The 144,179-nt window shown below is 38.8% G+C and overlaps 1 protein-coding gene across 7 annotated transcripts; it reads left to right on the top strand.

The window, feature by feature from the left end:
* The first annotated feature begins 30,945 nt into the window (after nt 1-30,945).
* FAT1 (FAT atypical cadherin 1) lies at nt 30,946-143,721 on the top strand. 7 transcript variants are annotated; one of them, XM_054202891.1, is made up of 29 exons: nt 30,946-31,394; nt 39,143-42,431; nt 68,879-69,193; nt 88,684-88,745; nt 93,627-93,956; nt 94,487-94,697; nt 98,871-99,010; nt 108,258-108,533; nt 108,746-108,956; nt 111,504-115,571; nt 116,226-116,422; nt 117,815-117,968; nt 119,422-119,655; nt 120,919-121,308; nt 122,720-122,934; nt 123,351-123,488; nt 123,796-123,939; nt 126,102-126,299; nt 130,382-131,183; nt 132,061-132,192; nt 132,287-132,450; nt 133,010-133,472; nt 133,950-134,103; nt 134,347-134,457; nt 135,186-135,817; nt 136,062-136,199; nt 138,226-138,285; nt 141,018-141,053; nt 141,951-143,721. In XM_054202891.1, exons 2-29 carry the CDS (start codon nt 39,164-39,166, stop codon nt 142,574-142,576), a joined length of 13,869 nt encoding a protein of 4,622 aa, XP_054058866.1. In that variant the 5' UTR covers nt 30,946-31,394; nt 39,143-39,163; the 3' UTR covers nt 142,577-143,721. The 7 variants fall into 7 exon arrangements, with proteins under 7 accessions (XP_054058866.1, XP_054058869.1, XP_054058868.1 ...); XM_054202894.1 differs by lacking the exon at nt 30,946-31,394 and adding an exon at nt 32,147-32,220; XM_054202893.1 differs by lacking the exon at nt 30,946-31,394 and adding an exon at nt 32,356-32,533.
* Nucleotides 143,722-144,179: the final 458 nt, after the last annotated feature.

Below are 144,179 nucleotides of genomic sequence, written 5' to 3'. Positions count from 1 at the left end.
ATTTTTACTGTTAACCTCTTCAAAGTTACATCCTCTTATTATGTACTATTATCTGCTGAAAAACCATAAACATTCAACAAATCTGCTTGAAAGATTTTTCACTTCATAGCGTTTAAAGATAAAATGTAAATGAAATATACCTAAAAGTTAGAAATACATCTAACTAACACATCTAAAGGGGTGCAATCATGTCTTGCACTGCTAAATATCACTAGGTAAAGGAGGTTGTGATAGAGACTACTTTGATAGCTAAAAATTCATTCAGTTGTCTAGACATCTAGACATCTTACCCTATTTTCTAAAATCAGTGAAAAAATGCCCAGGTAGTAAGTTAAATAAACAGGTGAAAGTGTGTGGTTGATTCATTTTCACCTTTTTGAGGCTGCAGATATCATGTGTGGGCAGTCTTGTGGGCTTTATTTGTTCCCATGAAGAAAGTTTGCAGATCATGCTTACTGTGTATACGTACATTCCTGCTTATATTTCACATTGACTGGGATCCTCATATTCATGAAGAACAGTGAACATTTTCAGGGGTCCTGTAGTAAATCGCACTTGTAGAAGAAGCACCATAGTCTGGTCCTATATTTATAAATCCCTTTCAAAATTCCCCCCCAAAACCAACAGCCAAAACAAGACAATTGTTCTATGGAAGCTGTTCAGCGTCCACATACATTTCTTAAGAATTTTTGATCAAGATTCCCAAAAGTGAAATTAATCGCTAGCCATTTCTATTCCAGAATTTTATTAAACTAAATGTTCACTCCAGCAAACTATTATTGATTAGGGCAGTTGAATTTAAAACTGATCATTATTATATTTGTCTGGTTCATTGGGAAAATTATGGAGTAAACACAGATTTGAAATGATGATAAATCAGAGACAGAGGACAAAATAGGAAACATCCTATACTGTGATATTTTAGGATATACTTAGGCAGTCAATTTAATAAATTACAGCCCACCAATGCTAAGATATTTCCACATCATAAATAAATGCCTCCTAGAAAAACAGAGCCCCCACTAAATGCATATACTTTAGTTGTTAAATAAGACAAAACAAAACAATATAGTATGATATTGCATTTGTCAACCTTTGACTTGAGGCTTACTGCTCTTGTTCCAAATAACCCAGCTACCATATACTTGTAAATGTCATATAAAATGGCCTCAAGTTAATTTCTGAGAGTGGCTGAAATACTCTCTCTGGATGACAAAACGTACATGCGAAAAGAGACATGTGCTTCGAGGACTGTTTTCTCTTAAAGATTTGATTTGGCATTGTGCTAGGCGCTTCCTATTATTTCTTACTTCAGTTGACCACGATTTTCAGCAAGGAATTATCATCTCTGTCATTTAACGCGCTGCAGTTCCATAAGTATGCACAGGGATAATTTAATGAATGTTCTGATGCTCGGATCTTAATGGTGAAACTGAACAGGAGCATTAATTAGATCAATAAAACTGCAAATATTGCGAAAGAATTTGCCTGACAGTTACAGTACTAAGCTCTTCTGAGTTATATTTTGGTCTCGTAAAACACTGTTCGTGCTATTTCAGTTAATGAAATTATTATCCACAATTTCATTAAATAATATCCACGAGTCTGTTATTCAGGCTGAAAAATGGCTGGAGTCCCTTAAAGAATAGAACAACTTGAATAGAAGAAGAAAAAGACATGCGAAAACGCTCGATAGCTAACAATTTTATTTGCTCTGCTATTTCTTTTCCAAGTCAGTCCAGTTAGTTTTTCCTAATTTTCAGTATTTAAACTAACTCAGCCGTCGTTGTGTGGAAGATGATGTGAGATGATTGTGTGAGCTTTTCAGCTTTCCGGCAGGCTGGCAATAACAGAGAGCAGCAACACAGGTAATATCTTAAAATGGCATATCTCTTTGTGTAATCAATATCTGATCATTACTTCATTTTAAAAGAGCCCTCTTTCTTAGGATTTCTTGGAGATGAGGGTTGAAGGAGAAAAAGAGAGACTACAGAGGCTCTATGTTACACTGAAGGACAGAAAGAGAGGTACTACGTTATACCTCAGATTCTGAGCATTTCAGGTAAAATTGTCTTTGATTCTGTTTTGGTGGAAGCTAAATTGCCATGGTGTATGGTCCCGAGTTATAAATAAGTGTATGGGAAATCTTTTATAGAGCTAAAACTAAGACATTTGTATGCCACAATTGCTGAGCCAGAGTGCAGCTGAGTTTTGCTGTCTTTCCTCCTGGAATCGGGAAAAATTTCAAAGGAGCTGATGATAAATTATAAAACTCTTCCGCTGAGTCTAAATCAGAGTTACTGGCAAATGCCATGTTGATGTTACCTGGCATTAAGATGAACATACGCAAAAAAGATGCTGAGAATAAAAACTTTTTTCATTACAAGGCCAACTTCACCGGTTGCTAATAGTCCTGGAGTCTGCCTGCCTTCCCTAATATACAGCATCTAGATAACTTATTATCCGGAGGATGGATTTTACTATTGGGCCTGGTTTTGATTTTACTCCACCACACTCATTCGGAGACACTGGTGGAAATCAAACCCTTATCTTTAGAGGTGTGTTCCCACGCTTCCTTAATAATGGTGTTCATTATTTTCAAATAAAGCACTTAAAAGATTACAGCAATAGAGTTGCTTTTACTTAACACATTTCTGCTGTTCAGAGAGGAATTATAGAACAAATCATTATTAAAATGCTTTATTTAAAGCGAGCACTTTATTCCACTGTTCTATGCACCTATTTAGATTCATATCTTTTCTAAGTTTTATTGGAATCTCTTTCAGACCAGTTTTAACCCTGCACTGGTGCCTTCAGCTAGAGGACCTCAAAGTGAGGAGAGAAACAAAACGCAGAAAATGCATAGATCCTTTAAATTCTGATACTGTTCAAACACACCTATGTCTATTTTCTGCCTCAAAATGTTTTTACCTGCACTAAACTTGCTTTCTGCCAATGTCAAAGAAATTAATAAGATCCAGACAGTTAAGTAAAATTCATGCCTTAAAGCCCAATCTAATTTCCTAAATTACAGAGAATACTACCCTACTATTTCAAGAAATACCAGATGCCGTTTATATTTATGTGGAGCAGAGGTGATAGGAGAATTATTTTACTCCGTTTTCAACACAGGTTATACAAAACGAATCGTAATAGATGTTCTTCTTAAACCGAGTTCATGACAAAGTTTGTCATGGGCTGTTAGGAAAATCTGTAGGCAGTATGGGTCACCAGAAATAATTCCTGAGATTAGCCTAGTTTTTGTTAATTTTTGCATAATTTAAATATCATTTAGTCTATGTTATATTCATACGTAATAGCAGGAATCCAAGTTGTATGAGGGTTTACTCAACAAGTCATCTGTAGTTACTCTTCACGCGGTGCATTAATCTGTCCGGGTGAACTGTTGACTCAAGATTTATGTCTGATAAAATATAGATTGGTCGTAGACAACCATATCATATCTTTCTACATAAATTACGTGACTCACCCTTGATAACAGTCTAATGATAGCTAAAAATGATAACACTCTGAGGAACCACCACAGTTTCTGTTTTGCACAAAAAGTGCTAGTGAATATAACAGATTTTGATCTCTCTCCAATTATTTTTACAGGTGTAGGTGTATCACTGTTTCACTGTAGGTGATACTGTGTGTATAGAAGAGGAACCAAGAAATAATTTTAACTATCTTCAGCATGTTAAAAGTAATTTTAAGAGGAGTCTTGGGTCAATAACAACATAAACTTTTGTATTTAAGATTTCTTCTGATGACAGAAGTAGCTGTCTTGAAAAATAGGAAACATAATAAAAAAACAAACGAACAAACAAAAACAACAACAAAACCCCAAACCCTCTGTTTCCTTTATTTCAATGCCTGCCTAGCAGGTTAGGAGATAAAAAACAGGCCTGACAATTTTTTTTTCTCTCTCCTAGATACAGTTGCAGGTTTACAGAACTTCATGCTTTCCTTTTAGACCCAACATTTCAATTCCATCAATACAAAGAATTCCAAAAATGAGGAAGGAAGGAAGGAAGGAAGGAAGGAAGGAAGGAAGGAAGGAAGGAAGGAAGGAAGGAAAGAAAGAAAGAAAGAAAGAAAGAAAGAAAGAAAGAAAGAAAGAAAGAAAGAAAGAAAGAAAGAAAGAAAGAAAGAAAGAAAGAAAGAAAGAAAGAAGGAAGGAAGGAAGGAAGGAAAGAAGGAAAGAAAGAAAGAAAGAAAGAAAGAAAGAAAGAAAGAAAGAAAGAAAGAAAGAAAGAAAGAAAGAAGGAAGGAAGGAAGGAAGGAAGGAAGGAAGGAAGGAAGGAAGGAAAGAAAGAAAGAAAGAAAGAAAGAAAGAAAGAAAGAAAGAAACAAAGAGAAAGAAAGAAAGGAAGGAAGAAAGAAAGGAAGAAAGAAAGAAAGGAAGAAAGGAAGAAAGAAAGAAAGAAAGGAAGAAAGAAAGAAAGCAAAAGAAGAGAGAGAAAGGAAGGCTGGACAGCTGTTATTTTTGGTTAAGGATATTATAGTTTATAAAGAAAGCTCCCAGAGAAGAATGCAATGTTTATGTGCACATTCCTTACAGATGATAGTCATTTAAGAGAGGCTTTGCGGTTAACCCCTGTCAATGGGAATGTATGGATTCTGGTAGGAAGGAGAATTATATACTACCACAATTTGTAAGAAAGTGTTATTTTTAAAGTATTGACTACATGGTTATGAAAAAAGATGTCTGAGGAGGGTAGTAGTGAAGTGAGGATTTGTTCTTGCTCCTCCTGAAATCACGAGATGAAATAAGCCCCTCTCATTTAATGGAGGAAAATCTTGTTCAGGAAATTTTATGCCAAAGGTAGAGACCATTTTCTGATTTGATATACAATTTACAGCATGTTTCCATAGCAGGAAGTTACAGATATTTTTTTTAAAAGATGAAATTCCATTAATTTTAAATGTTTTACAGCAACTTCTCTCAGTCAGAAAGATATTTTTGTAAATATCAGAAGTTTGGCTATTATAATTCTGCTGGCATTTACTTTGTGTCAACAGTTTAATAATTAATTCTGTAATAGGAGCCAAATCAAAAACAAAGAGTTATTTAAAATTGTAGAATAATGATCACTACTGTCTCAAGTAACTCATAATATTTCGGAGAAAACTATTCTCCTCCATTTGATGGATTGACTTCCTGAAGAACAAACGGAAACACTGAATGAATGAATGACAGAATCCTGGAAAGAACACCCTTTGGGGGTTTCATCAAGATTTTACTTTCCAGCAGTCATTTAGCCTTTCTGCCACTTTAATTAGATGAACAAATATGGAACACTTCGCACTATATTCTGCATATTATTGCATGCTGACACACCTCCCCCAGAAGTCTGACCACATATCTAATCTTGATTAGATGTTAATAAGCTTTAAAGAGAAAGAAGCTGATATATGAAGTTTAATCTCTTCTTATGTCTTAAGAAGGACAATCGGGGCTAAATTTCAAAAAGGGATTTTAAAAAGCCGCATAATAAAGTGGGATGTGGCAGAAACAGTCATTTTTGCAGACACAATGAACAGATATACAAATAAATGTGATTTTGCAAAATATGACTAATAGTCATATATAAACAGTGCATGCACAAATCCAAATATTTTGTAGGAACAAAAAAGTTGTCCGGTTTTAATTGCATTTGATATTGCAGAACAACAGAAAACATGCATGAACAGAATTTCTAAAAAGCCCATGCCTAAGGCAAAACTGAGAAATTTGAAAATTTTTGAAATTGCTAGAATATCTCTGAAGAATCATCTAAAGTTTTAGGATTTCCATCAAGCAGGTTACATTTTGAAAAGTTCCTAAGTTAATTGTCCCACTCTCATTGAAATCAATAGCAATCGGTGCTGGCTCCGTACAAAAGACTCAATCTTATTTAGGCAATTTTCATGGCAATTTTTCATTCTTAGATGCTTGCTTGTCTACTGGAATCCAGAGCTCTGAGCTTGGTGCCTAAGTTTCTCATGAAACGCATGGCAGCTTGCCCAAAAAAGACTATGTATCTCCAGAAATACAGCTGTCGTTCCTCCTCGGGTCTGCCTAGGCCAAAAGCTTTTAAGCTCCACAGGCACGGAAGTTTGAACATTAGTATTTGCCAAGCACCTGAAGTTCTGCACACAGAAGAGCTCCTTTCCTGATGCTCCACTGCTCCCCACTTAATAGACGTGAAACCCAACAAGGATCCACCTTCTGGGCAACGTATATCTTCAGCTGTTCAGTCTATTTGGCATATTCCAACACTTTCTATCAATCACCTGTATCTGAAATTAGGATTGATAGAAAACCTCTTTCCCTCTTCCTCACCAAATAACACTGGTTTTGCTGGCACATGAGTCAAAGTGCTTATCTAATAGCTTAGAGTTCCTCACTCAAGGCCTTTCTCCCCAAAGATAAAACCCTAGCTGTTCTGGAAGACTGCTCAAACCCCAAGCTTTTTAAAGAGAAATGGGGTAAAATCTCCTTTTGAAGCTGTTTCACTGGGCAAAAATAAAAAATAAAAAAATCTCCATTGTGACAAAGGGGGAGAGAGGGATTGTAACTATGACACTATAACGTAGATTATTTTTGGAATTGAAATTTTCCTCTTCAATCAGTTTGGGGAATGGTCTTGCATGTGATTTTCAGAAAGTCTGTGTTTATGCCTTGTCCTTTGGGCAGTAAACTCACCTCAGCTGCCATTTCACTCTGTTGATACCAAATTGGGCAACACAGAAGTTCAACTGTTTCAGTAAAAATGGATGAGATGATTACTTGGGACACTCAGGAAACCACTGAATTCAGGAGTTCTGTAAATGGTACATTTTTTTCTTCAGTAGTGAAGTTAGACATTCACAAGCCCACACCACCAGTCACTCTGCCTTCATTTATGTTCATACAATAGTTTGCGGACAGGCACTATGAACTGCATGACTAAAATAAATTGGGATTGAAAACCAGAGAACCTTTGTAACAAAGCATCCAGACGGCTTTTAACCAGCTTTTAATGACTTTTAACAAAAGGAAAGGTCTACAACTGTAGATTGCGCCTACACTTATCCATACCGTGTTGCTCGGAGATACCTAATTACTGCCAACTAGAGTACCTCCAAAACTGGAAGTGGCATAGCTCCATTGTGTGATGTTGTACCCTACACGCTTAGGTGAAGAGGAGAGAAAATACAATTCTGTCACACTCCCCTTCTGATAACTTGGAGCAAAGCTACACATTTCCAAGTCCCTTGTGTAGCATCTTAACGTGGCTGTGCGCGATGCTGTTTGCGTGAAGACAACTAAGCCATATTTGACAGCGCGGCACCATGTGGTGTAGAAATATCCTGCTGTAAATCCGCAGAAGGGGAAGTGGCCAACTGCTGGGGGTGTCACTGCTGGTGTTCTGGATCACGTTGCACAACACAGCTTTTCACTGCCAAGGATCGCAGAAAGCTGAACTGACTAAATAAGCAAAGGGTTTCAGCACAGGCAGTGTTATGAGATATCTCTACTCATAGGGCTGATAGACACAGGCCCAGATCCTTAGCCGTTATAAGTGGGTATCAGTGGAGCAGCATTAAATTGGAGCTGCCTTGATTGAGACTTGCAGTGTGTTTGGTTTGGGGGTTTTTCAGGGGGCACAGGGTCTTTCCTGTTCCTTTTCCCATAATCTATGTTTTTAATATCTTCAATCTGCCCATCTGCCCAACCCTCTCTTTTATCTGCTCAGGTACGTTTGGGCATTACATGTTGTTGCAGATTTGGAATTAAACTTAAAATTTAAACCTTGAAAGGCAATGATGCCATTTTGCAAGACTTTGTTTAGGCCTCATCTAAAATCAGCAAGAGCAGAATATGTTAGATTGGCAGAAAGACTTAATGAGGAGAGACTTAATAATATACAGCTATATAAGAGGTTGGTGGGGGAAGCGAAGATATGAACTGAGACTGAACTTGCTTTCGTTGCTGTATTCAAATATAAACTGTATGTGTAAGCTAAAATGATGAACACAGACATAAAAGGGGAAGAAAACGGGAAGGGATTAAAGTTTGTTGAGACAGAAGGCGAAGTCTGGAAACTTTGCATACGACACTTATTAGTCGTATTCTAAACATGTAAAATCACTGTATTGTATCAATTGCTCCCTACATTTAAATAGGAAAACGTTGGGAGATGGGAAGGATGAGCTCAGTTCAAAACATTCATCAGTTACAAATTCAGCGTCACACCGTGTTGCTGCTCAAAACAAAAGAAATGTTTCAAACCCTTTCTGCAGTTTCTAAAAGGCTTTTAACAGTATTATTACCATCAGACAAATCGTGCCTTTTCTTGCTAACTGGGGGATGCAACTTTATAACTGTATTAAAAAGCTACTGTGAAACAATGATCCAGAGCAGTGTCCAAAAGCATTTGTTAGGACATTCTTCCATTCCACGGTAGTACATGCTCAGGGCACAGCTCTTGACGGGGACAAATGGAAGATTGCATTTTGATGGCCAAAGATACCTACGAAAAACAAGAGAGAAAAAATTGCGATGCCTTTTTCTTCACTGTGTCACAGTGCTTCGCGGTGGGAAAGAGCAGCTTTTAAGAGAGTGAGACGCGGACAAGGGTGCGTACTCGTACAGCCTGCCCCCTTAGGAAGGGGAGCAGAGCTATAGCAGCCAATTTGAAAACCTAAAAATTAGCTAAGAAAAGGGTGAAGTAAGTAGTTTTTCTATGTTCTGCCCCAGAGGAAGCAGCAGATGAAAAAGGAGATACGTTTTACACCTGACTAGCAATTAACCAGCTCTTAGTCCTTACAACCGTACTTACAGGTTAATCAGGCTAACAAGAACTCCAGAACTTCTTGCTTTTTGGTAACTTCTTCTGTGATCAATGTTGCTACGAAGCACAGGCTCAGATTCTTAGATTGCATCTCTTCTATAACTGTACTTGTATTCGATTTTTAGAAAACTCTCTCTATAGAAATAAAAAGAGCATGCCTTACATCTTTCTATCATGATGTGCTTTATTTACCATAAGGAATTTCACTAGTGTTCACTTTCTGAACATAAAGAAATATAAAAAGCTTTATATACAAAAACATTCATATATAAATATGCATATACATAGAGATACATCTACATAGAAAAAGATACACATGAAGCATTTCTGGCAATCAAATATCAACTAGAAGAAGAGGAGATACAACTAAATGTAAGAAAGCAGGTCACTCACTGTAGTTCTCATACTGAGGAGTAGCGCGGTTTGATAACAGCAGAAAAATGGTGGAACTATACTGGAAAACAGAGACTATAGATTGAGCTGGGTGTTTCAAAGAGGGACAAAGATCATGGGCTGGTGAATGAGCGTTCATCCAAGCTTTGAAGGACCTGACCCATGCAGCTTCCCACAGGTCTCCCCATTAGAAAATGTGCCCCTTCAGGATCTCGGTGGCTTTTTAAGCAGCTCAGATGCCGAAGAATATGAAATAGGATTAAGATGATCTTCTCCAATTTTCTTACAGCTCTGTATTTTTTTTCTCTTCTGATCTCCCCAGCCATTTTTGGACGTGGGGAAGCAGGTTCCCACCCAGACACGTTGCAGAGAGACTTTGTCACTGAAGTGCTGCTACCACACGCTGATCCCTTGCTTACTCACTGCAATTTGAGGTAGATCACTGTGGCAAAGCTGGGGGATCCTGAGCCCTGGAAAGACTGCAGATAAAAAGAATACAAGACAGACCCAGATGATACACAGACTTTATGAAATTAACATTCAATAAAAAAATAAAAAAATTAAAAACCCTAATCGAAAGACAGATTGTCCCACAGAGTTTAGACATCTGAACCTAACCCGAAATAAAGTCATCTAAAATCAGCTGAAACTAGAAAACACACAAGTAAACAAATAAGCAAATAAAGAAATCCCTCATCCAACATTCTGTAAACGAGATCAGACCAAGAGACTGTACACTGATGATTTTATGCATCTGAGCTACAAAGCAAGGGCTAAATTATTGGTATTCCTCTTGGAAATTGATTTTATTCTCCAGTTCAGTACAATTAAATCTTTGCCTTTAAGACACCAGTGGAAGGGAATGGGAGTTATTTGCTTTTTTTCCCCCCTCAATGACATCTCTTCAGTAGCAGACAGGAATTTGCCCTCTGTTTGCAGTTTGTATAACATCATACTGTGCTTAACTAACCTACAGGGTGAAATTCAACCTGGTGTAGCTTCAGTTCCTTCAGGAAAATACAGCTATATTTTCCTTAGCAAGCGACTCTTCAGAGGTGCGATATAACATCTGAAATACAGCATTTTAAGGATCAGAGGGAGATGTCACCCATGGGGTACAGTGGTGCTGAGAAATACAGAAGCCACAGCTTCTCATAGAGGAACGACGTTTAAATAAAGATACAACAGACCCAACCATGCTGGCTCACAGTAAGCTGAGAAAAGTCAAGCAAACATGAATGGGTCACGCTTCACTTACAGTCCTACAAACTACAGGCAGTAAACACCCTTCAAACAACAATAACTTTAATCTACTTTTCTAAATACTCGGTGCATGTATTTTGCTTAGGCAGAGGCATAAAAACTGAGGGCATGCTTTTGCTCTTGAGCTGTTTTTTTCTCTTCTGTCTCTCTATACAGTTTCTGTACGGTTTGGAAGCTCAGTTTTGAAATTAAAATTCAATTAAGGAGGAGTAATTAGGCAAATTTCTATAAGACTTGTGCCTTTCCACATAGGTCCTCAAATACAGGCATATACTCCCAGAAAGTAAGGATGGAAATAAAATTTAAATAAAAATAATAGGAGGCAATTTTAGGGACTTCGTATCTTAAAACAACTGTGCAAGCAGTAAATCATCGCTACAAATGGTTGTTTTTTCACAGCAAAGGGTGCATCCGATGACTGTATCATGGTTTTTCTTCTACGTTATCCAATAATCAATCCCAACTGCTGCAATTGTATCCCTTGTTCATAGCTACAGTGAATGGATCTATCGCCTGAAAACCGCCGTCATAAGCAGTTTGCCGTTTGCCAGTCTCTTGGGTCACTCTCCTCCTGTTATTCACAGTAGTCACTTAGGTCACATGGTGCTTTTTTTGCTGTCTCGCTGGGTGACTTGAATTTTTTCAAACAGGAGGATAGTAAAGAACGACAGGCAATAATTAAGAGCAAATGCCGTTGTGCCTACTAGCTATTTTGAATGTGAGAATCAGATATGTTTGAACTAATTTACATTCTGAAGACTTCATAAGCTACATGGATTTCAATTACACCTTTTTACCTGAGGAGACAGAATATATTGTCTAGTCTTTGGAAAATATTTATTCCTACTTAGGATTAACCTGTAGATAGAAAGTCTACCAGATATTACTTTTTGTACAAGAGAAGCATGACTAACATTATTTTTCCCTTCAGGAATCCTGTACTCGGTAGAATCATGTTCTCGAGGTACCGTGAAGTCTGTGCTGCTCAGTGACACTCTTCACCCTTAAAGATCTTCCCTCTAATTAAACTTTATATTAACAACTGAATGCAGACAGGTTTTCCTGCTTTCAATTACACCAAGTTAGTAATTCAATGGCTACATGCACATTAATTTACCTAGAAACTTAATGGAATTTGCCTACCCAGTTTCAATTGATACTCACATTCTCAGGGCTGTGCTGAAACTCCATTCACATTCCATATATTCTTGCCTGGTGAAAAAATAGTTGCACATGCATGTGATTGCCTCTTTGGATCCCTTTCAAAGCCTTCTTTAGGAATCTGAATACGCCCTTCTGTGGGAAAAACTGCAGAGGCAAAAAAAAGGAATGAAAAAAACTTTTTAAGACCGTCCTTCCTCCCAGAAGTTTCTCAGAACTTGATTGAGGGCTTCGGATACAAGGGATCCTAAAAGAGCAGGAAGGATCAAAGCCCCCAGCATCAAAACATTTTGGTTTCACCTTTCACTGCACCTCCTACTTACAGCCATTGGTGTAGAAACAGTAAGGCGCAAGGAGGCAGGAGATGCAGCTCTGGGAAAGATGTTTGAATGGGAAGTCTGCCGTGGAGGGAGCCTAGCAGAAAGGTTATCTAAGTCGCGCTATTTTTCTGCTTTGATCCCTGCTGGGAAAATACGCACCTTTCATTTTCTCAATGTCTGGCATCCCGGAGAAATTGCAGAGTATCTGAAACTACAAAAGAATCGTGTGATCTATACGTACACGCACACAACCATGCTCAAACACACTGAGAGCATAAATCAGCAGACACTCCGAGTGATTCATTCACTGTGAAATCACACTCTGCCAAATCAATGAGTTACTGCTGCGTAACCGAAGGTAGATTTCACTCATCGTGGACGATTCACATCTATTGTGTTTGGCAGCATTTTGTCAACGGGTGATTGAAAAAAAATGATTGTGTATTACGTGTGAAAAGTATTGTAAACATCCCAGACTACAATGTGGAAGATATCTTTAAAATTTTAGGTTTGAACCACCGCGTTCTGGGCACAGTGAAAGAAGTCAATGCATTTGGTGGTTGCATGAAATTTTTCATTAGAAAAGTAGGTTTATTTTATGCTTCCTTGTATAGCTAGATCAAAGCAGCCCATGATGTGCCTCATGATTCTAAATAATATTGTCTGTCCCCAAGGTCTTCGCATATCCCAAGGGAATTGGCAATATACATCAATTGCTGTATAGGTGCAACATATAATAAATGGATCTCGGTGCACTAGCTATTATAAATTATAGCTCCTCATGTTTTACTGATCGGTATGAGAGCATCTGTATTGACTCACAAATGATGCTCAGGGAAGTGCATACATGTTCTACCTGCTTATGAGCTGAATTACTGAAAAGCCCTTGAAAGACAAGAGCTTCTCAGACCCTACATAGCATAAATAACTACAAAGAGGTCAGACGTGGCACGCTTTAACCTCTTTCCTGGTGCTTGAACTGTAGGTGTTTGTGTTTTTGCATTTGGAAGGAATGGAGAAAAAACAAACAACTGTTCATACATTGCTATTAATCATTTACAGTGAAGTAACTATCCCACATTTGTATGAGCTAAATCTATCCAATGTGCAATTAATTAGATGTGAGGATCAAAGCTCCCTGTTCCTTTTGATGTATTATTTTTATAAGATATTTTTAAATGTTCTGTCTTTTCTTTTTATGCCAGCAAAGAATAATAGAATGGCATGTGACATGTGAACATAGATGTTCACACTGAGTTAATACAACACATGCAGAGGTTGAAGCTAAACAAGAAATTTTGCACTAATTTATTCCTTATGTAATTTACAGAAAATTATGCCAAAGAAGACAATTCAGAAGGACATACTTTTATTTCTATGGACTTAGTTCATGGGTTAGGATTATCAAGGCAATTTAAAGGACGAAGGTGCTCAGCATGAAAATTAAATAAACAATTGGATGTTCGTGTAATGTCTGGGGCTTTTTTTGCCAAGGAACTTAAAAAATCATAGCTTTATTGCTATCCCATCTTTTTAATATCAAGGAAAGGGCACATTGGTCCAAGTGGTTCTCATTACGTGCTTGGAATATGATTACAGAAAATCCCTTCATGGCAATTCTTGTTTTGCAGGCCGGGGTGGGGTGTTTGGAGGGCAGACAGTCCTGGGACTATCTGATTTAAGAACAATCTCTTTCTACCTTTGTTACTAAAAGTAGAATATAAGGATGGTCATAATGGGTCCATCTGGCCCAGTATCCTGTGCTCTAACCATGGACCACAGAGATGTTTATGGAAGAATATTAACAGCAGGTAACAGCTGAATGTCTGGGCCCAGAGAGTGGTGGCCAGTGGCACAAAGTCCAACTGGAGGTGAATCAGTGTATCCCCCAGAGGCTGACACTGGGGCCAACACTGTTTAACACATTCATTAATGTGTCACCTGGACAATCCTCAGGTGAGGAGAGGCTGAGAGCTGGGACTGCTCTGTCTGGAGAAGAGAAGGTTCAGGGGGAATCTTATCAGAGAATCACAGAATGGTCGGGGTTGGAAGGGACCTTTGGAGATCATCTCATCCAACCCCCCTGTCAAATCAGGGTCACCCAGAGCAGGTTGCACAGGAACACATCCAGGAGGGTTTTGAATATCTCCAGAGACAGAGACTCCACCAGCTCTCTGGGCATCTTATCAGTGTATATAAATATCATACGAGAGGGAAAGAAGGTGAGGGATCCTGACTCCAATCAGTGGTGCCCAGCGACAGGACAAAAGGCAGCGGGAACAAATAAAAACAACTGAAATTCCCTCTGAACACAAGAAACACTTTTTTACAGTGAGGATTGTCAAATACTGGCATGGGTTTGCCCAGAGAGGTCATGGAGTCTCCATCCTTGTAGATATTCAAAACACAAATGGAGCCAGTCCCGGGCAACCAGCTGTAGCTGGTTAGACTGGATGATCGCGAGTCCCCTTCAACCACTCCGAGACTCTGTGTGATTCGGTGACAATAGGAATGCCTAGGGAAAAACATTAACATAAGGTAAGCACATAGAGATATTTGCCCTGAACACTCATCCAACACTTTGCCTTGAGACTTTCTTTCAGCCAGAAGTGGTGTTTTGATATTTAACAGAACAGTCATAAATTTCACAGTTTCCCATAAAATTGTTCTCTCTTTCTTTCTTCTACCATTCAACCAATGATTAAATAGTTAACGCTCTGGAGAGGCACTAATTTCAGCCTGTCTGCAGACTCACAAGAACCACCGAATTATTTCAGACTGATATTTTGAATATTATCCCTGCAATCTGTAAATGTGTTTATGGCCTAATATCCTTCACAGATGTGGACAGATAGAGTTCCGTGGCAACTCACCATTCGCATTCACTTTTTGAATGAGGTAAGTGCTTCATTTAGCATGGCACTTCTGAAAACTATATGTATTTAACTGCATTTTCTGTCACACAAATTACCTTTGGACACCAGTTCCTGATATCTTAGATAATAGCATACTTGAAGGTGACACATAGGAAATTGCGCCTAGTTGCTATCTTTGCATATTTCCTTTTTAAATTACATCATAAGTAGTACTTGATATTGCCCTAACTTCGTGTCAATAACACCTAATCTACTAAATGTCTTCAGGGTCTTTTATAGCACAGCTAAACTTAATCAACCTGCTAGCTTGTGATTTTTTTCATGCAAATGTTCTTATTTCAAGAAAATTTTCATGGAATCTAAAAAAATCCATAGGGATTAATACAGAATAACTCTTGAGTAGCCATATCTTGAGATACAGGTCCTCAGATGGCTGATGAGAGCTGCTTTTTGCTCTCCGTTCTTGGCTTTTTTTGAATGATGTCACCCTTTAAGTCTTCAGCTCCCGAACCAGCAGTAACAGCTAAAGAAGGTATAGCAACATGCAGTTTGTTCTGATGTTGTCTCATATGAAATGTTAATTATTGTTGTTCTGACTGTATTGACCTATTTTTGGTGCCTCAATATTTCACAGCTAATAATTTCAAACATGGCCTTTAGGTGCTTGAATATCAATAGTACTGGGTGAAATTTTGGCATCGAAGTAATTTTAAAATAGGACTTGGGCATGTTAATAAAAGCTCTCCTTTGTGTTTCTCTTCCTCGGGTATGAAATGAACAGACTAAAACCTTCTAACCACAAAGGGTTGTTATAAAAAGAAACACATTGGAATTGTGAAGTAAACAATGGTTATATGATAATGTAAGATGGTAGTTACATAGACTCTTAGCACTGGATTTTGAGATAGATCAATGATACACGACAGTTCCATGCTAAAATGACTTATACTAGAGGGATCACTTTGCTATCCTTTTTACTTTTCTTCTGCAAAAGAAATTAAGCTAAAATGCCATTAGCTTCTGTGTGCTACTGAACTGCATTTATTTTACCTAATTAACCAATGAATTTGAAAGTTCAGCTCTTAAATCCTGCTGTTTTCAGTCAGATAAAGGAAATACCCAAAATGTGAGCTTCCCTTGCCCAGGTAACCTTCTTCTATCCTATATGTTCTCTAAAAAGATTCAGGAATCTTGTACAATGGTCAGAGAGTCAATTCATCTGGATTCTGAGGGCAACAAAGTGCGTTTCATGGCCCTGGATCTAGAAAAAATAATGCCATGGGAGAGGTCGAAATAAACTAGCTGGAAATGGGCTCCTCAATAATTTGAAGGTCTTGTTCATATTCATCACATCCAAAAAATACATTTTGTCAAAGCAGACAGAATATATCAACCCAGATGTGATTAAAAGAACCAAATGAAAACTGCTTACAGAGTAAAATACCAACTCCTTAAGCCCATAGGCATGCCCAGGCTGACCAGTTAATCCTTACCAATAACTACTTTTCTTACGGGGCCGCTGAGTGTCAGAGTGATGGCAATGAATCCTTGTCCTTGTTTCCTGCGTGTCCCCTAGCACTAACAAAAACATTTGTGTTCTGAAATCAGTTGCAAAGCTTTCCTCACCGGCACTCTGGTGTTTTCTTCCTCTCAGTTCATTTCTCCTAAGTCATTTCTACACCTCCGTGGCAAAGACATGGAGGAAATCACGGAGGGATCCTGTTTTAGCGCTTTAGGATAGAGGATCATTTGCAAATTCCATTTAACATGTTGTTACTTTTACAAACATTCTCATATTGCCATCTGCAAATTCACAATGCGGCACAGCACACTGAAAATTATTTCAAAGGACAGCCATCCCCTGACATTCTTCAAATATGTGGCTTAAGGACATGAATTGTTCAATTATTGAAACGTCTAGTAAGCCTCTTGATTTATTTGAACTCACCGGCCCACAGTGTCAGCCTCTCCCGTACATGTTGTAAAATAACTAGTTAAAATTCTTCCGAACCAACCCCCAAAGTCTCCTTTGTTTACAGTAACCCTGACAATGGTTTGTTTGCTGACAGTCATACCTAGGCCTCTCCAGCTGACCCGCACAGTCTCGCTGCTTCTGAAGACTTCTCGTCACCACTTTGTACCTGTCTATTTTGCTTACACGCATACACTATGAATACTCCAGAGCAGGATTTTTTTACTATGTACACAGAATACAAAAAAAATTTGCCCCTGAAAGCATTAGCAAAGAATCTAGGCCCTATTTATAGTAATACTTGATAACAGCAACAATAATACACTTTAAACATTTATGTGTCTTTGTGGAGTAGAGATCATTAGATGCTATTGAAAGGAAGAGGCAACAGTAACATATGTTGTGAATTTGACCAAGAAACAAAGTGCATTTAAATAAAAGATGAAGAAAGCGAGTTCTTAATTTTCTGTAGTTTTGTGGGGAAAAAAAATCAAAGAAAGCAAAGGGGGGTTTTGCAAAAAAAAAAAAAAAAAAAGCATTCCTGACACTTCCATTGTAAGGGGGAGCATGCTTTTCATACTTTTGTCTGTCTTTCTACTATTGTGCCTGTTTCAGAATATATAATAACTAGTGAAAGGGTCATCATGGTATTACGAAGCCAAACAAAATGTTTATTTAATAGCAGAATGAAATGCACACATAAACAAACTATGGAGGTCTCACTTAGACTAGACGATATCACACAGACCATATTTCAAGATCTTAACCAAAGGGAAAAAGCAGTTACAAAAAGATCAGTCATGGGCTAACTGTGTTACTTTTTAATAACTGCCTAATTCACAACTGGAAATCTGAAAGGTGTCTTCTTAACAAAATAAATCATGAGAAAGTTTCCCTTGGGGTTGTGTGTGCCATTTTCCTGAACTTCATAGAACCGTAGAAAGGTCTTGGTAGGAAGGGACCTTTTAAAGGCCATCTAGTCCAACGCCCCTCCAATGAGCAGGGACATCTTCAACTAGATCAGGTTGCTCAGAGCCCCGTCCAACCTGACCTTGAAGGTTTCCAGGGATGGGGCATCTACCACCTCTATGGGCAACCTGGGTCAGTGTCTCACCACCCTCAGCACAAAAAAATTTTTCCTTATACCTAGTACAAATCTTTCCTCTTTTAGTTTAAAACCATTACCCCTTGTCTTGTCACAACAGGTCCTGCTAAAAAGTTTGTCACTATCTTTCTTATAAGCCCCCTTTAGGTACCGGAAGGCCACAATAAGATCTTCCTGGAGCCTTCTCTTCTCCAGGCTGAACAACCCCAACTCTCTCAGCCTGTCTTCATAGGAGAGATGCTCCAGCCCTCCCAGAATCTCCGGGGCCTCCTCTGGCCCCGCTCCAACAGCTCCGTGTCCTTCTGCTGTTGGTGGCTCCAGAGCTGGAGGCAGCACTGCAGGGGGGTCTCCCCAGAGCGGAGCAGAGGGGCAGAATCCCCCCCTCGCCCTGCTGCCCACGCTGCGGGGGATGCAGCCCAGGCTGCGGGGGGTCTCTGGGCTGTGAGCGCACGTTGCCGGCTCATGTCCAGCTTTTCACCCCCCAGCACCCCCAAGTCCTTCTCGGCAGGGCTGCTCTCCATCCCTCCATCCCCAGCCTGTGCTGATACTGGGGGTTGTCCCCATCCAGGGGCAGGACCCTGCACTTGGCCTTGTTGAACCTCACACGGGCCCACTTCTCCAGCCTGCCCAGGTCCCTCTGGATGGCATCCCTTCCCTCAGGCATGTCAACCACACCACTAAGGTTGGTGTCATCAGCAAACTGGCTCAGGGTGTGCTCAATCACACTATCTGTCATTGATGAAGTTATTGAACAGTACTGGTCCCAACGCAGACCCGTGAGGGACACCACTTGTCACCAACCTCCGTCTGGACATTGAGCCATTGATCACTACCCTCTTTCTGGATGTGACAATCCAACCAATTCCTCATCCATTGAACAGTCCACCCATCAAAGCCATATCTCTCCAATACAGAGAGAAGGATGTTGTGACGGACCATGACAAAGGCCTCACAGAAGTCCAGATAGACAATAGATGTAGCTCTTCCCTTGTCCAGTGATATAGTCACTCCATCATAGAAGGTCACTAGGTTGGTCAGGCAGGACTTGCCTTTGGTGAAGCCGTGCTGGCTCTCTCAAATCACCTCCCTGTCCTCCATGTGCCTTAGCAGAGCTTCTCGGAGGATCTGTTCCATGATCTTGCCGGGCCCAGAGGTGATGCTGACGGGGCGGTAGTTCCCAGGGTCCTCCTTTCTACCCTTTTTAAAAATGGGTGCAACATTTCCCTTTTTCCAGTCACCGGGGACTTCATCTGACTGCCATGACTTTTCAAATATGATGGAGAGTGGCTTGGCAACTACATCAGCCAATTCCCTCTGGGATGCATCTCGTCAGGTCCCATAGACTTCTGTATCTCCAGGTTCCTCAGTTGGTCACAAACCTGATCTTCTCTTACAGTGGGAGGGCTTTGCTCCCCCAGTCCCTGCCATGCAGTCCACCCACTTGAGTGGTGTGGGGAGAGAACATACTTTCATTAAAAATCAGTCTGGATTTTTCTATAGTTTAAGATTACGGTAAACTTATTTTTGATCATGAATTTTGCTTAGGGTCCAATTCTGCAACAGTTGCTTACGTTGAATTTTGCTTATGGAAGCAGTTTTGTTCAGTAGTAGTTAAAGAATTTCTTCTTACATTTAACCAGGTATCTTTTAGAAAGAATAATTACTGTCCGTAGTAATCTGTGAATAGTCTGAGAAACTCAAGTCCTTGATGCACAGAGCAAACACGGAGGTATGGCAGTACAGGCTTCACTGTATTGCTATTACCCACTTATTTGCATTTTCAGTGAAAATTTTAGTCTTATGATAAAGTCTCTAGAAGTATCCCATTTTTTCTTCTGAAACTTTAAGTGTGTATAGCATCTTTTTCTGCATCCTAAAGACACATCTACACAGAACTAGATTAATTCACAAACGAATTTCTTGGAGCCAGCAATGAGCTCTCAGAAGGTAACTACATCCAGTCTCCACTGAAATGGGTCAGCCTCAAGCCAGTGACCTGGCAGTGAAAAATCCATTCCCTCTCCCCTGAGCATCCATCATCTCAGATAGCCTTTTTACTCTGTAATTATTTATTTCCACTAAACTCTAAAGTACCCTATGATGCTTGGTGAGATACAGGCAATTTAACTTTTATATTTGATATTTCATCAAAATGCAGAAAACTCTTTCATGGTCGGAGCTTTTATTCTTCTGTGCAGTGATCTTTGCAATTAGAACACAATTGGAGAAAATACAAAAGAAGAAATACAGTCCGCTGTGTGTGAAGATACTCTGGAAAAATATATTAATCAGAACCGAAGGCAGCAGTCTGTGTTGCCGAATATTAGAAAAAGGACAAAATCTTTGTAACTCGTTTTACAAATACAGTTAACACAACACAGTCAAGTAGTGGCCTGTTACAGCCACTGCAATTTAATTATGTAGAATCTTTTTTCAATGAGCATATCTGATCTGATCGAAAACACCCATTTTCATCATAAAAAAGGCCAGAACTAAACAAAACCATTTAAATAGCTAATTTTATTTATGCAATTAGATAGCTGCACAGTCCTTGTCACCATACAGACCAAGCACTTACTTTAACAATATATTTGACTGTTTAAATCAAGCAAGACGAGAGGACTGGGATGCAGTAATGCACAATTTCACATAATATAGTTTCTGCCTGCTGCCCCCGGTAATGAAATAAGGAGAAAGAATATTTCAAGTAGTGGAGTAAAAAACTTATCTCCTGCCAGCTCAAACATAGTTACTCACCAAACATACAAACTTATTCCATTGTTGTGAAAGTAGCGAGTCTTTTGCAGCCTACATTTTGTGTTCATTTTGCAAATGATTATGAGAGAGTTATGGTAGTGACTTCATGAGAAACAGTCACTCAATTGCTTTTGATTCCCTGGCATACTTCAATCCTGACAGGAAAGTAGAGGTGATAAATTCTTACATTTATTTTATCTGGTTTTCTTTGGGTCATAAATTAAAAATGCTGGTGTATAAATGTTTCTAGCGCAACACATCCTTTCCTTAGCATTGTTTCACTCAAATAGTGTCTTGATAACATCAAATATAAAAAAGAAAGAATGATGGGTTTTACAGCAGAAAAATGGTTAAAAAAATAATCTGGATTCACTGCATTTGTGGGAAGAAAGTTTCAAAACCAAGACCTCCCAAAACAGAAAGGCCTCTTATTTATACTGAGGAAACACTAGATAAGATATTCTACTGATCTTGGGCGGATTTTCAGCAGAAGTTCAAATGAACGTTCAGTGGAGTGCTCCATTCCTGAACACTTGCAGGAGTAACAGTAATAGGAGGGAAAACTGAGCTGAGAGAAAAGTCAATAACTTGAGAGCAGAGAAGGAGTTATCATCAAAGCCAGCCTTCCGTCACTCACTCAGATCGTGATTCCTGTTACAGTCATGGGATGGTAAGTACACGGAAAAGTAGTGAGACAGACAGCATTAGCAGAAATATCCTTAAAACCTGTTAAAAAGGGAAAGAGGGGAGGGGAAGACAGAAAATACAAGTAAAATGTGAACCAAGGAAAGGCAGGAATAGGTATGATTTTTCTTCAAAATTATTTTATTTGATACAATGCCTTGGAAATGCCAAATGTAAAATTTAAAGCAACCTTTTTCCTCATTGTTTGCTCTTAGTAGACTGCTCTTGATTAACCCCTTTTTAGCAGGGCCTGTGTCGCGTTGCGATAAGACAAGGGGTAACGTTTTTAAACTAAAAAAGGGTAGATTCAGACTAGATAGAAGGAAGAAATTTTTTATGCTGAGGGTGGTGAAGCACTGGCCCAGGCTGCCCAGAGAGGTGGTAGATGCCCCATCTCTAGAAACCTTCAAGGTCAGGTTGGACGGGGCTCTGAGCAACCTGATCTAGTTGAAGATGTCCCTGCTCATTGCAGGGGGGTTGGACTAGATGGCCTTTAGAGGTCCCTTCCAACCCAAACTATTCCATGATTTTATGAACTGAAATACATTTTCCTTTGGGTATCAATTAATCAGTTCCTGTTGGATAAAATACATGTTGACTTATTCTTCTTTCCAGTTTTTGGGCAGCACTGTAATTTATTGAGAATATTGGCACTGGTAGTTTTTGACTCAACAGCCTTGAACAAAGTATCTAAAATTCCATCCATAGGTCTGAAAAATTCCATCTCTGCCAGACCTATACAGCTGAATGAATCACTACAAGCATTTATTACTGTCTACATGTGCTTTCAAGGTACAAGTAGACCTGACTACATTGGCTAATTGAAAAATCTGCATGAAACATGCAAAAATTGCCTGGTACAATAATAAGTTTGACCATCTCAACTGAATGTCACCTCTGCAGCTCGCATAGTACCTCTTCTGAAAGTGAAAATATTTCCTGCTTTCTCTATCATGCACCATTTGTTGAACTCTACCCAATCTACCTCACCAATCTACTTTTTTTCTTCATTCTGCTCCCTGTGGAAGACCTCCTTGGCAGATAGGTCTTTCTACTTAGTTTGAACAAAAGCAAGTTTTTTCTGAAGTTAAAGAAACTGGTTAGGAATTGAGCATAGGTGGCATACAAGTTCTATTACACAGCTTCAGCTTCTGAGACACTGCCTTTATAAAGATTGGCAATATAAAATAATAATACAGTAGAATTTTATTTTAAGGGCAATTCATGCCTGAAGGCATGCTCTATAACTTACTGTAGGTAAGCAGTGATGTTGCAATTACAAACAGAAAAGGACACAATATATTTCTTGTGAGTGACATATTTATATATGCTTATGATGAGGGAATGGGATATATTGATATTGATTCTTACTTAGATCCTATTTTGATATATGCTTTATTTTACAGACATTGACCTTTATGTGATCCCATTTGTATGAGGGAATGTTTCCACACATTCAGAGTCTTACAATATTGGTTTGAATAAACACTTCCGCAGTTCATTATTTGGCTAATTTACATAGTAATAACCCTATCTGATGTACCATAACATAGAGTACTAAAGATGGTATAGAGTACTACAGATAATACAGATACTAGAGCTTAAATATGACATAGCTTTGTTATGGAGCATGGCATGTTATATTGATCTTGGGGGTTCTGTGAGGCTTTTAATGATTTAGCTATTTAAAATAGAGAGCTTTGGGGAAAAAAAAAAAAAGGAGTAAAGAAGGCAGCAAACCATGTTCTCAATGTTTATAATGAAAGAGAAACAGAAGTTTTGTGAGTTCTGAAAGAGTAAGAGAAAAAACAGGTTGTCAAATCCTATTCAGTAATACAGAACACATGGGAAAAAGAAAACAAGTAGATAAGTTTTACACTGAATATATATATTTATCATTTTATTTGGAAATTTTGCTTTGGTAACACAATTCCTTCGCATGTACCAGAAAAGAAATGCCAGTTTTATGGGAAGGATTATGATGGAAACTCAGATCAGGTAGAGTACTACGTGGATAGACCTAGACCTTTCTATTACACTAAGCTTCCAAAAAGGATAGTAAATTACCTTCAAATATAGGAAAAGTAAATTTTGTTAACATTTAAAGTAGAAGGCTTGACTTCTTAAGCAGGAAAAAATCCTAGTGAGTAGGATTGACAGAAAAGAAATAAAAAGAGTTCATAAATGATTCTTCCCCTGCCCTCTGCGCTCTTGTAGGAGGGGTCCTTGTTTCACACGCTGGATTCATTTCAGCTAAATGAATAATGTTTTGAGAAGTAAAGAACTGTCTGCTAGTACTCTGGAAACTGCCTTTCTTTCCATAATCCCTGGCAAATAGCTGTGTATCATTTCTCCATTCCTTCCAGCAAACTCTCCTTAAAGCAGAGCCTCTCATTTCCTTGCTATGACACTATGCCTGAACTAGACGGCTAGAAGGAAAGAGGGCGTCTCGTCATGCTGAGCACCTTCTCTTTCTTCCTCAGGTGTTCAGGCACTTGCAAGATCCACAGGCAGTCACTGAACTCAGGTTCTTTGCATGGATTTAAGTTGGATTTTGATTAATAATGTAGAGAAGAACACCGTGTTAAGCAAATGAAGAAAGGGCTTTTTCACATATGTTCTCCTTCAGGACCAGGTAGGTAAGATGTCATGCGGGATGGGAATGTCTAGTCATGAGAGTCCTCTCTTCCATTGAATATTCCCAAATATATTGAACCCCAGAAGCTGGATATATGTGCACAAAGCTTAATCAGAAATTAATCCTAATTTTAATAAAATGAGATAAAACCATTGATAAACACCAGGAATCTTCATCCTGATGAAACCTAAGGCCTCTGAGCCTAGAGTAAAAGAGGATGTAATACTTTACAGACACGGGAGACTAAACCTTTATGAGCTCTACAGCATACAGAAAAGCACTGAGTTCTCAATTCTTCATCTTTGAAAATCCTGAACTTAGCTGTACTTCTAAATTAATTGCAGCAGGACTGGGTATAGTATGCCATACTAGGGAATAAAACATTGAGCCTTAGTGGTGACGGAAGACAGCTTCCTTTCTAACTATCAGCTTTTCAAAATTCTGAAGTCATCTAGGTTTTTTAACTATTTGGATTTGCAAATCCTAAACCAAACCATAACCTAAGATTAATTAAAAGCTGGAGGAACAAGCAATACCTCCTAAAGAAACATGAGGCTTATGACATGGTAGATGCCAGCTCAATTAAAATCTCTTTGAGCCCTACAGTACACTGAAGTCAATTGGTTTCTAGACTTACATGATATATATATTTTAATGCTGTGATTTATAAGCTGTAAGTCTAAACCTAGTCTTTATAAAAGGACCGATGACCACAATAAAAGGGGCATAATGACTTAGTCCCAGTAGAGAGCTATGCCTTTCCTTCTTCTTTATGACCTGAAGAATTTTGAAGAGATTCAGAGTATTAAATTTCAAGATTAATCATCCTAGACTAAATTAAAACTGGTCTACCAATCCATGAACACTAGGCAAATCCATGGCTTACGCAGAGACCAACCTTATTCCTGATGTTTATGAGTACCACAGACGCTGGGGCTCTCTACTTTTCATTACAGTTCTTCAAACCCTGGTTCTGGCTTTAAGACCAATTTAGAACCGGAATAACCAGTGCCTTACTGCAAACCAGTATATAACAGTGTAACACCAACCCTTCTTTTACTTCGTTCATCTCTACGTAATACTGATGTCACTTGAGCTCTTAAAAACTAATTTTGTGAACTCACACCAGCTCCGGGATTAACGTAACCTGGACAACTAATTCCAACGACTCAAAAACAAGGAAGTTTAGTTCCCAATTTACCACCATTTTTTAGCACTATGATATATCATCATCTGGACTCCAACTTTTTTTGTTTTGAAAGCCCTAAGCTTTAAATTGCTAAATTTACGGCTGAAGAACCAGATCAAGAAAACAGAAGGTTTAAGACCCAGTAGAAAGCAGATTTCTTTCTTTCACCTCTTTTTGTCCTACAGAGTGACAAAGTCACTCTGGACTGGTGAGCCCAGAAACCCTGTTCCTAACTCCAGTGTTAAACCTGTGCTTCACAAAACCAAAATACCAGCCTACACAGCTTAAATAAATAAATAAATAAAGTTTAATCACCATTATAGCCTAACCCTTTCCTGATCTTTTTCAATACTTTAATTGTCCTTTAATTATTTAAGTCTAAATTCAAGAGTTCCTCGTGTTATCGGCATGAGACTGTGAACCGATGCCACTCTGCCTCGAGCTCAGTGGATCTGAACTCGACAGTGCAGTCCAAGCACCACTCAGTGGGGAGACGACAGCACCTAATGGAGGAGCAGATTTATCCTACCTTGCTAGCCAGGCAAGATAAAAATCCCGCAGGTCTCCATAGCATCATCATTGCACTCTAGGGAATAATGAAGATAAGTGAGATGTTTCACTTTTATTTGGAGTCCACTAGCACAAACCATTAGCCTAAATTTCAATCCAAACCTTTAATCAAAATACCAGCACTGTCCATATCTGTGCAGCTGGTTCCGTTCCAGTTTGCCACTGTGGCATAGAGTAGGATGAAGGTCATAAAAGCAAATTTTCCCTATGTGATATTTGCTAATTATTCATTATGTGTACTTAAAGTAATCTGTTTGACTAGCCCTCAGCCTGAGATAGATTGGTGAAGAAAAGTGTGATGTGGAAAAGTGTCTCGTTTCCAAAGTGAAGCGAAAATGCTTCTCAAAAGTTGGCATACACACAGGTAATCTGTAATATCAACATATTGTAAACATGAGGCTGCCTAGCTCAGTCTTGTTTAGAGGATGTATTTCTCATTCTTGCTGCTTGGGAAAAAAAAAAAAAAAAAAAAATCACTCTTTTCCAGATCAGCTGTCTCTGCCAGTTTAAAGGCTCAGAAAATAACGATTTAAATATTTGACTGTCCTCCCCTCATTAATACCTGAAGAACTCGTTGTACCTAGAAACATAAAATAATCTTTTAAGTCTTTTTTTCTTCCCCTCCCCCCATGGAATTGCCCCAGGTTTTCTTTACTATTGTGTGTTCGTATTTAACACGTATCCACAAATAGCTGTAGCTCGTAAGTCTAATGAGTCGCCTCAGTAAACTCCTCCTTAGGTTCACAGGGCACACAATGGCTTGTCAAGTAGCTGAGGTTGTTTAGCATTTCATTATACCGACGCTGATATATGACTATTATTTTAACATTGCTGCCTTGAAAGTCTTGAAAAGCACTGCGAAAGGGTACCTAATCAAATAGTCAGTGATATTTTACGCAGTAAGAATTCTCTAGGGTAAAAGAAAGTCAATAAAAATAATTAAACTATGAAAAGTTAAATGTTCTTGCTCAAATTCTGTCAGATGAAGAGACGCATGCAAAGGCAATCCTAAAGATTTTCGGGGGGGTTGCAAAAGTTTGATTTAGGCAGAAAAATGCCAGCACCCTCTCAAATGTGTATCTCATACAAATTTCCTCCTTTTCCCCCTCTAAAAAAGGAAGGGATAGTGGGAAAGTGGACAGTTGTGGTTCAACCCAAGTTTGCCAAGAGTAGGCAAGAGCAGCCAGAAAGGCAGAATTGTTTTTTATTCCCTAGGTCTGCATTTATAAGAGAGGAAATAAAACAGAGTGGGAAAGGAGTGTACATCCTTGACTGCAGGCCAGGGAGAGGACGATTACCAAGTTTTGGGGAGCTGTTTTGTTTTGTTTTGCTTTCCAAAGGCTACAACTAATTGAGATGCTGGGGAGGTCTTCCTAAAACATTGGGGCCAGATGAAGAAAAGGAGGGTGGCCAGAGCAGAGGTTCTACTAATCACCCTCCTCCTCTCTCTGTAAACACCATTCAGAGAGGGTTCAGGTTTTGTGCTACCTCTTTGTACTGTAGAGAATTTTATTCTTACCGCGAAACCAATGTCAGATCAGTTCATATTTAGCTGACGGAGAACTTGCTTGAAACTGCGCCTGACCCCATTACTGAGAAGATGTATTTGCCCTCTGCCACAGAGGCTCAATGTTTATGGGCCCTTGATTGCCCCCGAGTCACAGGCTGCTATTGTGTTCAAAAGTGCTTTTTTTGAAACTGCACTTGATGTAGCAATTGCAACTGTTTCACCGCCATAGAGACCAAGCCATAATTATCCTCGCCTTCGCCATCTCTGAGCCGGTGCAAATCAAAGTGCCGATTTCGATCTTGAAAGCTTTATGCAGCTGAAGTCCCTACAATTTGAAACTCTCTTCTCTTTTCCAAAAAAATGGGAGCCTAGAGATCAGCCCAAAGTACTTGAGATATCATTCCCCATGTGCACACCTGGGGCTGCTAGCTGGAAAATTTCTCTGGAGGACACTTGACCCGTATTTACTTCCGATCTATTGACTTCCCCAGTTGATGTATCCGCTCCTGTTTGTTAAATATATAGCAAAAAGGAGTTGGGATCTATGAGGTTAAGTTTTGAGGTAGATTAGTGAGAAGAGTGTTAGAGCCACAATGCCTTACAGGGCAATGATGATGATGATGATGATGATCATTATCTGGGAATATAATTTCTGATTGCCCTATTTTATGACAAGAATTCTCTACATAATTGCTTGCTGATAGTCCGATACTATATTTCTATTTCAGGTTTTGGGAAATAATTCCAAAGTTGAAGGGTCAATGTTTCTCTTAAAAGAAAGCTGTCTAATCCAGAGAGCTATTTTTTTTTATTGACGGCTGAGCTAAAACTTGTTTCAGCTTAGGTACTTTCATAAGGACAAGGTTATGTTAATAGATGACAGGGGGCATCAAACATACTTTGCTACAATGGTTATAAGACTGGAAGATTTTGAGAGAAGTGCGTGGTGCCCTAGGCACTGAAGCACGATTTCAAGTATTCTCTTTTGTACCTTTCCTATAGGTTAGCAGTATGTAACAGAATATATTAATTTTCTTTAGGATAACATATCAAAAAGATACCCTGGGAAGATTAATCTTTAAATGTGACAGTCAGCAATGATTATAACAGCTTTATTGACACTGTTTCAGAGACCAAAAATCAAAGGGCAGAGAAAACATTAAATAAAAATTGGAATATTCAGTAACTATCAGAATGACTTTGTCAATATTATTCATGATGTTAGAAACCTGGTTTAGAAGGTAAAATTATACATATCAAGACGACTTATGAATACACTTGCCTGGACATCTTGGCTCCAACACTTTATCTGAAGCGCTAAGCACCATTACCCACCGTTGGAGAGTGACGGCGTATCCCTTTATTCTTCATCTAAAGTACTTACTGTCAGCATAGCATGTGTATAGCAGAAAATCCGAACCAGAAACCCCTGAGGATTTTTATCTTTACCAGCTACTTTTGAGAGATGCTCCTGTCCCTCTTATAGGAGGTTAGTGCAATTAACCACCACCGCGCTTCCCCAGGCACTGAGAATTAAAGTTTAGACAAATATTTAAACAGTCTGCTGCTCTGGCCTTTCACTTAACACAATCAACCACAATATGGCCATGAGTCTGAAAGACAGCAAATTTTATACTCCAAAATTATAACATATTTGCAAATATACTGAGTAGAAGTATGGTTTGCATTTGTTTCTAGCCCTTTACTATAACGCCTCTAAAGTGTTCCCCTTTTAGCTCTTCTCTGGAATGCTGTTTTCAATGCAGTTTACTTTATGAAGATCACTTTGAAGCAGTTTTTACAGAAGGAAAGATCATTTGGCCCCGGTGTGTGTCACTTGGATAAGGACTTGGTATAATTCCATTTAGGGCCTTCAAAAAGTGACTCTGAGATGCTAAGTAAATCAATCAGCTGTGTCTGTTGTGGAAATCTACAAGGCCAGAGAATTTTGACATTAAACTTTCCAGACAGGTTCATTCAAAGTGATCATTCCCAGGCGGATTTGGCTTGTATGCAGTATTTGGAAATGCACTTAGTATTTATATACTGCAGTTTGTATCTGCTCTTCCTAACACAGAATGTACTGCACGCTCACTTGGCGGATAGATTTTAGTGGTGTATCTTATAGGAAATAATGATCCAATGTCTTCAGAAGTCAATTTGACTTTTGGAGGAAGGCCACAACTTTAAGGTTCTTAGGGATAAATGGTGTCATAAAAGAATATTTTACCTTCTGAGAATGTCAGACTGCTTTACAAATGTAGTGTTACACTATCTCTCTCAAGTAAATAACTTTTAAAGCAGTTTCTATATTTTCCCCCAAATTTTATAAACCCCAGCATTCAGGAACCACTGAGGCCCTTGCTTTCATCTGATCCCTGCCACTTAGCAGTGCCACCTCTCCTGGAGTTCGTCAAGGAAAAGTAATTGTTTGGAGGTTACTTTGAATGAGGGAGAACCACAGTATAAATATGCCTTGCTTGGTTATGCTTTATTATTTTTGAAGAGCTGCCGTTTTGCTTTTTTTTTTTTTGGGGGGGGGGTGGAAACCTTTTGGTATGCCTTGAAAAATACAGCTCCTCTGAAAAAAAGAAAAAAGCAAGGAAGAAAGAAGAAAAATAAGGAGAGAAAGAGAAAAAAGATGATGAAGCAGAAAAACTAAAAAAAAAAAAGAAAAAACTCAAAACAAACCACACACAAAAAAGAAAAAAGCAGAAGAGAAAAAGAGACAGGAAAAGAGAAAAAAAGAAAAACAAAAAAAAGAGGAAAGAAGAAAGAGGAAAGAGGAAAAAAGAGGAAAGAAAAAAGAGGAAAGAGGAAAAAAGAGGAAAGAAAAAAGAGGAAAGAGGAAAAAAGAGGAAAGAAAAAAGAGGAAAGAGGAAAAAAGAAAAAAGAGGAAAAAAGAAAGAGGAAAAAAGAGGAAAAAAGAAAGAGGAAAAAAGAGGAAAAAAGAAAGAGGAAAAAAGAGGAAAAAAGAAAGAGGAAAAAAGAAATAAAGAGGAAAAAAGAAAAAAGAGGAAAGAAAAAAGAGGAAAGAGGAAAGAGGAAAAAAGAAAAAAGAGGAAAGAGGAAAAAAGAAAAAGGGGAAAAATGGAAAGAAAAAAGAAGGAAAAGGGAAAAAAGGAGAAGAGAAGAGAAGAGAAGAGAAGAGAAGAGAAGAGAAGAGAAGAGAAGAGAAGAGAAGAGAAGAGAAGAGAAGAGAAGAGAAGAGAGCTCAGCTCAGCTCAGCCCCCCCGCAGTCCCCCGGTGGTTCCAGACGCCGAGCCGGAGCAGCGGGGGGAAGCCGCGTCCCGCCGAGCCGAGCGGCGCTGGGCCGGCGGACCCCCTCACGGGCGCCGAGTCCCGGCGGGGTCCAGGGTGGCGGGCGGCGGCGGGGGGGGGATGGTTCAGTCCGCCTCTCCGCACCTGCGGGCCGCCCCAGGTGCGCGGCAGCGGCCCCGCGCGGATCCGCGGCGGCGCGGAGCGGTGCGCGCTGCTGCTGCCGCCGCCGCCGCCACCGCCGCAGCGATGAGGGGAGGGAGGGGGGAGCTGCCGGGAGCGGGGCCCGAGGAGGGACGGACGGAGTGCGAAAGAAGGCAGAGGGAGAGAGAGGGAGGGAGGAAAGGAGGGAGGGAGGGAGGCGGGGGGAAGGAGGGAAGGAGGGAGGGAATCGCGATCCGGCGCAGCTTCCCCACTCACTCTCTCCGCGGCTGCAACTCCTCAACTCTGCCCGTTCTTTGCCTGGACATGTCTTAAGAAAGTTGGATTTCTCCCTTTCGTCTTCTTTTATTTTTTTTTCTCCTTTTCTTCTTTTTTTTCCTTTTTCCTTTTTTTTCCCCTTTTTTTTTCTTTTTTTTTTTTTTATTATTTTTCGTCTCCCCCTCTATTTTTCCTTCCCACCCTCGTTCCAGTGGGAAGCGGCGGATGGGTGGGAGCCGACATGCCGCGCTGTGGCGATGGGGACGGGCTCCGCGCTCGCTGCGCGCCGGAGCCGCGCTGAGCGCCGGGGCCGCGGCGGAGGTCGAGCTCTAGAGGTGCGCGGCCACCGGGGCATCCCTGGGTTCTTCTGGAAAGGAGGAAAAACAACCGGTGGAACGGAGATGAACTGAGCTGGAAACGGACTTTGGGAGAAGAGCGCCGAGTCCAGCTGGTCTGGTGAGTTCTTTGTTTAATGAGTTTATTATCAGCGGGGTGCTTAAAGAGGTGATTCCCGTGGGATTTTTGGTGCGTTAGTGGAAATACTCAGGTTTTCGCTTCAGCCCGTAGTTTATAACTGTGTAGTATATGTATGTTTCTGTATATATCAATACATACCCATGCACATCGACTTTATCCGAAGCTATGCCTACCTGGGGCTGAGGGCACCCCCGGCTCCATGGAGAGACCCGGTTTCCCGACCCCTACTCTCCCCACCTCCGCAGCCGGAGCCGGGCTCGGCGCCGCGGACTACCGGCTCTGCCCCGCTCCGCTGGCCCAGCCTGGTCGCCGCCGTGCCCGCCGCGCTCGCCCGTCCGCTGTGGCGCGGCGCCCCCTGCCCGCCCGCCGCCGAACTGCGGCCCCGCCGCTACCGGGGCCGGTGCCCGGACTAGCCCCGGGGGGAGTGATGAACCCGAAAGCCGTCTCTTTCTGCAGGGGTCGGACTTCTTCTGATCTGCAGCACCGGGCTTCGGTTACAGAAGCCCCCCCTCCTCCCCCGGCTTTACGTATTTATGTGGCTAATAAAAGACGTGACGGGGCTAATGTGCCCCCGCCGGCTTCTCCCGCCCGTAGCCCGGCTTCGCCGTGAGCCCGCTGGGCCGGGCTTCCCCCGGCAAAACATTTGATCGTGATTAGGAGCGATGACTTATTAATGAGGCGGGGAACCCTCCCAGGGCTCTTTTGGAGTATTTAATCTTCAACGTTGGGCTGGCTGATACGGCATCCATCCCTCCAGCGCGACTCCGGCGGGGCGCCTCCCGAGGTAGCCCCTACCTTTACCGAGGTAGCCCGTACACCCCTCCCCCGCTTCTCCCCGGCCCCCGCTGCTTTCCCCGGCACCGTGCCCTGGCTCCGCTCCTTAAAACAGCGGCCGGGAGCCGCGGTAGCCTCCAGTCGGTTTTGGCTTCTGCTGAGGAAGGGACCTCCCTCCGGCACGGCCGTTAAGCGCCGGCTCGCCCAGCTCCACCGAGCCCGGGAGGCGCCAGTGGCGACCGCGGGGCTCGCCCCGTGTCCCCGCCGCTGCTCGGACGGCAGAGCCCCGCCATCCGCGGACCGCCGGTTCCCCCGCGGTCTGACGGCCTCCCTCGCCATCCCCCGTAAGATATTCCCCGCTTTGGGAAGTTTCCGAGCAGACTCTCGGAGGGAGGACGTCGCCCTCCCGCCACCGACATCCCCCCCGGCCGGGCTGGAGCGTGGCGAGCGCTGCGGCGGTCGGACCCGACCCCGCTCCCAGCGAGCCCTGGGCCACCGGGGAGGAACAGCTTGTGCCGCAGGGAGGCGGGTCGGGGCGCGGAGGCCGCCGCTCCCTCTACCGCGCCCGCGGAGAGCCGCAGAAACGAGTTCCGGAGGGGCGGCCGTCCAGCGCCGCGGAGGAATACGGCTTGGGGGGTGGGGGGGGAGGAGTGGGGGTTGCGCGGCGGCCCTGAGGGGGCGGAGGGGCAGCGGCGAGGCGCGGTGGCGGCCCGTGAGGAGAAGGGGGAGCGGCGCGGCGGGCGGCGAGCGGGGCTGGCCCCGGCCCCGCCGGCAGCGAGAGGTGAGGTAGCGGGGCGGCGAGTTGGGAGAAGTTTCGGTGTCGGTGGGGGCGCCCCCGGCCCCCGCTTTGGGAAGTTGGGGCGCTGAGGAGAGGCCGCCTCGTGTTGCTGGGGCCGGTGGGAAGGGGCTGCGGAGCGGAGCCGGACCCCTCCGCCGCGGGCCGGGGTGGCCGCCGGCTGCGGCGGGCCCTGGTTCTTCCCCTCCGACCCCTTCCCCGGCTCCCCTGAGAGGCGGCCGGAGCTCAGCCGGCAGGTTGCTCCCAAGTTCCGTCCGGGAGAAAAGGGGGTGGCGGTGATATTTCGCCCCGGAGGCAAGGTGTCTTCGTGGGATGGGCCGCGGCAAACTTAATTCCCCGGGAAGCCGGCAGGGGCGATTGGCGGCCGGCAAAGTACCTCGGGGTGACTTTCTTCCTTTGTTTGCCGCGTCCCTCCTTGCGTTCCCGTCCGGATTCCTCCGAAAAGAGCCGGCAAGGACGCGGGTCTCCGGGAGAGCCCGGCCGAGCGCATCAGCCCGGCTGCTGCGGCTTTTTTCCTTCCTTCTTTACGGCAGTGGAAACAAACCAAAGCTTTGTTCGGAAGGTGCGCTTTTTAATCTCTTGGTGTCAGTAAGTGATGGTGTGCCTTACCGCTGATACTACTCCCCCCCCCATCCCTCCATAAACTTTTTTTTTTGCAAACGCATTAACAAATTAAAACCTTCTAACAGCAGGTTTTCCTACGGTTTAAAACTACTTGCCTGCAAGTTGTTCCTAGGCAGCTGCATGGGAAATATTACCTGTATTCTTTTCCCATCTCTGCTGTCTTCCTGTAAAAGAAAAGAATGCTGTGCAATAGACGTGTATTTCCTATTGACTTGTATAACTATGTGGAAATATTCAGCTATTTAGTGAGTAAAATACCTTATTTTAACGCTGAAAGCTATTTCATTTTTAAGTTTTTTGTTGTTGTTGTTGTTCTCTGGGAAATCCTAAAAATCTCACTTTTAGGAGAGTGGAAGGTGAACTTTAGTAGTCGTCCCAGTATTAGGATAGTGTCCTGTTTTTTATAACTTAGCATGTGAAAGAACTTTATGTGGCTAAGTTACCAGTGCAAGTAAGCAAACTAAAGTCCCTTTAAACCCTTAAAGTTTTACATCTATTATTTTAACTTTTTTTTAAGTTTAAAACTGAGTTCAAGCTCAGTAAAACTTTTTGTCATTACAAACTTTAAGGTGCCATGTTAAATTTCAATCAAACTCTTTCATTCACAGAGATTGGAGGTCTGCTTTTCCTTGCACAACTGGTGAGTTTACTATTAGATACACTATAGTAAGTACCTGCCCTACAGATAAATAGTGAAAATTCTCTGTGTGAAACTTTGTTTCACTCTGGCTGTTTCAATTTTTAGCATGCGGTTTGAATAAAGCTGCTGCATTTTCCTTTCAACAGCAAAGATCTTGAAAGCATAAATCAAAATTATCTCATGGGATTAACTCATAATGTGGAGAATACAAGCATCAAATTTACTGGACTTTAGTCACAAGTTTAAACTGTTATGTTAATCTCTGCAACGATGTACATTTTTTGAATAATTTACCAGCTTTACTAAAGTAACGCTACCATATGCTTTCATCGTGTGTTAATTTTCTGAATACCAAAATAGACGGGCACCCTCCCTCCCAGAAGAGCAAAAGACGCTGTTAAGCTTTTTGATTGGAAAGTGAAGGATGTTGAAAGAGCTAAAGCTGATTTTATTTTTTTTTTCCAGACTACATAAATAATTACTTTTAAGCAATTGAAAGAGTAGGTGTAACAACAGTTAGTACAGCCCACAAAGCCACACGATCTGTCGTAGACTTCTACAATAGGAACCCTGTCGTGACTGTTTAGTTACTGCTGTAATAACTTTTCACAGTGCATTTTTGTCAATGGCATCAGTTAATGTGTGCTGATCAAAACTGACCTTTAAAGTATAGGTGATGTTTTGATTGGTGGGGACATAACTTAACTTTGCGAATCAAAGAAGCTGGTGCACATATGGAGGGAAACCCCCGCTACATTTGCTAAAAGTTAGTGAAAGATTTCAGTAGACAAGCATTGTAGAAACAGCACTAAAGAACCTCTTTTAGTCCCCAAAATGCTCTTTGATGTGTCCCTAGAGCAGTGTAACAGGCCATCCTCACAGATTCTCCTTCTGCTGATGTAAATGTGTAGATTAGTCTTACAGTAGGTCCTTCTGGACTTAACTGGTAGATCTTGCATGTAGAAAAGGGATAGCAATGGGACTAAGACTCATCATGACTCAGGCTGTGTGGCCTGATTTAGATTCTTTTTCTACCTGTGACTTTTATTTGATTACTGTGGGAGTAAATCTCTCAATGTGTGGTCACCATCAGTACATTATTTAGAAGATAAGCTTGGTTTGCCTGGTTTTTCTGTGTGGTTTTTTTTTTTTGTTTGTTTGGGTTTTTTTTGTTGGCTTCCTTGGTGTTGAGATTGCCATTTATTAAATTCTGTATTTTCATGCTTAAAACTTTCAAGTCTCAAACTATAAACTTTGAAGTCTGTATAATGTAAACATACTGCCAAGAGAAACAGTCTTTTATATGACTGCTATCTTATCCAAATCATCTTCATTTGTAAGTTATCACTTTGAGGTCTGCTAGCCCCAAAGTTTTGCTTGTTGTTATACCTTTATCGTGAAGATAGTTCATATTTCTAAGTTGTGTTAGTATTTTTTCCCATATACAAATTATGTTAACAGTGTTGATGCATTAATAATTTTGTTAACATTGTAACTAAGTACTAAAACTGACTTATGTATCTCGGTGCTGAGTATGCATATAAATAAAAATGACCTGGATGTGCTTATAAATAAAAATTATCCAAATAATAATTTCCAAATAGGAAATCAAAGTTTGTTTGAAAGTAGCTTTTCAGAATAAATACGGTGCGTGCTTCTTATAAACCAAGGGCTATGATGTTTTGTTAAGCAAACGGTTGCCTTATGTGTTGAAAATGGATGCAGAAAATCCTAAACTGGTCATATTCCAAAAATAATAAAAAATTTAGGAGTTCAAAGCGTAGCCTTTGGCTAAAATGTTTCTGAAATTCAGTCATTCTGGCTCACTGTAATGAGCCATCCGAGTTTATATCTAACACATTATCACTTCATCTTAACACTTTAATACTTTCCCTTAGTAGTTAACTGTCTTTACAACTGGCATTGTTTAATACCTTAGATATTTATCAAGATTATATTCTGTTGATTTTTTGGATAATCCTGGATCAACATTTTTTAGTTTCCAGTAGCTCTGTAAATTATGACAAGATGGAAAAAGTGTCACGTAACAGAAATTACTAACTTGTTTTTATCTAAGGTGGTTAACTGTTCAGCTGAGAGATCTTCCTAAGCTCTAGGTGCTGACTCAGCAAGCCTTAGAAGTTGCTGCTAAGAAATGGATTCTTTTACTGATAGTTGTGTCATCATGTGTAACAGACTGCCTGTTGCCAGTTCTGAGCAGTATTCACCAGAAGTTATTACAGAAAAGCAGCAAAAAGTGCTTAAGGTATTATGGCATAGAAAAATATTTATGGTAATAGTAAAACACACGTATGTGACTTTGAATTTTAATGAGGAGTTTGGATAGCCTAATGCAGTCTAATGCATCAGTGTGGTGCGCGTTGGGTCTAATGCGCCTGAGATGTGAGGAGCAAATGATAAAAGATACAGGCAGGTACAGTGTTTTACCTAATAAATATACCAATTCAGACAGCTTGTTGCCAAACGTAAGCATGGACAGTGAGTTACAAGATGCCATAGCATCAGAGGTCAAGCTGGGTTTTGGGCTTCAGCATGAATTTAAAAAAAGAAAAATAAAATCCTAGTGTAACTGAGGAAGAAAAGAGGGGAAGATCTGACCAGATCATCATAGGAACTGATCATCAAGCAGTTTTTGACAGTAGACTGCTTCCAAAATTCCAGCAAGATGGAATAAAAGAACCCGTTTCTGTTGATTGCTTAAAAATGATGTATCAATTCCTAAACATGTTTTTTAGGACAGTCTAATGGTGTCTTAATTTGCTCAGAGTTTTGGATGTATTGATATCAGTTATTTATTTCAGGGTTTTGGTTGTTTTGTTTGGGGTTTTTTTGTTGTTCTTTTGGGGGAGGGATTAAATTGTTTACTTGGCAGTATGTTAGGGGGATGAAGCCCTGGAGACCCAAGTGTCTGCTTATTCCCAGGAGAAATCACAGCTTGGGAAAAAGAGTAGATAGGGGAGGAATAATATTGTTAACTCACTGAAATGGTGGCTGTTCCAACCACTCATTTGCCCTCCCAACTTTTCCTTCATCCAGCTTTAAGACCTTGTTAGTAGTGGTTCCAGCTAGTGACTTACTTTTAAAAGCTCGTACACTTCTTATTGTTTGCTCAGTCACTTTTTATTGTTTGCTATGGTTATAGCTTTAATCATGTAACTTAATTGCTAGATTTGGAAGACAGACGTGCTCTTTTTTTTTTTTTTTTTCCCTTCCAAAAGGGTGCTAGCTAAGTTTGCATTATTCCCCTCTAATATTTCTTATAGTTTTTATGAACCTGAGTCTGAAATTCTCTTCTCAAAATCATTGACTTACTAATGGCTGTGGCTGAATTACCTTCTTCTGAGGTTTTGGAGTGAACTGTTGACACAAGTAGATTACTTTGCTCTAATGCTTTCTAGTGGGCAGAGGCAGTCCATGGAATTTCAGCCAATGCGATCTTTCATGTACCTACCTGAGCTGGTAGGAATTAGGGGAGAAATAGCTGTAGGACAAAATGTGAGTGGAGGAAGGAGGCAAGATAATGGGATACTTTTTGAGCTGAGACGAACAGAACTAGTGTGAGGATAGGCACTGAGGAGTAGGGGCTGACAGCCAAAGACAGAGTAGGGGCAAACCAGGGCTAAAATGTGGGAGAGAAGGTCAGGAAGAATGAAAGAAGAGTACAGTGCGGAATTGCTGTGATTAGGAGTTAGTATGAGTTGTATAACAAACTGGCCAGGGAAGAAGATGCTAAAGGAGAGGTAAGGGGAAAATATTTAGGATAAATAGGGAAAGGTGAAGGAAAAGAGTGTGTACTACTTAATCAAAGCAGTCAAGTCACAGCTAGATTGCTTTCTGCTAGGTGGAAAGAAATTTTTCCCCCAGGGTTTTGTTGAAAGCTTGGGCTTGTTGAGGAAGCATTCTGAAGCTTTGATTTGTTATCCTGTGAGACTTTGGGAAGTAAAGACTGTTGATGTAAACCCGGAATAAGAGGGTAGTCCCAAAGGTCTTGTTCCTGAGGTTTCTGTCTTTCGTCCTACAGCAGTCTTGCCTGGATTTGGGTCTTGGAAATGATACACTGACTTTTTCAAAAGGGGAAGCCAGTGAGGGTGTATCTCTGTGTCTGTCTTGCTGTTCCAGGCTCTTTCCCTGTCACGTCTGGAGTGTGTTTGAGAAACGTGTCTTAATTGTTCCTCCAGTTATTTTGGTAGATTTGTGTTCTTGTAGCTCTCAGTACTAATTTGTTTCAGATCTGTTTCGAGAGTAGACTAAAGGAATGTGTCTTACTCTTTATTGGTTTTACAACTTAGTGATGCTTGATAAAAGTTTTTTATGGTATGCGCTGCTGTCCACTGCTCTTATAAGGGTACTCGAAGCTGGAGAGAATACAATACATACATAATTCTCTGTAATTTTTGTAATTCTTGGAACAGGTGCTCATAGGATACTTTGAAGAATGTATGGTAATTTCAAGCCAACTCTTGCAGTTTGTTTCCACATCATTGAACATCAGCCATTTTATAATCTAAGTAAAATGAGGGAGAAGAATTTTCTATCAAAAGGCAATGTCACATGTGAAGTAGAGGACTGTAGTGAATGTTCACTACTCCAGAGTAGTTCAGATCTAGTTTGCTTACTTATAGCAGACAGCACTGGCATATTTCCTCTAACCTGTTGCTTCATGGATTTGTTCATTTGAAGTTAACTCTCTGTGTTCCCCTTGTGTCATGGTAGTAATTCCTAGACTTTCGGTCTTGCTAATTCTTGGCATTTTTTAGGAGTTTTAATTTATCTGCATTTCTATTACTGTAAATCATGTTGACATTTTCTGTAAAGTTATTTGAATAATATTTGAACAGTCATAAGTCGTAACACATCTCTCTCTTGTTTCAGGGTTTCTTTGTAATTGCTGCCATGGGAAGATACTTGACTATGCTGTTGCTGCTGATGCTGCTGGTGCAGCATTTTGGAAACTGTGAAGGAAATCAAAGGCCACATCATGCTACACCAATGCAATTTACACAAGCACAGTATAATGCCACTGTGTATGAGAATTCCGCAGCCAAGACTTATGTTGGGCATCCAGTGAAAATGGGCATTTACATTACAAATCCATTATGGGACCTAAGATACAAAATTATTTCTGGTGACAATGAGAACTTGTTCAAAGCTGAAGAATATGTTCTTGGAAACTTTTGCTTTTTGAGAATACGGACCAAGGGAGGAAACACAGCTATCCTTAACAGAGAGGTAAAAGACCATTATATGCTGACTGTTAAAGCAGTTGAAAAAAATACAAATGCTGAAACGCGCACGAAGGTCAGGATACAGGTACTGGATACAAATGACTTGCGGCCTTTGTTTTCTCCAACATCCTACAGCGTTTCTTTGCCTGAAAACACAGCAATAAGGACGAGCATCGCAAAAGTCAGTGCAACAGATGCAGATATAGGAACAAATGGAGAGTTCTACTATAGCTTTAAAGAAAGAACGGATGTGTTTGCTATACATCCAACTAGTGGCGTGGTAGTTCTAACTGGTAGACTTGACTACTCGGACACTAAGCGTTATGAGATGGAAATTCTTGCAGTGGACCGTGGGCTGAAGCTGTATGGTAGCAGTGGTATAAGCAGTATGGCAAAACTAACTGTTCACGTAGAGCAAGCAAACGAATACGCCCCCGTTATTACGGCTGTTACGTTGACTCCATCAGAATCGGACAAAGATCCAACTTACGCAGTTGTAACTGTAGAGGACAATGATCAGGGTTCAAATGGGGAAATAGCATCATTAAATATTGTTGCAGGTGATCCGCTTCAACAGTTCAAAACAGTGAGGTCTGTTCCAGGCGGTAAAGAATATAGAATAAAAGCCATTGGTCACATCGACTGGGAGAGCCACCCTTTTGGATACAACCTTACACTTCAAGCTAAAGATAAAGGAAATCCCCCACAGTTTTCTTCTGTAAAAGTTGTTCATGTGACATCACCACAATTTAAGTCTGGTCCTGTCAGATTTGAGAAAGAGATATATAGAGCTGAAATAAGTGAATTTGCCCCTCCAAACACACCTGTGATAATGGTGAAAGCTCTGCCTAGTTACCCACATTTAAAATACGTATTTAAAAGTACACCAGGCAAAGTAAAATTCAATTTAAATGCTCACACTGGTCTTATTACCACTTTAGAACCCATAAAAGCACAATATGCATCCCATTTTGAACTTGAAGTTGTGACAAGTGACAGAAGAGCTTCTGCAAAAGTATTAATTAAGGTACTAGGCATGAACAGCAATCCTCCCGAATTTACTCAGACATCCTACAAAGCCTCCTTTGATGAGAACGTGCCAATAGGTACGAGTGTTATGAGAGTAAGTGCAAAAGACCCTGACGAAGGGGAGAATGGTTACGTGACCTATAGCATTGCAAACCTAAATCCTTTGCCATTTGTGATTAACCATTTCAGTGGGATTATTAGTACCTCAGAAGACTTGGATTATGAATTGATGCCAAGGGTTTATAATTTAAGGATTCGAGCTTCTGATTGGGGTATACCATATCGTCGAGAAGTTGAAGTTCCTGTTACTATTCTTTTAAATAACCTCAATGACAATATACCTCTGTTTGAGAAAATAAATTGTGAGGGAACAATCCCCAGGGATCTTGGTGTTGGAGAACAAATAACAACTGTATCTGCTATTGATGCTGATGAGCTGCAGTTGGTGAGATACCAGATTGAATCTGGAAATGAACTGGATTTATTTAGTCTAAATCCAAATTCTGGAGTACTTTCACTCAAACAGTCACTAATAGACGGCCTAGGTGCTAAAATGTCTTTTCACAGTTTGAAAATTACAGCTACGGATGGAGAAAACTTTGCAAAACCATTGTATATCAACATAACTGTAGCTACTAGTCGCAAACCGGTCAACTTGGAATGTGAAGAAACTGGTGTTGCCAAAATGCTCGCAGAGAAACTCTTACAAGCAAATAAATTGCACAGTCGTGGAGAAGTTGAGGATGTTTTCTTTGACACTCACTCTGTGAATCTGCATGCACCTCAATTCAGAAGTACTCTCCCCAGCAGCATTGAGATAAGAGAAGACCAACCTGTGGGCTCCAGCATACTACTTATGAATGCTACTGATCTCGATACTGGCTTCAACGGAAAGCTTGTGTATGTTATCTCTGGAGGTAATGAAGACAGTAGTTTCATTGTTGATATGGAAAGAGGAATGCTAAAAATTTTATCTCCCCTTGACCGAGAAGTAAAAGATAAATATACTCTAAATATTACTGTCTATGATCTTGGAATACCACAGAAGTCTGCCTGGCACCTTTTAGATATAAAAATTTTGGATGCTAATGACAACCCACCAGAGTTCCTGCAAGACAGCTATTTTGTTGAAGTGAGTGAAAACAAAGAGCCAAACAGTGAAATAATTCAAATTGAAGCTACTGATAAAGATTTGGGGCCTAATGGAGAAGTGAAATATTCTCTTCTTACAGATACGGACAAGTTTACCATTAATGCTGTGACAGGAATTGTGAAAGTTGTAGGCATTCTGGATCGTGAAGAACAGCATGTCTATTTCTTGAAAATAGAGGCTAGGGACCAAGCTACCGAAGAACCCCAATTATTTTCAACAGTTATTTTGAAAGTGTCTGTAGAAGATGTTAATGACAACCCTCCTAAGTTTATTCCTTCAAATTATCATGTGAAAATTCGAGAAGATCTTCCCGAGGGAACTATTATTACATGGCTAGAAGCCTACGATCCTGATTTAGGCCAGTCAAGTCAAGTGCGTTACAGTCTTCTGGACAGTGGAGATGGCACCTTTGATGTTGACAAACTAAGTGGAGCGATACGTATTGTACAAAGACTGGATTATGAAAAGAAACAACTTTATAACTTGACTGTGCGGGCCAAGGACAAAGGAAAACCCATTTCACTATCCTCTACATGTTACGTTGAGGTTGAAATAGTTGATGTGAATGAAAACTTGCACCCTCCACGGTTCTCTATATTTGCAGATAAAGGCTTTATAAAAGAAGATGCCCCTGTTGGCTCCTCAGTAATGACAGTATCTGCTTATGATGAAGACGCAGGACGAGATGGGGAGGTTAGATATTCCATCAGAGATGGATCTGGTATAGGAGTTTTTCGAATAGATGAAGAAAAAGGTAAGGTGGCATTCTGCTATTTTTATATTCTAAATACATTTTTTTGCCAGCAAAAAGATAAGAGAAGCTGCTGTGTCACAGTTGACGTAGATGTTCTTGTTAGGACAAAAGTCGTCACCAATAATGTGTATAGTTCTATCTACCACTTTAATTAAATTATACGTATACATTTGATAAGTAATTTTTCTCTGTCGTCCTCATTTCTATCCAGCCTACCTAAAGCCATTCTTAGATCTTAAAGTCTCTGCCATCTGGCAAAAATAAGAATACTATTGATATAAAATTAAGGTATGCCTCATTTGAACACTGTTGTGTTGTGGACAGTGGGTCTGTGAAGCTAAGGCAGAAAACTGCTCTCTGCAGGGATTTTCATGCTTTTTAACCTTAAGTAATGTCTCTGTTGTTCGCTTACTGGAGGTATGCATGGGTGTGATATTGCCATACGTGCTAGTTTTGGTAGTTATCTTTTAGAGTTGTTATAGGTGCCCATCTATAAGTTAGTAAGCAATACCTTCTCATGGAAAGGCTTCTGTCAAAGAAAGCATAGATGTAGCCTTTAAAAAAACACTTGTATAAATGAAGCAGACTGAACTGTTGACTTCTTTCATTAATAATGCATAAATTGACAAGCAACTGTAAGCTTTATTCTAGTGTCATGTATTCAGAAAAAACAAAATTATGGTTTCAATAAAATTCTAGTGCTGACTTCTCACATTTTGGTTGGACACCTGTGTAGCTGTCCATTCATTTATGTCTCTGACCAAAATAGAGCATTGATATTGTTCTACTGTCTAAGTGCCTTAAAGTAAATTGAGGAGGAATCTTGTGCAAAATTCAGCTACAAGTTATTTGTAGGCAAATTGTGACATATGTGGTTGATGTCTTACAGGAAAAAAACCTTGTAACGGTGAATAAAAAATGGCAATCATACCTGATTCATCCAGTAGCCATTCTGTGTGTTTTATATGTTTCCCACAATTGTGAATGTCGGTAATACAGACTCACAAAGTCACTTTACTCTTCAAGGTTTAGGTGAACAAACTGTTACTGGCAATATTTTTTCTTCTGTGAGAGTCAGTTACTAATTTATGTAGTTTGTGGCTAAAGAACCAACTCCAGAGCTTGAAATGTATCATCAATTCTCTTAGCTTTGCTTTTAACGAAGCACATAGTTAAGATCTTAACAGATTTTCTGAAAATGGACAAATGAATACTTTTCAAGACAGTAGTTTCACTTCTAGGTTTTTGGTATGTGTGCATACTATTCATTATGCCTTTCTTTTGACATAAGTATCTTCAAGCTTACCGTGTGTTCTACTATCTTAGAATTATAAATATCTAGTTGTCCTACAGAATGAGTCTGAGTTTGCCAATTTATTGTCCAAGTGATAGATAACAGTAATGAGAATGAAAGAGTGAAGAAATATTTTTATTTTACACCAATGTGAACATGTGTACCTATTTGTATGTATGTGGACAGGTACGTGTACTTCTGTGACAAGAGTACTGTGGCAGAATTAGTTGTCTGCATGCGTTGCCTCTTTACTCTTCTGGCACAAAGCTAGTTTGCTTTACTGAAGAATTGATGTGAGTTTAAGTAAGTTCCTTTTAATCTGTGGGGTTTACAAAGCTGACTGAACTTGGGACAAAACCAGCTTCTATTTAATAGTCTTGTCCAGCACAGTGGCTCTGTATTTTCAAGGTGGGGGAGAGACGTTGCCTATATTGATATCTGGTATCTAGTGTTTGCAGTTCTTCAGGGATGAAAGTAGAGGGATTTGGGGAAGGGGTGAAGAGGGGTTGCTTGTTTTTAGTCTCAGTGAACAAATTCCCCGTAATACACTGGCACAGGGAAGAATGTGTGTATCTGTGTTTGGTGGGTGTGTTTTTCCTTCAAATGTTGGTATAAAGGAACTGAGGAAAGAATGTGGACTATCTGCAAGCTTGACAATGTAGCTTAAATCTTGTCTTGACATTTTTTATTATCTTTTATATTTGCTAAGAAGCCATCAGCCTTGTTACAGAAGACACTCTTTATACTGCAGTGTCTGAATATTTGTCAAGTTTTTCAAAATGGACTGGCCTTGATACAGGGAGCAGACTGATAATTAGCCAAGAAAGCACACTAAAGAATTTGTGAAAGAGGAGATCTGGCAAGCAACTCGGTAACTCTTTCAGCTTCCTAAAGGACTCCTGACTTTACCCTTGAGCTACATGTCTCTTCCCGCTGTCTTGGAAAGCATCATACTATACTTTCTGTTCCAAGATGGGTAAACTGGATTTAGGAGGTTGTTTGGAGTCAACACTTAACTGTTCGGTGGCTAAGAGGAATTCTTTTGTGCCTTGCTTCTTAGGAACCAAAGACAACAATCACATTTGCAGAAAGACTAGATGATTGACGATGATGGAAGGATCAAATAGCTAGTTCCATGTGTGGAATATTTGCTGGCTTTCAGGTTCTCATTTCCATGTTAATAGGCTTTTTAATTTTACATTTCAAAAGATAGGAAATTGTATTAATGTTTGATATTTGTACCTGTAATTCTGGAATTTTCACAAGAGAGTTTAATATAACTTTGCCACTAACTTCTGAGCACTTTTTTCTGAGACTTACCTTTATTTTAGGTTCAGCTGGTTTTCATAGGTTCTGTTTTCTGCAGTCCTGTCCAAACCCTTAGAAATAAATTTCTTAACAGGGAGCCCTAATGGGCCCATATGCCGAAACTCAGGAGTTGCTTTGATTACTTTGTTGCCTAATTGCTCTGAAGACACAGAAGAAAAGTACATTAGGGGAGAATTCACTAATTTTTTTTAGCTTTCATGTAAGCACTTTTACCCTGAAAAGACAGTAGTGCTCAGGAAAGGAGAGCAAGATTACCGAAGTCTATAAAATTGGAATAGTTTCTGTACCACCTTCCTCATATCACTTTTTGGTTTTTGCAATGCAAGAAATAGGGCACACTGTTAACAGGTAACCAACCTAAAAGGAAGTGTTTTTCACATTAAGTGTAATAAAGTAATGAAACTCATTTCCCCAGTAAGTTATAGATATTGAAAGTATGACTAAAGAAAATAAATGGTACTAATAAGGTTATTTTGAGGTTTCGGCCTCATGCTATCTCCAGCTCATAAATTGTTAACTGGAAGCCAAGTGGGTAAGGGAAAGAGATCAGAGATCATCACTCAATATATAATGATTCAGAACTATAACAGTACCTTGTGACCGTTACTGCACAGAGATAAAATTAAAATGACATAATAAATGGAGACTATGGGTGTATTACAACAGTATAAGGGGCAAAAATGTTAAAACAAGATTTCTGTGCAGTCAATTTATACAACAAACCAATTTGTTTATCCTTTAGGTATGTGTGTTCAGAAGTTGGAATTTAAGATAGCTTTTTATGTGTGAGCTAGTCTGAAGCCTGCAAATTGAGATGATCATCTGGCTCTATAAATTGACTACTAAAGCAGCTGTAAAGTATTTTCCCAAAGAATTTGATAAGGAGTTGAGCAGATTGGGATGTTTTAATAATAGAAAGCATTGTGTTGATACAGATCCCAGTGTGCCACAAAAAAACCCACATGCACCATCTAAATCCCATTAGCACTGAGCAATAAAAGTGAGATAAATCATGTCAATACCATGCTGCTACTGCCATTTAGAAAAGCTTTAAGGAATGATAGAAGCAATTGCTGGAGGAGAACCTAAAGCCGAAGCTAGGTTGGGACCAAGGCAACCTAGTTCCCATCCCAGCAGGCAAGCAGGGAAAAGGAGAATATCTTCCTGTTTACTTCTTGGTCGTCAAATATAAGAATACAGTATTTCCATTAAGTATTTGCACTCCTCAAAGGTGAAATGAAAGATGGAAGCTCTAGTATGTAAAAACAGAAAGGACTCCCGGTACTTCTTCCAGCTGCATAGGTGAACAAGGCCATTCAGTGTTGCCCACTGGGCTGGATGTGACTGTCATGGGAGCACCAGCACACGGTAACCAAGTTTCCCCACCGATTTTCAGTTGTAAAAATGAGAGCTGTTACTAGTTTTGCTCAGTATGTGGCCTTCTCCAAATATTTTTTTGCCAAGCAGACTGCTCCTTTCCTTGAGATACCAGGGCTTCTAGTTTATTACAGAGAGTTGGGTTTTATCTTGTTTCTAGGTTGTCTTCTTTTGGTTTTGGTTTTCTTTCTCGTGCTCAAAATTTAGATAGCTGAGGGAGCCAGCAGATTTTGGGACTGTAGATGCCCTGAGTCATTCAGCCTAAGAAAGGTCTCATTGCGATGTTTATAGAAGATGGGAGCCCATCCTGGAAGCTGATGTTCAGAAACGAAGGAAGTTTCGAGTCATGAATTCCCTGGTGTCTGGTTGTGTCTAACCAGTTGTGTACTAGAGCGCTTGGATTTGTGACCCCTGTACACCCACATGCAGGGTGTTTCATGTAGGCCCTACGCAGTAAGGCTTCCCCTGATGTCAGTTTGTTCGAAGTATTTTAATAAAACATGTTGAATTTTACAAGCACACTGTTAACAAACTTCCCAGCTAGTTCAACGTGCAAGGCTACCAGCAGGCGTTTTCTAAACTTCTGCAATTGAGGATACTTCCCAGTACATAACCTAGTTCCAGAATGGTGTTGAGGGTGATGTGGCAGCCTGAACTTCGTGCATGATAACATTATTACTCATGTTTAATCCAGTAATATAGTTATTAGTTACCAGGAATCTTACTGTTCTTTCAAGTAACCTGAGTTTAAGTTACTAGACCATGAGTGTTACAAAGTAACAGTAATTCAGTTCTAACAATAACAACAAAGTTTAAGGTGATTAAACTAATTTGCTGACTTAAAAAGATGTATGACTGCGCTTTATTAGAACAAAGTTCTGTCTAGCCTGAGATGCTGTCTCTAATAGTGTAAGGAAGAATAAGAGCAGGGCAGACGCATGATACTGCCTTCCAATGCTTTCCCAGTCTCTGGTTATTATCTATTTGGGGAGTTTTTGAGTCAGATGTGGTTTGTAGCCTTTAGTGGATTTATCTTTCTTGTGTAGTCTTCCCTTGGAACCATGTAATTTTGAAGTGCAGCCTTGCTACCATGATAAGGAAAGATGAAAACATGATTTGTTTTGGTAAAGAATGTTAAAGGAACAAGTGAAAAAAAAAATGTTAACGGGGGCATGTGGAAGAAAATTAATTTTATTGTACTTTCCCTGTGTGCATAAAATGCCATCAATAAAGCTTAATGGCTATGAGATACTATTTTTAATATTACCAGAACCATTTCCAGCTGGGAAGACAGTAATTCATTAAGGAAAAAGAATAGGATTTTAACTACCTGAAGCAAAGTACTGAATTATACTCTTAAAAGGTTCAGAGCATTGCTAACACATAATAAGCATGTTAACATTTCTTTGTAGTGTTCTCATAATTGCATTAATTAAAATGCAGCATATGATTTACATTTATACATAAGGGGTAGCTTTAGGTTCTGTTTCTTCAGTGATCTTTGGCTTTTGAGCTTCTCAAATCATTCCACTACTCACTGTTGTTGAGTTTTAATATGAAGATAGGCGTTAGCAAAGATTAAATACTGTGATCATCGGTGGAGCAGAACACTTAAGTGCCTATTGGATAGCTATTAAACCGGCAGCGCTGTCTTGAAGCCAACTGGCCTGCATCTATCCTAACAACTCCTGTACCTTTAGGCAGGGTGTCTGTTGGGAATTCTGTCTGCTGCTTTTCCACATCTGACTGTGCCCCAGTGCTCTTTGGAAGAGTAGTAGCTGGCACAGGCCAAAAGCACTTTAGCAATGTAGAGAATCGAGTTCCAGTGCCTAGGAACATTTTCTGTCTGTCGTACTGGTACAGCCATAAACCACTTGAAGGTAGGGGAGGCATTTTTAATCAAAACTGAGACTAGTATGATTTGGTTTTAAGTTAATTGTAGTTAAGCATCCTTACAAATATAGGACTTTCTTCACACTCTTTCAGTTGCACCTTCCATATACTTTAGATTTTTACCCCTTTTATGTAAGTCCATGTAAACACCAGGATATACACCATATAAGCAAATAAACAAAAAAATTCCTAATACTTTCCATTTTTCTACTGTACACGTTCCAAACATGCTGCTGTCAAAGCCATATGGTGACTGGGCGCTGTGTTTATTCTGAATCTTTGCAGATCTGTCAGATAGGTTATAGGTCCCTGGAAACTGTTAACAGAAAAAAATGTTGAGCAAATCTTTTTGTAAGAAAGCTGTTAAGCATTAAAATAAAAATTGTCATCAATTAGGTGATGTTGATAGTCAGGAAAGAATATTCCTGGTGGGTTTGATGTGATAGGCTATGAGGAGGAGATGCTCTAAGATTTAGTCAAAGCTTGTTTACAGAAGTTGTGACAGTGACATTTCCTGCTTAGCTTCTGTCCAGAGATACAGTCTCATTGGCACATAGGTTTTGACATTAAAATTCCTTATGTGAGTTAAAAATGAGGAGTAAAGGGGAAGAAGACCCCGCTCCTGTGATGATCTTATAGTATTTTCTTCTTGCAAAGTTCAGTAGCTCTTCACACTACTACTACTTTTGAAGAGAGAGCTGGATTAGGAGGTGCTCTATTTCTGTAGAATACTAAGCAGTTGCAGCTCTTTGCACAGTAAATTTTTACCCTAGCTAGTTTGGGTACAGACATGAGCAAAGCTCAGAGCACAGACTAATCTCCCAGGTATCTAACTAGCTTTTCAGACAAGCTTTTTTCACCTTACACTGGATTCTGTACTGCCACATTACATTGTACTGAAGTTATTCATTTGCCCATGTAGCTATAGCAGCTAATTTTCTTCAGAGGCTGAGGTATAAATGTGCTAGGGTAACAATTTCTAAGGTTATTCTGATATGATTTGTAAAATAAAATTAAAAAAAGCAAAACAAAACCCAGCAAACCCAAGCCCCAAATCAAAGCCAACCAAAACAAAAATCCCCTTGTAGAATGTTTACTAAGTTCTATAAACTCCAAGTTAGAGTTAAGTTCTTAAGCCTGTGAATGTTAATTTGGAAGGTTAATCTTTTAAATAAGGGGCTGCATCAGCACTTCAGTTAGCAGTTGAGAGGGCTAAAACCTGATTCTAATATGTGTGCTGGAGATTTCAATGAAATTCTAGTCAGCAGAGAGGAGTTTTTTCTTAATCAAAGGACTTGGGCAGTTTATTCCTGGATTCTGGAATTGCTCGGTCACTTGCCACACTGACATCTGGAACAGAATTCCAGGTCAGAACCTGGAACTCAAGCACAAACTGTTAAACTCATTATTTCTTTGGAAAATAATACAAGGGCAAACATCTATTTGTTTGAATAGTATATAATTTGAATAGTATATAATTAAAGCTCTTAAAGGAATTCAAGTAACACTTTCTGAGTATGAGGCTTTTTTTTTGTGCGTATCAGGGTAAAAGTGTATGTTGGTTGGTTTTTGTGGTATTTTTTTGGAAATGTTGGGAACATGTCTGTTCAAGAAATATTAGTTTGTCTCTGCTAAATAATAATAATAAAAAATACATCTGTTCTTATTCTGGAAACAGGAAGTAGTTTAGGCCAGAGATGCAGAAATAGTCATTCCCTTAGCTTTCTCTGTGAAGAGAGTTTAGTAAAAATAACACAATATTATTTTTTTTAAAAAAAAAAAAGGGGGGGCTGGGGTAAGTGAAGATAAATTTGGTGGTTAGCTGCTCTGGAAAGGTATTTTAATGCTGATATATATTCAGTGTTTTTTCTGGTGACCTATTTATTCTGTGCTGTGCCTGGGCATTCCCTTCTTCTGTAATGAGTTGAGGAAGACGAGCAGCATGAGAACAACCTGAATGGATGTGACTGGGAGACAAGATCTACCCAGTTCAACTCTCCCACCAGCAGTCTTGTGAATCCTTTGCAGAAGAGACCTTATCACACTTCTCCAGAGCCCACCAGAAGAAAGGTTTTGTTGTGACAATAAATAATGAAGCCACTTACAGTACCACGCCCACCCAAACGCAATAACCTGTTTTTTTAAAGCATTTATCCCACCTATTGATGACTTTTCTTCCCTACCAGAATTTTCAGTGATAGTCAAGCATGCAATACATGGAGCAGAGCTGAAATCCTAGCTTGGTCTGCAAGACGAGGGACAGAATTGTATCTGTGTGGGAGACATATTTATGGTTGTTGATTACAGATATTTTAAAAACTTGTTATGTGGACTATTTTTAAAATGGGGTATTGTCTTATTTTCTGCTTTGTAGTTAATGATAGCCTGTGAGTTTGTTTGGTATGATATTGAAAATAAGAACAGAGTTGACACAGAGGAAGATCTGTGTGGTTTCATTCTGTTCTTAAGGCATTTTTCTTCAGCATTAAGCCAAACTCGGACCATTGTGCAAGAAAAAATTAGTTATGTTAAAAAAACAACTGTGCCTAAATTGAGTAATAATTTGAGTTTAGAAAACATTTGCTTAAAATTTCATGCAACTAAAATGTATTTTCCACCAATTTGTCATGGTTTTAAAAATGAGGCATTTGGCACATAGATTCTCTTTCATGAGGCAGTACAAGTAACTGTAACAGGAGCTTACTAAGAATCTTTAGATCCCCTCTAGTATTAGGAGAAATTTAAAAACTTTTGTTGAAGTAGTATAGACCCAGTTTAGCACAACTTATTTCTGTTTAAAGAGATAAAGGTAAGAGCCAGAGACCTGCTATCAGTTCAGCTGAGGACAAGTTCTCAATTTGCTGTTGTCCAAAACACCAATCCAGAAAGCTTTTTCCTAGGAGATAAATAATTTTTGGGGGTGCATTATTTTGTTTTATTGCCAGTGCCAATAGCCTGGTTGCCTGACTGAATTTAGTCATGTGCATGTAATTGCTCAAGTTCAGAAGAGGTTACGTGGTTAACCTGTCAGGGACCAACTGGTCTTGACCACAGTTTGCAGCTTTGCACTGCTGTACTTGGGGTGTGATTACGTTTTGGCTGAGGTCTGGAATTGATGGTGCCCCTGGGTTAACCTGTGTGATGATGCTGTTGTACTCACATTTCTTTTCAGGTGCATCAAAGGTGCTAGAGCTAAGCCTGGCATTTAGAGCTAATGTTGAGTTCCAGTTTGGCAAAAGTTAAGGAGGCCTGGGTTTGGAGCAAGGTCCTGAGCAGCCTGGAGCTAGCTGATTACCTTTCTTTCTTAGGCTAGAAGGAAACTATGTAATTTGCATTTGTGACGGTGGTAACTCACAAAGTGCTATTAGGTTGATAATGTAGCTTTTAGAATGTGTCTTTGGAAGAAGTTGAATTAGTTTTAGACAAACATTTTCATCTTGTGCTTTGCTGTTGGCAGGGGGATCTTCCAAAGTTTTCTTAGGTATCCTGCTGAGTAAAACATCACCTTAGCTGCCAAATAGAGATCCCATGCAGAACCTGGGGCTCCCCTCCTTTTCTGTACGGATGCTGAAAGTAAAGGATTGTTTTGTTGTGAAAGGTGTTGATTGGGCTACAACTTGGTCTGATGAATACAGAGCTGCCTTCGGGCTGTGTCTCTGTAGGAGATGAACTGAGGCTGAGCCACATGCGGTCCCAAAGATTACCTTATAAACAGCAATCAATTCAGGCAGCAGAGTACATATTAAGGGCCTATTAACTTGCTTAGGCCTCTCTTTGACTTGAAAAGTACTTGTGAGCAGAGGAATAATAAAAGGGAATGGTTGCCAAAAGCTATGGAAGGTGCATCTTGCCATATCACTGTTGGTACATCTGTTGAGTTGGGGATTTATTTCCTACTAAGCATCTGCTTAGCTTTTGAAGTACATATTAAGGTCAAAGGAGGGGAGCTTGAAATGATTGCGTAATGTTTATTCTTTTCTTTGAAGATTTTAAACTTTAATCATACAGCATTTGGACATATTTAACAAAGTACTAACCTACATGAGTATTTGGCAAACTTCCACAACTTATAACATGCAGTAGTTGCAGCTTTAGAACTTGGATTTAAAAATACTTTGAGCCTTGCTGAAACTACGGTTTGCAGGTCCAGTTTGTAATCTGTGTATCACTCTTATTCCATCTGTGACTTGGTTACACTGGTCATCTGAACATGACCAAAAATGAATTTTCAATTCAGCAGTCTCCATGTGGCTCAACAAAAGAAAATGTCTAGTGATCCAGTGCCATCAAAGAGGTTTTTTTGGGAAAACTGAAATGTCCAAATAATCTAGCAACAGGACTGCAACAGATAATTTCCTTATTCAGAAATGATGCTTCCCCAAACTCCTTGTGTTCTATCCATGCTTCTAACAGCTGCTTCTATTTCATTTAAAATTATTTGTAAACAAGGATGAATCAATAAGTTCATGCTTCTTGTAAAGAATTGTTTAATTTTGATAGGCATTAGGGTTAAAGAGCAAACTGCTGAGCTAGTGGATATAAATTGTCTTGACCTAACAGCAGAAGCGATTATTAATATTTCTTTTGGCTCAGAGTTCTGCGTCTGTGCAGACTTGTCAGTGTGGCATCACTGATACCAGAACTGAGTATCTGCCTATATCAAAGAGAAGGTTATACACAGAAAATTAAGTAGTTGTATTGTTTTATTGCCCAATCCACTACTTAGAATAATCCTCACTGACAGGAATTGCTTCCAAAATCTGTGTGTTTCTTAAATCAATCATTTTGGGTGCTTATAAAAAAAGGCCATTTTTATTTTGCTGATGCAAAAAGCCTGAAACTGCATGTGCTTATTCATATTTTGTACAGGATTTATGGATTAAAAGATTATTATATTAAAAATTTCAAAATGTAAGTAGTATAGTTATAGAATAGCTTTCTGATTTTAGTGTTACTGGTAAAGGTACACGAGCATTAGAACTGTGCCAGTCATGTGGGTAAGGAAATGAAGATTTTGGTAACATAACACGCTAAAACCGAATAGAGAATACATTAATAATGTGCTAAAAATGAATACAGATTTCTTCTCATATGTGTTGCCTGTAGTCCTGGTTGTATTTATGCACAGAGGGAGTTTGGTAGTTCAGCTTGAAAAACTTGCAGTACAAAGAAGCCTTATGATGAAGCTTTAATGCTGGTACCTTGTCCCCTCTGTTTCTCCAAAGTTGTGAGGGTGACATGCTCTTTCATGGGGAATACATCTCCATTCTACAGATTTTTATTTCTTTTTTTTTTTATTCCGCATCCCCCCCTCCCCCCTCGACCCGTAGATTTACCATGACAGGGTATATCCTGTCTCTATGAAAATTAGAGATTGCTGTCTAATGATAAGGGTTTAATCTGCAACGAATCAGACATGTGGAAACTTCTGTCTGTGGAATTTTCTGTTTGATCTGAGAGGAATGCCCTTGCTGTGCCCTTCCTGTAATGAAAGCAAGGTAGAGTGAATCAAAGTGATTCTAGATAAGATTGGAATGTGTGCATTGGTTATGCCTCTATTATATTTGGTGTTGCAATTCTGGTCGTAGGTATTATTTTATTATCCAAGAGATTAACGGCATAGTTCAACTTTTTAAAAGTCTTTCTGTTTTAGAAAGTGCTGCGTTTTTTATTAAGTTCCTGAGTTAATTACTTAGGTTTGAACATGGAAAATCTTGCTCACAAAACTAGATATTGTCAGTAAAACATTGACTGAACTACGATTATATGACAGTGGTTTTGTTACTGTAAATAATTTCACACTATTCACTAAATCTTATGTCTTAAAGATATTTTTGGTGTACCATTGTGAGGAATGGCTAACAGTTTCTCTCCCTGTCTTTATTGCACAGACAGTTAATGATTAACAAATGTCCAGCTGCCTGTGCAAGGAATGTTAATTACTTTGGGGAGGGAGGGAGGGAAAGATGACTACGCCTTTGCATAAGAAGTCTGGTATCACAGTTGACTTTGAAGGTAGTTTGAACATTACAGTTCCAATTTTAGTAGATTAATCAGAAATGGAAAAACAATCTCTGCCTCTCTCTTTGATATCTGGTTATACATATATGCTTCCATACCTGTGCTACTAGCTAGTATAGCAATATTTTGGGTTGCCCGAGTTTGTTCAGGCCATTTTAAAGTAAAAAGTGTGTAAGAAGAGGTGACAACTTGTTAAGAAGTGGATTATTTTCTGTATGGACATAGAGAAAACATGGCTAAAAAAAGAAAAAGTGATAAAAATCCAAGCAGTTCATAGTCCCCACTATTTCACATCATTCACAATCAGCTTTCTGAATGGGGACTTGTGTGTTAAGTAAATACAGAAGCCCAGAGATAAAGAACTGTGCTTGCAAATATTAAAAAAAAAAAAAAAAAAAGTCTTAGAACTTGCACTTTTCAATTAGCTTTTTGCTTGCTTAAAAATGTTCATGCTGAATGGTGAAATTTTGCAGTGAAATTGTGGACTGATTTGAATCTTTCCAGATACAGATAAGGTAGGGGAGAAGAGTGTGAGAAGGTTCAAAAACTGTTAGTGAAAGATGCGTTGTCAAGTCTTCATTGACTCAAATGACATGTCAGTTTTGATGTGCATTGTTTAATAAGAAATTAAGGGAGTGATGATTACAGTGAGGACAAGATTACTGCAGATTATGTGGATTAAATTGAAAGTGAATATTGATACAGCATGTGATGATAGGAGGAAATGGAGTAAGAAACATATGCCATGCTGTGTCTGTAGTTCCAGGGGTGATCAAAAAATCCTTTGGAAATTGAGTTGTTCAGTCTAATCAAACAAAAGAAGGACCAGCATTGGAGAATATATTGTTGAGAACAGTTATACACAGATACAGAGATTTCAGAAGGTCACCGAGTGCAATTCCATCTCTAGTCACTACAGATTCTCTGAATTTCTGAAACTAGGGAAAAATCTTCAGTGGTTCAGGAGCAAAATGCATTTTGTGCCTAAATGGTCTACTAGTTACCTACAATATCATAATGTTCTTTCAATTACGCCAAGTGTACTGGTGTAGAAAGAGTTGATCTACTTTTGTCATGGCTCTATGACAATTAAGCTTCTTGTCTGGTGGGAAGTTATTCACATCACTCTCTGCTATTTTTACTAAAGGTGCAGTTATCACCAACAAAAATGTCTCGGTGGGGAATAATTAAGAGGTTTCCAATGGAAATTCTAACAGAAAAACTCAGTGGTCTGTTTATCCAAATGTTTGCAGGTTCTACTATTAAGCATTAAATATTGAGTGAATTAAACTTATAGATTTTCTTTTAAGCTGTTAACTTGCATTAATTTCTGCTACCTTTAGTCATTTTTTTTTTTTTTTTTTTGTTTCTGGAAAATGTTGATTAAAACCATGCAAGCAGTTATCCATTATTTACATGACGAAGACCAAACTCATCTCCCAACAAGCATCCAGGGCACTTACAAATAAATATGCTTGCCATCTAATGAGTTATTTCTAGTTTTCTAGTTGCAAGTCTCCTTTTTAGCTGTTAAGTATTGATTCTTCAGTGTGCGTGTAAGAATTTGCTTATAAGCAGAGGATTTCTTATTTACTTGATTCAGTAATCATAAGCAAAGAGAATGAATATGTTTTTTTTAATCCCAAAGTTCTTGGTCTTCATGACTCTCCTGTCCTACTTGTAAACAGACGAGTTCAGAAACATTTCTTTGCATGGCCTTTTGTTTATTTTTATTCATATGCAAAGGCAAGTAATAAAAAAATAGCATAACAAGTACTGATCAATGTGGAATCTCCTCTGAATACATGAGTAGAAATAAAGTCTGAAAAAATAAACAGATACTTTGTGGGTTAATCTGACTTTGACAAGGATGAAAATGTCTTTTGACGCTACTGGATCCCAGATGCTTTAATCTCATGTCTTTGTTGATTTGCTTTCTTCTCCTAGCAGTTGCATGCCAACAGGTACACCAGCTCTTCTTTGTACACGTAAATCTGCTTGGGAGCAGCATTTCTGTTGACAGTAATTAAGTGCCATTGTGTATGTAGCTACCTGGTGCAGTAACATGAACAGCAGTAATAGCCTGATTTCCAGTATTCCTCAACATGCTACTTGCCTTTTGATATAGGTATCAGTATCTTTTCTTGCTCAGAGCTGGTCTGAGAACTGTCATTGTTAACCAGCAGTTTCTGCAACTCAAAATAGTCTGGAGACCAAAAGCTTGAAGCAAAACTGCAGCAGTCCAAAACACAAATCAGTATAAATAACATGCACAAGCTAAATGACATATTTTTTTTTCATGTGGGTTAGTCATGATCCAGTGTTGCTGTGGAGCACAGCTGTAAGTGCTGCTTACTAAAGAGGAGGACTGCTCTGTTGAACTTGCTGAGCCTTCAAAGTTACTTTTGTGGAAGTAATGTGAGGTAGGCTGCAATTGTTCAAGTTGCAACTAAAAAGGCAATTGGAGAAAAATGCTGTGTATCCAGGAAAAAGATTCTTGGGATACTAGAACAATTTTCCTTCTTTAAGACGGTCATTAAACTTTGAGATTTACTGATAGAAAGTGAATATACTTGTTGCAGAACTGTCCGGGTATTTTAATAGTTTGCAGAGGTCTAAACAGATAGATCCTTCTGGATCAACAGACCAGTTTCTGTACAATTAAATGTGTTGCTCTTATGCATAATTGGCTTCCCATGCGTCTCATTATTTTCCTTGTAGCCTCTTCTTCTGCCTAGGGGGGACCTGGGTTAATCTGTCAACTCCAGTTGGATTTGAAATTCCTGGGGCCATTCGCAGAGGAATTTCCCCTTCAGAGGCTCCCCATTTCCCAGTTAAGTTATTAGAGTGGTAGTATAACCACTCACATTGTCAACACTTCCTTAGTACTAGGAATACTGACAGTGAAGTTAGAAGGATTTTGCAGGGTGAAGCTAGAGTTCTAAAGAGCATCTATGTGTTCAGTTGTGTGTGTATATATGAAATTCTTATGAACTTTAACGAAGAACATAAAACCCCACAAAGGATGAATTTCTATGCACATGAAAGTACACGTACATTCTAAAAATGCGATTCCTTCTTTGGTGTTCATAAGTAAACAAACAGTAGACCTGTAGAGCCCTTCACTCGTTTCTGATTTACCTACGTTTCGGTAGAAATTCTCTGCTGGTCATGAAACTGTAGTAAGAAAGCAAGATTTAAAGGTAACTGAAAAGTGTAACAATATTATCCCAAAGTATCTTTTCTTAAACATAGTTACTTGTTCTAATTTTATGATATTGTGTAATTGTATTTCTTGGGCCACAGAAACCAGTTGTGTCTTTACCTGAAGACAAAAATCTCCCCTGAATAAGGGGGTGGATGACTGCAGCAATGATTTACGGATCCTGCAAACCTTGCTCATGTAACAGAGTAAGAGGACCTGCTTTTGTGGGTACTGAGAGCCCACATCCTTGGCCCAGAATCTGCTGGCAGGGTGTTCCATTTTCACTAATATTTTATAAACCTGCTGTAATGCTGATGTAGTAGTGCAGTCATGTTTTTTCAGCATGCTTTCTCTCAAATCATGAATGACTGCTCGTGTTAACAGCAAAGCTTGCTTTACTTGCTCTCTCTTCAAAGGAACATAGATCGTATGTGGCTGTATTACAATAATTTTTCCTATTGGCGTAAGAGTTAACATTTCATTTCCCTAATGTGTACTCATCAGGGGGTTTTTATGTCTCTCCATATCGAGCTTTAGCAACATGGTACTCTTCCTCTGTATAGCAATTATATTGCCTGTCCGAAAGCCTGACATACAAGCAGCCTAGCTGACAGAAATAAGCTGGAGCTATTAAAATAACCGTAAATGAGGCTGACAATAGGAGCTGTCTGCCATTGTCCCAAAAGATTTTCTGAACTGGAAGTAATTGGTTGAATTCTAAGGCAACCCCATCAGGGATCTTCTAATTGCGAAAATTCCCGCTCGCCACCCCCCGGCTTCCTGAAAGCAAGTTCACAATCTTTGTGGACCTTAGCAGATTTATTAGTTTTAGCCCAGGCTACCTAGTACTGAATCATAATTTCTGGGCATAATCTTTTATGTAGACAATTTTAAGAACGTGTTTTCAGAACTCTTTTCTTTTACAAATGGTCTAAACACTGTGTTTTCCGTTCATTTGACTTGTTTTTGTACAAATGTGCAGAAAGCACTGTGGCAGGAACTGGAAGCCAAAATGTTACTGGGTCAAAGTATTTACAACTCTTTCTTTTGCCCCATGTTTTGTTCTACTCTACGCATTTAACTAAGAAGTACAAAGCCTGTTTTCTCAATGTTTTAAAACTATAGTCTGTGTTTGGTGCAGTTTTATGCACGTCTTTGCTTCTAGGTTTTCCTACTATCTCTAGATGTTTACTTAAGTGATAGCTGCTCTTAACTGTTGAACATTCTGTATTTCTTCACGTCTCTCTGTAGCTACCTTGTTTATAAGCTGCATGTAGCAGAGATCAATAGTGATGCTTTCTCTTCCTCAGCTTGAACACAATTCAAATTAGTGCCGTCTGTTCATAGCTCAGAAGTGATGCATAAGCTGTTCTGTGTTCTAACTTTTATGTCAAGGTCTGGATTTGACCACGTGCTGGGCCTCTCTGGTTGCCAACTTTTTGCTCCAAAAAAGTGTTTTACTACAAATGCATTGGTAATTTCTATGCATTTACAGAAGTGAGTCTGCCAGGTTTGACTGTACGCTGTTAGCGTCTGACTGTTTCACTAACTACTTTCTGTTGTTCCATTAGTGTCACATGCAGAAATTGTTTAATTTCGAATACAGTAGGTTATTTAATGGAATTTGGGAGCTTTTGAAAACTTGTACTCATATCAAATTTACATAAGGTACAAAACTGGATTTGGCTATATATTTCATTACATCTGGACAGTTCATTGAAGTTAAATCTGAGAGATAAAACAGGTCATCATTTTATTATGATTGAGGTTTTACTTTGTTCAGTTTGGTTTTGTTCAGTTTAAATCTCAAATCTGTTCTGATGATGATGGTTCCTATACTCTGTTAAGGGTTCTGTGGGCTCTAAAGACCATGTATGCTCTGCAGTGATACTCTTCCCCTTCCACCTCCCTGAACTTGCAATACCTAGTCCCTGGAAAGAGAACAAGCAGTAGTGGACTTGACATGTTTGAAGGTCTTGCAGCTGCACGGTGAAATGGCATTTACCAGTTAAAGGACTTGTGCTTATTTACTACAGTTCCATCAACTTGCTGATACTGGTAGTGATAGGTTAATCAAACTTTCTAAGCCCTCATTTGTTAGAAAATGGGTAATTTGTCCTTGAAACAGTAACAAGGGTTGCTTTCCATTTAACAGTCCTGTCTGAGCATGATTTCTCAGCTGGTAGTGCACAAGACACAACTTGAAATGTATACGGCTTTCTATTTCAAAGAGCTATAAATAGAATTTCATTCAGTTTTCTGGGAATCTGCCTTTATAAATGCTGACAAAGGACTTATAATTCCAACATATACTTTTAGCTTATTTTCGGTATTTTTTTTTCCTAGCTTCTGAAATTTTTCTGAGGATTCTCTGAAGAAGAAATTGTGAAGTTTTAAGTTTTTTTCATTGCCTTTCTTCAGTACTTATAAAGAAAACTAGGGAAGTGATTGTCACCTCTGTACTCGGCACTGGTGAGGCCCCACCTCGAGTGCTGTGTCCAGTTTTGGGCCCCTCACTAACAGAAAGACACTGAGGTGCTGGAGCGTGTCCAGAGAAGGGCAACGGAGCTGGTGAGGAGTCTGGAGCACAAGCCTTGTGAGGAGCGGCTGAGGGAGCTGGGGGTGTTCAGCCTGGAGAAAAGGAGGCTGAGGGGAGACCTTCTCGCTCTCTACAACTGGTTGTAGCCAGGTGGGGGTCAGTCTCCTCTCCAAGTAACAGGCAATAGGACAAAAGGAAATGGCCTCAAGTTGTGCCAGGGGAGGTTTAGATTGACTATTAGGAAAAATTTCTACACTGAAAGGGTTATCAAACATTGGAACAGGCTGCCCAGGGAAGTGGTGGAGTCCCCATCCTTGGAGGTATTTAAAAGACATGGAGATGTGGTGCTGAGGGACGTGGTTTAGTGGTGGTTTTGGCAGTGTTAGGTTGATGGTTGGACTTGACAATCTTAAAGGTCTTTTCTGACCTAAACGGTTCTATGATTATATCTAAAAACTGAATCAGAATGTGTTAATTTAAGATTCAGCTTTACTTCGGCAAAATAGAAGAATCATTGATTGGTTGAAAAGTAACAATGAAACTCTTTCCAACTAGATTGAATTATGAGTTATGCACGTTCATGTTCCTCAGACATGTTTGCAAACAAGTAATCTGAATTCTTCATGAGTTATGCAAAATGCAATATCGATGGTTTGTTGCTAGGTTACAGTCTTCCTAGCTGTGCCTAATTAATGCTCCTGGAGACAGGAGAGCAGTGAACACCTTGTTCATGTGTGATTCAAAGGCAAGCAACAGTTGCTAATACTTTCTGCTCTCCTTCAGGGCTGCAACCAAGGATTATTTATATTCTGAAACGGTACGGTTCAGTCTGTGTGAATCTTCAGATGCAAGAAGTCTGATATGCGAGTAGCTTGCGTTGTCAGTGATAAGCTTTAAATTGCGATGGAGTTGAAGAGCAAATCATATTTCTCTGAGTGGCTGTTGCACTTTGTTCCATAGAGGCGTAAAACACATAATGCTTCCTGTTCAAAGGGCATATGTGATACAAGTAAGGGAGGTTGGCACTTTTCCAGCTCAGTTTATTTATCAAAAATATTACTTCTCTTAAAGGAGGGATTGTATATACTTTTTAAAAAGTCCTGCTGCAGGTCTTTAGTGTTTCAAGAGCTAGAGAGCAGTGCCTCTCTTGGCATTCTGCCCTGTTTATAGAGCGGACGAGCTGACGTTTCACTTCTGTAAAAGAAATCTCATTCCATTCCTTCTTTAGAAGGAGATTGTTTCAAGGAGTTCACAGGATGGAGATTTTGGTCTTTTCAACTGACGTTTTAAGTGCTGAGTAGTTCCTTGTCTCTGTGGCAGGACATACTTGAAATCTCCAGTGCTTAAGGACAGTTGGTTTGTGTAGAATAAAGATCAGTGTGAGACTGTGCTGCCTTTGTTTGTTTTGGTTTTACCAAGTGATTATTACTTGACTGATCAAATAATATTAAATTTTGTTGACATTAGCATTGGATGCTATTTTAGAAGAACTGTAGGCTTAAGGCTTAGTTGTCCCTTACAGCAGTGCTTGGTATAGCCCTGAGTTACAGTAGCACAACAGCCTCAGGGAAAGAAAGAATTTTTTCTTGGGAGTTCAGTAGGTTACATGTTTCAAAACCTTCACTTTATTGAACTCTTGATGGCATGCAGGGTTGTGCTGTACTTGGTTGCTCCTTCAAGGCATTTCCCAATGTCAGACTGCAGTGGTGGCCAGAAGTTATCAGAAAGAAGTTAAGAAGAAGTTAACAGAAATAGAGATAAATTGGCTGGAGGATATTATATTTTTTTTTAATTGCTCTAGAAGTGGAAAGAATCTGAGCTATGACACTGGTCACAATTAGTAATAGAGGCACAATTTAAACTGAGTGCTACAGTTAGGTGTAGTACTTGTAAACAGTACACTCCAGTCTGCCTGTTTTATCTTGTGCAGGTGGGTGCTATAACTATTAATAAACTTGCTTTTTTTTTCACAAGTCACCTTGCTTTCTCTTACCGTGTCTGACAGGGAGCATAAAGTGGAGAAAAAAAAATGACAAAAAACTCATGCATAACACACAGGATTGCACTTGCCAACTGTCCTGGTTTGACTGTGCCTCTGGAAGTTACTCAAGGGGAAAAGGAGGACAAAAGAGTATGGATGTGTTCCTCTTTGAGGCCTCTGGGGACTGCTGAGAAGCAGACAAGCGCTGCATCTTCTCCGATGCCAGATGCTCTTTCCTGTTTTGTTGTTTGGTGTGTTTGGTTCTTTTTTTTTTTTTATCCTGTCAGCTCTGCTGTAGCCTCTGTATTTATACAGCGCAGGAAAATGCTCATCGTGTCATGGCAGGTAATAATCTAAGAAAGAGAGGTGTATTGCAGGAAAGGCAAAAAGAGAACATATAAAAGAGATGAATAGGAACAAGAAGTCTGCCAAGGAAGTTGTCTGCATTCATCTGTGTTCGATCTGGATAGTGTTGAAGGACTACACTGTCACTACATTGCACCAGAAGGCAAAGTATGGGTTAGAACACGTGCTATTTTAAATAAGGTGACCTGGGCAGAAATGCAAAGTTAATTAAAGTGGAAAATAATTAAAGTAAAATGTTTTTGTTTTTCTGGCCTATTCTCGTTGTGAGAGTGTGGAGATTTTAGTGACAACCTGAGAAAACTGTCTGTTCTGAATTGCTTAACATTGAAAACCAAAGTATGATAGTATTATGTTTAGTAAGATTTTATTTAAAAACCAAAACAACCAAACCACTAATCATTGAGGCGTCTGCGATTCTTTCTTTGTTTTAATAACAACTAAGCAAAGTTCCACAAAGTGTAAAGCAGAAATTTGTCCAGAAAAACTAAGCTACTGGCAGTTGAGATTCTTTGGACCCTTGCCCGCATAAAAAGCTAATTTAATAAATATTAGTAACTTTCTGGAAAATATATGCAACCTATCTAGAGGTAGCAGAGATTCGAGTAGTACACCTCAGTCTGTGCTGAGTGTTTCCCCAAATTTTATTTTTAATTCAAAAGATCTTGTAGACCTTAGTGACAGTTCACAGGGCAGTGACTTACCGTTTGTTTAGAATTCAAGACCAAGTTGCAGTCTGTGTTGGTGCGTTGGCAGGCGTAGTGCCATTGAGGGACAGCATGCCCCTGTGTTTGTAACAGGCTTAATCCACTCACTTTTAAATCTCTGATTTGGATTGGTTGTTCATTGAAGGTCACATTTGATCAAAACCTTTGTTCATGCAGTTCTTAAAATACTGCCTTCCCTCCCCCCCCCCGCCAAGAGATGGCTTTTAAAGCAGCTGAAGAAGCTTTTTTATTTGCCCAGCTTATTAGAATTTAGATTAATTAAGTTTGTAATCAGATTTCAAGCATCGTGTTCCAGGCCAGGGATTTCTCTTAGTTTGTTTCAAACGTCACTCCCAGGGTAAATTCTGCTAAACTGCATTTTCATGCTTTGCTGAGAAATGATTGCAGGTTTTGATTTCCATTACAGAATCATTAATATTGTTAATGAGAGTTCTCATGGATAAGCGCACTTAAGGAGGATCATCCCTGGGAATTTGGGGTATTATAGTTTGAGCATTTGTTAATTAGATAGAACTGGCATATGTAAGACTGTCAGATTTGAGGTGGATTTGTATGTTTATTTTTGTTTTAAGAGTGACTTTGTTTGTAGTGACTTGGGTTTGGGGATTTAAATTGCAAGTAATGTTGGTTCTTGTTGAGAGTGGAGTTGACGTTCTGATTTTTCCTCAGTTGCTGTGTTCATAAACCAGCCTGTTCCTGTGTATTGAATTCTATTCTATAGTATTCACTTAGGACTTTTTCCTTCTTTTAATGAAATTGATAGAAAGTCCTATTGTATCAAGTGGGAACAATATCTAGTCTAAAATGTCAAACATGTGAATATTGTAAAATCAGCTCTGATGTCCTCTTGCAGATGGCTGAGAAACATTTCATCAGAGCTCTTTTGTACTTCCCTCTGGTGGTTAGTGACTGAATATGAATTTCTTTTTATCCTGGCCACCTGAAAGGCTTCAAGATTGCATATCCAGCCAAGTGAAAAATGTTTTTGGAATCCTTGCTTCACTGTATTTTTTTGAACAATAATATTTACAAGCCTTTAGGATTACCATACATGCTGAAGATTCTTTAGTGGTGCTCTGTGGAAGGTTTCTCTATTTGTCTTGCTGTGTAAAAAGCAAATGGTTTGTAAAAGTTAAAATTGTCAAATTGCCCCAGTGTAGAGAAGGGATGGGAAATTTGCTGATGAAAGATTTTTCTGTGAGTGGGAGAAGAGTTAGAGCAGAGATGGAGCTTTTACAGCATTGAAGATATAATAGAAGCACTTAAGCTGTACTCCCTAAATGTGCTTTGCACCACTTGAAGAAAAAAGTGAAAATACTTGCCAGGAGCCTAAGTATGCTGTTGAAACTGATGATACTGATCAACATCTTTCTGATGCTTAATGGATCTAGCCGATTGCGAGATTAAAACAAATTAACTCTCACCTAGATTGCTTTATTACTTCTCTTTGATACATGAGTTCTCATCATTTTTCTCTCTGCTGTCTTGAGAACCACTAGAACTAGAAGCCAGTGAATTTATGAACTCGGGGAGTGCTGGCTTTCAGACAGCATACAGTATTATGCTGCCCTAATATGTAAAATAAGCCACTAGAATCAATGTTTGCAAAAGCAGAGAGTTGGCACACCAACCATTGATATTTTAAGGACTGGTTCTAGATCTGTGATTTGGAGGGAGAACTATTGTTGTCTTTGTTTAAAAAAAAAAAAAAAGTTGTCTTCGTTAAATTCTTTGGGCTTGTGTTTTTTAGAAGGTAAGCTACTGAAGTTTACATGCATTTGTATTCATTATTGTTGCATAGAAATTAAAGATGAAGCTATTAGCGTTCTCGTAGGCAAAATCAGGAAAGATTTAGTGATGAACTTGCAGGAGCAATTTCAACTAGAATAATGAGAAAAGTATGGTGTTTTGCAATTACTGATATAAGGTCAGATTGCACAGTAATGTTAAAAGGGAAAAAAACTCAAGTACTCCCTGTAGTTGTGTCCATTTAGTGTTGATTGTGTTTTGTGTCATGAAGTGCTGATGCAGAACCAAAAGAAGTTCAGGTTTTGGGAGTCAGAGCTTCCCCTCACCCCCAGGCACGTGTACGGGATCGGTATCTGTTCCATTTTATTGCTGGGTGGAATCAACTAACTGGAAGAGAGCTGAGTCATATTAATAGACCAGTCGTCCCTTCCCTCCTGGCGCCTGCAGCTTTGAGTGATGAAGGACACCTAGGTGTGGTGGCCTCTCCTCCACCCCCCTCAATGTGTGAGGGGTGAAGGGAAACTTTTGCTCCCTGTCTTCCTGTCCCCTTTTGCATGGCTTTTATGTTGGAGGAATGTTATTTTGAGCTTTCATTTTTAATATTGTCAAAGTAATCCACCTATGCGCAATGCCCGTAGTAAGTTTTCCACCTTGCATACATACCTGTCTGTTCCATCTATTTTAAACTGTAAGGGGGGTACACGAAGGGTTTTTCAAGTTTCAAGTACCCTCTATGCCTCTAGGAAATGTTCATTCAGGAGCTGATCTGTTGATTAGTGTTAAACAGTTACATAGACATTTTGGCATATCTGACTGATCATAAAATTGTTTTCCTAGATGCTTCCTACTTCAGTTTGGAATTATAAACAGCACATACAAAAGAAGTGTTCACCCAACAATTCGAGATCTGTCCTGTGAGAAACATGAGAAAAAGGAAAAAATAATTCTAGTGAATGAGATTTCATGTTACTTTGACTAATGCACGCTCAGAGTGCGGGTGACCCTGTAGAAAACAAGAGACATTCTGAAAAACAGAGCTACCCTGTTGGGTAAACATCTGTGTTACATGAGATGGTCAGATGAGCAGACAGATTACAAGCCTTTCATTGAACTTTTCTGCAAAAGTCAGTGTAAAATATACAGAAATAACATCATATATGCAGATCTAATTTGAAATTAAAAACTAACCAAAAATTAAAGTTGCCCGTGTGTGCTGTATCGTACTGTTGGTCACTATCCCTATAAACTTTTTACATATTTCTTTTTGAGATACTGTTGTTACTGGGGTTTTGGCGTGGTACTCTTCCCCCCCCACCCCCCCTCACCCTGGCTTTTTGTCCCTTGTGAAGTACATGACTTCAGAGAAGGACGCTTGAGAACTGATAGTCCACAAAAGCAAAATAGGTTTAGTCGTCTTTTTCCTTGCGGTAGGCTTTGATAACTAAGGTGGCAGAATTTGTAAAGGCCAGCTGAGCAGATTGCAGGAGGAGAGCTCCATTACCACGATAGTTTCTTTTTATGTTTCTTGAAAATCAGGCAAGGCTATCTTAAAATTAATCTGCCGCTTCTGATGTAGCCACTGTTAAGAAAGCAGGACGGGTGTAAAATGGTAACGGTTGCTCAGTTCAGCGCATGAGCCTGCCCACTGTGCTCTGCACAGGTCACAAGCAAGAGAGCAGCATTGTTGGAAGTCTCGCTAAAAGGGAATTACTACGGTCTAGTCTTGTGTTTGGGTAGGACATGAAGGTTTTACAGAATTTCCCAAGGCATACATGGAGTCTACCCAGGCTTAAGATGAAGTGCTTGCCTGCCACATCCAGCATTTAGGTTTAGAAGTGAGGCCACAGTAATTAACAAATTTATTTACTCCTAAGCAAGTCTCTGGGCTGAAGTAGAGACGTGCAAAAGGTGTAACGTGAGTTACAAAAATAGAATCCAGGTAATGGGGTGCTCAAGGCTTCATGTCCATTTTTAATACCAAATTTATGTACATTAACAGTCAGAAACTACGCAGGTAACCACAGCACAAATCCAGTGACTACACAGGATTATTATTTTTTTAAAATAATAAACCTACCATCAGACAAAATATAAATACTGAGATGAAGAGACTGGAAATGTAAAGTGCTAATAACCTTAAAATTGACACCTTGGCTTAGTTTTTGGTGATTTTCCTCTGGAAAAAAAAAATAATTATAAAGCCACCAGTTTGCTTTCAAGAAAACTTTTATGGACTGCATGTAATGCATGTATATTTTCAAACTGCAGTGCCCCTTCTTTTTATCCCAGTTCTGAAGCCTTTGACACTATATAAAACCAGTTTGCACACTGACATCTGGTGGTAGTTCTGAAACGCTGTGTTGCTTGAAATGCTATATATGGGTATTTTGCAGGGCTAAGCATTAGGTGCTACCCCCTCCAGCCCTTCTGGAGTCATCTCACCGATATCTTATAATTTCAGATGGTCATCACCAGACCTTTATGCAGCTTCCCACAAGGCAAAGAAAGTAATGAATAAATGAGTAATTCCTCAATATTTATCTTATTTTGCTCAGCTGGTATGAAGCATTAAAAAACGTGTCTGGAGTGTGTGAAGGAAATGCTGGTTGAGTTAATTCCTTTCCTTTAGAACTCCTGTAGAAGTGCAGTGGCATAGTTTTATCGAGGTCCTGTTTTACTGGTGGTGTATCTGTAGATGTTGTGTGAAGTAAACGAGCTCAGAAGGGCCACATTACACATAGTCCCATTATGTGGCTTTGTCCAGAGTCCAAAACCGGCTGTCATGGTGATAGTTTGACTCATCCCGGCTCCAATCCCGATCAGGCCTGGTGTGTCTTGTGTAACAAACAATAAAAGCCATGACAAAGCCCTTCGAGATTTCCACAGAAATGGTTGCAAGGGCTTGCTGTGTCCCTCAGCCTGACGAGTATCAGGTTCATTTTAAGTTGTATTTAGACAACCTCTCAAATAGGCCAACCTGTAAGAGTGACCGGTTCAGGAAAAGGAAAATGCAAAGTTTTATTATGCCATGATTGCATGAATCCATTTAATATTCCTCCCTCATCATATAGGTTACACCACGTCACATACCCTTTTGACACATGCATATTATGACTGTCCCTATAGAGGAAGCTGCTTATAAAAGTAGATCTGTATTTTCTTCCCAGTGGATAAAAACTAGAGTCCCTCCTTCTTTGTTTAGTTGTGGCTCAGGCAAGCTTCTGTAGGCTCAGCAGACAGATTTTTATTAAGTTTGTGAATTGTGTAGCTGTTCCTTAAATGGTAATTCATTTTCTGTGTGTAAAATTGAGCTAAGCGCTGCTTTCCTTTGCCAGAGTAATGGCAGCCATTGGTTGGTCCTGATGCTGCAAAGCTTTGCTTCAGACATAACTTTTGTTTTCTTTTCTGTGAAGTTTGTGTGAACCCAAATAAGCACATAAAGAAAATTCAGTTAAATAATTCATTTGGGCACACAGATAAGAATGTTTCACATTTAAGTATCTTCTCATTAATATGAGTAATGGTAAACAGTTCAAGAGTTTGGCGTCTAAATCAGATAGTTTAATATGGTATAAAATTCACTGTAATCAGTGATGAGTAAAGAGGGTCATTCAAGTCCCGAAAGACTGTGAATTACTCATTATATTTAATCTTTTAGGCAAAATAGCTTTTATGAATAGAGCTAATTGATCTGATAAATCTCAAAGGGTGTTGAAAAGGAAATTAAGTAATATATTGTTTTAATATCTGTAATGCATAATTGCTGAAAACCGTTGTAGTACTCTTATTTTTTTTGTGGCTTCAGGTTAGCCTCAATATGTTTGCGTATATTAACACAGATTGTAGAATCGGTGTCAGTTATTTTGAACTCGTGTTAATTTTTATTTAACCTTGTTGCTTACTGTATTTTTATACACTTCTGCATACTTACTGAGCATTTTCTAATTATCTTTCTTCCTATTAAACAGGTATTATTGAGACTGCAGATCGCCTGGATCGTGAGACTACTTCACATTACTGGTTAACTGTTTATGCAACAGACCAAGGCGTTGTCCCTTTGTCATCTTTCATTGAAATCTACATAGAAGTCGGGGATGTCAATGACAATGCTCCTCAGACCACAGAACCAGTTTATTACCCAGAGGTCATGGAAAACTCACCTAAGGATGTGTCCGTCATTCAAATTGAGGCATTTGATCCAGATTCTAGCTCAAGTGAAAAATTAACCTACAAGATTACAAGTGGAAATCCACAGGGATTCTTTTCCATAAACCCCAAAACTGGTAAGTACAATACAGTATTTAATTTTACGTGTGGATGAATCAACGTATTTGCGTAAATGCATAAACCAGGCAAAACCAAGGCCTTTGGCTTAACACTGTAACCATGCTTTTACAATAGTTAAGAGTTAACCTGGTATCTTGGGCTGTGTCAATAATAGTAAGTTCCACAAACAAGTAGAAGAGAATTTGAGAGTGAAGTAGTTGGTTCAAAGTACTTGAGAACCACATCGTGTGCATTTTGGGAAGGTTTACTTCAGAGTAGCTCCACTCTAGACTGGTCAAAGCCCATTTGCTTTTTTGATTTTGTAGTGCAGTAAATATCCTCTTGGAATACATATTTTAGCTTAGTTTCATCCAAACTGTTTCAGCAGTCTCAGTCTTTAAATTTTCAGGCCTAGGGTTTTTGTCAGGCTTTTGGGTTGTTTTTTTTTTCCTCAGGGTAGTGTTAGTCTAAGCAAGGCAAGCCATTGATTAACTGCAAACTCACTTGTCCCACAGTCCAAAGGGACTATCTTTGTAATTTTAGCTGTTGTAAGAGATACAAAATCTGGAAGATAATTTGCAGGTGTGGTTGTTACATAAAGAAAAGAAAGAGTCTGAGTTCAGTGGTTGTTTTGAAACCTTCGGGCGGGGGGAAAAATATATGGAGGTTTTAACAGGAAAGTACAAATATTAGAAGCAAGTGACCTTTTGGTAACTGTGAGTTACAAATGTGTGTAAGGCAGAGAGACAGGAAACAAAATAAACCATTTTAACTGAAGCTACACAGCAATTTTGAAAACAATGTAAAGGCTGCCTACCGTCCCTCCTTCTGAATGAAAGCAGAGAAAAGAGTACATACACTGGATGTTTTTTCCACAGATCTTTCATAATGGTAAAGAAGGGTTTGGTTTTAAATAATATTTTGCTGGGTTGGATGCAGCTTAGCTTTTCATATGTTGCATTTAGGTACTGTTTCACAGTATAAATTATAGGAGATGCCTCCGATTCATTCATCCGGAAATGTCTTCTCTGAATCCAGAGATTTTTAGACTAGTAGTGCTATAGAGATGTAGACTGACTTTAATCTGTAACAAAGCTAGTAAGTAGAAGAGAGCAATAGAAACCTTACTCATTTAGCTCTTGCTCATTCGTGGAGAGAATTTCAGGGGATTTAAAGGAGCAAAAACTGGGTGAAAAATATGTTTTGAAGGCTGGGTTGACACTATGGCCTTCATTGTGTTTCATAGTTGTTGCGTTTTAGGGTATGAAGGACTTGGGTGCTGTATCAGCTGTAATTGCTATGTCAGCAAAGCTCTGAGTGCAAACACAGGTATGTTATTTGGGTTATTTCTGACAATGACTTCTTTGTCAGCATGTGCTGCATCTGCTTGTGAAGACATTGCCAAGAGGGACATATGAAATAGCTGTAGGAACAGAAGATCTTTAGCATAGTTAAAGCCTATATCTAAATACTATATTTATGGAAGCATTGGGTTTAGAACAAAGGCAGCCTAAGAAGTAAAACAAGAAAAATTCAACCCCAAAGTTTTCTGAAGTGAATGCAGAAACTGTGTGCATGTGTGCATTATTTCTTTATATTTCTCTGCTTACACATGATGCAAAAGAAAAAAATGTTCTGCTTATCTGTCTACTTCTTGCCCTTGCTGTTTTTGAAAAGCACTGTTTGCTTGCTACTTTGCTATTTCTTGTTGTCTCAATCAGTGATACTGGTAAAACTGGGAGTAAAATTGCCTGTGAGTTGGGTGGAAAGAACTGAGTGACTGCAGTACTCAAATTGCAAGTGAACATAAACTCTACCTACATTCATTAACTCTTTACTATATAACTGGCTAATTATTTTTGGTTGCTGTTTCCATATTTTTTATGTAGTTTGTTTTCTTTTCCTCTTTCTTCCAGTCCTTTCCTACTCCTCTCTGCCTTCTGTATCATTATGCAGCATTTTCCAAACTTTGTTTTTAAAAAAGACACTTTCATGCCTCCCTTACCTAAGTTTTGAGATGAAGAAACATCTTTATTCCTATTTAATGGATAGAAGAAGTAGGGCAGTGGGGGATTGTGACTTGTCTTCAGGCGGAGTTTGTTGTTTTCCACATCAGTTGCTTACTGCCGATCTCCTTTATGTTAGAAAGGGAGCTTGAGGGAGCTCAACACACTAGATGGTGAAGTGATAAGGAACACTTAATAGAAAGCTAATAAAGATTTTCTGTCAAGAGAGTTTCTTACTTGCCTTTATTGTGGCATGCATACTGTAGAAGCAAGCAGTGCAGTTCGGAGTCCTTCTCAGCTCTGTGTTAAAGGGGGGAAAAAAAAACCAACAAAACCAAATGGGAATAATCATTCAATTATGTTTCAGAATACAAGCACTGAGAAGAAAACAATCTCCCTCTGATTTACATTCAGAAGGAGAATTATTTATTTTTTTTCAGAAATATAGTTAAAATCACAGGTATAGGTAAATTCAGTGATGTCTATTACTGTTAAAATGGTAATGCTAGATAGGCATAATAAACACAGACAGGGAGGGGAAGAGAAGAGGTGGGCAGAGGAGAAGGGAAACATCTTTGGCTGGTTTCTGTTGTGTTCCCAGTGTGCACTCATATAATTTGAATGAGTATTAATTAGCTAACTCGTGTATATTGTCTTCCTGTTACATAGGACACTCGATTTCATGCAATCTAACAGGCTGTCTTGTTTTTCCTGTACGTGTTTGGTTTGAAACTGTCAACCTGCAGTAGGCATTAATGTACTGATGAGTTTTGACTGAAGTTATCAGGATCATAACTTCCCCCGTCTCTCTTCTGTCTATTAGAAATCAAATACTTTTAACCTGAATAGATCTTATTTTGGGTGAAAGCTCTTTCGCTAGGATTGGGATGATAAGGAGTTGAAAAATCACTTTAAAAGACACTGGTTATTGTACTTATAACAGTGTATTTTATCTCCCTCAATTAATTAAAACAGGCCTCAGCTGAAGAGTGCGTTTGACTAGAATTAGTGAGATCAAATCCTGTCTTGTTTGCTTATGCAGGTATGTTAGTTACCCTTGTTGGACCTTGTGAGGCTATTGCACTGTAAGGTGTTTGTCAAAGGAGAGAAACCTTCACAGGGCCCCAGGTTTCACTTCCAGCCAAAGGGGAGATAGGGCTGGAACACGAATCGAGTCTTTAACTGTATCCCGTTACAACACTGAAAGTGACAGAGTAAGAGAGTTAAGCGTGTGATGTTATTTCGGGCCACTGTGCAGCCCTAAAGGCAAATTGAGGACTGCAATGGCATTCAGTCCAAGTCAAGGAAAGGCTAGAGTTGGGATTCTTAAAATATGTGGCGAGTGCTAAAAATATGTTCCAGTTGATAGTATGTTATTGTCTCCTCTCCAGGTCAAGGATCCATCTTTTTCTGTCTCTTTATAGAATTTAACACTAGCGTATTGTGGTCCATGGCTACAGCTCCTACAGATAATAGCAGTACAGATTATAAATAGCAATAACCTATATGTAACCTATATCAAGTAAAATACTGCTTTCTGTTCTCTGTAAGTAGCTGATTAATTTCTGGAATTTTATAGGCTTGATACTAAGATGTCTGCGTCTTTGTGCAATAATCCTGAATTGTTAGATGATGAAACTGACTGACATGGACCTACGTAGGATATGGTTCATCTTTCACAGAAAGAAGAGATTTCTTTTCACGACAAGAGCTATTGATTGACTCATCTGTTTATCAAAAATGCTGCTAGCTGAAGTAGTGTGTGCTTCTTAGTGATCAGTTTCTGAGTATCCTCTTCAGTAAATCTTCACTGGCACTTAAGAACACCTTTCTTATTTTAAGTAGTTATAAAATAACTTAGTTAAAGAAACGTTGCTGAGTTTTGCTTTGCATGCAGAAATGCTGTTTCACTTTTTGGAGCAGGGTATATAACACAGTCTGTCACAAGACATTTTGTAGTCTTTTCAGATATACCTGGCCTTTCATTAAAGCAAATGAAATAGCATTTTCTTTAGTTTTGGAGTTTCCATGTAATGAAAAAAGGCTGCTGTACACATGAGTCGACCAGGTGTAATAAAAATAGTTATCGTAATATTATTTGCAGGAAAAAAATTGGAGCAAAGACTAATTCCACAACTTTAATGCTCAACCTGAACATAGCTTTAGACAAATATGTACGTTATGGTAACTAATTTAGATCTGCTTAACTTCTTGCAGAATAGCTTGTAGTTAAATAGAGAAGTAATTGACAAAGACGGTGGAGTTCCAAGGCACTTTAATATGTTTAGATGGAAGGAGCTGGAGTTGGCAGAACTTGATAGCTATTCAGAACACAGGTCCTGGGACTCTCTGGTTAATCTCAGCACTTAACCCTAGAGTTATTGCACTGAGGATCAGAAAAGATTTGCACTTCAAGCAACACTCACGTGAAGCAAAGGATTTACATAAGAGTAAACAAGTTCTGGGGTTTTGTGCTTTGTAGCTCACAATGTACAATATTTTTTCTGGTATGTATAATAGAAACTAGTTTGGTAATTTTTCACTGTTTATTGTGGGTGTGGTTTATTTGCTTGTTCGGGTTTTTCTTCTTTTACATTTTGTAATTACCTTGTAACAAGGCCAAAGACTTTGAAACTTAATTATCAAAGTATTCTTAGTCGCAGTTATCGTATTTCATTGGATGCATTTGGATATGTTTTGTTTGACAAAGCAACAAATGGACAGAAATGGATGCTTTGAGGAACGAGTAATGACCTGTTTTGCTTAAAAGTTAACAATTCAACTCCAGTCGAGTTGCAGGACTGAAAAGTTTTACATCTCACTGATGTAAGCTCCATGGTTGTATTTACAAAATACAATTGAATATTGTATTGTTTGAATTAAATTACTGAATATTTTTATTTTTACACAATCATATTGAGTGGACAGATTTCTACTTTTTTTCCGTCTTTGATTCTTTCATATTATAAGATCTTAATTTGCTTTATTTCTTTTGAAGAGGAATGTTGGAAGCATGAGAGTTGATAGCAGGATTACAGTAATTCTTAGAGAAAGTGGAAGAGGTACTTAGTATGGCATCCACTAATAATAGTTGATAATACCATTGTATGTAAGTGTACATTCATGAGCTGTTTATGAATTATGATTATATAATTTGTAATCTGTATTGGATTAACCATTTAGAAATGGATCTGTTAGTGCCAATTCAAGAGAGAGATATTGTATTCATTTTACAAAGAGCTTTCAGTCAAAACATGTAATTTCTTTCTGTCTGAGACAGGAGAGTGGGACGTGCATTAAATACAAACTTTTTGTTGCATCTGGTAAGAATTGTAAGGGTAGTATGCAAACTGGCTCTCCAATTTAAAACGTATACTTAACAGTTCCCCAGAGTGCCATTGTAGTGGACTAGAGCAAAATTCTTTTTCTATCATTGCTTCCTGTGTTTTCTAGTTATCTTCTATTTTATTCTTTAAATTGTGGGATTGCAAAACTTCATGTGAAATTAGAAGAAAGGTACTCAGCGCAACAAGTCATATGTAAAACATGGACGTTTAAGAGCCAAGCAGAACATCCTCAATTGCTGCAGAACTAGAGCCATTAGACTGAACTCTCTAAACAAAAGGAGCTCACTGAATTCCCCTAGGCTCTGTATCTGTTTCCATATGGATGGAATAGTTTTGCCATGCCACGATTTTAAAATATGGCTGCTACTCAGTGATACAGCCTTTGTACAATTAATATATCAAAGATTGCTGAGTTAAGGTGCCTTGGAAGAAGCTTGTAGTACTTCATTGTAAGTGGCAGTATATTCATCAGAATGGCTAAACCTGCATTTGCATAGTGAAAGGAGTTCCAGTTCCCCTTGGTATTACTGAGTAAGAAACGGGAATCCTAACCAGGTATCCATGTAGCATGAGGGAAGACTCTTGTACTTCTTTTGGATTACGTTGCCCATGTATTCAAGACAGAAATAATTTCTGATCTTTTTGCCAAATTGGTATGCTTATTTCCACTCCCCTGGAACTTCCGTTACATTTATTGTACCAACTAGATTCAGCCTGGGGAAAGACTCAGGGTTGGGTGGCAAATAACACTTTGTCCAGAAGCCGTGTCTCACTTCAGAAATTTCAAACAATAATAGCAAATGAGGCAGGGAGTTACTTGACAGTACTTCATATAACAGTTTTGAGTCAGATTTGCAGAAATGCTGAGTGCAAAAGTATAGCTTTCTATGCCTTTAATGCAGCTGGATATGAAAATGATGCATACCTCCAAAAACTAGACTTGGCTTCATAACCTGGACAGGAGAATGACAAAATTAATTACAAGTGTTAAATTCCCCATATTTAAGTTTTGCAGGTATAAGATAGGAATAATTATGCAACCTAATTGCTCGGGAGTGTTGTGAAGATATATTCATTCATATTTATGAAGCACTTGGGTATTATCATGAGAATGCCACGGACATTCCTTTAAGGAAATTAGTAATCCTGTGGTGTAGGAGTTAGGCCATTAAGATAAGGCCTTTCTTACAGGGAATTCCAGCAGAAGCATTGAGTAATTACCCATTTCAGAACCTTTTGCTCTTATTTTCATGTTTTTCTATGAACTTTTTTACTACCTCAAGTTTTTGAAAGTACTTACACTAAGTTGGTCCTGTGGAAATTTAGGATTGTGTCAGGTTTTGTTTCATAAATTGTAACGCACCTCAAAACATGCATTACAAAGTTAACATCAACCTTCAAATTAAGTGCTGATTTAAAGCATTTTTATATATGCAACCCCAAAATAGAACACCATTTTAATATAAAAAGTTTGTTCTTTCGAACAGCAGGATTAGAATTTTGGTAACACTTAGTCTGTGGCTCTCGCTGTTTGTTCATCTGTAGTAATTGTTAGAGCTTTGTGAAGTTATAAAATGATAATAGCTCATGGGCAGATCATCTACCTCACATGATTTTATCTTTTTACACTGTTTGTAACCTTTAAAGCAGTATCTCTGCGTGTGTGTGAGATTTGGAGACTGAGTGAAGTGAAATAGGAAATGGGTACAGCTGCAAACAACTTCCATGGGTTTCCGATAACACTGGGAATTACTTGGTGAGGAAATGAAGGGCCAGTGACCGCACAGTAGTATTGGCTTCATTTTGACAAAGGAAATCTTTGTCGTTTAACGGCTTGTGGGTTTTAATCCCATTTGACCTAATATTTTAGAACCTGAATAAAACCAGTATTACTGCATTGCACAGTAATGTGATTTAAAGTTAAATAAAAACCCAAACACTGAAATTGTTCTTGTTACTTCTGTAGCTGGCAAACAATGCCAGGCTCAATTATTGTTCATTCAAGTCACGCAGCTCGAAGCGTGCCCACCTGTTTACCTGTCACGTGCAAAGAAAATAAAGTGTTTGATTACACTGTCTTTAAAACAGATTATATTTTTTTTCTTTACCTTAACTGAAAACGTGACCAGATTTAACCCAAATGTTTGTCAAACTCCTGCAACGAGAGAGGGTTACATGAGTAAACAAAAGTTCGTATAGAAATACATTTAGAAAAAGAGTTTAATTCTGAAAAAAAACCACTTTTATTTTCATTTTTAAATATTGTTTAGAGCACTTGAAGTGCTATTAGGCTGGTGATTTTCAACTTGATCTTTTTTGAAACTTGGAAGACAAGTTAATATCTGTGAAATTTCTAATAACATCTTCACGTCCGCTCACTCTACAATATTTAGGGGTGTAGCACTTGAAAAGATAGAATATTTGCTGTACTATAGGCAGCTATTTTAAAAATTATTTGCAAGCATTTATGTAGTGATAACTTCTTTTAAATTTTAGGTAGTGGTTCTGGGGATTTTTATTTATTTATTTTATTTGTTCTCATACATCTCTCTGGAAAAAGAGAAATGGTAGGAGCTGGGGAAACAAACAGGAATGTAGTAAGTCCTTCCCTTTTCCTTTTTCTGTCCCTCGATCTACATAAAACTTCAGGCCATACTCTGCATGATCTATGTTGTAAAGCAGGACTTTAAAAGAAAGTGAGGTTTGCTTTCAATTTTTCCATATTCTGATGCAGTAATGGCGATGGAGGCAGACTCCCTCTATATCCTATGTTCTTTGAGCTGGAATATATAACGTGCGAAACTATAATTCTATCCAGGGAAGAGACAGTGATCAGATAGTGTTGTGAGCCATTTGCATGGTACCATCTTCACACAGCATAATGGCTTTCAAAGATTCCAGTCTTGTGTTCATATGCTCTCCGAGTAGTGTAACTTAATGGAGCATGTGTATATAACAACACTATAACATTGGTATTGATGAATTTCCTATTAAGAGAAGATTACTGAGAATTAACGCCCTGATTCACGTGTAGCTTGGCTTGATTTTTGAGTGATGAAAATAAAAGATCAATCCCAGCAAAAACATACGTGATATAATATAGTTTTTCTATCTGCAAAATTTACAGTGGAGTCGCAGTCAAAGGCTAACCAGGAGTTAGCTATAAAAATCTTCTTCAGCTTTTCTGAGAGCTGAGACAAGACCTTTGGCAGCAGTTTAGGTGATCATCTGTCATGAGTGTTGCATGGAGGTATTTACAGATGGTTGTTAGAAAAGCAGTTCCCTCTAAATCAGTAGATAAGAAACTGCAGTGCATTCCACACTTGTTCTAGTAGTATCCTGTCCTGTAAATGTAGGAAATAATGTGCAATTAAAACAAATGAAAAAGGGGGGGGTGGGGGATGGGGGGGAGAGGCAGCATCATCATACAATCCTCAATTCTCACTTAGAAATTAATGTTTTAGGGTTTAGATGTATAGGGAGTTAGGTGACCTCAAAACAAAGCCTGTAATGGTGTTGGAAATATCCCAGTATACTTAGTGTCATTTGAACAACTTTGTACTTTAGTAAATACATATGTCATCCATAAACCATCCTTAACATCAAAGGAGAGAAGATAATAAGGACAGTTGTATCTAACAAAGTTGTTACACAGTTGCCTCAACTTTTCTTTCATATGAAAGATTTAAATGAGTAGATGAAGAAAATTCCAAGAAGGTTATTTGTAGGCTTAAGGCTGCCCAGAACCCTGAAATATCTCAAAGTGCTAATCTATACTTCGTTTATCCATATACAGAGAACACTGGAATGAGGCAGCTCTTTAAAAAAAAATAAAAGTAAAAAAAAGGAATTGTTTTTATTCATGGTGTTAGATCATATGATGTTTTTTCTGGCATGCTACTCTTAGTTCCTGCCTCAGTTCCTTCAAGATAAAAACTTTTACGCCCAGTGTCAGTGTCTGTGATAATGTTGAAAAAGCCTCTGCCAAATCACACTTGTCATTCATCTTTTTCGAGTCCTTCAAAAACCTTCTGTATTTCAACAATAGAAATATAGTTGTGTGTTGGCTTTTTAAGGAGACGCATTCTTGAATCTGTCTACATTTTCAAATTTAGAAGACTGTATTTTCAAATCGAATGGCCAGTTCTGAAGTAGACAAAGTAAGACCAACCATCTCTTGCAACTGATGAGCTTTCTTAAGGAAATCCTCATGGTTTGGATTAATAAAAAACAAATAGTGAAATAAATAAATGAGAGAGAGACACACACACACACACACACACACACACACACAAAAAAAATCCAGTGATAAACGTTTGGAAGATAAATTTCCCCCTTTGATAATCTTCAAAATTGAAGGGACTAGATTTTGTCCATAACAGTCTGTTAGCTAGTTTCATATCCATTCTCTACAAATTAGTTAATTAAATATTATTTTTCACATTTTTATATTTTAAAATGTAATGTTAGTTAAGTAAAACATTGTGACTTTCTCTGATGAGTTTGTCTTTCATGAATTAATAATTTTATCTAGATTAAAATGAATGTTTTTAAAATTAAAATGTATTTTGTGTGGCTTCTTACTCCCATGTTTTCTTTGGGGTTATTTGGTGGCATCAGTTACTAGTATGGTATTGTAATGGAATTATGAGCTACACCTAAGTATGAAAGATTACTGTTGTGTGCTGGTGGTATTTTATGACCTGTGCACGTTTAGGTCCAGCGGGTGGTCTCATTTGTCTTTATGTAGATGGAGTCTTAGATTTGCTAAGATAACTGAGATCAAAACCCTCCTTTTACACTTTTGTTTCCAAGGTGGTTATAATAAGGGAGACCACATTTAAAACTAGTACTTCTCTTCAATTTTCTGGCATCCTGTAGGGTTATTTGGAAACTGTTTTCCCAAAAGACTCTTCCTTATTATAATATGCTAAATACTAAGAAACTTGAATTAGATTTTTAGATATTTTTTATTTTGCTGTAATTATCACCGTAATTTGTCAAAACATTTTAAACAGCTGTTCTCATACTTTGAAAAAAAAAAAAAAAAAAATTCCTAGTAGTATCAAACTTTCTACTCTTCCCCCATAATACATTTTCCTGTTCACAGAATTTTATTAACTGCCCAAAAGAATTCAATAATTTCTCCTGTTACTATAGTCATTCTCAACCAATGCTGTCACTAGTTATATCCTGTCTAATTGCCTCCAAAACACTATTTTGTGACTAAAAAACAGTCTTGGTAAAAAACAGTTGAGTTGCATAAGAGGAATTGTGACATCAAGGCAACAGCCAACATGGAAACCTACTCTGATGTTCCTCTTTGAAGTCATGTATTCTAATAACTTTTTAAATCTCTGTATTAACGTTTAGGTTGTTTCTGTAGCGAGATGTAGTAGCAATGCATGCAGACTTAGACTTTATGGTTGTTGTTATTTAACTACAAATCTGCATGTTGATGAATACTTCAGTTAAAACAAAAAGTTCAAAATTAAATTTTGCATTTCAGAGACAATACTTACCAACTGTAAATAGCTTTACCAGCAGAGTAAATTCCAAAGACTGTGTATGTTCGTTCTTCGTGAATTTGTCAATCTTCCTTAATCCACATGTGTGTTGCAACAGTTTTATGGGAGATTAATTGTGAAATTGTAAAACTTCTGTGACAGAGGAAGTGACCTCAAAACTAACCTCAATCCTTTAATAATTGGTCTTAAATCCTTCTCTCATCTGATTATGATTTTTTTTTTAAAACATATTAACAACTCAGTGCTGGCTACAGGAAGCTGAAAAGTGTGTTTCCTTTGTCCAGGGAAAAAACCCAAGAAGCCAAGTTTGGAAAGGAGCGCGGGGGTTTCTTTCTTTGTTCAAGCACTAAATGCAGTAAGATTATGTCACATTTGAAAAGATCTTTCAAGATGATGTGACATCTTACGGCAATAATTCTGTACTTACTCATTGAAGATGATATGTCTCAAAATGAGATAATGAAGTAATGAAGATCAGGTTACTTAGAGTTAATTACCGAAGGCATTTGAGCTTTGAATTGGTGTGGCTTTAGTATATCAGATGGTGCTGAAGGCAAGAGTATCTTTGCAAGGTAAGCAAAGAGATAACAAAAACTTGTAGTGTTCTGTTGATTGTAAGATCAAAGTTTATTCTATGGGAAATTTATCATCACTTACCAGTTTCCTTTCAATAATGATACTTGGGATTTGTTTTATTTTCCATTCAAAATTATTTTAGCTATTTTTTTATTATTTCTTAAGTACCTTTTTTTTTTTTTAAAAAAAAATCCTCTTATACTGCTTATGACTTACAGGTCTGTTTTTTTATCTTTTTTATGTATGAGAGGAACAAGCTACCAAAAGAACACGATTAACAATGAAACTGGATGCATCCTAAATGCTCTCGAGTACTCAGAAGGCAGGATCTTAGATAGGTTTCTTTTTCTACTATAGCTTTTTGAGGTGTGTGTGATTATTTATATATTGCTTTTCATTATTCCCCAAATGGTGTTACCAAATACTAAAAGAATTGCTGCAGAAGCAGTTATACCACTGTTTTAGTAAATCCAGACTGAAAATAACATACGTAGAGTATTTAAAACTATATGGTTTACCTTGTAAGACACATTTGAGCGGTTTTCTGTAATTGTGTGATCACTAAACACAGATTCTACACTTCATTTGAAATCTAGTTGAAATTGAAGCTCTGCAATGTTTATTGGATTGGATGGTTTAGTTGTTTGTATAAAGTGTTTTTTTCCTTCTTATACCATACGTTAATAATCTTTGGTGCGTTTCTTGTCTTTGCTCCCTGCCTCCAGTCACTAAAATGATTAATGAGTGCTCTGATCAGCAAATTCCAGGTCTTTATATCTGGATGCTGTTAAAATAGTTCAGGGATGTGACTCAACTTCAGATATGCACCTTACACTTATACTTCGTAGTAGTACGATTGAGTAGTTAAATTGCCTGGTTACTGATTAACATGGTAACTGGTGGTATGAAATATCAGCCATAGGATTAAGTACTTACTTTTTGACCCTACGTACTTGTCTTGGCAACAAGTAACAAACTCATAAACACTGATATCACTGTACTTCAATAAATGTTTCAGTGTGCTGACACAAGGACGCCGCTGTGGACTAGGCTACTTATCCCTTTTTTGATGCAGTCCTGACTTGGGTAGGACTGAGATCTCGATTATTACTTTGCTTTTCATGGACTACGATTCAAAGGGCAAAACATTTTATTCAGCTGCGATAAATGTGCCAAAAATTACTTTTGTGAATGAAATCCAGAGCATGCGCATCTGAACCAGGAATAAGGAAGTGCATAAAAAAAAAAAAAAAAAAAGAAGAAGAAAAAAAACAAACCCCAAACCAGAGAAAAAGGTGATATGAAAAGCAAATACAGTGTGTAGTTCTATAATGCATTTTAGCTCCTTCAGTCTGGAGTTGACCTTGGTGCCTGTATACTGTGGGAATATCCTGCTGCCTTTTGCCTGAACTGCTGCAGATGGAAGATGAAGGGGGAAAGGCACCAAAGCCATGAAAGACTGCACTGGTTGAGTGCAGTTATGCTATACTTAACAAAAAGGGAAAACCAGTTTCAGCACAGTGTACTCAGTAGACATCCCTTGGATTTTTTCTGAAACTGTCTGTTTATAGGGTGGTGTAACTCTCTTTTTCTTTTTAAAATACCCTGATGAGAAAGTTCATACGTGAAATGAAAAACTTTACTCCCAGAAGTGGATTTAAACTGTCTAGGAAAGTCCCCTAGGCCACCAGGCTGTAAGTTGTGCAAGTTCTACTGAAACAACTGTATAGCAAAAAAAAGGTAAGGTTCAAGAGGCCAGAGAGAATAAGCAAGCAACATCACGACTCTGTAGCTAATGGATAGAGTATTCAGCTAAGAGAGTGGAAAGAGGAACCTGGGATCCTGATTTCTCTTGAAAAGTGGTATCGTTTTTACAGTCTTTATTAAAATAACAGCAATGATTGCTTTTAAATCTTTTACTTGAGCAGAAGAGGCACTTGCAACCACTTAATGTGATTGTAAATGATACTGGTAGTTTCTTTTGGGACTAGTAAGTTTACAGTCATATTTTCAGCACTTGAAAATTACTGGTGACAATTCTGTTGCTGGTTTTATTGAGAGCTATTAAGGTGCTTAAGAGAAGGAAAAGTTTAGGAATGAAAAGCAAGTCAAATTTCTAACGAACTGTCTTTAGGACTATGTAAACCAAAGCTGTTCAGTTCCTTTATGATATGCTTTCTCCACTGTGATAGTTGGTTAGGTCTATGATTTTGTTTGTTTCTTAACTCGGCAGCCTGCCTTCATGGTGGTATGTTACAATGGCACACTGTCTAGCTTATAATCACCACCTATACATGACTGGTAAGACATGGAGTTTATATTTTGTCAGCTGCAAAGCTGAAATCTGTTCTTAAATCCCTCTGCTATTACTTTTAATTGACCTATTTTTATTAACCTGTTTATTTACTTTGGCTGTGAAGCCTTGTCTTGGCTTACGTAGAGGACAAGATTTGACTGCAGTCTTGCCAAAAAGTGTATCTGAACATCTTTATAAAAGAAATATTGGCCTTTTCTGATGGTCATTGTTTGTAAAGTAAGTTAGGTGTGAAATGAGTTGAAAGGAAGGAGACTGAAAAAAATAGTTGTCTATCTGTGGCAGTGGTGAAACAATCGTGAATTATTGTGCTCATCATTTTGTCCGTATTTCAGAAAGTGTTGAGATATTGGAGGCAGTTTAAAACAATGTCATAAGAGATCTTCCTGACAGTGAGACTTGATGCTCGCTGTGTTATCAGAGAAATCTTAAGATGTGACTTGATCACACAAAGGACTTCCATGGGGAGGAAACTGCTGATTCCAGTGGACTTCTTGGACAAAAGAAGGATCTATTCCCCTGTCTAGAAGGGAAAGCTGTCTTGAATTAGATATAATACACTATTTCTTAATGAGGATGATTAGTAGGTGATCCAGCATTGAGGTGCAACAGCATCTTTTATCACTTGAAGAGACATAATTGGTCTTTGACTTGCAGAATGTATGCTGTAATTTGCCTAGTGCTTTAGGATTGTGTTATGCAGTCGTCAGACTAGATTATCATTGCAGCCACATGTGAATTTAAAATTCATGCTTACTTCAACTCTTACACTGATTTATATATTAAGAGCTTGTAAAGAAAATCCCAAGATAATTGTTTTTAGCATTCATTAGTAATTTGTCATTTTTGAGGTTGAAGTGGGGGAACAAGAACTTAAATAACAATATGTTATCAGTAAATTTATCTAAAGCTTTAAACCGATTGAGTTGCGCTAATGCAGTCCAGAGAAACCGTTTCTGCTGACTGGTTATGGTTTGCGTTCAACACAGAAGACAAAAATCTCATCAACAAAACGTGCCCTCCCTTACCATATTGAATTCCAATGTCTTGTGTCTGTTGAAGTTGGTGATAAAAAATGTTGTAGCTGCTTTCCACGCTTCCTTAAACCTCCAGTGCCAATGCATTCAAAGATCAGAGAAACTGTATTTCTTCTTGCAACGACGGCTTTTTCTGATGATGCTACATTTATTGCTGAGATCGTCCATGCTATAAAGGTAGCTAACATCATGGCATTAATATTAATATTCTTAACGCAGTACCCACCTAGTGTTCTATGGTTTTTTAAAGAGATTGCCGTTTCAGCATGGAATGGAAGCTGTTGTTGATGTGCTGTTTTTCAGATACAGAGGTAAACGTGATGTAACTGTGCACGGAGTTGAAAGCTTATATGGGATAAAATAAATCCCTGCTAATGTCAGCTCCCTTGTGCTATTTTCTGTTCTAAATGTAGTGCTTTTATTTATATTTATGTAATTGAATGCTGTTGTTACGTTTTTGTCTGTTTGTTTTAATGCTGTTTAAAATAGAAATCTGAAGTAAATTTTATTTGAATACAGCTGTAACTATTTTGATTTTTCAGTAGACCTCAAATAGACAGGGGATATCCCCAGAATGTAAACTCAAAGGAGGAATGAAGGGAGAAAAGTACAGTTGTAGGTGTTACCTGGTCTGGGTTTTTTATTTTGTTTTCGTTACGGATGTTTACTCAGTTCATTATAGTACCTCTCCAGATAGTGAGGCAGAACAACTGTGGTTTATCCACAGACTCCCTAAATTATTAAGCTACTATTATGAAAATGTTTCTGCTGAGGTGAATTTTGAAACATTACTGAATAGAAAAATTGCACCAATTCGCTAGAGATACCATTTGCTCATCATTAGCTTAGACATGTTTGTTATAAACTTGTGTTTTCCCAAGGAAACTTGACCCATCTTGCCATAGCGTGCATTGATTCCCAGGTGGAATAATAGCAATGTGAATTACTGGAACTCATTGTTCCTTTTGGGGGGAGTGGGGGGGTGGTAAGAGGAGGCAGAAGGAAAATGGGAAAATATGACTGCAAAACGATGCTCTGGGAGTCAGTTTTGCCTCAAAAATGAATGCTTTGTTCAGTGATCTGTTTCTCAACACATGCTCTCATTTCTCTCATTCAGCAGTGAACAGATTCTTCCCCCCCTCATAATAAGGATTTCAAAACTGCTTATGTTACAGACTTCTTCAGAGGTTGAAATGATCCTTTACTTGTCACCTCTGTGCAGATGTGGTGTATGCAAAGGTGTGGTTATTCATTTGTTTGTGTAGAGGGAGGGACGCGGCAAGGAGATCTCCAAACTGTTACAGAAAAAGAGAAGGGAGCTCAATCTAAAAAGTTTGAGAACTTTTGTTTTCAGTAGAAAGAAGAGGGTGGTGGCTTCTGTTGCAGCAACCTGGCTTATATTAGGTGCAAAGATTCTCACCAGCCATCTTAATGTGCAGTCACAAAAGCCACACTGCATGGGAACACTCGACCTTATTATCACAGCCTTAATTCAGAAAAGCTCTCCAACAGGTGATGAAATCTGTCGATGCAGCATTAAACATTTTATAATATACAAAAACTTGGAAAAAATGGAAAAACTTAGTGATTGCCATAACCAAACCTTTTACAATCTTAAGCTGTAGTGAAACACTTGACTGAAGCTAAATTTCCGCTTAGGAAAGCGGCTAGCAGCAAAGAGTTAAATAAAAAGAATGTCATGCATGTGTATGTGATTCTAAATCCAGAAGTGTTACATTTCCTTTGTTGGCATTAGTTTCTGCTGAATATACAGGATATATATGGTGAAGACTAAACCCTTCTGTTATTGGTCCGAAGTGTTTTAACAGAAGTGTGGCATGCTTGGTTGAAAAGACTGGAAGTTTTAACAGATGAAAGCATGTATTTTGTTCTTACTGGATATTTTTCTGCTTACCCATTCGAGTTGTATAGAGTTGTACATTCATTAGCAGAAATTATATCTGGAACTAGACTTTCTTTAACAAACTATAGTATGTGGAGTAGTGGTGCATGATAGAATTCTGTCTGGAGTGCCTGCTGCATAAGCGTATTTTTATTTTTTTCCCAAAGTATTAGTTGGCATTTATTAGCGGTGCATCCAGTCTTAATGGCTCTTGCTGGGGGAAAAGTGGGTAGGAAGCTGTTGAAGGGTGCCATCTTTCTGCTCTCATGTGTTAGCAATTCTCTCCTTGCTGCTGCGAGAGATGGAATCTAATATTGTCAGAGGGTGTAGACTGAATATTGGATATTCAGAGAAATGCAAGCATAACGAGACATTTCTGCTGGAATTACTTCATTCTTCCTGTGCTTTTGGGGATCCTCCCTACCCTCAACCCAGCAATTGAACAGCCAACTCCTTTAGCGGCTGTGCTGAAATTTACCCTTTTCCCTTGCAACTGTGGTGAGTCTCAGGGGGATTAATGCTTCATGGGAGGGCTTCTGCCGGCTTTCTCCAGAGGTACTCAGTAGAAAGAGGTGTTTAGGAGAGATTGTGTTTCTTGAAGTCACCTACAAGTCCCTTTGCTCGAGGGAAGCAGATGAGGCATCTGCTCTGCCATTTGTTCATTTCCAGTTAACAGTTCTGCGCTGTTCCCCATAGAGCCTGTGAAAAGAAAAGGTGTGCCTTGGCCAGTCTTAGCCAGGAGATTGGGAGGAAGCTTTGTTTAGAATATGTGACAATAAATATTTTCACTTGTCATTGTTCACAGCTCTGAAATCTCGATGGGAAGATACTAACTCAAGGAGGTTAATACATAGTTGTCACATCCTTTTTTTTTTTTTTTTTTTCTCCCTTCCCTGTCCCCCCTGCCTTAAAATTTAGACTATCAATGCAGCATTTTTTCCTCGTTTTTTTTTAATTTTTATTCCCGCTTTCTTTGTAATGAAGGGAAATTACTTCATAATACCACTAAGATGTATCCTAACAATTACACACGTATATTCTATGTGTTGCAAAAGCATAAAAAAATAAAGTAGGAGAAGATTATAGATCTTTGTCTAGAATACTAGGTGAATATAATGGATTTGGCACAACAGCAAGCCAAATGGCTGGAAAAACAAGGGCAGGTTTGACCATAATTGGAACAGGCATTATTTGCTGTTTTGCAGGCATTATTTGAAGAACAGTTGTTTGAATATTTGACAGCTGTAATATTGCCTTATATAGGTTTTGTTAATATTATTTAGCGCAGACTGTCTATTTTGTTGGTATGTGTAGACTACAACTCTATTTTGACAGGAGCATTGAGTAGCTGGGCACTGGTGGTATGCAATTCTGTTTCTGTTGGCCTTTCTCTTTTAAGTGAAACTGAAATCTTTATTGCTTTTCTTACTTACGCACTATTTTTTTATCTGCTATGAGACAAAATTGAAGGCTTGCTTATTGTAGCAGATCAACCCTGAAAACTTTATAAATGGATTTTAATTTTGCTTATAAGAGGTTTTATTAATAATAAGCTTACACTACAGTTAGAAAAAGGAACGTGAAGTATGCAGCCTGTGTTTTGTTCTCTGTTTTGTCCTTAATTGGGTAATTGCTTTCCTGTTTTTCAGTTTGACAATTAAGGATCGAGATGTCAGTGCTTTTCTGTCACTGTAAAAAGCTGGGACAGTTGCATAAAAGGTCTCATGACATTGCAGCATCTTCTAACATATGCAGGATTCTTCCTACAGAGAACAGGATTTGCGTCAGGCGAATCCAAATCTTGGTGTTTGCTCCATGAAAAGCCAAGTTGGGTCTAGCAGGGTTTACTAGCACGGGCTCAGTGCCATGTGAACACAGTGATGGTGTTTGGGGGGCCAACTTGTACCTGCAAACAGGTTGATGGCTTTGTGTAGCAAAGAAACAGTTATCTCTTGTGTCTGCATCCATGGCACGGTTAACCCCCACCATACCAAACCATGCAATTACAACTGAGAGTTGACTGAGTTTACTTTTCAAGAAACTCAGTAATTTAAATTTTGACCCTACTGGTAGGGAGAATTAATTCAAATAAGATGCTTTTGTATTTAGATTTCACTGTCTTTTTGTCACCTCTTGCTCTTTGACTTTCTTCATTTAAAGTAAAACTCATCATGCTTTCGTAATCTTGCATCAAAGGTGTATCAGACTCTTGCAACAAAATATAACATCATGCATCAAAAACTTGTCGTCATTCTCCGCTATTGCCAATAGCAACCCTTTGGCTCCTTGTCATTGCCAAATGAAGCCAATGCACACAAATTGCTCTGCTTTCCACCATCCACCATCTCTTCAGGTCATTTTTTTTTCTGTTGTTATCACTAAAAATATATACAGATGTTTCTTCTGAAGAGATTGGTAATTGTTCAAATCATGTCTGTAAGCACCCTTTGAATAAGGTGTATGAACACCTTCTGAAAACAAGATTTCATGTGAGTGAATTGCATACATTACTCCTGTCAGAAGCATGACATGCACAGATGTGTTGGAAAATTGAAGTGTATGTGTCTGAAGGGCTACAGCCATGTAGCTTCCAGATTGCAACGAATATTTTCAAGGCCCTTAAGGACTGGAAACCCCTCACCCCTTCCCTTAATGAAAGCGCAAGTTCTGCAATAATAGAAGAGACCACCTAAGAAGAAATTGAGATTGGGTATATCAGTAACTACTGGTTTAACCTAACCTTGATTCAGATTATTTTCTTTAAGGCTCTGATTAATTATTCTTTTATGTTTACAGGTCTAATTACAACCACATCTAGAAAACTAGATCGAGAGCAGCAGGGAGAGCATATACTGGAGGTAAATAATTTCTTTATTTCTCTGAAAAACAGTAAGTTCGTTGCTCTTTTACAGAGAGTTAAATTTACCATACTTGATCACTATATGAAGAATTTAGAGAACTGGATTTCAGAAATAATTTGCTTCTATGATCATTATATTGCAATACACAAAAATACCTATCTTATAAAAACAGTGTTGTGACTTTTTCATAAGAAAAGAGTTAATATGCAGATCAAGGGCAATTTTTTGGTTTTATATCGGTTAACCAAGATTTTTTTTTCAAAGAGTACAAAGGCATGATTGTTAAAAGGAGGAAAAGGAGGAGTGTGCTTCCTTTTTTTTTTTCCTCTGTAATTATTGGAATAGCTATTTCAGCCTGCCTTTTGATGAATATAGACCTCTGAAAAAGAAGTGTGGAATCTTTTTTTAACATTGTGAATACAAACAGATAGTAAGTGAGTAGACATTTTTCTACATAACATATTTATCAATCACATAAGTAGATGAGTTGCAAAATATGCCTTATAGATTCAGAGTCCAAGAGCATGAAATTCATGACATAATTCTTTTATTTAGCTACATTTAATTGATCACCTGTAATTCATGTAATACCTATTCTCATTCTCTGTCAAACAACATGAAGGAAAAACACATAGACTAATGTGAGTCTTCCAGTTTCCCAATGTTGCCGTGCAGTGTGGTGGCACTTAATTTTCACAGTGATACTTACATGCTAAGATTTATGTGGAACCTTTATTGTACCTTTCCTCCTGGATGATAGATAAAGGACTGCAGCGTGAGTCGGCAAAACTAACATTAAAGCTGGAGAAGCAAGTTCGCACTTACTCAAAACCTATGAAATCTGTAGAAAGGTTTTCTAGTAGGACTGCATAGACTTGGAGATGAATGCTATTCCTTGATAGCACAAACTACCCTTTTTCAGAACTCCAGTGTACATACAGTCTTCTGTCCGCTTGGTGCATTACAAGCTGGATTAATGCAGCTGTTGGGCCAAATTTTTATCATTATTTTCGTTTCTGTATCAGCTTCGGAAATAACTCTGCACAAAAGTAGCAGTAGGGTGGAATTTCCTCTGCAGTGTGTTTCTAGTAGTACTCATAGCAAAGTTAATTGGCAAATCTGGTTTAGTACTAGGCATGTTATTCCTGTAAAGTCACTATATTATTCTCTTTTAAATTACCTCCTTAAATCTGCTTGTGTCAGTTTCCCAAAGCACTTCATGTCAGTTATATCTCATTTCTTGGCCACTGCTATGTATATTAATTGTAAAATTGGTATCTCATGATTTTTGCTCCTATGCATATTGTGCTGGCTTTTGTATTAGATCTGTACAGAAAATAAAATGAGCTGTGGATCATTCTCTGACCCCGAAGCCACCTGGCAGAGTATGGCTTTGAACGCACATACCTTATCCCTGGCAGCGGGTTGCCATGTCCACGTTGCATGTTGAGAACGGTGCAAGGATTGTGTGAATTCTCAGGCTGCAGCGAGGCAGTATGTGGGAGGTGCTTCTTGTTCTGGGCCAAAATTTATGCCACAGATCACACTAGCAGTGTAATATTACAGACAGTTTTCTGCTAGCAGTCCTGCCTGCTAATTTAACCTAAATTATTACAAGATAACATGTACAGGACTCAAAGTTGTTTGTTTGGGTTTTTTTTAAGGTTACAGTATCATACAATGGTACATAAATCCTCCTGGTTTCAGCTTTCTCTGTAAAGAGACTAGATTAAGCTGATTGCTCTTTAGTTTGGAATATTGGTGGTTGCCTGCTAGTATCGTTTATAATTCTTCATTCTTCCTTCATTTTGAATCCCAGCTGGTTGTTAAAGTTTTAAATAAAAGTCTGCGAAGTATCCAACAAAAGAACTCGTAACTAGAGAGCGAGAATGACAGACAGCACAGCCCAAAGTAGCAGTTTTCCCATTTGTTAGCTTTATGTTGACACCTTTGAAAATAGGTTGGAAAGAAACCCAGAAATGCACAGAATGATGGGCAATATTATGAGCCAAGTGCCGAGCATCTGGCTAATTAATTGAGCATTGAAATGTTGACCAGATGGGTTGGTGGGTTTATTCCTTGTTTGCTATTAAATTTGATCCTTGATTGCACTCCTGCTTACATAATAGTAATTAATATGCCCCATTCTTTTATTCCCAACTTGTAACTATTTTCTGAGTGCCAACTGTCACTTTTTTTAATGCAATTATTTTAGATTAGCTTCGTGTTATTCTCTTGTATCTTAGTAGTCTGTTTGTTATGTCAGTAATGCCTTCAAAACTGATGTGGCATTCAAATCCAACTAGATTTTCCTCAGATTTGCCATTTTCTTTCTGCTTGGCTCAGGGTAATGCTAACTTTATGTTAACAAAAAGTTATTCCACACCCCTTGGAATTTCCTCTTTTGGGATGTGTTTTGGGTTTTTTGCAAACTGAAAGATACATGGTTGTGTTCCATTACAAGTAGTAAAGGGAACACATATTCATATATGTGGAAATCCTACCATCTGTTAGAGATGAGCATGAACTTTTGCATTTCATGTTGTATTTCATGTGTTTTTGTTGTGGTTAATCACTTTACTTATGCTTTTTCATTTTCTCCATGCTTGCAAGTTATACCATGTTTCATCTGTATTTCCATTTTTTTCCTAAAATAGACGAGAAAGGGCAAAAAAACAAGAATATCTGATCATGTCCTCATTCATGTCAATGTAAATTCATTTTTTTCCATCAGGGATTCAATTGTAGTCTTCCATTAGTATTCATCTCACTATTTTGTAGTTATGTTTTCCTTGAATCCTTATGCTTTTCCATAGTCAAATTTCCCAGAGCATCCTAAGAACCAGTGAAAGAATTCACCATCCACATTCTTGAAGAAAAATACTTGTTCTCCCCACATCAGGGTGGGCTTGTTGGAACTGCAGTATCCTGTATCAGTGGTGTGTAGGGTGTTTATTTGAGATAGAGGGGGTTGGTTTGGTTTAACGCCCTCCACAGCACTGAGCTTAGAATCATAGAATCATTTCAGTTGGAAAAGACCTTTAAGATCATTGAGTCCAACCATGTATCTTCCCTATAATGTTTTCCCAGTGCTACTCTAGTGACTGACTTCTGTATGGAGCTTCCTCCCAGTAAAGACTTAAATCTTCCTCGCAAACTCAAAACCAAAAGGAAACTGCAGCATGTAACACATTTCCTATAGAATAGGTTAGAAAAACTGGGTGGTTGGTGGTTTTTTGGGGGGGTTTGGTTTTTTGTTTTTTTTGTTTTTTTTTTTTTTTTTTTTTTTTTTTGCATTCCCCTGCAGCTTTGACAAGCAGCCACTAGAATTAAGGTGAGCATCTCTCAGTTCATCAGTTTCCTCTAATTACAGCAGAGCTGGCATAGGTGACCTTCAGACATCCGTTTCTATGTAATAAAACGAAGGCAAATTAAGTCAAGGAAGATGACTTTGGGGGGGGGGGGGGGGAGAAAAAAAAAAAAGGAGTGAGAAAAAGAAAATGAAGGGAAGACCATAGAAAGGCTGAGGAAGAGTGCTGCACTAGGTCATAAAATTGTTCTTAAAATGAGACACAAGGATAAAAATTCTACAGCTAAAACCAAAACCAACGCAACATCAAAGAGAAAGCGAGGAAAAGAACACAAAAGATTGACAAAAAAATGTCTTTACCCATCATTATTCCGTGTGTCTTTAGTGCCAATTTTTTGGAAAATATCCCCTTCAGAAACTGAGATTTAGTCAAACCTGCTAAAGGTCAGGTAATACAGTTATCAGTGAAGAATTTGTATTTAAATGCTTTATGTAGTAGCAGCTAAACTCTCCCTTGAAAATGCCTGGTGTCTGTCTGAGCCTATTCGTTTTTGTGTGGATGGCAGGGTACAGCCAGAAAATGATGGGCCTGATTCTGTAACTCTCCTACTAACCCAGCTCTTGCAGGAAGCAGGGATATAAACCCCCTACCCTTTTCTTCTTTGAAGTAGATGGTAAAGTAATTTACATCTGCTTATATTTAACCCCTTATTAACTAATAAGGGATTAAATAGGTAGGAGTTATTCCTATAAATGAACTTAAATTTTCCATCAGTTTGGTCCTTTTCCAGTAGGGTAAGGATTTTTTTCTCTGTTTTCTGACTTCAAATTAACATAACTCTTCTATTATATTTCTGTTCACTGCCCATACCAATAATACCGGATCAGTCCTAGAATTAATGTTTTAGAAGATTTCATACTCATTTCCTGGCTTTTTTGTAGAAATGTTGACTATTGCTGGAAGAGCAGACTTGCTTTAATTTCCCATTTCGTTTAGTCTATGGAAATAGATTGTTGTGTGTCTTCCGTAAAAAGCAATTTTTAGGCTTCTTTCAAACAAGGTAGTGATTTTTATGTCTTAAAATACAGGGATTTTTAGTACATAAGCCTGTCAAATTCTAAAACTTATTTTCTTATGAAATCCTTTGAGGTGTAAAATCAAATTACTAAATTGAAAAGTTGCATGAAAACATTAGGCTGGAAGTACATCATGATATTTTTACAGTGAAGTTGTTGTCAGAGATACTATCCTTGTGTGCTGTTCCTGTACTCAATATTTCAGTTACAATGCTGCAAAATAATGAAATAGATTTAATATATATATATTGACTCCTACGTGCCATACATTGAAACATCAAAATGTTAAGATAGTAGCAGAATAAACTTTTGTAGCGCCTTTTGTAAATATTCACCAAATAACTGTGCACAATGGTCTTTAAGTAACTGAAGTTAGGGAATTACTTTACAGTTGTCTTAGGCAGTTGTAGGAAAATCTGATTTAAAAAGAGCATTTTTGGAAAGACCCTGTTTGAATTGAGCGCTAACCATATCCTTTTTAATAAAACCAGGTAACGGTAACGGACAACGGTATTCCTGCAAAGTCAACGATTGCACGGGTGATTGTGAAGGTCTTAGATGAGAATGACAATAAGCCTCAGTTCCTGCAAAAGTTCTACAAAATCCAGCTTCCAGAGCGTGGTAAGCCAGAACGAGAGAGAAGTGCTAGGAGAGAGCCGATCTATCGAGTTATCGCTGCGGATAAAGATGAAGGCCCCAATGCAGAGATCTCTTACAGCATTGAAGATGGTGATGAACACGGCAAATTCTTTATTGAACCGAAAACTGGAGTGGTTTCATCAAAGAAATTTTCTGCAGCGAGGGACTATGATATCCTTTCAGTGAGTCAAAATCTTGTATATCATGAATACACAAAGTCTTCTTTTATCTGTATTCTCATCACTTCTTACTCAGTAGCTGGCAGATGAGTGACTGCAGTATCTAAAGGAAGAAAGCTTCAACAAATCCAGAAGTATTGTTTTGTGAGTTTGTTTGTTTTGCGTTTTTTTGCTTTTAAAGGATGATTTCAGATGTTTGTATTGAGAAAGAGAATCAAGCAACTGCTGTTCTTTTCCGGAACTTGACAGATAACGAACACCATGAGGGAACATAAACAATCAGTTTCTGTCTCTTTCAGGAAGAAAGCAAAATAAAAGTGAATTTATGGTAACAGTTTGTGCTACTATCAGGTGCTGCATACTTTTTCTCCATTTGCAGATAATGAAGGGCAAGTGGCACTTTGAGAGACACTTAACCTTTTTGGGTGTATCTCACACAAGCAAACACGCTTGGAGCTTATTACTACTTTTCCATTTATGTGACATAATGATTTATGTGATCCTGTAGCCTAAAAGATGTGTCTGTTTCACAGATTAAAGCTGTAGATAATGGTCGTCCACAAAAATCATCAACTACACGGCTTCACATAGAATGGATTCCAAAGCCCGTCCCACCCACAGAGCCCATTTATTTTGAGGAAGCCTTTTTTTCTTTTACGGTGATGGAAAGTGACCCGGTTGCTCACATGATTGGCGTAATAGCTGTTGAACCTCTTGGAACACCACTTTGGTTTGACATAACGGGTAAGGATGCCTTAAGGGCTTTTATTATTAGAAACAAATGCACGGAGTCTGAGATACTAGAGGGCTCATTGCAGCTTGGTTTCTTAATCGTTCTTCTAAATAATGCAATGTTTTGGCATTCTTTGTCTGTGGATATGTATTTTTCCCCTTATTTCATTATAAATCAAAATGACTTTTCAATTTTTGTCAATGCCACTATATATCAAAGATTAAAATTGCATTGCAGAATATCTGCTGTGCTGCAGTTTCGGAAAAGACTTATGAATATTGTGTCAGTGAAATTAAAACGAATCAAATCAATCTCATAGACTGTAGGATAGGGAAAGAAATAAAATGCCAGTTTTCTGCAAACTGGGATAGTCCACCCGAAGAGAGATTATACTGTTCACATTGATTTCTTGTCCTCTGTGCTGCTTCTCAGTTTGCTGTCCCTTGATTCAATACTAAAAGGAAAGCTTGCCATGTTCCTAACCCCAGCAAACTTCTTCCTGTACATATTCTCGCTACTATGTCATACCTTAGCCTCTACCATCCAACGGGGAATTCTAATCAGTAATATGACTGTACGTTGATGCTGTGGTGACAAAATGAATAGCACTTTTCAATTTTAGGCTTACTCACTAGGCCTGTTCACTGTATAGCTGATACTAAAACATGTTCTGCCCTGTGTTACGTGCTTCAGAATCAAGGAGAATAGCACAGCCTTGTCTCAGGAGAGGTATCTGTATGGGGTGAACTGTTTCTGGTCCTAAAATAGCCCCACCAGACTGGGATTTTTCCACCACAATCACAAGAGAGAGAAGGATCCTTTTCACCTTGGTCACTGCTAAACATTTCAGCCAAATTTATGGTGTTAAGTTGTTGGGGAGAGCGTTTTTTGAATTATTACTTAAAAAATAAATTATTTTTAAGGTCTGTTTTGATGGTATGCGTTTCCTAAGGGATTCTGAGAACAGCAACAGCTAAAAACAAAGTTTGTAAAACTGATACGTGTATCAAGAATATATAAATGCCAAATATTTGAGGGTGTTCTCAGAAAACCTTCAAGCACAGGAGAACAAACAGCTTCTCCCCTAAATGCATGCTTAATGCGTGAACAACCTGTGACGATATTGATAATAATTTCTAATGTATTAAATATTTATAGATTTTATTTTTAATGGTTCTTTATAATGTATTCTGGGAGAAAGAAAAAAAAAAAAAGAGTTCCTGCCCAACTAGATCGTAGCTGAATAAAAAGTGTTTGTGTTTAGACAAACCAAGGGGTTAGAGATCTGTACAACTGTGCAGAGGGAATAAAGAGTTCAAGATGCCTCTTCGCATTCTCCAGGGGAAGAGGTCTCTGCATTAGGGGTATTTTGCGACTGAGGCTGCTCTTTTACTGCTCTCCCAAACACACACACATAGATGTGGGACTAGAAAAGCAGAAAATATAAAAATAACTGAAGTGAGCAGGAGAGAGAAGAAGGTTCCACGTGCTCGAATTCAAACAGGGTCATCCAGTCAACAACAAACAGAAACACCTGTAGACCAAAAAGAGTCCATTAGAGGAAAGGTTAAGAAAGGGATATTGTCAGGAAAAGGTAAGTGGTTCATGGAGATGAAAGAGAGCAGATAGAAGAGGCCTCAGAGGTCTTGAGAGTTTCCACAGAGTACAGCAATGGCATTTCCTGGGGTCTTTAATTAGCAAAATTTGTTAATTAGATTGGGGATGTACTTTCCTGTTGTCCTTTTTAGTTTGCTTCAACTGCTGTGCACTCTGAACAGTGTGTACATCTGAGTAGAATTCTGATGATAGCGGTATTTTGATTTGCTTCTTTTAAGTATGCAGCACGTTTGGACATTTACATAATTTTTATTGTATGCTTAAAGCAGAAAATAGATGATCTTTTCCTGCTGTTTTTAGAAAGGCATATACAGGAAAGGGGAAGGAGCGAACTTGTCCATACAACGTAAAATAAACCATTTTATTTTGACTGTTTTCTAATTAAAAGTGATTTGGAAAGTTTGATACGTGATCATGTTGTGAATTATCTGCTATTCGTACAGGTGGTCATTATGCTGCCCTCTTTTACTGTTTCTAATAGCATGAATTAATTTGATTGACAGCTTTCCTTTGTGTTCTGTGCTTGCTTTCCATGCTTTCTTTCTTTTTGGCTGAGCCAGGAGACAAGCTTGCTAGTGAAGTATTTTACATCTTTCAGATGGCTTGTGACCTGAACTGTACAGCAGAAGGTATCTGCTGAGATCACATAATTTATTACCAGATTATGAGATCTGAAATGAAAGCGTACATTTATAAAATATTTATTTTATTAACCCTTCGGAAATCAAAGTGCTCACAGTTGCATTTGTGAAAGGTTCGTTTTTGTTTTGTTTTGTCATCATTACATTGATACAGCATCAATTCAGAGCATCCAGTTTTGACTTTGGCCAAAACTGTTGCTGTTACACTTTCAGTGTACCAGATGCAGAAGTTTGGGTTGAGTTCTGCTTCAGCGGATTACCAGATATCACCAGTGCTACAAAAATTAGACGAGGCCTTTGTGATTTCCTTGATAAGGAAGAACAAAAAGTTGGTTAGAGAATTTATTCTTGTATCAGGGAAACTGAATGAACAGATTCACCCTGATCTTCCCTTAAAATGGAGATGTCTTCATTGAGACATTAAATTCTCCTCTCCTAGCCATCTGAGAAAACGGTTAGAGACTCACTTTCTGAAGCTGACATCTTGCACAAAGCCCATTAAAAAAATGTCATGTACGCTTGTTAAAAAAAAATTAAAAAGGCTGCTGCCTTTCATGCTGTCCAGTTTATACCTGTTCATGTGATTCAGATACTGCTGCTGGGCCAGTAAGAGGAGCTGGCTTTCAGTGAAACTAGAAAAATTATGTTATCTTTGTCGTTATCAAATATCTTAAATCCAGTGAAGCAGAATCCAGCCCATCTTTCCTAAACTGATATGTCTGTCATGCAATGGAACCTTCTGACGATGAAAGCCTTTCTACATGTGAATGGGGGCCCATTTCGGTATTTACTGTTCTTTCTTGGATTAAGTATAAATTTGCAGCCTTTGGAACTTCACCCTCTCACTTGTAGCCTTGTTTTTTCCTAAAAGGCATTCAGTGATTTACAAATCATAGCATGTAAAAACTCATTAAAAAAAACCCAAACCCACTCACGATATCTGAATGCTATCCGTGTAAAATATAATTAGAGAAACACATGCACATAATTAGAAGAAATTGTTTTGCCATATCTAGCGCTGGCTTGACCAAAATAAAAATTGATTCCTCCGTTTTAGGCAGTTTATTGAGAGGTCTAAAGCAATTGTAGTTAAATGGCAGTATTTATCATTGCTAACAATATTTGGACTTAATGGACATTGTATTCTCATGACAGTCTGCTCGGGGTGGCATGATGATGATCAATTAAATGTTTAAACGACTAAGTGTAGCTATTGATCTACATGGTTGTTTAACTATGTTTCAAAGGGTAATTTGAAAGTTTCACAAGGCAAGTTAAGATAATTTGCTTCAGAAAAGGAGCTTGCCCATATGTAAACATTGGGCATTTAAACCTTTAGCACCTATCTGAGTCCCGCTTATCTCAGTAGGAATTAGATAGCGAGTCCTTTAGATACTCAGCGTTGAGGTGAGAATCCTTTGGAGGTACTGTAGCTTTTTCAACCTTATCTATAGTCATATACGAGTATAGTAATTTATACTCTGATCCAAGTCACACAAATTTGACAGTATTTCTGATTTGGGATTTTCGTGTATTTTGATAAAAAGTTTATTTTTTCACTAATTAGCCCGACTGTCTGCAAAGAATGAACTGTCGCATTTCACCTAGTAATTCTGTTTCCTGCTATTTGGAATCTTTAAATTCTGGTTAAAAAATAAAAAAAAAGGAAACAATCTCTCTAACTTGCTAACTTTCCATGAGCCAGACAAATCAGCTTTGTCCAACAGTAATCAGTTTTAAATATCTGTAAGTAGCAGCATATCATATAACCAGAAAAAAACCCAGGGGGTTTAAAATAAGTGTATATACGTGTGTATACAGTTCCACCTTCATTAAGCATCTGAAGACAGAACATGATCATACATGAAAATCATGCAACAGTGCTGTGTTTTATGAACTTCTCCCTCTCCCAATTTCCTGAACAAGGTGGCAACTATGACAGTCGATTTGATGTGGACAAGGGCACTGGAACTATCATTGTCGCTAGACCTCTTGATGCAGAACAGAAATCAAATTACAACTTGACGGTAGAGGCAACAGATGGAACCAGATCTATCAGCACTCAGGTAATGGACTTTCTAATGAAGCACTTACAGAAGATGGAATTTGTAGTGGAGGGTGGAGAGGGTGTTGCATTTTCTCGTTACCCTTTTTTTTTTTTTTTTTATCCTGGACAATGAATATTGTTTATATAAATTAGGGACTCCATCTAAAATAGAAGTGGATTCTGACATAGAGTCATGTTATTTGGTGGTCCAGGTGGGAGGTTGTATGTTACTATGCTGTAGCCTGAATCAGCCGCTGTTAAGTTATATCATGTTCCTACATTAGCTGAGTAAATGAAAACAGAAACTAAGCCCTTCCATGCGTGATTTACTTACAAGAAAAGGATTAATACTTCTTATGTGAATTACCCCTCTTTATTCAACTCCCCCAAAATCACCAAATAATATGATTACTTAGCTTAAATTTAAAAGATCACCATTGTAAGGTTGTTTGGATTTTCCCTCCCCCAAGATCTGTGGATGACAAATTGTGCAATGTCCAATTATCGTTTCATAAAATTGAGCTGCTCTTTCTGCATGGTGTGCAGAAACAAGGTTTAGATGATAACATCTCTGTGTATCTTCCCAAGGACTTTGTTTTGGCTTCAGTGGAGGTAGAGATTGCCAAACACTCAAAAGTAGCGAACACTCAAAAGTACAAAAAGTAGCAATAATAGACAAAGCAATTTTTTTTCAAATTACCTCTCTACTAAGGCTCCATGGTGGTGGCATTTCTTTGCAGTTGGACTAATAAGTTTGCTTTAAGGCAGAAGCCTTTTGTGACACTACCGGAAATAACTCCTAGTAAAGTAGGTTATGATGTATATCCTTCTGTTTTTCCCATCTAGTTTATTTGCCTATTCCAGAACCTGAATATATTTGGAAGTAAGGTTTAGCTGAGGTTGGTGTGGATGGAGCCATGAGCATAGAGGAGCTCCGCTTTTCTTCCAAATAGAAATGAAAGGATTTTATTGATTTAAGACTGTTGGATTAGGACAGTGATGTGTCTGTGTGGCCTACCCCTGTCACTGAACTACTGCTCAGGAACTCAAAGAGCAATAAGTAGGTTGCTGCTGTGTTTTTCTGTATATGGAAATCTGTTATGAACGCAATTTCTTGTTCTGCACTATGTATGTTTTTCTGTCGTCTTTTCTAATCTCTTATATGTTGCCTTCGTCCTTTTGGCCAGAGGGAGAGATGTTTCTTGTCAATGTTTAAGATGTAAAACAGAATCTTTATTGACCTGACTGTGTGTCTGGAGGCTTGATAGGTCAAACAGCCTAAATTCAATAGTAGAAGATTGCAAGGCTAGCAGTTTCCTTTGAGAGCTGCCTTTTCCTTTAATGGTGACAATTGTGAGTGATGTTCTAGACCACGAATCTCCAAACATGACATGTGCCCCCATCAGAACTTGCTGCTGTTATAGCCATGGGGCCATTGCTGCTGATAACCACCATAAAAGGTTTGGAGAATCCTGCTGTAAATATATGGCCCAGTTGTCATAAAAATATAGAGCAGATTCATTTCTACTGATTACAGAATGCTGGATAGAAGGCATGAATTAGTTTGAAAAAAAAACTCAGAAGAAACCCCAATCCAACTAAGAGAGAATTTCTTTTGCCAGGAAAGTCAGAAAGACAGCAAGAGGCTTTCCACACGCTTCCCCACCCTCCCAAGAATGCCGTCAAAAATGCCACCATGCAGAGTGTGTTGGGGGTAGCCTGAGGACTAGTAAGGGCTGAATTTGTGGTCTCGATGACTGCAGATATTCTATCCAGTGCTGCTGCTTCTATAGCTGAATTTATGCAGGCGTCCTGAGCCGTCACAGTTGAACCATAATCTGCTTTGTCTTCTGGAACAACCAAGAATTGGAAGGTCACAAAAATACTTTAACCCTCACCCCTTCTCTTCCTCGGGTTTCCGTGATTCATTTAGTTCTTCTTGGAAGTGCACAGTGTAGCTTTTGTCCAATTTCTTTAAATGAATTTGTTATTTTAGCATTTTGTAAAGCTGAGTGAACATTATAAACATTTACCACAGCAGCCTTCTGCAGAAGAATTGGAGTTGTAGTCTCAAATTTAACATCTCTTATTTCTGTGATTGCTTTTGGTATGTATTTTTTTTGTGTCTTTCCTTTCCTCTGGCAGCTAGAGTTGGCAGGAGCAGAGGTTGTGGTTTCTGTTACAAGGGAGCACAAAGACTTCCTTTGCATTGTCTTCCTTTTTCTCCTTGTGGGATAAGCACGAGTTACTGTTCAAGTCTCATGTTCCTGGGGTATATAGATGGAGGAGCATGGATTAGTTCAAACTCTGCAACTGTTGGTGCATGAACAGAACTCCTGATTTTTAACTGATTCTCTTATCTCCCCCGTAACTCCTGGCCCACCCAAATGGTCTGATCTGTTAAGATAAGTCCTATCCTTAAGAAGATGCATTTCAGCTGAAGCAGGGGAATTAAAAATGTTGATACGAAATCAAAGTTGAAGGTGTGATTTATGGCTGCCACTGTGTAAATTCCATTGCTCACTGCTGATATAACGATGATGAAAGTTTGAGTGTTGAGGTTGTGTTGGATTCTTCTAAGAGCTGATAAACGGTTAAAATGGAGTGACAGGCAAAAAAAAAAATAAATCTGTTTACTGAGTGCATACATTAGGAACAACAATATGCCATACACAGCTTTCAGCTTACAAAGTAATTGCTGTAAACATTGGAAATACAGTAAACAATTTAACAGACCTTGTTTAACAGCAGATTAAATAATTTTATGTTTAATTTGAAAAAGGAAATGACATTTTCAAGATGCTGAGGAGGGGGACAAGAAACCAAAATCTTATTGTGTAAAAGCAGTGTATTGAGTCTGACTTTAAAGTAGAAGGCATTTGCTGGCCTGAGGCCATTAACATCTGTAGAGCATTTGACTCTTTCAGGACTTCAGTTAAATAGCTTTTTTGAAAACTACAGCAGCAGTAGGCGTGGAGGCTATTAGAATTTTGCATGCATCTAAATGCCAAATGCATGATGCAAAACGAGGACAAACAAATTCCCGGCCTACAGTAGCAGTGTTAGATGATGTTACAGATGACTCCTGTCACACTAGGAAGGAATATGATTAAAAAAACAAATCAATGTACTAATTTTTTTGGATTAAAATGTTTTGGCCTTAAATAGAAAAGGTTATTCATAGGATGTAAGTAGCAATATATTAACTATTGAGTTGCTTTTTGGGGGGGGGAAAAACAAGAAAGAAAAAAAAAAATCCTGTTTCTAGTTATAGCTGCTTCCAGTCATTGCTATGTCTATCAATTTTTTTCACTGCAAGTAATGCTTAAGATGGTTTAAAGCTAATTGCAGCATCTTACCTATTGCTGTGCTAGTGCAGAATATTTAATTTTGCTTTATGCAAAATTTATATGGATATTATGCTTTGGGGTTGATTTGGGAATGAAGGATAGAATGTTCTTCAGTGATTAAATGTGCATTTTTGCTTGCGATCACCACACTGCTCCACAGAGACATTTTAGAATGGGAATGCAGTTATATTATCTCTGGATAATATAAATTTTTGTTTATGAAAATAAACACATCAAGGTAACTATAATGTCATTATGAATGCAGAGAGGAGGAGATTTTAAACTCCACATAGAATCAGCAAATGAAAAATTAGGTTAAAAGAATCCAAAGGAACATCGTGTTTAAATATTACACACTGAGTATGTTCTGTCAGTGGCACATATCTCCTCTATAACTTACTAATAATCAATGTGTTCTGATGCAAATTTAGGTTTCACCAGTCAAATAGTTAATGGATTTCAGGTCCTTCCCCTAAATAATCCTGAGCTGCTTTGTTCTCTGTATAACCAGGTTGCATGACTCTCAGTGAGATCAGAGGAGAGGGCAGTTGTGCAACACAGCCTTGCAAAATGAGTCAAGTTTCTTTAGTTCCAGACCATTTTGTTTCAGAGATCCCATTATGGTCTGTTAATGTCAAACTTTTCTACAGTGTGCCTCTTTAATATGCAACTTCTTTCTTAAGAGATAATATTACTGTATTTCATTTGAATTTAATCTTACAATTTCATTGAGAATTTATGTAGATGGTTTTATTGTATTATACATGTTACTTCAGAATAACACAAGCTGTTCATGTATTTTGTTCACAGGCCCACAAACTCATATTTTTCTGTGTGGGTCTTTAAAATTGCACTCAAAATTATTACTGCAGGTGCCTTTCATTTAATTTGAAGGCCTTGACAGTTTACATGAATATTTGGTCCTCTTACATTTAAAAGGAAATTGTACATCTAGCACCTGTCACTTAGCATCGGTTAAGAAACGCTGTCTTGAAAGTAGGGTTTCCTTAGTACGTTTATTTAACAGTTTAGATTGGAAGGAGCCCCTGGAGTTCATGTAGTTAAAACTCCTGCTCAAAGCAGAGCAAACTGTAAAGTTGGATCGAGTTGTTCAGGGAGTTGTCAGGTTCTAAGTGCCTGGGATGATGGGGGTGCCGCCTCTTCCTTGGACATGCTTTGATGTTGGCGTTTAACAACCCTCCTTGAAAATATATATTTATTTATTTTTATGTCTAATTATAGTTTCCCTTATTGGAGCTTGTGAGTTTTGCCTCTTGTCCCTTCACCGTGCACCTCTGAGAAGAGTCTGGCTGTCTTTCCTGCAGCCCTCCCTTTACACAGTGGATGGAGAGCTTTTAGATCCCCATTGATTTTAATGTCCCTTCACTGGGTTCGCTTCAGTTTGTCAAGATCTGTCTTGCACTGCAGGGCGCAAAACTGTAGTGGATCCCCGGTCCCACCAGTGAATGCCAAATAAAGGGGAATAACTCCTTTCCCCCTCCCTGCTGCTCCCCTGATTAAAGCAGCCCAGCATGGAGTTAGCCAAGTTACCAAAAGCGTGCGTGTCCATTCACATTATGCTTGTCCACCACAGTCTGCGGAGGGGCATGAAGTAACAACATCAGTGAGTGAGAAATGAATCCTAAAGGATGTAGATAAAACACCTTTCACTTGAGTCTAATAACTTTGGATTTTAGGTACATTTAAAATGATTGCACTAAGAGATCAAATTGGGTATTTGTAGTTGTGTTCACCAGTGTGGAGAAAAACTGCATGCCTGGGCAAGTAATTTCACAAGTAATGGAATACCTGAGCAAGCCACTCGTAGCGACTGAGTCATTATGTTTCTTCCTTAGCAATATTTTTGTTAATACTTCATATTTAATGGTGCTGTACATTTTGATGAGCTAGCTCCTTATCTGCTACCTTTTCAGAGGATGTCTCCTCATGTGTTTAGCGGTAAGGTCATTTTAACCGCTTCACTAGCTAATACCAGAGGAAGTTGATGCCAAGTCCTTCTGGTGGTATGATCAACAGATCACTTCTCAGTTAAGCTGGTTCATTGGCTCTGTGGTTAGTCTTGCAGGTACCAATGCTGGTTTCATTCCTGGCATTTAACTAAGTACTTTGCATGGCTTTTTTGTGGTGCTCCGTGCTAGAAATGCTGTTTTCCTGTATTCGTTTTGTGTAGTACCAGCAGCACAAGTGGCCATGTCTTCTGCTCCAGAGAGTCATCTAGCGCAGTTGCTCTGGAGTTGCATTCCTCCCACCTCAGGGTTTGACTGATGTTCCTGTATTTCCTCATTTGAAGGGAAATAGATATGAACTTAAGTAACAGTTTTGATTTAAATCGATCAAATTTGACACTTTATCTTTTCACTTGCGGTTTTTCTGGGTGTAAACTTAATCTGTTGGGGGGTGGGAATTGAATAAAAAACATTGTTGATATGTTCATTTTGAAAGCATAGTATCCATGAATTAAGTGTTGTAATTGTATATGGTCATTTAACCTTTTAGTTATACAAAATGTATTTGTTTAGTTTGGTTTGTATTGAGGGTGAGAGTTTTTCTGCATTTTTTAAATTTTTTGGCCATCTTCATTTGTTTTCATTTTTCTGAGGACCCATGTTCAGTGAGCAAGTGTTTTTACTAAAATGCTATGTAAGTGACTGTATTGGACCCTTCAGTATTTCTTCTTCCGAGATGCATTAAAATGTATTTTATTTATACAGAATTCAAAAAAAAAACCACCAACGACTGTGCTTGTGTTGCTTTATTACATCCTCTCTAATTATGACAGTCTAAAAAAAATCTCATATTTAGGGTCATATTATTTTCATTCTTGCTGTTCATTTTCCAGTTGAATTTGTTAGTGAATATGTTTAAAAACTTGACCTAATATGTATCCTGGGTCACCTACCATTCATTTTTCTCCTCACTGAAAATCAGTATTTATTCCAGCTCTTTGTTTCCTATCTTTAATCAGTTTTTAATCCATGGCAAAACCAAACTCCTTAGTTTCCATAGCAACATCTTGCAAGGGATTTTATCAATGTGCCAAATGATGAGTTTATTTGCTATTTCTTCTGTTTTCTGGGAAATCTAATAAATTATGGGAGGCAGCATTTTCCTATAAAAAGCAGCGATGGTTTGTAATTTTTCTGACAGACTGTTTCAAACGCTGAATAACCACCTATGTTTATGAGTATTTCCCTAAATGTACTATATCTCAGATTATGGCCGACTGACCCGCAACCCCTGGAACTACATCTACTAAAAAAGTTAGAGGTGCGTGTGTGTGGCTGCGGACGCTTGTGTGCACACACATACCCACGCGTGCCCCCCTCCCCACCCTGCCTGTCTGCAGGTGGAGCTTTGCGTTATTAACAGCGTGTGTTACGTTAGGAGGATTACCATTTTTTTTGTATTTGTTATTTTTTCCTCTCTGCAGTTCAGCAGGACCTGGGGGTGGCTCCCATCTTGTCTTGGTGATTTGTCTTCATTTAGCAGCTTATTGCAGCACCCAGTGATCTTGCTTACCCGCAGGTTTCAAATAAACTTAAAACCGTTTTTATTCTTTGTGTGGCTTTTTATTCTGTATCTGCTTTCTGACTCTTGAGATTCCACATTTGCCATCTTCCACTCTGTTCCTGTATTCCCTTTTATATCCTTCTCTGTTCTTTTTTATTAACCAAGTGAAATTCTCAGTGAAAATAATCTTCTGGTGACAGTTATTTCAGCTACCAGAGCGAGCAATATCAGAGTTTTTTGGGATGGCTTTCCTATGTTATAATACAAGAGTTATCACAAGCGTTCCGCACCCAGGTCTTTGTGTTCCCAGATTCTCGCTTCCATTAAGCAATCTGCCCCGTGGTGCTTCCAGGGTTGGTGCAGGACTTCGTTATGTAGATGCAAAAGTCTTTCTGTTTATACTTAAAATAAAATCCTTCTAAGTGTCTCCTAAACTCTTGGCAGCATTTGTAGAGTATATTCAAGGACTGCCTATGTATATCTGAAAGTTATTTAAATGTTTTCAGGCTGTATTAAACTTTGCCATTAGGAAGGACTCATTGTATTGGAGCTTAGGTAGGAGTTGCAACCTGGATAATACACCTGCATCTGAAATAAATATTTTAGGAATTGGTATGACTCCTGTTGATACACTTAACAGCTGTTTTTCATTGGTACGAATTTTAAAGTAAGATGCTAGTTTTGCAAAGTTGAAGTTGAGGAAGTTTTCTCTTCCTGTAGTGAAATAGATGGCATTTCCTTATTATTTATCACCATCAGGATTCATCTCATCTAGTTCTACTGCATACAATTTAGTATCTTATATCTCTAGACTCCACCAGGTATCAATGCAAAGTGAATAAGTATCTTCAAAGGGCAATTTAACCCACTTCTGTTATCATAAGTACTTATTTTAAACACCTGTTGATGGCACTTAACTGATCTAAACAAAGCAGCTAACCTTTGGGTGGCTAAAAGCATGGCTGTATGTGCAGCACATAAAGAATCATAGAATGGTTCGAGTTGGAAGGGACCTTAAAGACCATCCAGTTCCAACGCCCCTGCCCTGGGCAGGGACACCTCCCACCAGACCAGGTTGCTCCAAGCCCCATCCAGCCTGGCCTTGAACACCTCCAGGGATGGGGCAGCCACAGCTTCTCTGGGCAACCTGGGCCAGTGTCCCACCACCTTCACAGCAAAGAATTTCTTCCTAATCTCTAATTTAAATCTCCCCTCTTTCTGTTACCCCTCATCCTATGGCTCCCCTCCCTGATCCAGAGTCCCTCCCTATCTCTCCTCTAGGCCCCCTTTAGGTACCGGAAGGGGCTCTAAAGTTTTCCTGGAGCCTTCTCTTCTCCAGGCTGAACAACGCCAACTCTCTCAGCCTGTCTTCATAGGACAGGTGCTCCAGCCCTCTAATCATCTTCGTGGCCTCCTCTGGACCTGTTCCAACAGGTCCATGTCCTTCTTATGTTGGCATGTCCAAGAACTTGAAATTAGCCAAGCGTTCTTGGAGCTTTGCTGCCCAGCTGCCAAGTCCTCCACATTACTGTTACTCATATGATGTTATCACTGGTGAAAGAACAGGATGGTGGCTGAATTTCTTACTCTTTTTATACAAGAGCTCAATGCTGTGCGAGGCAAGTGGGTGTGCAAGGATCTTGTGTGGTTCCAGGGAATATTATTATTCAGACAGAGAGAGCATTGCCTGTGTAGCACATAGGTGAACCCATCTGAACTTTGGTGGGGAAATGCAATTTGAAGCATCAAAGTTACTATTACTGTAACTTCAGAGAAGTTGTGTTGGTGACCAGTTACCTATGCTGAGATTGTGCTTACAGGGCTGAAGAAGAGCAAATAATGCTTGTGGCTCTTCGAAATAATATGCTTTTTGGGAATTCCATCGCTTTTCCATTCTTGCCTAGGCTTGGAAACATAAAGAGCTGAAAGAGGATTGGTTCTATATGAGGGCAAGGAGGAGAACAGTGCATCCGCTGCCTTGGAAAACATTGGTTACAATTCCAAATTTGCACAAATAAAAAGGAGTTTACCCACCCTCGGATCCATATTGAATTTTTTATGTTATTTTTTTTTAATTTCAAAATTAATAAGGAATTCTTTTTCATCTTGCTTTAGACAAAAATCATTCCCTTTAAGGTATCTTACCTTAGGCATTTTTGATTGTACAGATTTCTCGTTTGACTTTGGGAAAGGTGAGGCAGATTTGGGTTTAGTGACATTCTTCTTCCCTACACCTCTTAGATCTCTCCCCTTCCCCGAAAAAAATATTTGTCTTGCAGTGGAATTATTTCAGTATTATGGTCTGATTTTTAATGAAATAGCCTCTTTTCATCTCTGATTCCCAAATATCATCGATGCTTTCCCCTTCCCATTGTATCATTTCAGGTTTACATCAAAGTTATAGACACAAATAATCACAGGCCTCAGTTTTCTGCTTCAAAGTATGAAGTTGTTATACCTGAAGACACCATGCCAGAGACAGAAATTCTGCAAGTCAGTGCCACGGACAGAGATGAGAAGAATAAACTGATTTATACTATGCAGGGCAGCACTGATCCCATCAGTCTTAAAAAATTTCGTCTGGACCCTGGAACTGGCTCTCTTTATACTTCAGAAAAACTGGATCATGAGACCATGAACCAGCATATTCTCACAATAATGGTAAATAAACGTAATATTTCTTCTGTAGTCAATAACATTTTTTTAATGTCTTTTTTAATTTTTCCCCTCAATTCAAACTTTTAGTTTTATGTTTAATTTGTGTGCAGTCTTTGCCTCTGACTGGTACAGATTGAACCTTGAATTACTGCTAATATTTGCTGAACTACTGAAATAACGGTGCTTAATTACTAGTAATGTGCTAACTGTTTCAGGTTCGAGATCAAGATGTTCCCGTGAAGCGCAACTACGCTAGAATCATCATTAATGTTAGCGACACAAACGATCACGCTCCATGGTTCACCAGCTCTTCCTATGAAGGACGGGTGTACGAGTCAGCAGCTGTTGGATCCGCAGTACTGCAGGTTACAGCATTAGATAAGGACAAAGGAAAAAATGCAGAAATTGTGTACTCTATTGAATCAGGTATATTGACTTTCTTACTCCTCAGTTTATTTTGAAACAGTGCTCGCTGGTCCTTTGTTTCAACTGTAGGCGTGTATAAAAAATAGCTGTAAAAAAAGCGGGCAGTACAGGTGTATGTGTCATATTCTGTGAGACGTATATAAGATACAGCCTCAGAGCATTCAAAAGACAACTAAAATGACAAAGATTCATCTCCCTCCCTTAGCTGTTTAAATTATCCTTTAGATACATGTGCAACATTTTAGTAGTATTAGAAGAAAAAGCTACCGTGAAACATTTATGAGGGGTGTGTTCTTTAGAAATTACAGAAGCATTAAATTCAGATCTAAAAAAAAAAGCATTCTTTTTGGATAATGTAAGTGATATTTCTTGGCATAGGCAAAGCAAGGATTTGATGAAAAGAGTAAGAGCCTGTGATAAGACGCGTGCTCTCGTGTTTAGCACAATGTGAAAGAAAGGAGCTCAGAAATAACTTACAAATATCCATATACTTAACCACTGAATAGTCCCAGTTTTTAAGTTAAACTTTCTGATAGACGTAGCGAAGAAGGAGTTGCTTTGCATGGTTCCCTCTGGCTGATTTTAAATAGGGGGACCGCTATCCTAGCTCAATAATATATATAAGAAAGTCTGGTCGATTTGGCGTGGCTCCTTGCAGATTGCAGGCCAGAGAAGAGCTGCTGCTATTTATTTGTAATGTCAAAGTATCTTTCTGAACTTGCCTATAACAATTCAATTCAAATGATGGCAATTTTGAATAATATGAAAACAGGATGACATTGACTGAGTTCACTTACCAGACAGAAGTGAGTTTTGGCTCAGTCCATTAAATCTAGATACAAGCCAGCCATTACCAAGGTCCTGAACTCTTTAGGCACTATGACTGGAAAAAAAAATTTTTTTAAATTTCATTACCAATGTGCGGCACTACTTTCAAGGTAGAAAGTAATTTAAAATAAAAATCCCAGTAACAAGCATAAGAGACCGTATATTAAAGGGAACAGTAGGTAAAAAGTTATTCAGTTATTGTTGCATGCAAGGTGATATGTGGAAATGCTTTTTTTTATTTGACACAAGTTGCTTTGTAAAGCATAGGAATCATTTACTGTAAATATTTTCCTTTTCTTCCCCCAAAGTGTTGTCTTGGTATGAAAACATACTTCAAAACTGTGTTAAAACAAAGCTGTGATTATGATACACCGAAGAGGAAGAATATTTTTAAGTGTCTCATAAGTTGCTTAAAATATCTGTTTGTTTTCTGTTATTTGTAGAAATATGACCTTTTTACTAAGCAGGACACTAATATCCATAAAACTTTTCTCTTGCCTTTCCCATTTCAGTAGTGCTTGTTTTACGAATGCCAAAGCATAGCAAGAAAAAACTGTGTGCGTGCTGTCTAGAATGAAGTTACACCTTGTTCTCTTCCTTTCTTCTAGCTTTTTGTAAGGAGGAAATGTAAGACTTTCTTAGGTTTGGGTTACAGGACTCTGATCTACTGGGAGGTTAAAGCATTATAACTGGTGTTCCAAGCATGTGGAAGGAACATTCCTGAAATGTTTGTAATGGCTGCTTAGATTTGTAATGGGATATTTTAAGAATGCCACTGTGTTTAGAGCCGCCACTAAAAAAAAAACAAAAAAACCCAAAAAAACCCAAACAAAAAACCCCTCTTGCCTACTTGCGTGCATAACTCAGAAGTTCCTAATGAATTTTTTCCATGCTGAGAACATGGCTTTAGTAATGTAATTTTTGAAGACGTGAAATATTAAAACTTACCATATTTAGTACCTGAGCTGAATATTGTGTGCAGTGTTGTTCAGCTATATATTTGAAAAATATAAAGAAAGCAAGTGCTTATCAAAGCACAGCCGGTAATCCTCAGCAGGTAGTGGTTTTTTTCTAGTACTATCACAGGGAGTAATTTGTCTATGTATTAACAAGAAGTTAGGAGGATAACTATAGGTCCAATTCAGGAAGATTAATTTTGAAGCAGTGATTTAAACAATAGTTGCATAAGCAATTAAGATTCACAAGTGTGAATTCATTAAAACACTTTTTTTTCCCAAAGCAGTCTAGCTATTTTAGATCATGTAATGTAAGGTGTACTCCACTAATGTTAACTTCTGAATATAATTTTCTTTCAGCTTCAGTAGATATTTAAGTTGGCTTAAACATGAACTCAATGACAAAGATAATTTGAAAAAATGCATAATTCATAATGTTGAAACTTGCAAAATACTTGTTATCTTTTTAAGGTTTTTTTAATAGAAACTGAAACTCTTTTTTGCATTTGTTTTCAAGGCTTGGATGGCTTTGCTAACTATGTTTTATGCAGTGTTTCCACAAGTAAACTTAAAAATTAGTGTTAATTCTTGATTACAGAACACTTTCCAGAGATGCTAACAAATGTTTGTTAAATAAAACTAACAAACTTTAATATTCTCTGTGTTCTCACTACGTGATCTCTGTTAGAATATAGCTAAAGAAGCAATCATCCTTTAAAGTTCCGTATACCTCTTTCTTAATTACTTTTCATTTTCTTCACAGGGAATATTGGAAATGCCTTCTTTATAGATCCCGTTTTGGGTATGATCAAAATTGCAAAGGAATTGGATCGTAGTAACCAGGAAGAATACAACCTGATGGTCAAAGCTACAGACAAAGGAGATCCTCCGATGAGTGAAGTGACCTCTGTGCATATATTTGTTACGGTTTCTGACAATGCCTCACCGAAATTCACAGCCAAAGAATATTCTACAGAAATCAGTGAAAGTGCCAGCATTGGCAGTTTTGTTGGAATGGTTACAGCTTACAGTCAGTCTTCTGTGGTTTATGAAATAAAAGATGGTAACGTTGGCGATGCCTTTGCTATCAACCCAAACTCGGGTGTCATCGTTTCTCAGAAGATACTTGATTTTGAAACTTTGCCTATTTACACTCTAACTGTGCAAGGAACAAACATGGCTGGCTTGTCCACTAATGCGACAGTTCTGGTACATCTTCGGGACGAGAATGACAATACACCGGTTTTTATGCAGGCTGAATATACAGGACTCATCAGTGAATCAGCTTCAATTAACAGCGTGGTTCTGACTGACAAGAATATCCCATTAGTAATTCGAGCTACAGATGCTGATAAAGAATCTAATGCTTTGCTTGTTTATCAAATTGTTGAACCATCTGTCCGCAAGTATTTTGCCATTGATTCTAGCACTGGTGCCATTCGGACAGTAATGAGTCTGGACTACGAGGAGACAAATATTTTCCACTTTTCAGTGCAAGTACATGATATGGGGATACCACGTTTATATGCAGAATATGCAGCTAATGTTACTATTTATGTAATTGACATCAATGATTGCCCTCCTGTGTTTTCAAGAGACTTGTATGAGACATCCATTTTGGTTCCAACCTATAAAGGCGTGAAAGTCATCAGCGTCAATGCCACTGATGCTGATTCAGGCATTTTTTCACAATTAATTTATTCCATTATTGAAGGTAACATTGGAGAAAAATTTTCAATAAACCCTAAGACTGGAGATTTAACAGTACAAAATACAACTCAGTTAAGAAGCAGGTACGAATTAACAGTGAGAGCATCTGATGGCAGATTTGCAAGCACTACATCTGTAAAAATTAATGTGAAAGAAAGCAAAGCAAGCCAGCTAAAGTTCACGCAGAGTTCTTACTCTGCAACAGTGCAGGAGAATTCCACAGAGGCAAAAACAATAGCTGTTGTTACTGCTATAGGGAATCAAATAAATGAGCCTTTGTTTTACCATATTCTAAATCCAGACAGCAGATTTAAAATAAGCCCAACTTCAGGAGTCCTTTCAACAACAGGAATACCATTTGATCGTGAACAGCAAGAATCTTTTGATGTGGTCATAGAAGTGACAGAGGAATATAAACCATCGGTGGTTGCACACATTGTAGTTAAAGTCACGGTGGAAGATGTAAATGATAATGCTCCATTTTTTGTCAATCTTCCATATTATGCTGTCGTTAAGGTAGACTCTGAAGTAGGCCATGTTATTCGACGTGTCACTGCAGTAGATAAAGATACAGGCAGAAATGGAGAGGTGCATTACTATCTCAAAGAACATCATGAACACTTCCAAATTGATCCCAATGGTGAAATCTCACTGAAGAAGAAGTTCGAACCAGACACACTAAATAAGGAGTATCTGGTCACGGTAGTGGCAAAAGATGGAGGAGACCCTGCTTTTTCTGCTGAAGTTATAGTCCCAATTACAGTTATGAGTAAAGCTATGCCAATTTTCGAAAAGCCTTTCTACAGCGCAGAGATACCAGAAAACATTCAGCTCCATAGTCCTGTGGTACACGTACAAGCAAACAGCCCAGAAGGACTTAAGGTGTTTTACAGCATCACCGATGGAGATCCTTTCAATCAGTTCACTATCAACTTCAACACTGGAGTTATAAACGTTGTTGCCCCTCTTGACTTTGAGTCTCATCCAGCCTACAAACTGAGTGTTCGAGCAACAGACTCCTTAACTGGGGCACACGCGGATGTGTTTGTGGACATAATAGTGGAAGACATCAATGATAATGCTCCTGTGTTTACAGAGCAGTCTTACACGGCAACCCTTTCTGAGGCATCCGTCATTGGAACATCTGTTGTACAAGTGAGCGCTACAGATGCCGATTCTGGAACAAACAGGGGGATTTCCTATCACTTGGTTGAGGATAATAGTGAAAGTCATGACTATTTCCACATAGACAGCAGCACTGGACTCATTCTTACAGCAAGAACTTTGGACTATGAACAGATTAAACAACACAAGTTACTAATAAGGGCCGTAGATGGTGGCATGCTTCCCCTGAGCAGTGATACCATTGTAACTGTTGATGTAACCGATCTCAATGATAACCCTCCTCTTTTCAACCAATTGCTTTATGAAGCTAAAATTAGTGAACTGGCTCCCCGAGGGCATTTTGTGACGTGTCTGCAAGCCTCAGATGCGGATAGTTCGGATGTTGACAAGCTGGAGTACTCCATTCTGACAGGCAATGACCAAAAGAATTTCGCAATTAATAGTAAAACTGGCATTATCACCATCTCAAACCTACGCAGACAGACACTAAAGTCCCATTATAATCTTAATGTGTCTGTTTCTGATGGGGTCTTCAGAAGCTCAGCCCAAGTCCACATAACTGTAACCAGTGCCAATATGCACAGTCCTGTTTTCAGCCAGAATGAATATGAGGTTGAACTAGCTGAAAACGCTCCATTGCATACTTTGGTGACTGAAGTTAAAGCAACAGATGAAGATTCTGGTACTTATGGTCACATCACTTACCACATCGTGAATGACTTTGCCAAAGACAGATTTTACACAAATGAGAGAGGGCAGATATTTACATCCGAAAAGCTTGACCGTGAAACACAAGCAGAAAAAGTAATCGCCATTAGTTTAATGGCCAAAGATTCGGGAGGAAAGGTTGCTTTCTGTACTGTTAATGTAATACTTACAGATGACAATGATAATGCTCCTCAATTCCGAGCAACAGAGTATGAAGTAAATATTGGATCTGATGTTCCACGGGGTACTTCTGTCATTAAAGTCTGGGCATCTGATGCTGACGAGGGTACAAATGCAGATATCACATATGCTATTGAAGCAGAGTCTGAAAATGTTAAAGAGAATTTAGAAATTGATTCACTGTCTGGTATAATTACTACAAAAGAAAGCTTAATTGGTTTAGAAAATGAGTTCCTGACCTTCTTTGTTAGAGCGGTCGATGGTGGATCCCCCAAAAAAGAGTCAGTTGTTCCTGTTTATGCTAGAATACTCCCTCCAGAAGTGCTTCTTCCAAAATTTTCGGAGCCGTTTTATTCTTACGCGGTTTCTGAGGACATTCTAATTGGGACTGAGATAGATGTTATCAAAGCAGAGCATAATCAGACCTTAGTATATAGTCTGATTAAAGGGAACACTCCTGAAAGCAATAGAGATGACTTTTTTGTGATTGACCGACAGACTGGAGAGTTGAAACTTGAGAAGAACCTTGATCATGAAACAACAAAATGGTACCAGTTCTCAGTTCAAGCACAGTATGCAAATGAAGATTATAACGTTGTTTCCTCAGTGGAGGTAAGCATTCAGGTAAAAGATGCAAATGATAACAAACCAGTTTTGGAGTCCAATCCATACGAAGCATTCATTGTAGAAAACATGCCAGCTGGAACAAGAGTCATCCAGGTTAAAGGAACTGACTTGGATTCCGGACTCAACGGGCAGGTTACTTACAGCTTGGATCCTTCTCAAGAACTGGATGTTATAGAGTCTTTCGCCATAAACATGGAAACTGGCTGGATTACCACTCTCAAAGAACTCGATCACGAGAAACGAGACAAATACAAAATCACGGTGGTTGCGTCTGATCGGGGTGAAAAAATGCAACTGTCTTCTGTGGCTGTGGTTGAAGTTACTGTTACGGACGTGAATGACAATCCTCCACGCTTTACTGCAGAGATCTACAAAGGAACAGTCAGTGAGGATGACCCTATTGGTGGGGTAATCGCCATCCTGAGTACAACTGATGCTGATACAGAAGAAGCCAATAGACAAGTCTCTTACTACATTACAGGTAAATCTTCTTGAGTGAGATCAGAATAATCATTTAAATTGTCCTGGAATGATGTGAGATATAACTTAATCTTCCAAATTATTGAGAAGTATCAGAAACCGTAGCGCTGCAAAGAAAGAATGTGTATGTCTTAATAGGAATATTAAAAACTTCAGGGGGGAAAAACTGAGTTTCAGAAAACCAGTCTTTGGCTTTCTGTTTCACGTTTGCCTTGCTTAAAATGCTTTCCTACATTTGTTGTTTATTTATATATCAAATTTTATTTAAAAAAATATACTTACACTGAAAATAGTGATGCACTTAAAGAATGAACGAAAGAAATTTCACAAAATACTAGACTATTAATTTCCAGTGGGATATTTTACTGGGTTTCTTATTTAGCATATATCTCGCATAGGATGTTATCTATAATCCTACATGAATTTCTGCATTGATTTTTATAGATTCTATTGGCTGCAGTTAAGTTTGTTGTATGAGCATCTACTGACTATTTTTGCCTGGAAAATGAAGCTATTTCCCTATAAAGCCACAGAGAGTGGTTGCTTATTTGCATTTACATTTTTTTCCGTCTTTAGCTATATAACTTAATATTGATAAAGCAATAGTAGCGGTCTCTCTCTTGTCTTTAATTAAATGTTTCTTTTTGTATTTCAGGAGGTGATCCCTTGGGACAGTTTGCTATTGAAAATATACAGAATGAATGGAAGGTCTATGTCAAAAAGCCTCTGGACAGGGAAGAAAAAGATAATTACCTTCTAAATATTACAGCTACTGATGGGACCTTTGCAGCTAAAGCTGTGGTGGAGGTTAAAGTCCTTGATGCTAATGATAACAGCCCTGTTTGCGAAAAGGTAGGCACGATCTTGTATATTCCTTTGTCCAGCTGCTTCCATCTGTAAAATGTAGACTTTCTTTGAAATAGCTTCTCAGGAGACTGGTGAATAGGTGTTCCTTTTATGCTGGTAACAGAAATTCGCACTATTAAGATCGAATTCTGTCAAAGAAAAATTATTTCATGGACAGGTTTCTCAAATAAAAATCCCAAACCAATTCATTGATGTAATTTTAACAATCGAATGGGTATTTGAAGAGTATGAGGAGAATTGTAGTACATTTCTCCTCTGCTAATGCATACTTCTCCAAAAGGAATTGGTTTGAGCTGCAGCCGTGATAGTTTATATGCTGTATTTTCCGAAGGAAGCAAAGACTCAAAGAAGGCTGCATACCATCGCCTAGTTGATGTATTTGTGCATTTCCTGTGATGAAAGAGTTGAAGACTGGAATGTTATCCCACAGTTGCACTCAGCAGCACCACAAATCTGTAATCTATAAATGTTTTTTTGTTACAAAGCCTTCTACCTTAACAGATTCGATAGTCTGCAAAAATGGACATGAAAAATAAAGAATGGGAAAAAAAAAAAACCCAGAAAGGCAGAGCCTGCAATAATTGCCTTACGAGGAAGCCCTGGGTTTTCATAGTCAGCTTTTTCTTTTTTACTTTAGCACATTTTGACATTTTTCACAGCCATCTTGTTCAACACAGATCTGATGTTACCAGGAGAAAAGGCAAAATCTCTTCTTGTTCTGGGAAGGATTGAGTATACAGGGAGCAATTGATTCTTTTTCTTAGTCGATGTTTATGTTGGTTACTTGTATATAAATGATTGCAGTTATATACAGACTGGTAAGTCAATGTTTTTAGCTTTTTTTCCTTTGTTTACATTGGTGTTGTAAGGCTCATTTAATGCACATGCTTGACATGGATGAGCTGTAAAAGTGCTTAGTGCCTTTAAATTCTGAATGTGTTTTGCTTAAGTTTTATTTAAACTGGAAGCTTTTATTTCATGTCATTACAAAAAAAGCAGGTATGAATTTCTTCTAGACTGAGTCAAACCTAGAAAAGGTGATTTACCAAAAGAGGAAAAAATGAAATTACCAAAAATGTATAACTCCTATTTCGGGAATGCATTTAATTATCAGTCAATCAGTTACAAGTGTTTGGAGTTCTTAGCTATGCAGTGATACCCAAGAGTCCCTGTGGTTGCAGTATTAATTACCTTTCTGAATAATCTAATAAATGTGAGGTAATTAATTAGAAAATCTTGAGTTCTTTTCATTTGCAGGTATTTCATCCTCTGGTTCACTTCATGTGTTACCAAACATTCAAACAGGATATTACCTCCTTTCCAAGCTCTACTTACCTCAAATGTTTCGTCTTTTAACGTAACTTTAAAATCTTGCAGGCTTTATACACCGATTCTGTTCCTGAGGATGCTCTTCCTGGCAAACTGATAATGCAGGTGTCTGCTACAGACGCGGATATTCGATCCAATGCAGAAATCACTTACACGCTGCACGGCACAGGAGCAGAAAAATTCAGACTCACTCCAGACACAGGTAATAATGCTTTATACACTGTACAAAATTCCAGTTATCACCTCATTTTCTAAAATGTTTTGCTATTACATTAAGACATAAATAAACGTCAGTACTTTAAGCTTTCCATTAAGGTGAGTTTATTATATAAGTTTAAAATGTGAGTTTCTACTGCACAAATACTAAAAATATATTGAAGAGAAGTCAGGGGACAGGCGAGTATTTTAATATACGAGGAACTAAAGAATAAATAGGGTGATTGCCCCGAAGCCAGAAACTTTCATGCAGAAGTGACCGGAGTAAATGTATGCTATAAATTTTGTACTTTTTATATTCATTGTAGTAGTAGGAATAACGGTTTATAAACTGAAAATATCTTCATTCAGGTTCTCTTTGCCATCATTTGGTTTGGCATATTAAATGGGATGAGGTTATATGGAGTAACAAATCTCCTTTCCATACTAAACACCAAAAGTACCACCAGTTTTATTGGAAGCATTATAGAAATGAGATGAACTTGTAACTTGCCTGACTTTGGTTTTCATGGCATTCGGGTCTTCTGGATTATAATATAGGTCAAAGATAATGCCGAAATCCTGTGCTCTGCAGGCTGTAGTAGACAAACAGCAAGACGGGAGTAGTAAACAACATAGAAAACATTAAATAAGATAAATACAAAGATATAGTGGAAATATGTAGGAGATTAGAGTACTTCAGTGGCAAAAGAAATGAGAAGGATCTTACTTCATGATTGTTTTTTGACTTTGAATGTCACTTGTGTGCAGTGCTAGCATGGTGTTACATGAATTCAGAATTGGTGGGGCTAGAATCCTTGAAAACAATGTTTCAGAATACTTTTTTGAATTGGTTAAAAGGAGACAATGACTATACATTGTGTCTTGTCAGTGTTTTCTGTCACGTTGGAAAGAAAGTATGTGTTAGACTTCTAGAGGTTTGTCTGTAGCAGCAAGTTGTCTTTGATAGTGTTAGTAGCTCTGTTTATTCATTGAACGTTCGAGGAGGAGAGTCAGCTCAATAGCTGTGGAAGGAATGCAACTAAATAGTTCAGGAAAACCATATGTGAATTTTACAGTGCCTTTTGTTAAAGCCAGAGTTCTAATATTTTAATTTTGTTTATACAAAACCACCTGGATTAGTGCACGTATACATGTTCTCTTTCTGCACCATCAGGTAGTCTTACTTTAGCTAATTTCTGTTGCGGAAGCATTTGAAAAAAAAAGGCAGAGGATTTTAGTATTTAATCTTTTAAAGCTGAAAATACAGGCCACGGACATGCCTTGCGCAAAGTGGAGCTCATTAGTGCAGTACAGCTGGTGACCTAGCCACTGATGAAATTAGCATCAAAAAGAAAATTGTTTAGTTTTTCTGAGTACCAAGATTTTAGAGGATAACACGTTCGGGATACTTAAGTCTTGCAACTTGCATCAACTTCTGTATGTTATTCTCTTTATAGGTGAACTGAAAACGTTAATGCCACTTGATCGTGAGCAGCAAGCAGTTTATTATCTTCTAGTGAAAGCCACAGATGGAGGAGGAAGATTCTGCCAAGCCAATATTATTCTGACTCTGGAAGATGTGAATGATAACGCCCCGGAGTTTACAGCTGATCCTTACTCCATTACAGTATTTGAAAACACGGAGCCTAAAACCCTTTTGACAAGAGTGCAGGCAACGGATGCAGATGCAGGTATGAATTCTTTGACCAATACTTCTGACAGGGTCTCAAAGTTACAGTAAGGTTTATTTAGTCTTATCCTGAGAGGTGTTAAGTCTTTCAGTGGAACTGACAGATGTTAAATACCTCTCCGGATTAGACTCCTGAAAGATATATTTAGGGCAACTAAATCATGTAACTCCTGACTTTGATGTGGAAGTAGCTTGAAAACATCCCTTTTGTGTCTCTCTGAAAAAGAAGAGAGGGGAAAGAGACAAAATACAGGCTATTTTTAGCGTGATAAGCTATTAATGTTATGATGGGTTAGGGCCATCCTTTTATTCCTGGTGTAGGTAAAAGGAATGTCAAGCCATGTCTGTTCGTGTAAATGTGCGTGTAAACGTGGCATTGCCATCGATAATCATGCCATAAAGAGAACCCTGGTTGATTGTAGCTTTCCGTTAAGATTTTTGCTCCCTCTTTATCTTCTTCGCTGTTTAGTTACAAGTACTTAAGAGAACCTGAATTGAAAATGGCATTGGGAAAGAGTTTGTTCTTAGGCGTTGTTGTAAGAAATACACCAGCGTAAGGTCTTTTTAAAGGTGTATAATTTCCACATATTATCAGTTTGTTAATCCAATAATATTAATTAATAGTTGCCTCAGTCTCATGAAACACCCAACCTGCTTTGTGCTGTGGTAAAGCCAGGTTGCTGAATTGCAAGGTGACAGATGTTTTCACACTTCATTAGTCTTTGAGGTTCAGGAGGAGCAAAATGCTTGGCCCCAAAACCTATGGGCTTTTTGTTTGGTTCTTTTTTTTTTTATATACAGAAATGTTGCCAGAAATTATGTTCCTGTTAATTTTGGGACATGGTTCTTAAATAAACTTAATGGACTTGAGTCTGGTTATTTGATGCAGCCTAACTCTCCCATATCCTCCTGTGTTATTTATAAGCCTGCTTAGCAGATGCTGCTGTTCTAAAGTTATAATTAGATTTATATTACTAATCGTTTCATATTAGCTAGTACTGTGACTGAAGCAGAACCATGCTTCCTGGTTTTTGTGTGGCAGAAAATCGGTGCAATGAAGTGTTAGCTTAATTTTTAAATCAGATTACATCCTTTTGGAAATCATTCTGCCCTTTGCAAGAGCCTTTAACTCTTGCTGAAATTTACTTTTACATAAATGATAATATTTAGCATGCATGTTTTATTGCTATAGCTATCAGATCTGTTATTTTGTTGGTGTATTTTAACAGCTGCTTCATACTCTGCAATTGTTTTTGAAATGCAGGGATGAACCGTAAAATCCATTATTCACTGGTGAACTCTGCAGAGGGCCAGTTCTCTATTGATGAATTCTCTGGAATCATTCGGTTGGAGAAGCCTTTGGATCGGGAATTACAAGCTGTGTACACTCTAACTTTGAAAGCTACAGATGAAGGTTTACCTAGAAGACTGTCTTCAACAAGTAGTCTTATAGTTTCTGTTTTGGATATAAATGATAATCCACCTGTATTTGAGCATAGGGAGTATAGTGCAAGTGTCTCGGAAGACGTTTTGGTTGGAACTGAAGTTCTCCAGATCTACGCTGCAAGCAGGGACATTGAAGCCAATGCTGAAATCACATACTCAATAGTCAGTGGGAACGAACATGGAAAATTCAGTATCGATTCAACAACAGGTAACAGCTTACAACTGGGAATATGCTTTAGGCTAACCAAGCTCAGCTGGTTGCTCGCGTTCTACTACTGCGTCCTACAGTAATTCAACCAAATAGGTTATGTATAATCTATGTGCATCATCCTGGCTGTAAAGCCAGTGCTTCTGGCTGTTCACACATTTTTCCAGCATGCTTACTAGAGGAGTGCAGTAGAATGTAGAGTAGGAACTTTATTTGTCGCTGCTATTTATTGTTACTCGGGTTAGATTCAGTTAGCTGGCAAGAGTTAAGGGTTTCCTAGCTGGAATATTCCCCACCCTGGGGGCAGAGGGGGTGGAAAGGCATAGTTCTGCCGTGACAGAAACATAATACTCTTTTTACAAAAGCTGTATAATCAGAATGAGCGGCCAGACGTGGTAAAAGAAAGATCGGAAATTAAATTGATTGGGAAAACTTGTCATTGGTCCACAAAGACAGTAATTCTAGAAGAGTTTGATGTGGCATTGAAGAGAGGTTGGAATATTCTGTTCAATCCAGCGTGATATATCCAACATGACAGTGGAGATTTTAGGCTTGTGTTAGTCAGATTTATTCTCAGGAAGCATTTAGGTTCTGTTGAGAATTTTTCCCTATTAATAACAATTCTTTGTTAAAAATCAATACACACTTCAATTCCAGTTTTGTTTTCTTATATAGTTATTTTTCTAGAGTTAATTTCTGGTAAAGTTTGGGGGTTTTTTTAATAAGATTTCTACCCAAAAGTTCTTAGTAGTTAGTTATACCAGTGTAATTGAAATTATAATTCTTCCAGCTGCTTTTTCCAGTGTGCGCGCTGGTACTATGATATAGAAGTATTTTGCTGGTTTAGCTTCTTTACATATTTGAAAGGAGGAAGGAGGTTCCAGGAAAACACATTTCCAGCAGCGAATCAGCGTGTTCGTTAGGGACTGCACTATCTTAACTAGTCGGTTAAAAACTCACACTTCAACTCAGATATTTCTATCAATTAAATTTGTGGTTGGACATTTCTGTTACTACCTCTGCATACTCCATGCCTGACCTTAATGCTGGTTGAGAGGAAAGTCAAGTTAAAGGTCATTTCATATTTTTGGTTAAATTTAATTGAAAATGAAGAAAAAGACATTTTCTAAACACATTTTCTATTTTTTTCATCTTTTTTTTTCATCACAGAGTGTGAGCCAGGTGGTTTTAAAGCGCGAGTCTTTTTGGGGTAATGGCAGGACCTTCTCACCTTTTTACTTTTATGTGTAAAGCCTGATCATTTTTTACTGTGTAGCTCCAGCTTTACAGTGACAAATCAAGCCCTGAAGAAGCTGAGTATTTGTCAGACCAAAATCAAAATTTGCAATATATAATAATACAGTAATAGCAGAGTTTGTGTGAGATGGGTTTCTTGTTTTGTTTCTTCTAGGAGCCATTTTTATCATTGAGAGCTTGGATTATGAAAGTTCTCATGAGTACTACTTGACGGTGGAAGCCACGGATGGAGGCACACCTTCATTAAGTGATGTTGTAACGGTGAATATTAACGTAACAGACATCAACGACAACACGCCGGTGTTTAGCCAAGACACTTACACTGCAGTAATCAGCGAAGATGCTATGCTTGAACAATCAGTCATTACAGTACGTCATGTTGATTTTTTTCCTTTGAAATACTCTGTCATGCCAATCTTGCTTTCAGTCTTTAAGGAACATATATTGATTTGAAGATGGACATAAATGAATAGATAACGTTTGCCACCGAGTGAATTGAAAATTTATTTTGAAAAAGTTTCAGAAGCAGGGACTTGAGCTGCTGTGGGAAAGTAGATGATATTTTGTGACATATTGGTGTTCTCCTCATGAGAACAGGACTTATTTTTCAGAAGAAATTCAGGAAATTAAGTGATGTTGGTATGTTCTATTTGGATGCCGTTTCTCCTGAGAACTATGAAATGTGTTAGACCAAAACAGCCGTGCTCATCTTCAGGATGAGTTTATCTGAAAGATGATAGAGTCTAGTTTGACCTGTTTTTAAATGAGTCTGTAACGTCCCTTAGGTTATGGCAGATGATGCTGATGGACCTTCAAACAACCGCATTCACTACGCAATTATAGATGGCAACCAGGGAAATCCTTTTACAATTGACCCTAGCAGGGGTGAAATAAAAGTGACTAAACTTCTAGACAGAGAAAAGGTAAGTTTTTGATGCTTTCTGGGCATTCGGGATTAATTCAGCTATACAAAATTGATGACCACCATTTCTTGGATTATATTTGTAAATTACCATTTCATGTGTTCCAAAATTAATATAGCAGTAATAAAGTGAAAGCATCTATTTATGTCAGTGCTTCTGGGGGACAGAGAGGAAGAGAAAGGATTAAATATATGAAGGCAAGCTTTACTGGGGGTTTGCACAAAATATTTCTTGCTTAAAACAAAAGCTAAGTTTGTTACTTTTTGCTGCTTAGTGAATGTTTGAAATTTTTTTTATTATTTCATAGATTTCAGGATATACCTTGACAGTTCAAGCTTCAGATAATGGAAACCCACCTCGACTTAACACCACCACAGTTAATATTGATGTTTCTGATGTAAATGACAATCCTCCAGTATTCTCAAAAGGAAACTATAGCGTTATCATCCAGGTAATATAAATACAGATGATGAAGTTTTAGTAATAATATCAGTAGTGTTATTTGCATGTGACTTTGTGATTTGAAAAATTCTGCAAGATACGATAAACCCAATGCTTCAATTTTATTTTCCTGTATTTTTAATTATTTAAGGTTATCAGTGAGACTGCTTACCTGCATAATTGTTTAGGGTTACAAAATTCACATTGTGCAGTCTATTTAGGACTTTACGTTGCAAGTACAGCGTGTCTTTTTTAATATACTTTGTGTGTGTACATGTGTATGTATATTATACATTGCATATATGTTCATAATATTCTTAGCATCATACAGATAGGTTAAAATAAATAATAATTTAGAGTCACTGCTTAGAAAAAGATACTTTAGGTACCTGTCACTGTAAAGCAAGTGTTGTGCACTGTGGCACATAGTTCGAGACTTAATTCCTGTTGGCCTCCTCTGGGATGAGAAGCAGTTAAAACGGGAGTAGTGTTTCATATCGCTACATACCAACCCTTTGACTAATTTTGCACCTTAGAACGGTAGTAGTGGGCCAGGTTCTCAAATGCTGGCAGGTACTTGCCTGATTCAGAAAACTCTAAAGCAAAGTTAGCAGAGGCAGCAGCTGCACTTCTTGTCTTCCTGAATCCTGTAGAGAATAAATGGAAAGGAACAAAGGAATTGCATTAAGACTTTTATACTGGTAACGTAAGTGAGCTCAATCCCTCGGGTCCTTTTGCTGTTGCTGGTGTCTGGCCTGGTACAATAGATGAGTGGGGATCCTAACCTACCACTTCTCTTGGAGACCGTGTACGTGATTTGTAAAGGTAGCTTTCCAAAAGAGGACAAAGTGATTCATCTCTACCCAACATACACAGAATATGCAAGTAAGATGTCCTGGATCTTACTGTTTTTAAAAAAAGCAATAGATTTGTATGGTTTTTGTGCTGTCAAAGGTATTTTGCTTTCCCCAATAATTGTCTTTCTTGAAGTGTTAATTAATGTATCCCCTAAAACTGTAGACTATAAGGCCAGTGTCTGTAATGTTTCCCTTGCTCAATTAAAAAGGAAGCCCTCATGTTTTATAGTTCGTTCATGTCAGCCTGTCCTAGTATGAGGGTGACAGAGAAGAAGCTGGAGGAGTTGTCCAAGAATGCTGGTGTGCATTTCCTGATAGACTGGAGATGGGCGTATTTGGACACAGTTGGGAATGCGCTTAGCTATTATGAAAATCAAATTGCTTGAGATGTCCAGATGTAAATATTTGTATTTTTAAATGATGGCCCTTGTCTCTTTTGCTGAAGGGGGGAAAAAAGCTTCAGCTGCAATATCTGATAATTAACTTGGCAGAATTTCACCCACTTACTCTGTCAAGAACAAAGAATATGCTTGTTTTTAAGAGCTTTTGCAGCTGCGAAGGATAGCATTTTGTTATTGTTGTACTTCACAATAACACTTGTACCTTTTTTTAGCATTTAAAATATATGTGTGTATATATATATAAAAAAAATCTGGTTGATACAGTATAGCACAAATATTCTGGGAGGGGTGTTACAAGAGTTAGAGAATGTTGTGCGTGTGGATTGGATACACGATAAACCAAAGTGTGTGAAGTGTCTGTGAAACCACATCCACGTGATACAAACTTGGAAGGGATTTTATGATGCAAATTTTAAAACCTGGATTTCATATTTTAACCAGACTGTAGCAGCCACAACCATAGTCAGAACACTAATTAGGGACACGAGGGGTCAGATGGAGGAGTGTGTTTTCCTAGTCCTCCCAACAAAGGCATTGGATAATTCTTTGCAGGTGTTTTAGCTAAATTTGAAATCTTTGATCACTTGGTAATTAATCTACAGTAATCTTAATTCAGACCAAAAGTGGAAGACATAAAATTTCAAAGCTGAGCCTACTTTTAAAAATGTAAGACGAAGTTTAAAAAAACAAAGTTTAAACTGTGCTGCCTTTCTCCTTTAACTGTTTTCATCATGATTTTCAAAGGGTGGTATTTTTCCTTGAACAATATTGTCATTCTGATTTCTCTTATACTGATTAACTGGTTTGATAGTAATGTGATATTTAGGGTTTTTTTCTGTTGTGAAAAAGACATTGATGTTAGGCTATATGCTCAACTATAGGAAACCCAATGTGATTGTATTATGCATTTATAGGAAAATAAGCCTATTGGATTTAGCGTGCTCCAGCTAGTGGTGACAGACAAGGATTCTTCTCACAATGGCCCGCCTTTTCTCTTCACCATCCTGAGTGGAAACGAAGAGAACACTTTTCAGGTTAACCAGCAGGGAGTACTGACGACTGCTGCTGCTCTGAACCGCAAAGTGAGGGATCACTATTTACTTCACGTTCAGGTAGGACGCGCTGTTTTGCATTACAACTACTCAGTTGACTTTGCCCACCCGTGCCCAATCCACCACTTTTTCCTGCCTACCCTTTGTCTTTCTGTTCCAAGATCCTGACATGCCAAGTAGGCGTTTGAGGCATGTCCCTTCTGGTAACATCTTCGGAGACGATGTCTGTTGATTTAAACGGAAACCTACCCAGGTGTGAGAGTAAGCTGAATTAAACTCATGGTGAGGGTGAGGTGTGAGTGAAATGTTAACTGGGTCAATGTTTGGAAAACCAGGTCAGTGGACCTTTGTTGTAGTATTGAAACTTGCAGCACAGTACTCCAAGATTGCAGAATCTTGCAGTGGAAAACACGGCAGAAAATTCAAAAGCGACCCTGAAATGCTATAAGATATATGCCTGCATTTGCCATTGTTGTGCAAAAAGATCAGACCGTGTCCAAAAATCCAGGTTACATTAACATAGCTAATTTTTCTAAAATACCTTTTGGTAACCCAATGTAAGAAAAGTTCAAACCAATTTTTTTAATCTTATCCAGTCCTTTTTAATTCAGTTATAAATTAAGCAGCTGTGAACAGGGGACTTAAAATTGGTTGGCTAAAAATAGCTGGCCTTAATTCTTAAACTTCATTCCCAGATTCGTGTTTTAAGAAAAGTTCTTACCTTTATTTTAACACGAGGAATTTCTTTCAACCTCCAAGTTATTCTCATATGTAATCTTGCAGACAACTTCTGAGTACGCACGCACTTGCAGAGTTTAAGCAGTGCTGTCTCTGTATACTGAGTTTTGTCCACATTTGGGATAATAATTGTGGCATATTGACACGAAGTCTATCTCTCTTCTTTGGGGAAGGAGAAAGAATTCCCACAGGTACTGTTGTTTGCTGGTTGAGTCACTAAAACATGTTAGCAGGTGCCATCGGTATAAAAACTAGCATAGGTAAAGGTTCCATTTAAATGTAGTTTAGTTTAGGGTTTAAGAATTGAGATTAAAAATGGGGCAGGGAGTTATATCATCCCTCTGGTAGCCATTTTTTTTCCTCAATAGTGACCTGCTAATTAGTGGTGGGATAGATTAGCCTTCGTGGTACCTAAACGATGGCTCTGTTGGCCTTCCTAGGCTGCACGAGTCCCATATGGCAGCAGAGCTGGGCTTTGTCACACTTGCCTAACAGGCTTTCCAAGTTCCGTACAGATTCCCCAAAGTCACCTTTTTATTTAGGAAGGAACAACCAGCAATGTTTTTCCTGTATGTGCAATCAGTGTCATACAAGATTCATATGTTTTAGTTTATATTTTCTCCAAGCAGTAACTCATTTCTATTTATTTTGCTCCTAAAATGTATTCCTATGAATGCATGCACAGGTAATTATGTCTGTTTCGTGTAGACAATTACACCAACTTTGTCACATTTCATGATTTAGCTGCACCTTTGGCCCTTCCTAATGTGCCTGCCTTTTCTATATGTATGAGTATGTACATATGTAATTTTTGTACACAGGCGCCCGTCTAACACCTTCCTCTGGGTGGAATCACAGAATTCTTTCATTTCCGAGCCACTTCCTGGGCTGTAGGATGCTTGTAAACAGCCTGTCGGTACTTCAGCTCTCTTCTCTTTAGCACAGCACTTGAAAAGTGCCTTTTTTTCCTAGGGAATGAATAAAGGCTATTTTAATGGCATGCAGTAGCTAAACGAGTGTCTTAAAAGAAATGTACTCATCTAGAACAAAGGCGTCTCAGAGATAGTAAATCATTAAAGAAGAGTACACTAATATACATTCTTTGTGTGCTCTACTACCCAACCTCAGTATTTTGGACCTGTCTAATCCCTTGGTTTACAAGTTCCCTGCCTGGATTCTGGAAATATGTCACTGTCTTTTAATTGCCATTTATCATCTTATGCTATGATAGCTTTTTTAAAAAAATAAAGACAGTGCTATAATTTGCTATTATCTTCTCTGTAGTGAGTCACTGTACGTGAGTGTGAAGGCATCTAAGACTAAAACTAGCATTGCCATATCACAAGACTTCAGTCCCAATGATACACACCAAAATAGATACCTCACTTTTTGTAAAAAAAAATACTTTTCCCCCGTTCATTTAAAAGAAAGACTTTTCAAAGGCTGCAGGAAGACATCTTCTCAAGTTTACACTGGCTTTAATTTCTGTGCTATCATCTTGCAGCTCACAAGTTAATGGCTGCGTATGATGTCTCAATACTCGGTTTTGGTTTTTAACCGACCTTCACTTATGTGCTTTTCAGTATTGACAGCTTTCACCTTAGTTGCTTTCTGAATGGATTGCTGAGGAAGAGGTCTTCTTATGTTACAGGCATACTTTAATTGAAAAAAAAAAAAAAAAATAAAATGGAAAAAACCCCACCCAAAAAAATCCCCCAAACTCACAAACAACCCCTCCCATACACACCCCACACCCCCACTACTACCAAAAAAACTTTACTTGAGATGACCGTTTCTATTACTTTACTTTTGGAGTTTTAATAGAAATAAAGATATTTTTTTTTCCCCAACATCCACCTACATATGCATGCCACTCACATTTGCTTTCCCTCTCTCCAAAGGAAATAGATTATCCATTAACAAATGTCTCACAGCATTAGTGCGTGGAATCTTCAGCTATGAGTCATCCAGCCCTTTGTGCCACGCTCTGAAGTCTTTAGTTTAAAACCAGAGCAGATTTTTAATATCTCTGCACTAGTGAAAAATAATTTCTCCTGGGGCTCTTCTTTCCTACTTGCTGTCCATTTGTTATAATTTTGCTTGCCTGTTTGTTTTAAACCCTTTCTTGTTTCCCTTGGGCATTTCTCCTGTAGCTAGACTGCCTGCCTTGTCTTGTTTCCAGGCAGAAATCTCGGCAAAACAAAACTTTGCCAACTTGAGCTCTCTGTCTGTCGTTATTTATGTTTGGGTAACTAGAGGGCAAGTTTCTAGCCATGCCTGTCTGTTGGAGTTAAGGGATGAGGATATGTAGTTCTAGGAGACGCGCATTACCTTTAAAAAATGCTTCGATTATGTGCACATCCACAGATAATCTTGTGCCTGGAGTTTTTCCTCTTTTGCTTAAACTTGTATGAAAACCCAAAAGCAGCTTCTCTGCGTAGATCATCACAGCGTACCGACCACTTGTCCTCATTGTAAAATTATTGTAAAATCTTTTGAATAATGCAGGATATTTTCTACCTTCTGAGCCCTCTGTATCCCCTCTGTCCTTTCACATCTCTCCACTTCTGCTTTGCCCATTTCTTTAGTCTCACTTTCAGTAACTGGGAAAAAGCTCTGGGAAAAAGATAGATGGGAAACAAGAACTGAGAAATAAAAAGAAAGAAAGTGAACCCAAGGGAATGCTCTTTTCTACTCTTTTTTTGTCCCCTCTTCGTACAACAACAGTGTATGCTTTTGTCGGAGAGGGGTGGAGGACAGGGGACGTGATGTTTAAAAAGGCTTTAAAATTGAATTAGGCTGATTCTGTTAAAGATAATTAATTGTCTGAGGCAAATAGCACTACAGGTGGGTTGGTTTTCTTCCCTCTCCGTGATCTCAAATCATGAAAGCCAACATAATTAATTGTAACATGTATTGTTTTCCTTTTGAAGTACTGTTTTTTATACTGCATTTAGATTGTCTTCAAGACCACCTCCTAATAACTGTGGTGAAGCATGTTGTAAATTTCGAGCGCATGACTCACTTCAGGTTTGTAATGTGTTTCCATCTTGGAAATAAAAAAGCTTCCAGCACCATCTGCTGTCTGAAATCAGCTACTGTGCATTTCCTCTGTGTTTGCTGGAAGCGTTAACACTTGGAAATGCCAGGAAGCTACTAAGAGCACCGCAGCCTTTTAATCTTGGAAGAAGTGAACACACGGTTGTGTGTGCCTGCTTATATAAGCTTTTTAAATTTTCAGCATTAACTTTCATGTCAAGAGCCGTGTTATGAAATTTTCATAAAGCATTTCCCTGTAGGAGTATTTTTTGGAGAAAAATACAAGTCTGCTCTATATAGTACAAATACCTGCAGCAGAATTTGAGATAAAGCAAAAATGTAACTCTATCCTCATCTTCCTTTAGGTGGCAGATAATGGAAAACCACCGTTGTCATCTTTGACTTACATTGATATTAGAGTTATTGAGGAAAGCATTTATTCTCCAGCAATTCTACCTCTGGAAATCTTTATCACAGCCTTCGGGGAAGAATATTCAGGTGGTGTCATTGGAAAAATTCATGCAACTGATCAAGATGTTTATGATACTTTGACATACAGTCTGGACCCCAAAATGGAATCCTTGTTCTCCGTTTCGAGTACTGGTGGCAAACTAATAGCACATAAAAGGTTGGACGTAGGACAGTACCTCCTAAATGTCACTGTTACAGATGGGAAATTTACAACTGCAGCTGATATTACTGTACACATCAGACAAATCACACAAGATTTACTAAATCACAGCATTGCAATACGCTTTGCAAACCTCGCCCCTGAAGAATTCATCGGTGATTACTGGCGCAATTTCCAGAGAGCTTTAAGAAACATCTTGGGCGTGAGGAGAAATGACATCCAGATTGTTAGTTTGCAGCCTTCCGATCCTCCTTCAAACCTAGACGTCCTCCTGAACATTGAAAAGTCTGGTAGCTCTCAGCACCCAATGAGAATTTTGCTCCACAAGATAAACTCTTCTGTGCCAGACCTAGAGGAGATTTTAGGTGTCCGGATAATCGGTGTTTTCCATAAGCTTTGCGCAGGCCTGGATTGTCCTTTGAAATTTTGTGAAGAAAAAGTAACAGTGGATGAGAACATCATGTCAACCCACAGCACAGCCAGGTTGAGTTTTGTCACTCCCCGTCACCACAGAACAGCAGTTTGTCTTTGTAAAGGTAAGAAAAGTCATAAGGAAAACAGTATCCTTGAAAAGATTGTTCTGGTTTTCAAGAGCCATAATCCACAGGGGAAAATTTATATTACAGGACATGATTAAGAACGTCCTGTAACCCTCACTACAACATTTGCCTAATTTTATTCAGAATAAGGAGTAATTCTTTCTTGTCTCATTACCTCATTTTAAGAGTTTACATAATATAAGCTCATGGGAGGGGATTTTTTATTTTTTTTTTTTAAACCTTCATTTTATGAAAGTTCCTTTTTTTTTTGGCCTGTTCTACATTGCCAGCCATTTTCAGTCTTGTATGCACAAAGGTAAGTTCTTGCAAAGTACTTGAGTATTTCCTGGTTTCCGCTTAGCGGAATAGCCCACACAGCTGGGACTTGGCTGGGAATGACAGGGTGAGCTGGGAAACGAATATTCATTAAGATACGTATAAGAGCAGATTAATTTGTCTTTAGCTCTGAAGGAAACAGCATTGCTTTTTAAAATCATGACTTAACATTGCTGGGTGAACTTGTACATCTTAAATAAATGTTTAAAGCCTGTTCCTTTTCTGTCTCAAATACAGACACGCTCTTCTCCTGCTCTCCCCAACCCACTCTGTCCATGATTAATATATACACCAGTTTCCAAATTTTACCAATTGAATCGTCTGAGGAATCAAGATAACTATGAACTTCAGCCACTATACATTGCCATTTGCCCAAGTCGGTGTTTGTGCCAGTCCTGTCCCATAACTGTTACTTCACTTCCTTGTCTGACAGTTAGGAAGATCATGTGGGTTGCTTTCAGCTGCTGTACTTAAGTGTCCCTTTTCACAAAATACCACTACCACCAACAGAAGAGAAATAACGTGTTTTGTTTTACAGAAGGGAAATGCCCCCTGGTGAACAGTGTGTGTGAAGGAAACCCGTGCCCTGAAGGTACCGAATGTTTAGGAGATCCAAAGGAAGGAAAATACACTTGTGTTTGCCCAGACAGCAAAGCAGGACAGTGTCCTGGTAAGAAATTAACTCTAAAAATCTCTACGTAAAACCATGTTACTCCACATATAAATTTGTTTTAACACATTTTATGCTTTTCTGTATTCCTAAGCATCAGCTGGCTCTGCCGTGACATTTACTGGGAGCAGCTATGTGAAATACCGTCTCATGGAAAACGAGAACAAAGAGGAAATGAAGCTGACCATGAGACTTAGAACTTACTCTGCTCACGCAGTTGTTATGTATGCTCGGGGAACAGACTACAGTATCCTAGAGGTATATTAAAATCTCCTGGTGCATATCTCCTCTTTTCTTCTTACCATCTTCTCACTATTTTTTGTGCCAAATTAAAAGATTGAATCATAACATCTCTGGAGAATTGTTATAATTGAGAATTGCCTTCAAGGTAGAGTGCGTTATACATCCAGGTGACAAACTTGTACAGAATTTTTTTAATGTGTAAAAGGAATTAGTTTAAAACAAAAACCCGAATTATCTATTTTAAATAACAACTTTAAATTTATTTGCTCATAATGCCCATTAAATCTATACAGAAGCACAAGATGAAAGGTCTTGAGTATTGTAATCTTTTGATGATGATCTGTGACTTCTCCACTAGAGGAAAAAACGTACTAAGTATACATTTTAATTAAAAGAACTGTAGAGAATGAATCACAATCACTGCGACAGTTTGGAATGCAGTATTATTAAACTGCCTTTTATGAACACCACCATCATCCTGTCTCTCCAGCAAACATAAACTTTTATAGGCATCAATATTTTCTACTCCTGAAGTGCGCAGACCATTTGGTGACGTTGTGGCTTTCCTCTGCAGATTCACCATGGAAGGCTGCAATATAAATTCGATTGTGGCAGTGGACCTGGGATTGTCTCCGTTCAGAGCATTCAGATTAACGATGGCCAGTGGCATTCGGTGTCCCTTGAAGTGGACGGAAATTACGCCCGACTTGTTCTGGATAGGGTGCACACTGCATCTGGTACTGCTCCTGGTACCCTCAGGACACTCAACCTGGATAATCATGTGTTTTTTGGTGGCCATATTCGGCAGCAAGGTACGAGACACGGTAGAAGTCCTCAGGTCAGCAACGGTTTCAGAGGCTGTATGGATTCTGTTGTACTTAATGGACAAGAGCTCCCCTTGAACAGTAAACCGCGAAATTATGCACACATGGAAGAATCTGTAGATGTGACTCCTGGATGCTTACTGACCACCACGGAAGGTTGTTCCAGCAGCCCATGTCAGAATGGAGGCATCTGCAATGCGCTGTCAAACGGAGGTAAGCGGTGCTGTGTTCTTAGTGAGTTTTCAAAACTGCCTTTCCACTTCCCTGCCTTGATGGACAAATCAACTGTGTGAGGAATTCTGGCTTTCCCAGAGAGTTGTAGAAGGCTGGTTATCTGGTAGGAAGCTTGTGTCTGCCTGTGTTCTAGACTCAATTTCTTGGGGTATAAAACACAGATTTAATCTTCAGTGTCAACACCTGAGGTCCGTCCTCTTAACTGCCCGCTTGAGAGTCATCCTTTAAAAATCCTGAAATCGTCGTGACAAGCTCAAGTTTTGTGAGAGAAATGGAAGTTACCCTTCAATCATACTCAAGAAAAACCTTACTGTTAGACTTTCCTTCACCTTTCAATAAAAATATTTCCATTTCTTCCCATCCTCTCTCTCTTGGACGGAAGGTGGGCAGGGAGGGTTTTATCTTAAATCCAGTAAAGCCACGTGCGCCTTTCCAAAAGCCTGTGTTTGATTTCAGGTTACTACTGCAAGTGCGCGCCTTTGTTTATGGGAACTCACTGCGACGTAAGCGTCAACCCGTGCGCTTCCAACCCCTGCCTTTATGGTGGGACTTGCATCCCGGTCAGCGATGATTTTATCTGCCAGTGCCGAGGACAGTACACAGGCCAAAGGTATGTTGGTATGGTTTATTGTACCAATGAACCCCTTAGACAACAGGCTATAAACGTAACACTTTTTCTGTTGTCTTTTTATGTGTTTCCTATTTAAAGCTGAGGCTTTGAAACCACTGGAGTTAGCTAAAGTTAATGTCAACCCCTACAGCCCTGAACCCTACATTATATACTTACTTGCAGTAACGTAATGGTTCGTTCATGCTGCTAATTGTTTTTTCCTTTATTTTTTTGCCTTTGCAGGTGCCAGCTGGGTCCATATTGCAAAGACAATCCTTGTAAAAACAGTGGCAAGTGCATTGACAGTTTGGATGGACCTGTTTGTGAGTGTGAAGCAGGCTTTCGTGGAGAAAGGTAGGTAGTGTTCCACATACATTGAATTTTTAACAGTATTAATTCACAGTTATCAGTTCAAACTGGTTGAAGTTGTGTCCAGCTTTGGAGTTGCCAACACAAGAAGGACATGGACCTGTTGGAACAGGTCCAGAGGAGGCCACGAAGATGGTCCAAGGGCTGGGAGCCCCTCTGCTGTGAGGACAGGCTGAGAGAGTTGGGGGGGTTCAGTCTGGAGAAGAAAAGGCTCCAGGGAGACCTTAGAGCCCCTTCCAGTACCTGAAGGGGGCCTACAGGAGAGATGGGGAGGGACTCTGGATCGGGGAGTGGAGCCATAGGACGAGGGGTAATGGTTTTAAACTGAAAGAGGGGAGATTTAGATGAGATATTAGGAAGAAATTCTTTGCTGTGAGGGTGGTGGGACACTGGCCCAGGCTGCCCAGAGAAGCTGTGGCTGCCCCATCCCTGGAGGGGTTCAAGGCCAGGCTGGACGGGGCTTGGAGCAACCTGGTCTGGTGGGAGGTGTCCCTGCCCAGGGCAACGGGGTGGAACTGGATGATCTTTAAGGTCCCTTCCAACCCAAACCATTCTATGATTCTATGAAATCTGAAATGTTGGTAAAGTAGTGAATTGCCTGTTCGTGTACAGTACCCTATATCAAATATATCTAGAACTGTTGAGAACAAGGAGACTACAACAGAGACTGGTGATGTAAACTAACCGTCCTTTCTCTGCTCTGTTTCTGGTAGGTGCCTGACCGACGTTGATGAATGCGTAGAAAACCCCTGTCTTAATGGTGCCCTTTGTGAGAATACTTACGGTTCATATCACTGCAATTGCAGCCGTGGATATGGAGGAAAACACTGCACAGACATTGTTCTTAACAAATATGTTTCAACCTCTTGGAACATTAGTTTAGCTGAAGTGATTGGGATTATTGTTTTCATCGCAGGAATATTCTTCTTAGTTGTGATTTTTGTCGTTTGCCGCAAAATGATTAGTCGAAAGAAGAAGCACCAGCCAGAACCTGAAGACAAGCAACTGGGAGCTACAACAGCTTTCTTGCAAAGACCTTATTTTGATGCAAAATTGAATAAGAACATCTATTCTGACATCCCACCACAGGTTCCTGTTCGTCCCATTTCGTACACTCCCAGCATTCCAAGCGACTCCCGGAACAATCTTGACCGGAATTCTTTTGAGGGCTCTGCTATCCCCGAGCACCCAGAGTTCAGTACTTTCAACCCAGATTCTGTCCATGGTCACCGGAAAGCTGTCGCTGTTTGCAGTGTAGCACCGAATTTGCCACCTCCGCCTCCCTCCAACTCTCCTTCAGACAGCGATTCCATACAGAAACCCAGCTGGGATTTTGACTATGACAGTAAGAAACGTTCTTCTTTTATTATTTTTCCATTAAAGGTGTGCACCGGTACGATTTTAATGAGTGCAAAGTCTCTTTCTGTGCCTGTTCGGGTAGAAAAGGCATCATGACTTCTGGGGTTTGAGTCTGATCCAGCTTCGCGCTCTATTAAGTTGTGTAAAAATGTGTAGATCTCAGCCGTAAATTTTATTGACTCCGTGATCTAGAGTCTATTAATTGTCTCACTTGAAACTTTTTCTTTCAGCTAAAGTAGTAGATCTTGACCCCTGCCTTTCAAAAAAGCCTCTGGATGAAAAGAACTCCCACCCTTACAGTGCCAGGGAAAGCATGTCTGAGGTCCAGTCTCTCAGCTCCTTCCAGTCTGAATCCTGCGATGACAATGGTACGTAAAATCCACTCGTTCTCTACTGCCGCTTACAGTCATTTGGTCTGTCTTTGCATCTATATCTCTTAGTAGCAATAGGACTTACAGAGATCAAATATATATTAAATAATAGCTTATTTAATATATATCTGTATTTACTTATGTTAATAGCCAGACCTGTTAATTTTTTTAAAGTATTTTGCCTATCTTGCACCTCATGTTAATTACTTTACCTTAAAATTATATATATTCATTCTGCTGTTAGAATATTAACAGTGAAAATGCAGCACGAGGTGTTCAGAGCCTTGTGTTTAAAAGGTGTTAAATTTCAGAAACTCTTCTAGGTAATCATTAGTTATCACTTTATACAAGAATACGGTGAATTTAAAAAATGGCCTCTGCACAAATATAACTTTCGCTTTGACGTTCAGCTTTCAGGAAAGCTTTCTGGTGTTACAGTTTCATTTGTTTCCTTCTCTTTTTCTTGCTGCGACCTCAGCTCCCATATGGATCAGATCAGTTCTGAGTGAGAGCAGAGTTTAAGGGACTGCTTGTAAGTTTGATTACTTTAGTAATGAAGGAAGCTGCACAAAAAAAAAAAGGAACTTTGTTACAGTAGAACAGTATATTTGGCTTTCACCATGATTAAAATGATTTCAGAACAAAATTTCATACCTCGAAAAAAGCCAATATAAAAATATTTTGATCATAACTCCAGTCCATCAAAATATAATCAGCATACGTATTTGTGGGGTTTATTAATTGGAAGCCTTTTACTTTTCCATTGTGACGAGAGATGCTTTTACAGTTGCTACGAATGCATCCGCGTTTTCAGAAACATTTCAGACCGATTGGACAAAGCCACAGTTCTCTCCTAACCTCATTCCCTGAGTTAAGCTGGTTTGACTCTTCATTCCAATTCCTGCTTTTGTCTCTGAATGGTAAAAAGAATTTGAAATTCCTTTAGCTTAGGAATAAAGACCATTCTGCTTCTCAACGAAGTAGAGTGACTTGTCCTTAACAGCATGAAACGAAACATCTGTGTTAATGATTGGTGAAAGTAAAATGTTGTGCTTAAAATACTCATCATCGTATCAGTAGACCCGATATCAACTTTTTTCCTGTGGTATTAAGTGTTGTGCAGTACATGTCGTTCTCCCCTCCTCCCCATCCCATGTGTTTCATACATTCCTCCTCGTATTTCTTGTCATGTATTGATTACTCATTAATACATCGTTTTAAATAGCTGTAGCATCGTAGATATTGTTCCTTCGTTCCTTTTTGGTATATTCTGAATTTGTTAGTTTGAAATTTAATCCCTGAGCCATGCAAACAAATTGCATGCGCTTACCTCATCCTACCCTGTAAGAGTAAATCCTCCTCCCTTCCAAAAGTATCTTGGGAAAGGGAAAACATAAAAAAATACATTCATTTTGGTTGTTTTTAAATAAGAATGTCACAACCTGAATTTGGTATTCTTGCTGTGATAGCAGTGTTTGCACACGACTTAAATAGGTCAGCAACAGGCGCTTTCAGTAGCTATTTTTCATATTCTAGCATTTTAGTTCATTTTGGTGAAAATTTCTTCCCCTGGTCTTCCCCTGACGGGGGGGGAATGTAGTTTGCCATCTAAAAGGGGAAGCCTAAAGCAATACTCCTTGATTCACCCGACACGCGCCTTTAGAAAAGCCTGATTTATTGCTGTCTAGATGCAGCATTCCACAAACTGTGTGTTTAGGCAACACTTCAGGAATTCTAACCCAACTAAAGCAGCTTTGTGCTCGTGCAGAGTTTGCTTCGGGAGTAGTTACAAGTACTCTTCCGTGTTTATCAAGAATAAAATTCAGGTTTAGAGATGTATTTTATGTATTGTATGCAACTGCTTTCTAGCTAGAGATTGAATGTATGTGTACACCAATAATCTTGCTTTATAAAATAGTCATGAACTGCAATTTTATAGTGTTTTCTTGTACACCTATATGCTGTTTAAAGTGATACTAACTATAGGTTTGTTTTAATTTGCTCCTTTTATACCTTTTACAAGCTTCCGTAGTGACTGTAATACACCTTGTCAATGCTGTTGTTGACTCGGTGGAAAAAGAAGGTATATACATATTTTAATATTTACTTACTGCTTTGGCAGAATAATGCACGTTTGTCTTCTAGTAACGTAGTCCTAACAGATGGGAGTTATAAAATATTCTTTGCTTGGATTTTCTGATAAGTGTTAGCAAAGAATATATTTATATCATCTATCTGTTGATATTTTCATGTGTATGCTGTTAGCTACCCTGTGGACAGATTTCAAAGTGTGATTTTTGGGGGGTGGTGGGGGGCGGGAGGGGATGTATTGGCATAAAAAGGTCTTGGTGCTTCCTCTCTTCTGAAAGGATTCCCGCTAAAGCTCCCGGCAGAACTGAGATGGCATCAAAGGCAATTACATGCCCTACAGTAGATGAAAAAGCAGCAGCCCCCGCTTCCTTCTCTTCTCCCACCCACATCTGTGGGCACCTCGTCCCGCTGAGCAGACTGGTCCCAGTCTGGTCCCAGTACTCACTGCCTTGCCCTTCAGGGGTCTCTCTAGCAGAAAAATCGGATTTCTAGGATGCAGTTGCTGTCTATGGGCATACACATCCCTGTCAGTTTAAGTAGTTACTACCCAGCCTTGCATCAGTACCTGAAAGGTGTGTTTGGGTGCGTATATGTACACACACACATCTTTGTGTGCATAGTATGAATTTAGAAGTTAGAAACAAATAAAGTAAACATTTTCAATGGAATTTTATCTTTTCTGCTATCATTTAAGAACTGGCCGCTCTGGAGTATGCAAACTCTTTACAAAATAATGGTAGTAATAAAGGTGCTGGTGAGTCTATACAAACGCTAACTGTTGTTTTAACTGACTTCAAAATCCTTAAAAGTTCCAGTAATACACAAGGAATTCACTCCATGACCACGCGTCTGCAGAGGCTCCTTCTGAAATAACCCCCGCAGTGTGTTTCCTATTTCTTAATACAGACTAGGAAACCTTACTTTTTTTAAGTCCTACTTAAAATGAAGCCATTTTAAGAACATAAAATTAATTATAGGAGCTAAAGATTCTCTTCGGTTCGTTATTTGAAGTGCGTCCTGTCTAATGCATGCAGACACGCAAAAAGTAGATAAATGCAAAGACTTGTGATCACATGAGAGAATTTCATTAATGTCTACCTACAGGCCATAGTCCTCGCTGCTAAAAAACTGTAATGCGCAGTACGCAGGAAAGGGAGAATTATAAGACTGGAAGCGTCAAAATCTATCAGGGGAAATATGTAATAACTTTTTCAGATTTTCTCTGAGATTTTAATTGGTAGAAACTAAAAATGACGGATGTAGTTCTCAAGTCAAAGTTGAAAGCATTGCTTGGTGGTTTAACATCACTGCAAGATAAATACAAATATTTTATGCATTGCAGAATATTGATAGAGAGGTTAAAGATGTTCTGCTCAGCTACGTCTTAACGCTGGGAAGCTTCTACTCTTAATAAGCCTTCCGTCTTTCCAAGGGTCTTAGGTAAAGAGTTGTGCTTTGGAGCACCCTCAGGAGGGTGCCAGCGCGAGCAGCAGAGATCCTTGCTCAGGCCTTCAGCAGGGTGAAGTTCTGGGGCAGATGGTCCTTTCCTGTAGTCTCCCAAGTGGTTCTGTCCAACGGCTCCCCTGGAAGCCTGAACTGGAGCTACCCTCATCCTAGGGCAGCTGTAGCCCCACATTCTCGGCACTGCTCCTTGGGGAAGGTTGTAGCTCTGTGCAAACAGAGCTCCAGCCTAGCAGCTCGTCACCTAGAGAGACGGGCACAGCGGGTTCTGGTTTGCATTTCTGTGCTTTCTGTTAAAGGGTCTTTGCCTCAGAAGGACAGGACCAAGACCTCCCCCTTCCTTGGTAAAAGCGCGCTAAACCATGAGGCCCTGGTCTGCCCGTTGGCTTTAGTTTTGCACCCAGTTTCCCTAGAAAAATGAAGAAAGTCGTCTTCTAAGTAGACTACTGGTCAGCACCTTCTCCTGGAGATGAGGCCAGAGGTTTTTTAAGAGTCTCGGACTGATATCTCCTTTAGTGTGGACAGCATTTTTCTTGTCCAGGCTAGGCAAGCTTAAAAAAATAAAAAATAAAAAAAAAAAGGAGGAAACCTCCTCCAAGAGTCAACCTCTGTCCCTCCAGTCTTCCAGGAATAGAGTATTAATTCATAGGGTAAGATCGTTACAGACCTGAAGAGGGAATACAGGTTCCTGAACAGAGAAAGGTTTAAAACTCGTCAGATAACACAGGCCCGTTCTCTGCTGAGCGCGAGCTGCCGCGAGTGCTGTACCGAGGGGCTGGGTCTCCCACCCCATGGGAGCGGCTAAAGGGAGAGTTCCTATCTTTGCATTGAGATATGTGGAAGTGTAAGTCTTAGCAGGTGCAGCCCTGGATTGAAAAACAAGGGGATACAAGGAAATGGAAAAAAAAAAAACATAAAAAAAAAAATGAGACCAAGTCTCGTTACCCCTTTTTAGCAGAAGTCCTAAATCTATTGATAAGGGGATTTCCGCAAACTACAGGCTGCAGATTTTGCCCTTAGGCCGCCGTGTCCCAGGCAGGCCGTACACGAACTCCGTAGCCATTCTACACTTCAAGCCTAACAAAGGAGCCCAGGAGAAAAAAAAAAAATAAAAAAAGCCACCTTTAGTACTGCTGTGTAAACTGGACAAAAGCAGCACGACCACCGTAGTGACAGTCATTGTTTGTCTTCACGTTGGTTCCACTATTTTGATTCCTAACTACAGATGTTTTCTCCTTTTTCTTCTCATTCTGCCACCTAAAGAATCTTTTGCTGTTCCTGACCTCAGCAATTCAAGAGGTGACTCCTGCATGCAGTTCATTGATGTTCACCAAAATATCGCTGTTAATACTTTGGTTTTAACACAGACTCACTCTCAGTTGCTTGCTGTGCGTTTGTCTGCAGTGATTACTCTTTACTAGATGTGCACCTTATTACAGTTCTGTATTGTTTTCCTTTTTGGTGTTCAGATGAGAAAAACAATCATTTTTTAATAAGATTAGGCTTACATCTAGTTTCCAGCGGATGAATACAAACTTATTCAAGGGAAGTTTGCAAGAGAGGATCAAGTTCGGTCATTTATGCATGATTAAGCTTGATTTTCCTGTTTTGTTCTTGTATTTGAATGTGGAATGTCTTTACTAATAGTCAAAGATTTTTATCAGAGGTGTGGAGGTTCCTGTAGAGCTAACAGCATTTTGTGAAATTAACTTTACAACGCAGTTAGGGGGTAAAGTCTCTTTAAATGGTCTGGATACTTTACCAATTAGACGTTACTTCTAAAAGCATGGCAGTTGTTATCACCCCAGCTGTAATGACTCAACCACAGTGGATTAAAAACGCAGCTGCACAGGGAGGCTGCTGGTTCTTTGCCCTCCAGTGAACAATTCTATACCATTATGTACGGAGACAGCACGTTCCGTAGGTGCCCCCCAGCTCTTCCCACGTTAGGTGAGATGTCGGAGAACACGTCAGAGTTGGAGTGTGAATGGCGCAACATCTAATGCATGGCATAGCGTAAAGTTGCGTTGTGTTGAACGTCTTTTGTGGAACCGGGGCAAACTGCTCTCTCATTAACAAGTAGTGTGCTAATCACAGTGATTGCATTGTCTTAATACACGTGTTGACGTCTCACTTCAGACTGACTTGAAGACAAGGTACTAATACTACTTTTTTTAAAATAAATTAACTTTGCAGGTTACCACTGGGATACGTCAGACTGGATGCCAAGCGTTCAGTTGCCGGGTATCCAAGAGTATCCAAATTACGAAGTGGTGGAGGAGTCAGCTCCCCTCTACACGGACCCAAACGCCATCGATACAGACTATTACCCTGGCGGTTATGACATAGAAAGTGATTTTCCACCTCCACCTGATGACTTCCCTGCACCTGATGAGCTTCCACCGTTACCACCAGAATACAGCGACCAGTTTGAGTCAATACAGCCACCCAGAGACATGCCAGCCGTAGGTAGCTTGGGTTCTTCTACGAGAAGCAGGCAGAGATTTAACCTGAACCAGTACCTTCCCCACCACTACCCTGCAGACATGTCAGAACCTCAGACCACAACCAGTGGTGTCAACGGCGGTTACAGAGAACCTTATGCTCCTTACACATTAGGGTACAACAGAGACTTCGAAGCACCCGCTGTAGACAACATGTCCATGTCCGTGTACGCTTCCACAGCTTCCTGCTCCGATGTGTCGGCGTGCTGTGAAATGGAGTCGGAAGTCATGATGAGCGACTACGAGAGTGGAGACGACGGTCACTTCGAAGACGTGAAAATCCCTCCGCTTGATTCCCAGCAACACACAGAAGTCTGACACGCTCAACAAAAGTGCCTGGACTCTTAACAAACTTTATCAATTCTAGAACAACTCTCTCAAGAGCTTTTTTTTTTTATTATTATTATTTTTTTTGTTTTCTTTTCTTTTTCCCAGCCACAGGGAATGCTTTTGTTTCAGTGAGCTGAACTGGCATGGTGGCCTCGGATCATGCACTTCATTTCACTAAATCAGCTGGTTTCCATTTCCTGAGCTACTGTAATCAAAGACGGTTCTGAGATCTCCATTGGCTGTGCCATTTCTCAACATCCTTTTTGTACTTACATTGTCTATGTTTAAAAATAAATAAATAAATAAATAAATCGCATACCACTTCTCCATGTTAGCATGATGCATATATTTATATAGTTCTAATGCAATTAATTTTCTCCTACTTTTTGTAAATTTTCTGTACAGTTTTGATTTTAATAGTTTTAACTAGATTTTGTAGATATTTTGTGAATTTGTTTTCCACTGAAACTAGTGGTGTTAGTGTGCCATTAAAAACTGCCACCCTGACTTACTGTAATCAGGGCGTCACTCTGTGTATTCCCCCAAAAACCTAAGGTTTGACATTTCGTTATGAAAAAAAAAAATAAAATAAAAATCACCATCTTCACACAAATCCCACTGTACATAGGTTAGGTCTGCTATTTTTCTGGGTCAGCTACATGAAAATGTCTTAAATGGGTTGCTGTATTTTAAAACTGTAAACATTATTTTTTTTCTTCCCTTCTTGGCAAGCGTGTTGGGGACCCTCTCCATACCAGTTTAGAACCAAAACCACCACGACACAGTTTTTATAGTGTCTGTATATTTGTGATCCAATGGTCTTGTAAAGGTTTTTACTGAAAATTACCATTAGCCCGTCTTTCTTACTGACAATAAATTATTAATAAAATACTTTAGCTTTGCTCTGTGTATCTCTATTATACGATATCCAATTGACAAAGCATTCGGTGCAGCATTTTGTGTATGTTTTGTACTGTGTTACGTTACTTGCTGCAAGCGACACCTTTCCCTCTCCTCGGAGCTGGAAGCGCAGCTCTGGGAGAGGTGCTCAGTAGATGGCAGTGTGTGTCTGCTTCGTGGTGTTTTCCAAAAGTCATTGGGCCAGTATGAATAAAGATTGATGGCTATCAAAACCGCAGTAGCCTTCTCGCTAGTTTGCATTTTTCTTTAAACGTATAATATCAGCTATGTCAATTCCTGAGGTGGTTTGTTTTTTTTTTTCTCCTGAAGTCCCAAAAATATATATACAGAAAAACACCCAAGCTCTTTAAAGCAGTTTCTTCCCTTCTTAATCACCTGAGTATTTTCATGAAGAGCCGTCCCTTGATTGTGCACGTGCCTGCTGAAGTTTCTCCGCCACTTTCTGAGTTTGTGATAAATACATTGGGCTTTTTATGCAATTATATTTCAAAGGCAGCTTCCTAGAAGTTTGGCTGGAAGAAGTTGAGAGAGGAGAGTTTGCCTGTGTATTATCCCGCTGCTCTCCTGCCTAGAAAAGAACAAAGCCTCTAACAAAGCTCTCCAGCGTAGATTTGCCCTGCTGGAAAGCTAAAGGGATGAGACAACTGTCTTCTGCCTCTTGCCTGAGGGA

This window comes from Rissa tridactyla, chromosome 5 (assembly GCF_028500815.1).
Source record: "Rissa tridactyla isolate bRisTri1 chromosome 5, bRisTri1.patW.cur.20221130, whole genome shotgun sequence".
Lineage (NCBI taxonomy): Eukaryota > Metazoa > Chordata > Aves > Charadriiformes > Laridae > Rissa > Rissa tridactyla.
Note: the sequence above shows the minus strand (reverse complement) of the source record. Positions and strands in the feature narration are given on the sequence as shown.

What these genes read in the sequence shown, in the direction of transcription:
- FAT1 (XM_054202891.1), top strand. Translation starts at nt 39,164, where the DNA reads ATGGGAAGATACTTGACTATGCTGTTGCTGCTGATGCTGCTGGTGCAG. An exon ending in GCAGGCTTTCGTGGAGAAAG is followed by an intron (nt 134,458 to 135,185) that starts GTAGGTAGTGTT and finishes TGTTTCTGGTAG; the next exon opens with GTGCCTGACCGACGTTGATG. An exon ending in CTGGGATTTTGACTATGACA is followed by an intron (nt 135,818 to 136,061) that starts GTAAGAAACGTT and finishes TTTTTCTTTCAG; the next exon opens with CTAAAGTAGTAGATCTTGAC.